Below are 101585 nucleotides of genomic sequence, written 5' to 3'. Positions count from 1 at the left end.
TCTGAGTGTATTTATATTGCATGATGAGGTGGAAAAGAGCTTGTGCTTAAGAGTCTCACACACCTGCTTTCAAATCCCGGTTCCGTCACTCACCAGCTCCATGGCATTAAATAAATCACTAAAGCATTCTGAGCTTTGTTCTCTTTGTTTGTCAATTTAGAACAATAATGCTCATCTCATAATGTTATGGTGATTTAGAGGTAAGGCATGTGAAAATCCCTGGCATATAGTAACTACTCTAAACACATCCTCCTTATTTTCCACAAAGTGGTTTGCAAATTAATGAATAAATAAATGAACAGCTTTGCCAAGCAACAATGCTTATTTATGGAAACCTGTACTACCACTTCATGAAGACAGGGAAAAACAAGGTCTCTTAGTTGCTAGCCTTGGCCTGTCTCTAGCATTTTAGCTTTGGAACATTGTGTTCTTGAGGTGTGTCGTGGTATGTTCTGATTAAGGGCCTCGTCACTTGTGACAATGATGTTGGTATGTAAAGCTCCCTCTTACTGGACTCCGTGAGGTCCTCAGATATGACAAGGCTGGGTCTCTGGTCCTTAGGTGATAATCATCTATCAGAGAATGTAAGATGTTTACATAAATAACAATTACATATGGTAGAAAGTGATATGACATAAGAGGTATATAGAGAAAAAGCTATAGCAATTTAATAAAACCTACTTCCAACTACAGATCAAAAATGGGTTTACTCATTCAGTCAATAGAAATCATAGGTGTATCTGTGTAAGGTATTAGGCTAGACACTGGGATGCAAATATTAAAATTGTACATGCTCTTGAGGAGCATAGTAACTAAAAAGTCACTGGAAAAAAAAAATCAGTGCTTCGGAAGCAGAGATCAAGCGTAATTAACTCTGCCCAGCTAGTGTGGCTCAATGGTTGAGTGATGAACCTGGAGATCACAGTTCTATTCCTGGTCAGGGCACATGTCCAGGTTGTGGGATTAATCCCCAGTGTAGGGTGTGCAGGAGGCAGCAGATCAGTGATTCTCTTTCATCATTAATGTTCCTCTCTCCCTCTTCCTTTTTCTCTAACATAATTCCTCTTGAAAAAAATAAAAGACTTTTTTTTTAAGAGTAATTAACTCAGCCCTGCCCAGTGTCGCTAAGTTGATTGAGCATCATCCCATGCACCAAAGGGTCACCAGTTTGATTCCCAGTCAGGGCACATGCCCGGGTTACAGGTAAAATTCCTGGTAGGGATTGCATACTGGAGGCAACTGATGGATATTTCTCTCTCACATCAGTTTCTCTCTCCCTCTAGCTTTCTCTCTCTCTCTCTTAAATCAATTAAGAAAAAGCATTTTTAAAAAAGTAGTAATTAGCTCTTTCTCCTCCATCGAGGTGTGTGCATTTGATTTCCTTCACCATGTCTTCCCAAAAGACTTTCAGGCCAAGAAACAAAAGCAGGATTGGCCCATTCTCCCAATTAATTAGGATAAAAACTGGTAATAAAATCAGGTACAACCTGTAGAGGAAATATTGGAGAGCCAAATTGGGTCTATGAGTAATCACACATGAGAGATGACACATATTTTTGCTGTATTCAGGTTGCCTGCACCTTTAAATGGCTGAAAAGATCACTATTGTCTGAACAGTTGGGCATTTTAATTGGAAAATTATTGGACTCATGATTTTGCTCTGTTGGTTTTTTTCTATATTAGTAGATTGGTTTAGTAATAAATGTGTGAGATCTTTTAAACTGCAAAAAAAAAAAAGTAATTAACTCGGATTACAGACAGTATAAAGAAAAAAATAATGTTTGAACTGGTTCTTGAAGGAAGAAGAGTTTATCAGATAGAGAAGGTAGGAAAGGGTATTCATTAAGGAATTGACCTTTTATCTTGAAAAATGAGAAGAATTTAGACATTCAGAAATGGAGGGAATCCAGGACTGCATAAACAAAGGTAGAGAACTTAAAGCATGAAGTAAAATAGTTTTTACTATAGTAAAAATAAGTGAATTTGATCCATTTTGAGATAGTATTAAAGACAATGGGGAAAGCTGTCTTTAAACTAGGACATGATAAGGTTAGAACTTGGAATTAAGAGGATTAATCTATAGTTTTGTACAGGATAGGTTGGACAAGGGCACACAAGAAGCAAGGAGGGCAATTAGAAGATCATTAAAATAGCTCTGTAAGAGGTAATGAGATAATGTAGAAAATGGCAGGAGGGGTGGAAGGCAGAGATCAAGTGGAAGAAGGTTTGTCGACATAGCTATACAGATATTGGCAACCTAAGTGTTTGAGAGTGACCCTTAACAGAAAGAGACATAAAAGATAAAGCTTGGGAAAGTGAAAAAATTCAGTTTGGAAACACTAATTTTGAGATTCATCAAGAGAGTAATTTCCACAGGCTGGTATAAGGAATAAGATTGGACAAGTGATTAAGGAGAAATAGGAAGTGAGAAAGTAGAGACAGCGCATGTCTCTACTTCCTATTTTTTGTGTGAACTTTGGTGATGAAGGAAAAGTGTATGAGGAAAGAGGTAGTGAATTTTTATCATATGATGAGCTAGGGAGACTGAGCTTGTTTGTAAGTTGAAAGAGAAAATGAAGAACATGCCAAACACTGAAGGTGAAAGAAGAGATAAATAAAGCAAGAGGCAGTGCCCTCAGCGGTACCAGATCTGCCTTTTGCTTCAACAGTGTTTGGACAGAACAGATCCAAGGACACCCCTTCTTCCAGCCTCTGACCACCCTCCTGCATCTTACCCAGTCACCGCCTTAAGAAACACCTTCAGGACCAGCCAACCGTTTTTGTTTTTTGTTTGTTTGTTTGTTTGTTTGTTTTTAATACCTTAACTTCTATTGCTGAACAACCACGAGCTCCCAAATTCGTCAGAATTATTCCATCGAGGTGGAGGCTGTGGTCAACCACCTGGCCAACCTGCATCTGCGGGCCTCCTACCCTATTTCCCTGAAAATAAGACAGTGTCTTATATTAATTTTTTCTCCCAAAGTTGCGCTAGGTCTTATGTTCAGGGGCTGTCTTATCTTTCCATGCGCTAGGTCTTATTTTTGGAGGATGTCTTATTTTGGGGGGAAACACGGTACCTACCTCTCTCTGGGCTACTATTTCCACCGTGATGTGGCTCGTGAGGGTGTGGGCCACTTCTTCCTCAGGTTGGTGGAGAAGAAGTGTGAAGGCGCTGAGCATCTCTTAATGTTGCAAAACTAGCGTGGTGGTCGCATTCTCTTCCAGGATGTGCTGAAACCTTCCCAAGATGAATGGAGCAAAACTCAGGACGCCATGGAAACTGCCCTGACCATGAAGAGGAACCTGAACCAGGCCCTCTGGGAGCTGCAGGCCCTTGGTCCTACCATCCCAGACCCTCATCGCTGTGCCTTTCTGGAAAACCATTTCCTGGATGAGGAGGTGAAACTCATCGAGAAGATGGGCAACCACCTGACTAACATCCGCAGGCTGGCTGCCCCCCAGGCTTGGCTGGGTGAGTATCTCCTCGAAAGGCTCACCCTCAAGCACAACTAGGAGCCTTTGGAGCCCAGAGGCCTTTCAGAGGCCCCTCTGCATCCCTCTGGTGTTTCTGGCTTTTACCTGAACCTCTTCCCGAAACTACTAGCCATTCTTTTAACCACCCTGGAGCCATCTTCCATGCATTGGACCAAATGAAATAAAGATTTTTGCAGGGGGGGGGGGGAAGATGGCACAAGGTCATGGTGTCACAGTATTAGTGGAAAGATATAAAATACTCCCTGATATAATTGAAAATTTCCAGACATAAGAGAGAAAGAATCTCAGATTCCACTTCAGATGATTTCAGTTTTTTATTTCAGCCCCTTTGCAATTAAATCATGTCTCACTGGCTTGCAATATGGCCTACTTGGTAAAAGAGACACTTGGCTAAAGTAAAGTGGGAGTTGTGTAATTGCTTTCCCTAAGGTTCTGCTTGCAGTGAGCTGCTTGGTCAATTACTTCAGATTTGATATCACAGGACTCTGTGACTGGTTTTTTAAAGTAGCTCTTCAATTTGAATAGATGTTGATTTTCAAAACTTTTCCAACTCAGTTATTTTAAAAGTCATGAGTGGAACAATATAGCCTCTAGTAGAGAAGCCAGGTCTTTGAGTATGGCCTCACCTGTGACTCCAGGTTTGGCTCCATTTCCTTAAAAAATAAAACTTTAGCCAGAACTGGTTTGGCTCAATGGATAGAGCGTTGGCTTGGGACTGAAGGGACCCAGGTTCGGTTCCAGTCAGGGGCATGTACCTTGGTTGCGGGCATATCCCCGGAAGGGGGTGTGCAGGAGGCAGCAGATCGATGATTCTCTCTCATCGATGTTTCTGGCTCTCTATCTCTCTCCCTTCCTCTCTGTACAAAATCAATAAAATATATTAAAAATAAATAAATAAATAAAATAAAGCTTTACTTTTTTTGCTGCAAACTGTTCACATTCGATTGGGCTTTGATGCATACAGGTGAACAAATCCCATTAGTTCAGAAAAATAAGCAGATGGGGAAGATTTTTTTAAATAATAGAAAACCTTTCTGACCTCAGAATAGGCAAAATTTTCTTAACCAGAACACAAAAACACTAACCATGAATGGGGGGAAATGTGATCAATTAGGACTATTAAACAATTATAAATTTTTGTTCACCAAAAGACACCAATAAACAGTGAAAAGACAAGACACAGAGTGAAAGAAGATATTGTCAATATGAAAATAAAAAATATGCATACACAGAATATATTTAACATTTCTGCAAATAAGTTAAAAAATGAAAAGCCCAATCATCAGGCATTTTAAGAAAGAGACTATCCAGGGAGAAACCAAGATGGCAGCAGAGGTAAACACCTGAACTTGCTGCCACACACAACCACTTCAAAATTACAACTAAAAGACAAAACAAACATCATCCAGAAACACAGGAAGGCTAGCTAAGTGGAAATTCTACAACTAGAAAAGCACACTGAGACTCAGAGGAGCTGCGGAAGTAAAGTCTAGAGGTATTGAGGCACGGGCACTTGGAGAGGGCTGGCAACCGAGTATGAGGCTGGCTTTTTCTTTTCTTTTTCTTTTTTTTAAAAATATATTTTATTGATTTTTTACAGAGAGGAAGGGAGAGAGATATAGAGCTAGAAACGTCAATGAGAGAGAAACACCGACCAGCTTCCTCTTGCACACCCCCTACCGGGGATGTGCCCGCAACCAACATACATGCCCCTGACCGGAATCGAACCTGCGACCTTTCAGTCCGCAGACCGACGCTCTACCGCTGAGCCAAACCGGTTTCGGTGAGGCTGGCTTTTTCAATCCACAGGAGGTACAAGCTCCCAACTCCAGTTCTGGGCAAGACTCTGGAGACCAGGACTCATATGGGGAGAAACTGGACTGTCTGGCTTCGGGTAGAACTCGAGGGCAGCTATCTCTCAGAGGTGTTTGCAACAAGTACCGTGGGACACTGAGACCCAGGGACATTATACCTTTGCTAGAATGACATGCTGATGGACTTCGAATTTTAAAATACCTCAGAGATAAGATAATAAACTCTCCAATAATTGAATGAAGAATCTAGTTAGACTTTCAAAAATCTTCATCAAAATTTCTCACAGACAGCTATATTACAAATAAACTCAGAGTGAAGAGAATGTTTTCTCATAACTGGGTGAAGTAACATTTCTTCAGGTCTCGTCCATGGCCACCAGCATCAGAGTCACCATGGACATCTTAAAATGCAAATTGTGGCTCCCTCTTCTTACCGACTAAATGTGAACTTGAGGTTGTTTCTTTTGCACAGTTGAAGAAGGGCACACTAGTCTATTGCTGGGTAACCCAGTGTTCTTATTCTCTTCCTGCAGCCTAGCAACAAGCTGTCTCTACAGGGAGGCTGTAAGGTTTCAGGCAGAAACCAGCGTGGGTAAGGAAAACTTCCCAGACAGCTAGTGTCAAAAAGCTTGTATTTAAAGCAATATGATTGAAACCCAAATAGAAAAGCTCCGTTTTTCAAATCTGCAGGGTGATCCCCACTCAAGGGAGCAGGGAGTCAGGATTCCTTTTCCAGAACATTTCCCAAGGTGTATCCAGGTCCAGGCACCAGTCTCCATGGATGGACAAACTGGGGGATCCTGGGGATTTGACTAGCCCTAAGTCTATAAAGTTTAGTTTAGAACCTGCACCATGTGCGATTGTGTTTATAGAAGCCATAGATTGCTTGATAATATCTAAGTCTGAAAAACAGCGGGCATGTATTATTTAATACATTTACCTATGACTTGAAAGAATAAGCACCCCATCAAAAATTGCACTCCTACTCCTATAGATGACATTATTTTACTTTAGATAGTTAGGAGTCATCTAACTCCTAGGAATAAATTGCATAAGGACATTTTTTAATTTGAACTTGAAGTCTCTTTTTTAAATCAGATGCTTCCTTAAAATATCACTATAGCTAAAATTTAACAGTTTTCCTTGTGTATGTGTAAATATGTAGAAACATTTTAAGCATGTATGTTGAGTCCATGATCTCAATTTAATGCTCTCATAGCTCAATTGTCTATGGCTGTTGAATGGATTATCTTTTTTTTTTTTTTTTTTTTTTTGCCAGTTAATGTTAGTACCGTGTTTCCCTGAAAATAAGACATCCTCTGAAAATAAGACCTACTTACAGGTTTCCTTCTGAGTGAAATATAATGCATCCTCCCAAAAATAAGGACCCCCTAGGCTAAACATGAGAGATTTGGTCCACTGATTCTGAAAGAAATGGAGTCACAAGAAATTCACCAGGAAATCCAGGAATTGGATTGTTATGATGATGTTCCAGAAGATGATGACATGATTGTCATTGAATAAATGAGTAAATTCTTGATACTGTAGGATTCAGTTTTTCTGGTTTGTGTTGACAACTACCATACTACCGTACTGTATACAGGTAATAAAATTCCTTTATTTTCATTTAACAATAAATGTGTACCATATTCTTCTTCATGGAAAAATAAGACATCCCCTGAAAATAAGACCTAGCGCATCTTTGGGAGCAAAAATTAATATAAGACACTGTCTTTTTTTCGGGGAAACGGTATGACAAAATTGCAAAGACAATTTTTTTTAAAATATATTTTATTGATTTTTTTTTTTTTACAGAGAGGAAGGGAGAGAGATAGAGAGCTAGAAATGTCGATGAGAGAGAAACATCAACCAGCTGCCTCTTGCACACCCCCTACTGGGGATGTGCACACCCCCTACTGGGGATGTGCCCGCAACCAATGTACATGCGCCTGACTGGAATCGAACCTGGGACCTTTCAGTCCGCAGACCAAAGCTCTACCACTGAGCCAAACTGGTTTGGGCCAAAGACAATTCTTAAAAGGCTTAAGTAACCCTTTGATGAAAGGGTTACTCATCAGAAACCCTCAGTTAAGTAGGTGAAAATTTTGTGATAGGGTCAACAAACAAAACTTTCTCTTGTTAAGATAAGAGTATATGCACCCTGGCCCATGTGGCTTACTTGGTTGAGTTTCATTCTATGCATAAAACAGTTGCCAGTGCCGAAACTGGTTTGGCTCAGTGGATGGAGCGTCGGTCTGTGGACTGAAGGGTCCTAGGTTCGATCCTTGGTTGCGGGCACATCCCCAGTGGGGGGGGGGGTGCAAGAGGCAGCTAATCAATGATTCTCTCTCATCGATGTTTATAACTCTCCTTCTCTCTTCCTCTCTGTAAAAAATCAATAAAATATATTTAAAAACAAACAAAAAAACAGTTACCAGTTCAATTTCTGGTCAGGGCACATGCCCGTGTTTTGGGCTCAATCCCCAATAGGGGGCGTGCAGGAGGCAGCTGATCAATGCTACACTCTTGCATTAATGCTTCTCCCTCTCCCTCTAAAATCAATAAAAACATTTTTTAAGAAGATAAAAGTATGTGCATCACCATTTGTTACATTGTATTCTGGGTATTATTTGAGTATATCTGTAAGTATAACTAATAGAAGGAAAAGCCTGAAGACAAAGTAACAACTGGAATGGAGAACCACTGAAGAACATAATAACCAGATTAAAACTCTTCAGTTTAGATTAAAAAACAAAGGCAGAAAGGAGAGAAGACATAAACCTGTAAAATAATAAAAAGATGAAAAAAGCTCTTCCAGTCGAAAACCGGTTTGGCTCAATGGACGAAGTGTCGGCCTGCAGACTCAAAGGTCCCGGGTTTGATGCCAGTCAAGGGCATGTATTATACCTTGGTTGTAGGCACATCCCCAGTGGGGGGTGTGCAGGAGGCAGTTGATCAATTTATCTTTCTATCCCTCTCCATTCCGCTCTGTAAAAAATCAATAAAATATATTTTAAAAAAGAAAAAAAGCTCTTCCCTGATTCTCCCATTAAAATTACCACTGTCTTTGCTGGCCTTTTGTCCTGTTTTATTTTTCTTCTCAGCACTAAACAACACCTGCATGATATATATATATGCATTTGCTTATGATTTGTCTCCTCCACTAAAATGTAAGCCAATTCTATGTTAAGGAGGGACTTTCTATTTCAAGTCTAAAACAATGCCTGACACAGAGCACACATTGAGTAAATATTTGTGGAACGGCTGGAGGATGAACCAGGTTTGGTAAGTTTTGGACTACTGCTTCTATTGGATGGCCCAGAAATTAAAGCTGTGATAACTACAGGGCTACACAGCGAGTGACCATTTGGTTATAGGAACCATAGATACTACTGCCTGGTTTATTATTATACAATACACATTTGAAAATGAGCTAGGGTTGCCCTGGCCAGATAGTTTCCATTTAGTTGAGCCTTTAACTGGAACCTAGGATGTGCGTACATATCGATAGTATGTTTTAGGATCGTGCCCGCTCTCCTTTTGACCGTAGGCCTGGCTTCAGAGAAATGTTAAAACTTTTCACCCAAACTTGGGAGGATCCTAGTTCTTTTTCCAGTCAGCCCTCACTGTCCGAGCTGAGGAGGAGATACGTAGATAAGAGGCGCAAAAGCAGCCCTGCTTCACCCACGACGAGGCCCAGGATGCTAGCAACACCAGGGGAACCAGCGGGACTCAAAAGTACAGCGCTAGGAGCGCTCGCCCGGGTTCTGCTAGCCCGCCTTCGCCCTCCGCCTCCCGCGCACGCGCACGGGCGTGGCCGGGCCCGGGGAGGAGCCTGGCGTCAGCAGTGCGTGCGCGCATGCGCGCGCGGCCCCGCCCTCCGCGGCGTCAGAGGCGAGACGCGTTGCAACGCAGTGCAGCCTGGGAAAGGGGGATGAGCTGGGCCGGCCGCGTCGGGATGGCGAACGCGGTTTGCTCCTGAGGTTGGTGGGAGATGGGCCTTGGGCCAGGAGCCCGGCGTTCGTGAAAGCGCGTCTGGCGCCAAAGGTGAGTGCGGGTCTGGGTCCTGGCCTGTGTTCCCCGCAAGCCGTCCGCAGGGAGCCCCTTTCCTTCCTCTGGCTGCTGGTCACCCAGGAGACCAGCCCTGACCGCGGAGGGGGTGGGACGACCCGAACTTGGCCTCGGCTTTCGGAGGGAGGGCCCAGCCTCCAGTTTCCCCCGCTGCCCACCTGGAGTTACCCAGTGAGTTTCGTGTGGATTCGGATTTTCCGGTCCTACAAGGTGGCTTTGGCCATGCCTCCCCCTCCCCAGACCCGAAATGTACACACAGTACCTCTTGCTTCCCTTTTCTCAATTCTTGCTAACGAGCCACGATCCCGGGCCTTACTTTAACCCCGCAGAGTGTTTCGCAACCCCTCCCGTGTCCCAGACTTGCTTTCAGCGAAGTCCGGGTATGAATTTAAAGAACCTCTAAGCTCATCAAATGAAAACCGTGACTTACCTCAAATAGAAGCTTTTACTGTCTTAAAATGCCTCTCCTAGAGTTGTGGGACAAGTGAATTTCACCTCCACTCCACCTTGGAAATTATCAGAACCCCGAATCGCGGTGATGTTCATTTAGGCATAAAACTGCAGACCACACTTCTGGGTTTATTTTGTGCCGCCAGTTCATTCTGTGACCTTGAGGCAGGTCACTTAATCACTAACAAAATGTTTACCTGAAGACAGGTGTTGCAGAGCCAAAGGAATTTAGTATTTGTTAAGAGCTCAGGGAATTTAAGATGAAAGGGATTCCGCACTAATGGATGTTACTCTTTCTGAATCTGCAAGCATCCTTAAGTTTGTGTATTTTCTGTTGCAGCACTTGAAATTGTTAAGTGATATTTGTTAAGGGTGTTTTCTTGTTCTAGGTTTGCTCTGTGGCTTTGCTGTGTAAGCCGATTTTGCATTTCAACAGATTTTCTTTTTGAGTCGTTGAATTTCTTTCATGATGGATTCAGATAGTTTCTTATGACTTTATAGCACTTGGACCAGTTTATGTGAAAGAAGATGTAGGTTGTGCTTTGTCTTTATCATATTGGTATGATTGCCTTAAATGTGCATTTCTTTTGACACATTAGATGGATCTTTAAAATTAAATAGTAAGGATCTTATCATTGTAAACAGCAACAATCTGTCATTAATGATATAAATAGGCATTAATTGCACTTATGTATGTATTGTATTCTTTGAGAAACAATGCATGAAAAAAACTGATAGAAACCTGTCTTTCTAGCCTGGTTTTTTACATATTTACTTGAACTTTATTTATCATTATGATCATTTGTTTATTAATGTGAACATAATGGAAAAGAACAAAAAAGACATTTGTAAAGTATGACAGTTGGAAAATAAATCCAGCACATGTAATTTTTTTCCATAAAATTTTCAGCATATATATATAGGTTGTCCCAAGAAAATGTATACACACACTTTGTATAATTTTAAAGGCATTGTTTATTAAAATGCATTTTATTTTTCAAAATTGAGCTATCAGCTGTTAAAGTGCATATTTTTGGGGGGACACTGTTCACACACACACACACACACACACACACACACACACAGGATGCAGTGCACGAATTCGTGCACCTTGAAAGGAATTGTGGGCCATGAAGTTATAGTGGGCACAGGGGTGGGTCTTGGCCCATCCTCCATGTCCCTGCCTCACCCCTCCCCTCTCGCCACAGCCCCCCAACCCCCAACCCTTGTCTGCTGGCAGCCCTGCTCCTGCTGCTGCCACTCCCACACGCTGATGACCTGCTGATGACCTGATGACACCGGCCCTGCTCGCACCATCTACTGGGGGTGGAGCTTTTGGAGCTAGTGTCAACTGCGAATGCCAGCAGGGCCAGCACCATCAACTGGTGCAAGCAATGGCTGCCAGCCCCGATCGCCCCTCAGGAGCAGGGGGAGGTGGAGAAGCCTTGAGGGGTGATTGGGGCCAGCAAGCTATTGGGCCTGGCACCAAGTGCTGGCAGTGGATGCAAACAGCAGTACTGGACATGGGTGTGAGCGGGGCTGGTGCCAGCAGCAAGTGCGAGTGCTGGGCGGGACTATGGCATACAGGAGCAAAGAATTTTCAGTAACCACCAGAGGCTCGCCATGATGACAGCGACTGGTGTCCTGCCTTGGTCTGGGGCCCTGCTCACCTGCTCCACCACCCCGCTGTGACTCATGCCTACCATGTTCTGTACTCACCCCCTGGTGGTCAGCAGCGACCCACAGGTTGAGAACTGCTGTAGAGCCTAAGACCATCGGAAAACACAGATATTTTACATTATGATTCACAACAGTAGCAAAATTACAGTTATAAAGTAGCAACGAAAATAATTTTATGGTTTGGGGTCACCACCACATGAGGAACTGTATTAAAGGGTCACAGCATTAGAAAGGTTGAGAACCACTGCCCTAGAGCAATGTTACTCAAACTAGCCAGTCTCTGTTACAGACTTGCAGCTTGAGCTAGAATATAATAATTGAACTGCTTTCTTCATAGAGGAAGTAACTAATATGAAAAGTTCAGTGTGTTTAATTGTTACATTCTGTTATAAGCTTTAAATTTTATCACAGACTTAACAAAAAGTTTCCCAACCTGCACTAGCCTATGGATCACACTTAGCCTATGGATCATGCTTTGCAGAACTTTAATACTTTTTCAGTGTAACCTATTGTATTAAGAAATACATTTTACTTTTTAAAAAAATTATTATTGATTTGAGACAGAAAATAGTGGTCTGTTTTAGGAGAAAAAAATTTGATTTGAGAGAGAAAAAAATACATTTGTGTATGTTTTTATTGATTGATTTAAAAAATTTATTTTTATTTCAGAGAGGAAGAAAGAGGAGAGAGAGAGAATCATCAGTGATGAGATTGATCAGCTGCCTCCTGCATGCCCCACGCTGGGGATCAAGCCTACAACCTGGGCATGTGTCCTGACTGAGAATTGAACTTTGACCTCCTGTTTCATAAGTTGATGCTCAACCACTGAGCCACACCGGCTTGGCCATTGATTGATTCTTGTATGTGTCCTGACCGTGGATTGAACCCACAGCTTTGGTGCACCGGTACGATACTCTAACCCTGTGGTCGACAAATTGCGGCTCACGAGCCACATGCAGCTTTTTGGCTCCTTGAGTGTGACTCTTCCACAAAATACCACATCTTGGGCGAGTCTATTTTGAAGAAGTGGCATTAGAAGAAGTTTAAGTTTAAAAAGTTTAAGTTTAAAAAATTTGACTCTCAAAAGAAATTTCAATCGTTGTGCTGTTGATATTTGGCTCTGTTGACTAATGAGTTTGCCGACCACTGCTCTATCCAACTGAACTGCCTGGCCAGGGCCAAGATATACATTTTACATTTCAATTCAGTGCTCTATATAAGCATACATACTTGCATATAACCAAAAATAAAATTTCATGAAATAGGTCTTTACTGTATGTAAAATTCTCTCACATTTTCTCCTCAGTTTTATATTTTTAAAAGCTGGTTGTGACCTAAATGTACAGTGCTAGACACATAGTAGATACTCAGAAAATAACAAATTTTAGCAGTGACATTTCTTGAAAAGGTTGAGTCTTCTTAGTACTTTAGAATTGCTTTAAAAAAAAACACACACACATTTCATCAATATTCATGATATGTGTGTCATTTTAACTAGAATAAGTATAAAGTGGGTTAAATGAAATTTAAGTCAGTCAGAACATATAATGCATACTCGTACTGTTGACGGGCAAAGGTGAGATGAGATGATGGGTGCAAGGAAGACAAACTTTGCTTTCCTTCCAGGGTTGCCAGGAATCTCCACAATGGCTGGCGTTAAACCCTAGTGGAGATATCAGGACCAGTTTAAATTACCACAAACCTCAATCTTCACTTTTGTAGTCTTTCCTTTGTGGTTCAAATCATCTAATCTCTCTTTCTCTTTGGAAGGATCAGAAGGATTTTAAAAAGAGATGGATATATGTGCCTTCCATTTTCTTCCCACTTGTTAACTCATTTTCAGCACTGCCTGGATTTTACTTTTGGAGCATTGCTATTTAAAAAAAGCTAGAGTTCTTAACCTTTTTTTGAAGTATATTTTTGTTGATATCAGAGAGGAAGGGCGGGGGAGAGAGAAACATCAATGATGGCAGAAAATCATTGATTGGCTGTCTCCTGCACACTCCACACAGGATGGAGCCCGTAATCTGGGCATGTGCCCTTGATCAGAATCAAACCCAGGATCCTTCAGGGTGCAGGCCAGTGCTCTAGCCACTGAGCACACTGGCCAGGGCTTTGCTGTATTTGACATTGAGCATCTTTTTATTTTTTTATTTTTTTTTTAAAGCCTCACTGGAAGATATGTTTTTATTTATTTTAGAGAGAAGCATTGTTCAGTTTCCTTTCATAGGTACCATGATCAAGGGATCGAACCCACAACCTAGGTATGTGGCCTGACTGGGAATAGAACCTGCAACCTTTTTGGTAGGTGGGACAATGTTCCAACTAACTGACCCACCCAGCTGGGGCAACACCAGGCATCTTATTTGACAATTTAGCTTATACTAGAGTTCCTCTCGCAATCCAGGACCACTCGGGGGATGGCAGACTGCTGGTTTCAGCCCAGTCCACAGGCCAAGCTGAGGGATCCCACCAGTGCATGAATCTATGCCCTGGACCTCTAGTATGCATATAAGATATTTAGTTAATCTCTTCCCCTCCCCCTTCTCCCCTTCCCTCTGAGATTCATCAGTCTGTCCCATGTTTCCATGCCTGTGTGTTGAGCGTCTGACCCCTGGTGGTCAGTGCACATCATAGGTACTGGTCAAACAGTAGCTTAGGATTATATATATATAGACTAGAGCACATGTGTCAAACACAAGGCCCGCGGGCCAAATCTGTCCCGCCAGGCCTTGCAATGTGGCCCGCACCGCGCTGTCATCACTGCACTCTGCTGCGTTTCCATCACAATGACAGTTTATGACTGTTCAGTAAACCATTCGGCCCGCGATTTAGGCTGGATTTTAGATTTTGGCCCCTTCTCTGATTGAGTTCGACACCCCTAGACTAGAGGCTTGGTGCACAAATTCGTGTACAGGTGGGGTTCCAGCGGCCTTCTCCCCATGGGGGCCAATCCGGCGGGGAGGAGGAAGGTTGGCTGGCCAGCCCCGACCCCAATTGAGGTGGGGGGGGCTGACTAGGGTGGGGCCGGCAAGGGGAAGGGGCCGTGGGCAGTTGGCCATCTGCAGTGGGCATCATAGCTACTAGTCATTCTGACATCCCGGTCGCTTGGCTTCTATATATAGAGATAATTTTGCGAATTAAAGTGGAAACAAAATTAGTCCTTTGATGACTACTTATTTCAGTTCTCAAGAATTAAATAAGGACAGAAAAGGTAACTTTAAAAAAGTACAGACTTTCTCATAGAAACCTTCACTAAAAATTCAGATGTCATCATAATCTTATTCCTGTACTTTGCCTCCATTTGTCTAGTCATTTGCCAAGTCCTGTCATTCTACCTTTGCAGTTTTTGTCATTCTACCTTTGCAGTGTCTGTTGTATCTGCCTCCTTTATTCCATCTCTGTTGCCCTAGTTCTGACCTTCATCATATTTCCTTAGGATCATTCTGATAGGTAACAAAAGTGTTTCTTTTCTCCAGTCTCTTAAAGCTTCTGTACTATTGTCAGTTTGGATCACATACTCCATTGTTAGAATCTTGCTATGGCTCTGTTACTTTTAGAAAATAAAATAATAAATGCTTTTTGTGACATTCAAGGCCTTCCATTTTCTGGAGTATTTTTTTCAAGTTTAGTCTCTAGTAGATCTTTGATCATTCTCTGTACTGACTAGTTCCTAAAGATGTTCTTTACTTTTGTGAGTTTTCCTCACACTGTTCTTAATCTCTGTCAAAAACCTTCTCCCACCAAGACTCACATAAATGCTATCTCTTTCCATGATGCCTCCCAGCATCCCACTTACTTAGTCATACTTAGTCTTCCTTCTTAATTTTCCCATTGTACATTATTGTATCTCTTTATAGTTTGACATGATACTATGTTGTATTACCATTGCTTACAATTTTTTGTCACATTGGTTTTGTTTTTTTTAAAATATATTTTATTGATTTTGTACAGAGAGGAACGGAGAGAGATAGAGAGCTAGAAACATCAATGAGAGAGAGTCATCGATCAGTTGCCTCTTGCACACCCCCTACTGGGGATATGCCTGCAACCAAGGTACATGCCCTTGACCGGAATCGAACCCGGGACCCTTCAGTCCCCAAGCCGACGCTCTATCCATTGAGCCAAACCGGTCCCGGCAGGTTTTTTAAACTTTGTGAGGAAGCAGATCAAATCTGATCTTTGAGTTCCTAGAAACAGTGTCTTCCATACAGCAGAATATCTGTGAATGATAGAATACAGCAATATACTATTCAAACAAATGTTGTTTGTTTTTAAACTTTATACAAATGGGGCCATGTAATATGTATTCCTTTTATTTAACTTTGAAATAGTTAATGATTTATGATTTTAAGTTGCCTAGGTAGCACATATAGTTTTAATATCCTTTGTCTTTTAAAAATCCAAACTTTAAAGGTAATCATGAGAAACAGATTCACCTGAGAACACATTTTAGACCCTCATTTTAGAAGATTCAAATCAGCAGCTTTCTTTACCTACTAGCCAGGAAACCTAATTGTCATGACTCAGCAAAATAGACTCCACCGAATTTTTTTTTTTTTTTTTAATCTTCACCTGAGGATATGTTTATTGCTTTTAGAAAGAAAGGAAGGGATGCCGAAACCAGTTTGGCTCAATGGATAGAGCGTCGGCTTGGGGACTGAAAGGTCCCGGGTTCGATTCCGGTCAGGGGCATGTACCTTGCTTGCGGGCATATCCCCAGTAGGGGGTATGCAAGAGGCAGCTGATCGATGACTCTCATCGATGTTTCTAACTCTCTATCTCTCTCCCTTCCTCTCTGTACAAAATCAATAAAATATATTAAAAAAAAAAAAGAAAAAAAGAAAGGAAGGAAGGAAGGGAGAGAGAGAGAGACATCAATCAGCTACCTCCCTTACATGGCCCAACTGGGAATCAAACCCACAACCTTTCAGTATAGGGATGATGCTCCAACCAACTGAACCACATTGGCCAGGGCGCTACCTGACTTTTTGAACATACTGGTACATTCTGTGGTTAGACCAGTAGTACTTATGACCCTAGAGATAGAGAATAGAATTGGAAAAAAGGATTGTTGTTTTTGGGAATTACATTTCAAGAGCTGGCCTGTGTTGGAGGAGCAAATGTTGCCTTGTGTGGTTGAGTAATCTGAGCTAGTTGGGAGCAGAAGTCAGGGATAACTCTTGTTACTGGTTTCTTCTTACTGTCTTCTGGACCTCATTAATAGTCCAAGCTCCAGTGTTCCCTGCCCTCTGCCACAGAGATGTCTGTTGTGGTATCACTAAGGCCTCAGGTTTCCTTAAGTACCTTCCCGAAAAGTTAGTTCTTTTTTATTTTTATTTTTTAAATAAATTTGTATTGTTCATATTATTACAAATGTTCCTCTCCCCCCCTCCCCCAATTGCTCTCCTCCACCAGGTTCCCATCCCACTCTCTGCCCTTTCCCCAGTTAGTTCTTTTTTAATCCTCACCCAAGGATATTTTTTTCCATTGATTTTTAGAGAGAGTGAAAGGGAGGGAGAGAGAGACACAGAGAGAAACATCAATGTGAGAGAGACACATGGTTGTCCCTTGCTTGTGCTCTGACCAGGGCCAGGGATGAAGCCTGCAACCAAGATATTGTACTTGCCTTTGACAAGAATTGAGTCATTCCTCGGACTGACTGACTATCCACTGATCCAAACCTGCCAAGATGAAAAGCAATTTCTTGACCTTACTTTCTCTTAGTCAAAAGCATATTCCTCAGCTGCTACTTCTTGCGTTTCAGAAATCATTTTTCTGGAATACCATTCCATCCAATCCCATCATTCTCTCTTTTATTGCCAATTTTTAACAAGTTATCTACAATCTGCTTTCATTTCTTCATTCCTCAATGTTTGTGCTTTTGCTTCCACTCACACCCCTGTACAGAAGTTGTACTTCACACATATATATATGTATAACTTTTTTTCCCAGTGTGCAAAATCGTGTGTGCAGTAGCCCGCCGCTGCTTGCAGCCCCACCTACCACCCCACCGTGCTCAAAAATACCTTCTCCCCCAGTGTTGGGCAGGGGGTAGCAAAAATTAGGAGACATTCCTCCCCATTGCACACGGACCCTATATACAGGCCCATCCGGCCCAGGCCAGCAAGATGCTTGGCACATTCTCAGGTCCCTGCTCAGAGGCGGGAGGGGTGACTGGTGGCAGCACATGTGAGAGGGTACCTCCAGGTGGCCACTCTGGTCCTGGCTACTGGTCCTGGCACTTCCTGGTCCTCGGTCCCTTCCTGGTCCTGCCTGCAGCCCTGGTCCCCCTACCTGGCTCAGCCTCATGTCTCTATCCTGGCCTCAGATGGCCCCTTGGTTCCTGGGGGCTCTGTCCTCCCCTCCCAGCCTGGAGGTCCCAAGGAGAGGTAATGGCTTCTGAGAGACTCCCTGGCAGCCCTGCCATTCGTGTTCACACAGGAGAAGGGGTGCGTGTGGCAGAAGCAGCTGTATAAATGTGGGTGCAGGGGCAAGTTTGCTGATGACTCGGAACAGGGCTGCATTTTTGTCCTTGCACTGGTTGTCAGCCTTGAGGTTGGACAGGCCCTTCAGCTCCTCTTTAAGCTCAGTGGCCTTGTGCTCCAGGGCCCTGCGCTCAAATCTCTCCAGCTCCAGGGAGGCTGGCCTCTCTGCAAAGTGTTCTGCCTCTGTGTGCATAGTCCAGCTCCACATTGAGCTGTGCCAGCCACAACATGGTCTCGGTCAGGGCCTCACGAAGTTTCGTTCTCAATGCGCAGCTCTGCGTAGAACTTCCTGAAGCCTTTCTCAGGCTCTTCCAATTTGGGCTGGGGTTCTGGTTGAGGGCCCACTGCCTCTGGGGGAAGGGCAGTATTCTGGGCTGATGTCCGCTGGCTTCACTTCTCCCCCTCCGCAGGCCCTCTCCTCTCCTTGCCAACTCTGCGGCGCTCCCTGGAGGCCTGTGGTCCCTGTCCCTGCCCGTCAGGCACCTCTACCCTCTGGGCAGGGCCATCAGAATTCTCAACCCCAAGGACTTGGGGTTGCCAGAAATGGCCAGGCTCTGAGCAGCCCGCTGTTGATTGGGATGGAAGAGTCCCATCAGGAGAGGCCAGTAGGTGGAGCGGGCCAACCTCAGCCACATGGGGGAAGGGGTCACGACGTTGGCCCGCTCCACCTACTGATCGGGCTGGTTCGCTGGCTACAGTGGGCAGCGGTGGCGGTTTACTGGAGGCGGGAGGGAGCCACTGCCACCCATGGGAGGCAGGAGGGAGCTGTGCCACCCAAGGGAGGCAGGAGTAAGCCACCGCTGCTGCCCGAGGGAGGTGGGGGGAGGGACCAAGAGATCAACAGTTTAGCCCATTCGCCAGTCAATGCCACTTCATGGCGACTAGTCATTTGGGTCATCATGGCCCTGGCTTTTTATATATATGGATAGCAGGCTCTTCCTATATCCCCAATATTTTTTTAAAAAATAAGAACAGTTAGGCTTCAATCAGGCTGGCAGGGGAGTGGTTAGGGGCAATCAGGCAGTCAGGCAAGCAGTTGGGAGCCAGCAGTCCCAAATTATTAAAGGGATGTCCTCTGCCTATTTAGGCCCACAAGGATAGGGCCTAAACAGGCAGTCAGACATCTCCCGAGAGGTCCCAGATTGGAGAGGGTACAGGTTGGGCTGAGGGACAGCCCTCCTCTCCCTGCGCGTGTGTCTCCCCCCCCCCCCCCCCCGCACGAATTTCATGCACTAGGCCTTTAGTAAATAATAAAATGTATGAGGAAATCCAACAGATCTCTATCATACTATTTCCTTAATAAATGCTCTTAGCTATTTTGGTGGTGAATTATTGATGAATTAGATACCTAACCAGAACATATTTAACATTAATAAATCTCTTTGGCAGTGATGGTGTGGTTCAGAGGCTTTCTCCCATCATTATAGATTTAGACATAGTAAGCAGAATGGAGGGAAAAGTGTAGAAAATCTTTATGTTTGAGCTCATTGGTGTTTTTTGTTGTTGTTGTTGTTGTTTTTTAATATGTTTTTATTGATTTCAGAGAGAGGAAGGGAGAGAAAAAAACATCCATCCGCTGCCTCCTGCATGCCCCCTGCTGGGTATTGAGCCTGACCCCAGGCATGTGCCAGGACCAGGAATCGAACTATGACCTTCTGGCTCATAGGTCAGCACTCAACCCCTGAACCACATAGGCTGGGCTGAGCTCATTGTTTTTATAATAAGTTCACAGATCTGATGTTACTAATTAAAGTGGTTAAACATGTTTGTAAATACGTAGAGCAAATATAAATGGGAAAAATAGAGAATCATAAAAATATGACTTTAGAGAAAGATATATAGCTAGGTTTGCTAAATCAGTGGATTAATGTACAGGGTTAGAAGGGATGAATATCAAGAAATCAGAAAGTATTACTATTTAATGTAAATGTGACTAGAATCAAGTAGATTGGGCGCTTTTGGAGTTTCACATAGGTGAACAGAAGCTGTTTTCCTCTTACAGTTTTTTACTTTACACAGCTTTTTAGAATTAGATGTTCATTTATGTCCATTCATCTAATAATAGTGAACTGATAGAATGAAGAGCATTAAAACAGTGGAAATAAGTGGTAGGAAAAAAAATGAATCATAATCATAATCTTTAAATGTATTAATGTTGCCCTAGCTGGTTTGGTTCAGTGGATAGACTGTCGGCCTGCAGACTGAAGGTCCCAGGTTTGATTCTGGCCAAGGTACATCCCCAGGGTGCAGGCTCAATCTCCATTAGGGGGCGTGCAGGAGGCAGCTGATCAGTGATTCTCATCATTGATGTTTCTATCTCCTTTCCTCTCTGAAATCAATAAAGAAATATATTTTAAACATAAATAAGTAAATGTGTTAAAGTTGTTATTTATTCAAATTGTATTTCTTCACAGCTAAAGATCTTGCATACATTTAATTGGGTTACTGAAGTTTTCATTTGGTGACACGATCTTGCCAAGACTCCCCATTTGGTGTGCTCCCCTGATCTGCCCCATCTACATGCATCCCTGCACATTTATGTATACACACACACACACACACACACACACACACACACACTCCTTAATTGGTATGTACCTAGCCTATTGTTTATTTTGTTTACAACCTCCTCCATCTTCCTAGTCATAATTTACCAAAGCAGATGAGGAAATGAAGAATGTCATGAAACATCAATGACCTTTACAGAGTAAACCAAAGTACTTGGGTATATTCTGCTAGAAACATGTTCATATGTCCTTAGCTCCAATAAAAAGGCCTTGCCTGCCTATCACTTGTCTCCCTCACTGTTTCCTTTTATAAATAGACTAGAGGCCCAATGTATGAAATTCATGCAAGAGTAGGCCTTCCTTCCCCCAGCTGTCAGCACTGGCTTCCCTCTGGCATTTGGGACCCAGGCTTCCCTTGCAGCCCCAGCTTCGTCCAGAAAGTCATATGGAAGGATGTCTGGTCTAATTAGCATATTATGCTTTTATTATTATAGATATCAATGAGAAAAAGATATAGGGTGTCTCAAAAAAATGTATTCACATACTTTGAATAACTAAAGACAGTGTTTATTAAAATACATTTCATTTTCAAAATTAAGCTATCAGCTGTTAAAAATGTATATATATTTTTTGGGGATACCCTGTATTTATAAATTAAGCTTTCTATTTATGATCTACACATTCATTCAGATTTAATAGAAGAAAAATATAAAAGCTCTTATTATTCTGTTAGTTCCTTTGACAGGAAAGATTCCTAATACTTAAGGTAAAATGATACAAACAATAATTAATGAAAATTTTAAAATAAATTGTTTATTAATACTCAGTATATCATGAACTCCCAAAATAGATATATTCAAGATAATTTAAAATTAATTGTTAGCAAAGAATACAGGTTAGCTGTTTTATTTTTTATACTGCTCATTTGTTTTGTTAATGAGGAAAACTAGTGGAATCATTTGTGTTCATTTTGTTTCAGAAAAGAAGTACTTTTACTGAAGTACACCATCCATTGTGAAAGTGGAAAAATAAGGATTATTCATCATGCCTTCTGTGGCTTCAGATCCTAAAGAACTCTACCTCAGTTCTTCACTAAAAGACCTCAATAAGAAGACAGAAGTTAAACCAGAAAAAATAAGCACTAAGAAGTATGTATCCATCGTTAGTTTGACTGAGTCATATATTAACTTTTACTTCAATTCCGTGTTCTTACATGGGTTATGTGAGTAAATTTAAAGTTTATTTAAATAATGGCATCATTTCAGAAATAAAGTAAGACCTCCTTAGAGAAGTTCTTAACTTTATCTTGGTAGAGTACATATATAGTCTTCTGATATACATATTATCTGTTTTCCAGACAATGGTAAATCATAAGTTTCAGGTAAAGACTAAGGGTTCTACATAACTCATTCAGCCACAATCAGTACCTTTTCATAACATAATATAAAAATACTGCTTAATTCAATATTTTTATCCTTGTGTATTTCACATGTAAGAGATGGTCTTAGCATAGTCTTTCTTTGATTCAAAAGAGGAGAGAGATGTATTTTTTATCCAGTATTCAGCTTGACAAGAACTTTTAATCTAATGATCTATTTTATATAATATAGAGTTGGAAAAAGGAGTTTCAGAAAGAAAGGTAGGCCTTGGCCAGGTAGCCCACTTGGAGCCTTGTCCTGATGTACTAAGATTGTAGGTTCCATTTCTGATCAGGGAACATACAAGGATCAATCAATGAATGCCTAAGTGGAACAACACATCAATGTCTGTCTCTATCTTCCTCTCTCTCTCTCAAAAAAAAGAAATCAATTAAAAAAAAAAAAAAAAAGATGCATCTTTCCAGCAATACACAGACTTGAGTAAGCAGATTTTAGAGATTAGAGGAAAATATGTGTTCCATGGCTAGAGATAAATGGGAATAGGGTGGAAATGACAATTCTAAAAACTTATTTTTATGATCCCAAATGTACTCATTCCTGAACATTTATAGAGAATCTCCTTACTGTCTTTGGTTTCATTTACCTCTGTCTTAGGACTATGATGCCATGTGAGGCACAGCATACACACTGACTGAAATGGTCCTTGTACAGGACCATCTTTGGTCTTAAATACCACTTTGTCCCTTTTCCTTGTGTGGTGGTCTAGTTCTTTGGTCTGACCAACTTCTTCATTAGTCCTTGTCTCAATTTTGGAACACAGTTTGAAAAATACAGAAAACAAAACTCACTGCTTTCTATAAATAAGTATTGGTAAAGCATATTATAGATAGGCATTGGCTCTATAACTTGGTTGCCAAAACTTTAGTCCTAAGTGAATGAATTTCTCTTGCAGAAATGCCTATTTTATTAATTTGTTTTCTAAAAACTCCAACAAGGAAAATGTCTTTAGAGTTAATGCCACAGAATCCTCAAGTTATTTTACTAAAGTAGAATTTTAAGATGATGTATTTTTGGACTTTAAGTCTCTTTTTCTTCCAGGACCAATGAATCAGAGTGTAGTGCAGCCATTTGTAGAAAATTTTAACTAAATAAAAAGATTGGCCTCATGTCCTCTTTTCTTTCCTTAATTTCTTGGATTTTTAGGTGGGGGAAATTTTATGCAAAGGTTAAAAAGGAATTAGAATGGAAAATAATTTGTTTTAATATTATACTAATCAAGAGAGAAATATGGTAATTGATCATCACTCTGCAACACCCACAGCCAATCAAGAAGGAACATGCAAATTAGCAGGGCAAAGATGGTGGCGGCCAAGAGCCAGCTGAGTGGGCAGAGGCTTGGGTTGCTCCTGGCGATGGAGAAAGTCAAGCTTCCCACCTGCCTGGGCCGGCCGCCAAAGGAGGGACCTATGGGTGGTGGCCATGGAGCCAGCTGGAGTGGGCAGGAAGTTTGGGTCGCCCGGGCCAACCGTTGAGGGAGGGGCCTGCAAACAGCCCTCAGCTGGAACATCCAGGCTGGCCATGCCACCATCGGGTTGAGAATCCCCAGTGGAGGGCCTGGCCACCCTGCAAACAGTCATCAGCCCCTCATGCGGTAGGACCCTCATCCTGAAGGAGGTGTGGCCAGCCTGAAAAGGGCCCTTAGCCCCTTACCCAGAGGTGGTTAGGGGCCAAGAGGGGACGGCAGTTGTGGATGATCAGGCCAACGGGGGAGGGCTGTTGGGGTAATCTGGCTGGCGGGGGGGGGGGGGGCAGTTAGGGGTGAGCAGGCTGGCGGGGAGGGCAATTTGGAGCGAGCAGGCTGTCAGGGGCAGTTGGGGGTGAGCAGGCCAGCAGGCAGAGTGGTTAGGGGCAATCAGGCAAGCAGTCAGGTGAGTGGTTAGGAGCCGCAGTCCCAGATTGCGAGAGGGATGTCTCAGATTGGAGAGGGTGCAGGCCGGGCTGAGGGACACCCCCCAGCATGAATTTCATGCACTGGGCCACTAGTCAAAATAAAGATTTTAGCTTCCCTAATTCAATACAAATGGTATGTTCTTTAATTATAGAGTATGGCTATTATGTGGCTGCCTGAGGACCACTTGTCTCAGGATTATCTGTTGTAGCAAATCTTTTAAAACTGGACTCAGAAAGCATTTTGAAGAGTTTGTGGTATATAAGCAAATCTTATGAAACAGAAGTATTTACTTGTAGCATAAGGGGAATTTTCAGATTTCATCCAAACTTGCATCTAACTGAAATAAATAATGAAATATATTTTATCAAGGTTCTTTGTGGGCTTTACCCATGATTTCCCCACCAGATGTCAAGTATTTTATTTTTTTCTCTAATTTTAAGTTATGTACAGAGTGCCCAGAAGCTCTTCAAGATAGCAGAAGAAAGCAGGTTAGATCGTGATGAGGAAAAGGCCTACGTACTATACATGAAATTCGTGACTGTTTATAATCTTATCAAAAACAAGCCTGATTTCAAGCAACAGCAGGTACCTTTTGTTTCTACATTTTTATTTGCTAAGTTCTTTTTGCACAATGGACTTACCTTCTCTAAAAGTTTTAACTATATTGGAAAGTAGATAACATTATGTGGCATCAAGTTCAAACTCTTATGAAGGTAGAAAAACAAACTGAAGATTTTATTTTATTTGCAAACATGTGGATACACACACATTCTTTTTTTTTTTTTTTTTAATATGTTTTTATTGATTTTTAGAGAGGGAGAGGGATAAATAGAAACATTGATGAGAGAGAAACATCATCGATCTGATGCCTCCTTCACACCCCCTACTGGCTATCAAGCCTGCAACTTGGACATGTGCCCTGACCTCTTGGTTCATGGATTGATGTTCAACCACTGAGCCACACCAGCCAGTGCTCTATATGCACTCTTAATTTGCCTTGGACTAGTACAAATTTATAGCAACATACAGAAACATAGTCAATTTTCTGTTATGATACATCATTGCCAGTTCAAATAGAATACTCTGTTTACTCATGCATTAAATAAGAACAATATGACTTGAGATTGTACTTTCTCAAGATTCAAGGTTTAGTCATTTGTTTTAATGTGACAGTTTTTAATATATCACACTGTCGCATATTAAAGATCTGTTTGAAAAATTAATGCTGATTGTTTCCATTTTTGTATATTATTATTTTGCTTTTAATCCTTTGAGCAGGTGCCTCTCTTCCACTTTTCTGAAGCCATGGGCAGGGAGGGTGGGAGAGGAAGCGTAAATGAAAAAAGGGAACTGATGAGTATATAAGTGTGGCTAAGGAAAATGGTTGCATTTCAGCTGCACCAGCAGCAGGCTAAAGATCATGAAGACTAGGTTAAAGAAATGGGAAGAACCGAATCGGTTTGGCTCAGGGGTAGAGCGTCTGCGGACTGAAAGGTCCCGGGTTCGATTCCGGTCAAGGGCATGTATCTTGGTTGTGGGCACATCCCCAGTAGGGGGTGTGCAGGAAGCAACTGATCAATGTTTCTCTCACAATGTTTCTAACTCTATCTCTCTCGCTTCCTGTCTGTAAAAAGTCAATAAAATATATTTTAAAAAAATAAAAAGAAATGGGAAAAGTTTTCTGTTGGTGGTTCCGCCTTGCTACCAGACAATAAATAGTAGCAAAATACTGCCTATAGATCTTATGTGGTGGAGAAGCCATTCCTTAAAAAAATTAAAATTAAAATTAAAAAAAATTAATTCTCACCTGAGTATATTTTTTCCCATTGCTTTTTCAGAGAGAGTAGAAAGGGAGGGAGGGAGGAGAGAGAGAGAAACATGGATATGAGAGATACATCTACTGGTTGCATCCAGCGTGTGTCCCAACTGGGAGCAGGAGTAAACTCAAAACCAAGGTATTGGCACTTGACAGGAATGGAGCCCTGAGACCCTTTAGTGTGCAGGTTGACACTAACATTTAGTAACACTGGCCAGGGCAGAGAAGCTATTCTTGAATTAATATTGAGATTTTTATTTTGTTCACTGGTGGTGGAATTTCCTTTGCCTTGTTAAAATTATAGAAGTTAAAAATTTTTCTTTTTACTTTTTTAGAAGTTAAAAAATTTTCTTACTCTTTTAATAGCCTTATATGAATTACAATAGTGTAATTCATATGTTTTCTTTTGGTTGTTGGTTAAGGCAGGAGTGGCCAACAGGTCGTCTGTGAGGTCTGAAAGGTTGGCTACTGCTGGGTTAAGGGATAGCCTCATTGTTTTATTTAATCGTGTTAAATCATTACTCGTATTTTTTCTTACCAGTAAGGATATACTAATAATAGTTATGAGATTTTAGCTCTAGCTTTGGGATGGTGGCCCTTTGCATTTAAGGTTCATCCTCCACATATTGCTGGATTGGTTCTGTCCTTGGAACATTCTTGGGCATACTTATCTGCAGATGGGGACAGAGGCCTGCCCAAATTTAAGCAAGTGTTTGCATGCTCTTCGATGATTAGCACAGTATCTCTTAAAATGGAATTGCTTAAAAAGAAGTGTAAAAGTGTCTGCTAAAGTAATTATTTTTGAAAAATTTGGGTAACTGATAGTTTTGGTATTTGCTATTTTGTCTATAATCATAGGGCCAATTTTTTAATATCCTTTTAATTTTTTGCTTTATTTTTCTAAATTAGTAACTACCTTTTTTCTTTGACAAGATTAGGAGTGTTTTTTGTAGCTACCTTTTTCTTTTTCTTTTTTTAAACCTGAGAAGGTTGGGAGTAAATTATAATCGGTAAGAGGTTTTTTCCATTTCTACAGACTATTTATTCCTTTTCCAAAGGGAGTATATAGTTGAAAGTGGCAGGAGTTGTTTAGGTTAGAAAGCTCCTGTTACTTCATATGTTGCAGTTGTTCAGTTTCTGGTTTTCAGTATAAGGATTATTTTTGTTTGCTCTTTCCAAAGTACCACATCTTCTTCTGTCTCAGAACTGTTTGTGTTTTATTTTATTTAGCCCAATCTCTCCAGTATACTTCAATATGTGAAATGTTAAATTTACTAAGTAAATTTTTTAAACATTTGATTTTAGCGAGGGATGAAGGGAGAGACCTCACTTGGGATCCAGTAATTGAACCCATAGCCTTCCCATGCATGGGACCACACTCTAAACAACCAATCCACACTGGCCAGGGCACTGACTAAATTTTTGTTTTTACCTTTTAAAGCCAGTAGGGACAGAATGTAAAGTCATCAGTCTTCAGAAACTTGGTCTTTCACTCTTATTTTATATTAAGGAATAGTTAAGATTTTAGATAAAAACTTGATAATTTAGCAAACTTACTAGTAGAGGACACATTGCATTTACTAGTGTCCTGGTGCATGGATTTGTGCACATTGAAAGGAAATTAATTAGAAGAAATATTTATTATTTATAATCCTGAATATTATTGGTAAACTTTTTTTATTTGTGAAATCATGAGAGTTGCTTGAATCTGTGTTCAAGAATAGGAAAGTTCTACTTGGTAAACCTAAAAAGCAAATGTTTTTAGTTGTATAAGAATTGGATGTTGTTATTAAAATTCTGCCAAGTGTCAGTACTGTTGAAAATTTGAAAATATTTATGCTTATTTTAACTGTGATCCATTAACAGTACACAGAGAGAATTATTGGGGAAAAAAAACTTCACTGATATTAAGGGAGTGTTTTTTGAGAGTTCGTAATAGTCATAGCCAATCACAAACAATTTTTTCAGCATTTAAACCGAGTTAAGTTGAACTTACAGACTGGCTTCTTAATGAGTTTCTATTTTAAAAATTAATAAAACAAGTCATAGTATTTTTTGGTTTTACTTTGTATTTTATTTTTATTGGAGAAATCTTATAGTAATAATTATATTTTATTTTCTGCTAGAAAAGTATTGTGCCTTACCTGGTTTGGCTCAGTGGATAGAGTGTCAGTCAGCCTTTGGACTGAAAGGTCCTGAGTTTGATTCTGGTCAAGGGCACATGCCCAGGGTGTGTGCTTGATCCCCAGTAGGGGGCATGCAGGAGGCAGCTGATCAATGATTCTCTCTCATCATTGATGTTTTTATCTCTGTCTCCTTCTCCCTTCCTCTCTGAAATCAATATATATTTAAAAGCATTGTATCAGCGCTAGCTGTGTTGCTCAGTTGGTTGCAGTGTTGTCACATACACCAAAAAGTTGTGGGTTTGATTACCAGTCAGGGCACATACCTAGGTTGTGGGTTCATCCCTGGGTGGAGCGAGTACTGGAGGCAGCTGATCTGTGTTTCTCTCTCACATAGTTGTTTCTCTCTCTTTCTGTTCCTTTCTCTCTAAAATTAATTACACATCCTCAAGGGAAAAAGGGGTGAATATTGTATCAGTTGTAGGACATTGTGATAACTAAAGTAATTACAGTTTCCACTATAATGTTCAAGTGATAGAGTATTGAACAAACTATACTTTTATTGAAATTACATAGTGAATGGCCCTCTTTATTCTTTAAACTAGAAGAATAAACTCAACCAAAACCTGAGCTACTTTAAGGCTAGATAGATAGACATATGATAGCTGTTACCAACAGACTTATTCCACCCAAAGCTCTTGTTGAGGGTCTCTCCATGAGCCAGAGATGGATATTTTTGACCTTCTGGCCTTTTTTTTTTTTTTTTTTTTTTTTTTTTTTAATACGATTACTAGATTCTTTGTGATGAATTGTACTAGTAGGCTCTATTTGTAGTCATATTGACAAGTTGTGGCAAATTAGATCCAATAATTAGCCTACTCTAACTGCACTATTGTCATGTCAAACTAACTTTGATTTGAAAATATCTCTGATTGTAGGATCTAATGAGTGACCTCTTAGTGAAGTGATTTTTTAAAAACAACTTCATTATGCCTATTAGTAAATTATGTGCTAGTGTGTGTGTGTGTGTGTGTGTGTGTGTGTGTGTGTGTGTGTGTGTTTTAGAGGGAGGAAGAGGGGGAGAGAGAGAAAGAGAAACATTGATGTGAGTGAGAAACGCTGATAAGTTTCCTCTGACCTGGGATTGAGCCCACAACCTGGTTATCTGCCCTGACCAGGAATCAAACCTGCCACCTTTTGACAAATGAGTCGATGCTCCAACTGAGGTACACAAGCCATGGCTATTTTGTGTTTTTGTGGGTTTTTTTGTTAATCCTCACCTGAAAATTATTTTTCCCATTACTTTTCAGAGAGTATAAGGTGGGGAGACAGGGAGGGAGGGAGGGAGAGAGAGAGAGAGCGCGCGAGCGAGAGAGGGAGGGTTATGAGAGGGATACATTGACTGGTTGCCTCCCACATGCATCCCAACTGGGGGGCGAGAAGCAAACTGGGCACCCAGGTACATGCCCTTGACTAGGTTTTTGAACCTACGATCTCTCGGTGCACAGGCCGACCTCTAACCTTTGAGTAGTACTGGCCAGGACAATTTTGGTGTGTTTTTTTTAAGGTAGAATTATATTATTGATGGCATATTTTCTGTCATTTGACTTTTAGTTATTCAATGCTTCCTTAAATATAACACTTGTTTTATGTCTAAGATATTGCAAGGCAGGTAGCTATAATAAAGAAAGATGGAAGTGCCCTGGCTGGTTTGGCACAGTGGGTAGAGCATTGGCCTTTGGACTGAGGGTGGTTCCAGGTTCGATTCCGCTCAAGGGCATGTACCTTGGTTGCAGGTACATCCCCAGTAGTGGGTGTGCAGGAGGCAACTGATCCATGTTTCTCTCTCATCGATCTTTTAACTATCCCTCTCCCTTTCTTTCTATAAAAATCAATAAAATATTTATTAAAAAAAAAAGATGTAAGCAAAACATCTCAATTTAAAACAAAAGGGCTAATCCCATGCTGTAAATTGACACACAGTTTATTTTACTGCATCTGAGACTAGAGGAAAATAAAACTAGGAAACCTTTTAATGGCAAGATATATTATGCCCTTGAAAGCTTTGTGTGTGTTTGGTTGGTTTTTGTTTTTTGGTTTTTTTTTTTGTTTTGTTTTTTGCTATTTATTTATAAATAAAAAATAGTACTTCTTAAAAGGTACCTTACAAATAAATAAAAACTGTTACCTACTCAAATTTTTTTTTATCATACTAATGCTATGATAAGATGCTTTTGCAACATTTTAAGAATAAATTGTGCATTCATGTAGGTTAAAAGTTAAAAAAAAAAAAGCCGAAACCGGCTGGCTCAGTGGATAGAGCGTCGGCCTGCGGACTGAAAGGTCCTAGGTTCGATTCCGGTCAAGGGCATGTACATTGGTTGTGGGCACATCCCCAGTAGGGAGTGGGAGTGGGCAAGAGGCAGCTGGTCGATGTTTCTCTCTCATTGACATTTCTAGTTCTCTATCTCTCTCCCTTCCTCTCTGTAAAAATTCTATAAAATATATATATTTTAAAAAGTTTAAAAAAATACTTCAGTCATAATGTTTTAATGTGAACTTTCCTATTTAAGTACTGTGATTTAAATGTCTTTAGTATTACAACTGTGTATGTACCTAATGCTAAGTATAGGATGGTTTTCTATAATTTTAGGACTATGTTCATTCAATGCTTGGACTTGCAAACATCAAAAAAGCTATTGAAGAAGCTGAAAGACTCTCTGAAAGCCTTAAACTCAGGTATAGACATTATTATTTTAAAATCTAGTTCCTAAAAATAAGTTCTGTGTTAACAGAACACAAAAATTAAAAAAAAAAAAATTCTCTATCACTTACATTATGTTTATGTGTTACCATTAATTTTCTTTACTGAAGTTTTTTAAATGCTTAGAATGATAAATTAAGGTAAGCATTAGTATAGTAGTTTAGAGCTTAGGTCTCATTTTATTCTCAAGTTTCGAACATGATTCTTCAGAAAAATATTCCTTTGCTCCATCTTGTGATGTGCTATTAGATGCTGGTCTGATGAGAATAAATTATTTACTGTAGTTTGATCTGCCTGGTTTCAGAAGTTATATATGTGTTGTTTTTTTTAATCTAATTCTAGTATTTTCCATGACTGGTTTACCAAACTTATAAATAGAAATTAAAAATAGTATGTTTCAATTTTTAGTCATTTTTTTAAGTAACAAAATAAAAAGGGAACTTTTTAGTTCAATATTTTTCTTTAATGTTTTTCGTACCTGGCTCAGTTAACTATTATATCATAGCCTTGACTTAAAATTATCTTTTTAAACTGATATATTCCCTTCATCCTTTCTAGAATTACTCATCTTGGGTCTAGAATATGTTAAGGTGGTTGATATCATTAAGAATCACTATTCTCTTTCTTCTTTAGCCAACCAAATAAGTAGAATAGCATTTCTCCTAATCTTTGGATTAACCATTATTAACTATTTTTTCCCCTTGGGTTTGCCTATTTTTCTCTATAATCATACTATTATAATCATATTTATTTCCTCTTTTTTTGGGGGGGGGGTTAGGTCCTTTCATTTATTTGTTGTCTGTACTTATTAGTATTTTTAATCACTTTATAAGTGAGTGAGGTTTATAGTTAATTTTAGGATTTTAGGATTATAAATCCTTTCAAAAGGAAATTGTAGCAGATTTGAGTCATTAAAAGGTTGAAATTAATGGGAGGGGAAGAGCAACAGGAGCATTAAGCAACTTTAACTTGAGAGTATAGAGTTTCTTTTCAAAATTTTTGGGCAATTTATGTAAATCTAAAAAGGGCACATTTGCGAGTTGTGGCTTATAATGACCAATGGCATCAGTTGGAGGGAGAAAATATGTACCCAAAGCAGGGTACTAGTATCATGTACCTGGAACTCCTTTACTTTTTATGATCATTGCAAGACATCTTGACTTCTCTTTTCAACTAGATACGAAGAAGCCGAAGTTCGGAAAAAACTTGAAGAAAAGGACAGACAGGAGGAAGAGCAACTGCAGAAACAGAGAAGACAGGAAGCAGGAAGAGAGGATGGTAACACATCAGCTAAAAACTCTTTGGAAAATGTATTGGATTCCAAAGATAAAACCCAAAAGGTATTTTAAATTTATTCTGTGAGATAAAAAGACTCTTCTCAGATGATCTGTTTAAGAAAATTGAAATATCACTACAACGTTCATTTGGGCAGCCAGGGTAAAATTTAATGTGTTTTTATTAGAAACTGAATAAAATATTCTAGCTTCAATTGGTTTTCTTACAGGTTTTTGGTTTGTGGTTACTATGAGATTCATATATAACAAGCTGTGTTTATTGCAGTCTGTTTTAAGTTGATGATCGCTTACAATTGCATTTTATGTTTTTCGATTATTTTTTTATTTTATTTTTTAATATATTTTATTGATTTTTTACAGAGAGGAAGGGAGAGGGATAGAGAGCTAGAAACATTGATGAGAGAGAAACATCGACCAGATGCCTCCTGCACACCCCCTACCAGGGATGTGCCCGCAACCAAGGTACATGCCCTTGACCGGAATCGAACCTGGGACCTTTCAGTCCGCAGGCCGACGCTCTATCCACTGAACCAAACCGGTTTCGGCTTACAATTGCATTTTAAAAGCTCCATTTTTAAAAAATCTTAATGACTATTCAAGACTATTGTAATATGGGAGATTGAACTCAATGATGCTTAAACAAAATGTAGGCAGATTTTTATTCATTTTATTTAGTTAGTTTAAATTATATTGATCAGATTTTTATATTTTTAAAAAATATATTTTTACGTATTTATTTCAGAGAAGGGAGGGAGAGAGATAGAAACATTAATGATGAGAGAGAATCATTGATTGGCTGCCTCCTACATGCCCCTACTGGGGTTCGAGCCTTCAACCCGGGCATGTACCCTTGACTGGAATTGAACCTGAGACCCTTCAGTTCGTAGACCGAGGCTCTATCAACTGAGCCAAACCATCTAGGGCTAGGCAGAGTTTTAAATGCTGATTAGCTCAGGGAAAAGTATTAGTGTATGTTAGTGTAGAAGATTGGTCATTGTGAAGGGCATCTGTGTTTGCTAATTGTCAGTTATGGAAGTTAGGCTCCTACCCTCCCAGAGACAGGGAAATAGGGGCCCTACATTTAAAAAGAAAAATTATTGTTGTAAAATACACATACCATAATATTTAATACCTTATCCAGGTCAGTGGTATTGATAACATTCGCATTGTTGTGCAGCCATCCACTGTTCATCTCCAGAACTCCTTTTATCTTGCTAAACAGAAATTGTATCCTTTAAACCAGCGATCCCCAACCTTTGGACCTACGGACCACCTGCTGCTTTATACAATAACTCCCCAAACATCCTTCCCCCCAGCTCCTGACACCCACCACTGTTTTCTGTCTATGCATTTGACTACTCTAGGTACCTCATATGAGTGGAGTCAGATTCTACATTTTTACTAGTCCCCAATGTTTATGTTTTTGACATATTTTACACCTTTTGTGTGAGTTTGTCTGTGAGTGTATCCATTAATTAATATAGTTACACATGATCTTACTTTGTCTTTTAACCTTCTTACTAGTTTTATCCATGGTTGATGCCTACTTTTACTAAATGTTTGCCTATATTAGTGGTTTTTCCCCCCAGTATTTTATTTTTTAATATATTTTTATTGATTTCATAAAGGAAAGGAGAGGAAGAGAGAGAAACATCAATGATGAGAGAATTATTGATGCGATGCCTCCTGCACACCCCCTTCTGGGGGTAGAGTCCACATCCTGGGCATGTGCCCTTGAACCCAGGACCTTTTAGTTGGCAGGCCGACACTCTATCTGCTGAGCCAAACCAGCTAGGGCTCTTCCCAATATTTTAAAATTTTTACTATTGGCTGTTTCTTTTCACTTTAAGAAGTCTCTTTAACATTTCTTGTATTGTTATTTTAATGATATTGTGCTCCTTTAATTTTTGCTTCTCTCAAAAACTATCTCTTCAATTCTGAATGATTATCTTGCTGGATAGAATATTTCTAGGTTTTCCCTTTCTTCATTTTGAATATGGCATGCCAGGTAATAGCCCAATTTTTGTTTCATTGTAAGAAATATTCTCATTAAATTAAATTATAAATTTCTCTAACAATCTGTGCTTTTAAAATATATTTAGCCAACAACTGAAGAAAATTTTAAAGAAATGTCATATGATTCAGATATGCTGCAAGTTATTTTAGCTGTTAACTACCGCCATAGTAACCTGGTAATGCCATTGCTGTTCATTTGCATTTTTATAAAATGCCTGTACCCTGAGCCCTTTATTTCCTAGGCATTCAGTTTCAATGAGATATTAAAGTTGATATTAAAATTTTTGGTTCTATGAACATTTTTGTTTCTATTATTAAATTTGAAACTTTTTTTTCTATTATATAGATAAATGGTGGAAAAAATGAGACCACAGAGAAAGGTAAGTGTTAGCTTCAGATTTTACACAGTGAGATTCTAATATTGTCTCATCCTATATAATGAAAAGCTAATATGCAAGTGGACTGAACAACAGAACAACCAGTTGCTATGATGCACACTGACCACCAGGGAGCATATGCTTAATGCAGGAGCTGCCCCCTGGTGGTCAGTGCTCTCCCACAGGGGGAGTGCTGCTCAACCAGAAGCCAGGCTCATGGCTGGCGAGCACAGCAGTGGAGGCAGCGCAGCAGTGGAGGTGGGAGCAGCAGAGCATTCTCCGAGGGCTTCCATGCATTGTCTCACTAATAGAAAGATGTAGAAGGCTGGTCAACCTTGAAGCTCTGAAAGGTCAAAGCCCAATCTAATTGAGACAGTGGTAACTGAGGTAACTTCCCCATCAAATAATCATGTAAATCCTTACTGATATGTTAATCTGCCTACTACCTGCCTAAGGGCTATGGGTGTATTCCATAGTCTCAGTAAAAGTGATAGCAAGGCCAGAGCCTAGTGGTAGTCCTTCCACTAGAGGTGGGCTCCTGCCTGGCTCCCCATTTCCCAAATTAAATTTTTTCTAGTCTTTTTTCATTTGTGTGCGGCCTTCTCCAGAACCCGAACCCTAAACCACGTGGGAGGTAAAAGGAGTTCCCACACTTCCGGACTGCGAAAGGGCATGGGTTGGGCTGAGGGACACCCCCCCCCTCCCCCCCCCCCCCCCCCCCCCCCCCCCGCGCGCACGAATTTTGTGCATTGGGCCTCTAGTCTGTATATAAGCTAGCCTGTACAAATACACTGCAAATGTATTCTATTCTGAATTTATATATCATGGGTTATATTTATGATATTACCTGGTGCATGAATTCATGCTCTAATGGGGTCCCTCGGCCTGGCCTGCAGGATCGGGCCAAAACCGGCTCTCCAACTTCTCCTGAGGTGTCCCAGATTGTGAGAGGGCACAGGCAAGGCTGAAGGACCCCACCAGTGCACTATCGGGGTTAGGGAGGGCCACAGGAGGTTGGCCAGCCAGGAGAGACCACATGAGGGTTCCAAGGCATGTCTGGCCCATCTGGCTCATTCCCAATCGGCTGGACTCCAACAGAAACTGAATTGGAGCATCTGCTCCCTGGTGGTCAGTTGCACGTCATAGGAAGTGGTTGAGCAGCCTTAGCATATCATTAACCTATTACGTTTTGATTGGTTGAATGGATGACCAGACATTAGGCTTTTATTATATAGGGTGCAATTGAAAACATCAAAACCACAGTTTGCAGTTGTCACTGTTTTCTTTTCAAGGTAGTTTAACATAGTAGTTAAGAACATGGGTTCTCAGAAGTGAGTCTGCCTGGGTTTAACCCTTTGCACTCCGAACCATTCTGGACATTGGCTACCAGCTACTCGACGCTAACGGCGGAAACGTGCGTTGAGTTAACTCAATTCCCCGTAATCACTAATAAACTGCAATGTCCCCTGAGAGGGGACATCCGAGTGATATGCTAGAATTCCGATGTCCCCTGAGAGGGGACAGCGGAGTGCAAAGGGTTAAACATTGGACGTAGGATGGTTATTAGCAGCTAGGTTTTTTTCCCTCACCTGAGGATATGCTTTTTTTTTGTTTTGTTTTGTTCCATGTTGTTTAACCTCTTTAACTTAATTTCCCTTTTTTTTTAAATTTTCATTTTAAATAATTGTCTTTATTTATTTTTATTTTTTTGTTAATACTCTCCTAAGGATATTTTTCCATTGATTTTTTTAAGAGAGAGTGCAAGAGAGGGGCAGAGAAAGAGAAACATTGATGTGAGAGAGACACATTGATTGGTTGCCTCCTGCACGTGCCCGACCAAGGCTGGGGATCAAGCCTGCAACCGAGCAAGATACATGCCCTTGACCAGAATTGAATCCAAGACCCTTCAGTCCATGGCACAACGCTCAATACACTTAGCCAAGTGGACTCGGGCTTAATTTCCCTTTTCCAAAGGGGGTAATAATAGTACCTGTTTCATAATGTTACTGATGTGGATTTAATGAGTTAATATATGTGAAACTCATAGAATGCACAATAAACTTTATAGAAGTATTAGCTAATACTATTTATAACTTTCAGTTGAAGACAATTATTTAAAAATCTTCTTTACTCCCTTAAAAAATCTAAACAAGTAATTTTGGTATTATCCTCGGGTGGTGTGGATGCGGCAGTCGCCAACCAGTGGTCCTTGGACCACTAGTGGTTCACGAGGTCCGAAAGGTTGGCGACCACTGCTCTAGTGACAAATATATGACCTAAATAATAAGACTTAGGTAGCTGCCCTAAGTTTTTGTCTCAGAAAAGGTTTAACTTAAATATTGTGTAACACTAAGATAAATTATTTACTTAAAATATTGTCATTCAACAATAAAAATTAAACCCAGTAAAGTACATTCCTAGAAGTTGTTACCAATTCATTCTGAGATTTTTTTTTCCCTTCATTTTGAGATTTGTTTTTATCTGTTCTTTTATACCTCATCCTGCTTTGATATAACCCTTCTCAGTGGTTTGGTCTCAACCTGTTTAGATTCTTTTGTTGTCAAGATAGTCTTGATGGTTAGAAAGGGACGTAGGATGGTTATTAGCAGCTAGGTTTTTTTCCCTCACCTGAGGATATGCTTTTTTTTTGTTTTGTTTTAGAGACAGTATGAGAGAAAGAGAAACATCTATGTGAAAAACATAGATTGGTTGCCTCCATATGCACCCTTCCCAGGGATCAAACTGGCAACGTGGGTATGTGCTGTGACCAGGAATCAAACCTATCACCTTTGGGTGTATGGAACAACAGTCCAACCAACTGAGCCACACCAGCCAGGGCAGTAGCTAGATATTTTAGCTTAGGAGATAATGTGACTACATTCTTCTCACAGCTCACTAACAAAGAAATAGTTCTTCCCATATTAAGCTCCCTTGTAGTGCTTTTTGATCTTTTACTTCAGGTGGTAGCAGCTGGAAGAGGAAAATAGCAACATAGGGAATATTTATTTTGGCTAAATGTTAAAGGGTTGGATAGTAAATACTTTAGGCTTGGTGTGGCCATGTGGTCTTTGCTATTGTAGTGTGAAAGCAGCCATAGTCAATATGTAAGCAAATGAGTATAGCTGTGTTCCAATAAAAACAGGTGGCCATGGTTTGCGAAGCCCTCTCATGGAACACAAATAACAGGCTTTTGGCTTGTTGCTCAGGGAATACTTGAAAATCTAAAATAGCTCTCATAAAGCCCCATTAAAGAACTTAGACCCTTTTAAGAATTTTTGAGCCATAGAAGTTTCTTCTGATTGACATTGTTTTTGCATGGCTTATTTAAAAATATATAATATTTTTGTGAGATACATTTATTAATTTCCTTTATTTTAAACCAGTAACATAGCCAACACCAGAAATAATTGTAAACTCAGCAGCAAATTTTATTAAATCTTTATAAACAGAGCATTGAGTTAGTGTTTGGCAAATGTAAAAAATGCATGTTATGATGGATAATTAACGTACACCTATGGGTGAGGACAATGGGGGTGGGCAGAGGTAAGGGCAGAGGGTGGGGTGGGAACCAGGTGGAAGGGAGCTATGAGGGGAAAAAGGAGAAAAAATTGTAATAATCTTAGCAATAAAGATTTATTAAATTTAAAAAATGCACGTTATATTTAATATTAGTTTAAAAGGTAATAAATAGTGTGATGGAAAAGCAAGTATGTAACACCTAGTACATTTTACTTTTCTAGAAAAAGCTGTGCTTGCCCTGTGTTTAGTGAAAGATAACACACAGACTGGGTGTTACTTGTCACTAATATTACCTCTCTTGATTCCTAGGATCAATCACAGCAAAGGAACTATACACAATGATGATGGATAAAAACATCAGCTTGATTATAATGGATGCTCGAAAAATGCAGGATTATCAGGATTCCCATATTTCAGATTCTCTAAGTGTTCCTGAAGAAGCCATCAATCCAGGGTGGGTCATTGTGTGTTTAGATGGAACGGTAAACTATGGAGAGTAGTAAATGTTAATTATCAGCATCCTATTTAAATGTGATATATGTAATAGTGTTTTCTTTTCCCATTGACCTTTTCATTTTTTGCTCGTATTGGCACACCTTACCTAGTCTGGGTGCTCTCTCCTGTCTGTGGTATTTGGAGTCTTAGAAGAGAAATGAAGCCAGTCTTATGTACTCTCCCCCCAGGTGTTCGTTGACTAACTTCTTGTGCTGTATTTTATGTATGAGCTTTTGAAGCATATGCATCAAATAGACTAAAATTGTGAACTAATTGAATTGTTTTTAATTGGAAATTTCCCATACTATTATGTGGTAAAAGAGCACACAAATACTTTTTTGAAGAAGACAGTATATAAGCCACTGAAAGAGTAAAGACTTTAAAAGCAGACTATGGTGAGATTATAATGTCTTTTCTTAGCTACCTTACTTCTAGCTAGTGATTTAACCTCTTAAGCCCATGTTTCCATCTATAAAAAGGGAATAATAAAAGTATTTATCTCAGAGATTTTGAGAAATTTTATACACACACACTTAGCATAGTACCTTTCATTTGTAAGGACTTAACTTAAAAATGTATTTTCTTTCTTTTTTTTGATAAAAAAGCTTTTAACCTATAAAATTAAAAGTTACCATGCATGGATATGTTGTATATTAGAAACTATCTCATCAGTAACAGAATTAAAACTTCAGATCCAAGGTTATTTTCAATATTTTGAATATTATATAAATTATGTAACCTCTCTGGGTCTTAGTTTATGGGATTGGAGTAGGTCCATTCTAGGACTAACAACATTAAGAAGATATTTTTTAAATTAGGTAATTAATAAGATTTGCATAATATTTGGTGTACTGCAGATATTTGCTAAATGTTTGACCTGAAGAATACATTGTAAATATGTTATTTGTCTAATCTGTGTATCAATCTATCTAGCTATTTATAATATTTATTCAGATTTTAAATTAACTAGTGTAGCTGGATGACTTTTTTACAAAACAAGGTGGCCTCTGTCATTCCCTCTATCATTCCTCTACTATGAACCACTAAACAGATTAGTAACTACATTATTTAAATATAAGATTCAAGTTCTTAGTCTAATCAAGTAGGTGTGAATATATTCACAGGATTTGAAAAGAAAAGGAAAGTTATAACTACTCTTTGGGTAGTCTAATCTGTACTAACAAAAAGTTTATGGTTTTTATTGAGTTTGTTTCCCAAAATGTGGGATTTGGATTACTGAGAAACTCGAGGTGAGTTTAGGTTGAAGATTAAAGAACAATGAATTAAAAATAAACAAACAAACAAACAAATAAATAAATAACAATGAATTGCATACCAAGAAAAGTATTCCCTTTTTATTTCTGTTTCAGTCCTGAATTAGTTAAAAGAAGTCTCAATTTGGTGCTAGCATTACCTTTTAATATTTGCTAATCTCTCTTTCTTACTAGAGAGCAGGCCTCAGAGTTTTCTGTAGGCAGCAGTGTCTACAGCTACCTGACAGTGATAACTCTATTTTTAATGTTAGTATTTATACAATAAGAATGCTTATATAAGTATTTAACCCAGTGAATAGTCAAAAATGGAATGCAACCATTGAGTTAGTATCTGGACCAAGAAACATTATCATCACTCTAAAAGGTCCTCATAAGCTACCTGTCAGTTACTACAGATACTCCCACCCACCAGGGAACCACCAATTTAGAATAGATTCCTTTTTATCTGTTTTTATAGTTTATAAATGGAATCTTACAATCAGTAGACTTTTATATCTGGCTTTTTGTACTCAACCTAATGTTTATGAGAGTCATATATATTATTATGTGTTATAGTAATTTATTTATTCTTATTGCTAAATGGTGATCTATTGGGTGAATATAACATAGTTTAATGATCTATTTTAATTTTAGGGTTATTTATTTTTAGTATTATCCTTTATTGGATATGATCCTATTTTTCCATATATAAGAATATACATTTTTCTGTTAAGTTTATTTAAGTAAAGGATCACTTTCAATTAAATTAATGAATAATTAAAGTATTAAATAGTAGACAAGGTAAAGCAAAGTTGTAGCAGTGTGTGAAGATGATACTGGTTGATATTATTGTTTTCCACAGAATAGTAATCTTGAGTTTGTAGATAAAAATTATTTAGGCAAGAATATCCCTGCAGTTAAAAATAGTCCTTAAGAATATCACATTTCAATTTTTCTAATTCTTTGTTGACTAAGCATTCTTCTGATTTCAATATATCAGATGAGAATTATTATGAGGCATTTTGTATTCTTTTTTTTTTTCTTTATATTCTAATAGGTAAAATAACCAACATTATTATGTATAGGATTTTTTTTAAAATGATCTTAACATCATATGGTTTTACTTATGAATAAAGTTTCACCTGTTCTGTCTTGCTTGCCAGTATCATCATCTAAATAAGTGCCCAGGTACTTTGTTAGAAATAATATGGAGTTTCTTACCTGGAGGAGCAAATCTGTCTTACTGACTCAGTTATTCAGCAGATGTTTACTGAGCACTTGCTATAGGCTGGGTTCCTATGGTTCTCAGTGCTGGGACTAAGTCAGTTGAACAAACAAATCTTCGCTTCATGGAGCTTATATTTTACTAGGGGCCCAATGCATGAAATTTGTGCAAGGGGCTTGGTCCCCGCCACCGCAGTGGCCTCCTCTGCCTCAGCCCTCACAGCCCCAGCTTCGTCTGGAAGGTCGTCCAGAAGGACATCCAGTCTAATTAGCATATTATGCTTTTATTATATAGGATTAACTGGGAGATGAGGTAGATGAGACTGTCAATAAAATTTAAATATATGTCTGCTGTTTAAGTACTATGGAGATGGGTGTGTCAAACTTGTTTATTGTAGTGATTATTAAAATGTTAATTCAGTATGGCTTCATTGAGAAGATATTAGTGAGCAAATCTTGAGGGGATGAGGGGAATGACTGATGCATTATCTGAGGGAAGCATACTAGAAGTTATAGGGAAGCCAGTGCCTGGAGTGGAGTAAAGGGGGCAAGTACATAGTTATAATGAGGACATTGAGAGAGTAGGGTTTGGGGGAGGGGCCATGTGCAGGCCCATTGTAAGGACTTAGGGAAGAACTTCAGCTATTCCTAAGCAAAAGAGAAAATGAACAGCATAGAGTTGATAATACTCAGTTAATGAGGTGACACCACAAAGCAGCAAAGAGCTTGGACATGAACCAGATAGCCTGAGTTTGAATTCTGGTTTCACTTCACAGCTGTAACCTTGGGCAGGTTATTAATTTTTGTGCCTCAGTTTCCCCATCTATAAAATGAGGATAACAATGCCTACTTTAGAGTGTTGTCGTGAGATTCAGAATAAAGCTTTTGGAATAGTATTTGGAATAGTAATAAATGCTGTATGTGTTTGTTAAATAAATATTTGGGTATTTGGTTAACTATTAATTATAGGTATCAGAACTGAAATATAAATAACATTACCTGGATGATCTTCCACTTGTTTACACTTGGCTGAGAGATGCTCATAAGGGTTTCTGTTTTCAGTTTGGTCCCCCATTATTTGGTAAAGGGTCAAATTTTAGTCTCTAATACTAAAATATATTCCAATAGTATGCAGTTGCGATGTTATTAAACATTTTAGGGTATTTAGTATCTTTAACACATAGTCTGACCTTAGAAAGAAATCTGTCTTAAAGTTTTCTGTGGTGTGATACAGACTGGAGAACAAAACTCTGTGTCTAATGTTAGTATATTAGGACCTTTCATCTACTTTTGCCCCAATATAAATGTTAATACATTTCAGAATCACTGCTAGTTGGATTGAAGCAAAACTCCCAGATGACTCTAAAGACAAATGGAAGAAGAGGGGGAATGTGGATTATGTGGTACTTCTTGACTGGTTTAGTTCTACAAAAGATTTGCAACTTGGAACAACTCTACGGAGTCTGAAAGATGCACTTTTCAAGGTTAGCAAGTTTCCTTATTAGTTTACTATAATTGCAAGCCTTCTCTGGTTGTTAGAAAGGTATGTTGACTAGTTTATCTTAAGGACAAGAAGATCCATTGTGCTTTGGTTGTAGATTTTTTTGATATTTAGATATAAAAGACTAATTTTGAAATAACAAATAACAGTCTAAAGTAGAATATTAGAATTTTCATAAATAGAACTTTCTGAAAAAAAGTTATTTTTTGTTTTAAGAATTAGATTCTGAAACAAGGACAAAGGAAAGTGTCACTAAGAAAAAAGAGATTGACTTGACTTCATAAATAAAAACTTAGATGTTAAAAAACATTTTGTAAGAAGACAAACAGAAAGATACCTGTCTAAAATCCAGAGATTTTACAAATAAATAAGCAAATTAAGATGAAATGATAAAATAAGTAGTTGACTCAGACATAAACAGGAAAGGAGATGTAAGAGATAATAACAAAAGTGGCCAAATCAGAGAAATTCAAATTGAACCAATGAATACCATTTTCACTGATCAGATGAACCAAGATAAAAGTAATCAGTTTAATTTGTTAAATTATTAAACAATGATGGCACTGAATGCTGGTGAGAATGTGGTAAGAATAAAACCTGCTGAAAGAATGGTCAGTTGATGGAACATTGTCTCCTACCAGGAGGGCAATCTTAAAAGCCTTGAAACAGTTCATGCTTTAAAATAGGGAATCTAGCCCTAGCTGATTTGGCTCAGTGGATTGAGTGTCAGCCTGTGCACTGAAGGGTCCCAGGTTCCATTCCAGTCAGGGGCACACGCCCGGGTTGCGGGGCAAGCAGGAGGCAGCCAATCAATGATTCTCTCTCATCATTGATGTTTCTCTCTTTCCCTCTTTCTTCCTTCCATCCTTCCCCCCTTCCCTCTCTCTCTCTCTCTATATATATACATATAATAGGGAATCTAGAAATATACCCAAGGATAAGTTGATATATGAAAGTGCCAATATTTAACTAGTATTGACCTACAAAAGAAACAATTTCATAAAGTTCAACCTATTTGAGAATTTAGTGTATGATAAAGGTAACAAATTAGTGAGGAAAAGATGGATTTAAATGAATGGTTTAGGGACAGCAGCAGGCTAGTCAGTAAGTAAAAGGGTCTGTACCTTAATTTCTTAGACTACACTAGACTCCAAATGAGTCAAAGATATAAATATGTTGATTGAAACAATGAACTAGGAAAAAGGATTTTTATTTTCTGGGGGGGAAAGTGTTTTCATGATCTTGATCCTAAAGCAAAACACATTAAGGAAAGTCAATATATCTCTTTTAAAAACTTCATAAATAAGGTAAAAATCAATCGGGACAGATTTTGTCCTGACAAAGACCTTTTAAATATTCAGGGTACATTTGCCATTTTACTACAAGAATAGCAAACTCTGTAGAAAAAGATGAGATTAAATCATCTTCTATATGTATAAAAAGCCAGTGTCTGCGACCAAACGGCCAGTCACTAAGAGGCACCTTGAGTACCTGTTGGTCGCTGCCCCCCAGCCTGAGAGTGGGGCAGGGCAGGGCTGGGGACTGGCGAGCTGGCTGAACGGCTGACCTCTCGGTCCTTGCCCCCAGCCGCAGGCTCCGGTGGATCAGTGATGGTGAACGTGGGAATCAGGGTTGGTGGCAGGAGGACTGGGCTGGTTGTTAGGCCGTTGGGATAACCAGCTCACCCCCAGCTGCTCAGGGGCTAAGGCCTGTGGGAAAGCAGGTGCTGGTGAATTCACCTCCATAGTTGTGCTCCAGGCTGGCCACTGATGGAATGCACTGCCAGCTGATGGAACGCACTGCCCACTTTGGGCCGCTCATACCGGGATGAATAGGTTGTGGACGCGCCCCGCAGCTTCTGTTGGCGCCTCTAGTCCCAGCAGCAGTGGCAGTGGCAGCAGTGGTGGCTTGAGTGGCCCTGAGCAGGCAGCGCTTTCCAACAGTGGCCGAGACATGCATGGAGGTGAAGTTGCCAGCGTCTGCTTTCCTGCAGGCCTGAGCCCCTCAGCAGCTGGGGATGAGCTGGTGATCCCAACTGCCTGACAGCCTGGCAGTGGAGGCAGTGTTTGGCCTGGGGACTGGTGAATGGGCAGAAGATGGCCCTGATTGCAGGAGGCTAGGCCCTAGGGACCCTCCCCACATGATCTCATGCGCTGGGCCTCTAGTATAATATAAATGACTAATAAACATATTAAAAGATGTTCAGTTTCACTAATAGATGCTAATTAAAATAGCATTTATGCCCACCAGTTTGGAAAAATCGTAAAGACTTATATTGGACATTCTCATACACTATTAGTAAGTATAAAAATTGGTATTATCCTTTTGCAGGGCAATTTGACAGCATCTAACTTTTAAGTCAATAGTTCTCCTGGGATATTATTCTACAAAAATAAATTTTTTTTGAGGATCCTTTCAAAGAATAGCAATATAAAGATGTTCATGTGCATTGGCTCCGCACCTACACTTTGGGGATATTCCCTAATGCAGTTGATTGAGTGAATACATTTATAAGGAAGGATCTTCAATGTTTATAAGTAACTGGGGGAAATAACAATAAGTGTTCAAATGATGAATTCAGTTTTGGTGTATATGTATGTGTGTTTACATGTGCGTATAAAATAGAATATTAGCTAGTCATTACAAATGACATACAGCTCTTTGTTAATAAAAGACATAAGATAAAAGCATCATCATAAAAGTTTCATTGTTTTTGTAAAAATAATGTTAAAAATGTGTGTATTTTTGTAGAAAAGTAAGAATAAACTGCAATATTAAAATGGTATCTCTGGATAGTGAGGTTATAGATCGGTTTATTACATATAGACTTATTTTTCTTCTAAGATCATTGATTACTTGTCTGGCTTTAAAAATCTGATCTATCCATTTGTTTCATTTAATGTTGAATTTTTAATTCTGCTCTCTTTTTTTTAAATATATTTTTATTAATTTCAAAGAGAAAGGGAGAGGGAAAGAGAAATAGAAATATCAATGATGAGAGTGAATCATTGATTGGCTGCCTCCTGCACATCCCCTACTGAGGATCAAGCCTGCAACTTAGGCATGTGCCCTTGGCCAGAATTGAACCTGGGACCCTTCAGACTGCAGGCTGACGCTCCATACACTGAGCCAAAGCAGCTAGGGCCTGTTCTTTTTTTTTTTTTTTTTTTAATCAGAAGATAAATCTTCAAGAGACCAATTTTTAAATTCAGGTTTGTTGTGTTCTTAGCTGCCATATTAAAAACACTATTTCCTTATTTTATAGTGGGAAACTAAAACTATCCTGCGCAATGAGCCTTTGGTTTTAGAAGGAGGCTATGAAAACTGGCTTCTTTGTTATCCCCAGTACACAACAAATGCTAAAGTCACTCCACCTCCACGAGGCAAGAATGAAGAGGTGTCTATCTCATGTATGTATGTGAAAATTTTTTATTACAATTGCTTCAGTAAAATAAACTTTAAATTATTTATGTTCTTAAGGTAATGTTATTGTTTGTATGTGCATTTGTCCTAAGCTAGTAACTTGTTTTCAGGCATAAAAAATACGAGATGTTCATAGTCTGGAAGTTAATGTTTAATTCTTTTTTATTTTTTTAAGAATAGTTTGTTGATTTTTGGAGAAAGAGAGGAAGGGAGAAGGAGAGAGAGAAACATGGATGGGAGAGGGTAACATCGATAGGCTGCCTTTTGTACGACCCCTCCCAGAGATCAAGCCCACAACCTGGGCATGTGCCCTTGGGGAATCAAACTGGCAGCCTCTTGGTGCACCCAATCAAGCCAGGGCTAATTTTTAAATTTTATTATTTATTTATTTTTAGCAAAGGTAGAAACTTATTGAAGAACAAGTACAGACTCCCACTTGGGGAAGGGGAAATAATCTCACAACATAGATTCCCACATGGAGAGGGAGAAAGAGTCCCCTAATTTTTAATTTTTTTTAATACTATTATTACCTCATTTAGTTTACATTTAACTCTCACATACAGCATGCATGAATTATGTCAGTACTTTTTATGGAGTTTGCTGTTCTTTTAATTTCTTATTATTCTTTTGGGAATTTTAGTGGATTTTACTTATCCCTCACTGGAAGAACCAGTTCCTTCTAAACCTACTGTACAGATGCCATCTCTTCCTCTGGGTGAAAATATAGAATTCATAAATGTTCAAGATGAGAGAATGAGACAATTGACTTTATCAACTTCAATTGAACCAATTGTTACTTCTACGTCTGATGTTTCATCCATAATTCAGCCAGTGCCTATTGTAAAGAATTTTCCACAGGTAAGAATTTTCTTTGAAAGTTAACCTCATCTTCATACTGTTTCTTCCCAATTCATTTCTTCTTCTTTTTTTAATTACGTTTTTATTATTGATTTTAGAGAGAGAGGAAGGGAGAAAAAGAGAAACATCGAAGTGAGAGGGTAATATCCAATTGGCTGCCTCCTACATACCCCTTACTGGTATCAAGCCCGCAACCCAGACATGTGCCCTGACTGGGGAATCGAACCAGTGACTTCTTGATGCATAGAACAAATGCCAACCAACTAGGCCACACTGGCCAGAGCTGTCTCTTTTCTTTAAATATATAGGATAGAAGTGAAGGTTTATATATAACTTTAATATTTTAAAAAGAAAAATATCAATGAAAAGAATCTCTATGCTTTGGTACCTTTATTGCTATAAAATATTTTCATTATAATTCAATTCTGTTTAATACAGTAGTATTAAAATAGATAACTGGAAGATTTTTAAACCCATCTGGCGGTCTATTTACTGCAGGCAATACCAATAAAAAAATTTATTATTATCACAGTGAACTTGAACAACTCTTTCAACTTTTCTGATTTTTTTGTTTTTGGTTTTTTTTGTGTGTGTGTGTGTGCATTATTATTTAACCCACACTATTTTCCCAAATAGCTTGTCTTACAAATGATAAATATGTAATGTCAGCATTTGGTTTTGAAACAATGCTTTGTTTCCTTAGAATTTGGCATATAAATAACAGGCATTTATTAATAATAATAATATAAAAAATTTAGAATTTTTAAAGCTTATGTTATTGCATTTTTTTCAATTTAATCAACGTTATTGAATCCTTATTCCTTTGTGACTTTGAGATATGTGCAATTTATCAAATTTATTTTGAAGAAATTCTGTATGAAACAACATGAAGGTTTATATACAATATATGATTAAGCCATGAATTCTGTCTGATGTTTAGGAGAGTCTTATATAAAATCAGCCATAGCATAAGGCAGAATATCATAACTTTTCTAGTAGTCACTGGAAAGAAATTCTGACTGAGGGTATCAGGGATGTATTTACAGAGTTTTTATTGGGCATTAAGAGTTTAGTAAGATTTGAGGATGGAAAAGACAGAAAATTGTATGACTAAAGGCTCAGAGCATGCTTTACGGCTCATGAATAGTTTTGACATGCTTGGACGCAGCTAACTGTTGAGTATGGTGATCAGTAGTAGGTAAGAATGGAAAGATGGGCAAGAGTCATCAAGAGAGACTTGCATGAGATTGGAATTTTATCCTGTAGGCACAAGGAAACCACTTAAAGAATTTTAAACTTAAAAGTAACATGATCATAGATATGCTTTTAAGATTAAGGAAAAATGGCCGGGACCGGTTTGGCTCAGTGGATAGAGCGTCGCCTGCGGACTGAAAGGTCCCGGGTTCAATTCCGGTCAAGGGCATGTACTTTGGTTGCGGGCACATCCCTAGTGGGGGGGTGTGCAAGAGGCAGCTGATCAATGATTCTCTCTTTGATGTTTCTAACTTGCTGTCCCTTTCAATTCCTCTCTGTGTAAAATCAATAAAATATATTTTTTTAAAAAGATTAAGGAGCCGGGACCGGTTTGGCTCAATGGATAGAGCGTCGGCTTGGGGACTGAGGGGACCCGGGTTCGATTCCGGTCAAGGGCATGTACCTTGGTTGCGGGCATGTCCCCAGTGGGGGGTGTGCAAGAGGCAGCTGATCGATGACTCTCTCTCATCGATGTTTCTAACTCTCTATCTCTCTCCCTTCCTCTCTGTACAAAATCAATAAAATATATTTAAAAAAAAAAAAAAGATTAAGGAAAAATGGATTGATTTATCAAAATGTGTATGAAAACATTTATTCTGATTTCTATTCAACCTTTTATAGTTAACCTCATCTTCATAGTGATCCTTCCCACTTCATTCTCAAATGTAGAAAGCAAGAGGGGAGAATAGATTTTTAAAATACATATATATTTTGTATTGATTTCAGAGAGGAAGGGAGAGAGATAGAAATAAATGATAAGAGAGAATCTTTGATTAGCTGCCTCCTACACGACCTCTACTGGGGATTGAGCCCATAGTTGTGGGCTGGTGCCCTTGACTAGATTCAAAAAGGGGACTTTTCAGTCTGCAAGCTGACACTCTATCCACTGAGCCAAAGAGAAGTGAGGATCAAAGGAATGATTTTTTTTTTTTTCCCACTAACTTCTTCCTATGGTATCATTTTTTTAGTGGAAAAACATACAATCCATTTTATAGGACCACTATGCAGGTTGTTATTAGAAGATATTCTTGTAAGTTCTCATTTTTATTTTAGTAAACTGTCCTCACAAAAAATTATGCCAACATCACTTCTAAAGATTTTATAGGGTTAGTTAGTATGCAGTTAAATTGAAATAATAAACATTTACCTCAGGAATTTAGGTGATTTACTAGTCAACTTGTATTTAGGATCTTATCTCTTAGGAATATTTTATTCATTCTCACAACAATATATGTACTTATGACACATTCAGCACAGTCTCTACCCTCCTGAAACTTATATTCTAGGAGGGAAGAAGGTTTTAAACAAATAATTATAGTTATTTAATCAAAATTCTAATAAGTACTATTAGGGGGGAAAAATTGGGTATAAGGAGGGTATATATATCAGGGTACTTGATCTTTTCTAAAGGAAAGATATGTACATCAAGATATAATGCTGTGGTGGGAATTATCTAGATGAATATCTAATATGAAAGCTTGTGTTGGGAAGGAGCATAGCATCTTTGAAGAACAAGCATATACATCATAGAACAGAGTAGACAGCCTAGAAAAAACACACGCCTTATGGTCAATTAATATTGACAAAGGAGGAAAAAGCACACAAAGGAGTAAAGACTTCAATAAATGGTATTAGGAAAATTGGACAGGTATATACAAGAATCAACTTAAAATGGATAAAAGACTTAAAAAGCAAAGCCATAAAAATCCTAGAAGAAAACATTGGCAGTAAAATCTCAGACATCCCTTGTAGCAAAATTTTTTTTGCCAGTGCATCTCCTCAGATAAGGGAAACAAAGGGGGCAAAAAATGGCACTGCATCAAACTAAAAAGCTTTTGCACAGCAAAAGAAGCCATCAACAAAATGGAAGGCAACTTAACAGCATGGGAGACCATTTATCAGTGATACATTTGATAATAGATTAATTTCTAAAATATATAAAGAACTTCTACAACTCAACACCAGGAAGACAAACAACCCAATTAAAAAATGGGCAAAGGACTTGAATAGACACTTCTCCAAAGAGTATATACACATGGCCAATAGACACATGAAAAAATACTTATCATCACTGATCATCAGAGAGATGCAAATGAAAACCACAAGATACCATCTCACATCTGTCAGAATGGCTATCATCAATAAATCAACAAATAAATGCTACGAGAACTTGAAGAAAAGGGAACCCTTGTGCACTGTTGATGGGAATGCAGACTAGTGAAAACAGCATTGAGTTTCCTCAAAAAAGTAAAAATAGAACTGCTCTTGACCCAGCGATCCTACTCATGGGATATATCCTAAAAAACCTGAAACTCTAATTCAAAAAAATATATGCACCCCTATGTTCATTGCAATGCCAAGATCTGGAAACAGCCCAAGTGCCTATCAGTACATCAGTGGATAAAAGTGCTGTGCCTCATTTACACAACGGCTACATTTACACAGCGGAATACTATGCAGCTGTATAAAAGAAGGATTTCTTACCCTTTGAAATAGCATTGGAGGGACCTGGAGAGTATTATGCTAAATGAGAAAGATAAGTATCACATGTTCTCACTCGTCTGTGGAATCTGATGAGCAAAATAAACTGATGAGCAAAATAGAAGCAGGCATAGACACAGACTGACAGTTGTCAGAGGGGAGTAGGGTTGGAGGACTGGATGAAAGAAGGTGAGGGATTAAGAAAAATATATGCAAATTAACCATTACTACACTACTGCCAGAGCCATGACCACTAGCTAATCAGGAACGAGTATGCAAATTAACCCCAACCAAGATGGCTATGGCCACAGAGCGAGCAGGAGGGAGGCTTGGGTTTCCCTGGCGATGAAGGAAGCCAAGCTTTCCATGCAACCTGGGGGGCCCAGGCCTTCACTCAAGGGTCCAAAGTTTCAATTATAGAAGATAAATTCCAACAGAAATGGCTGCACCCGTGGAGCTGCAGAGAGCAGGAGGCTAGGGTTGCCCCTGGCAGTGGAGGAAGCCAAGTTTCTGCCTTGGCCTGCCTTGGTCTCCACTCAAAGCTACAAAGTTTAAATTATAGAAGATAAATAAATCCCAGATACCAGGGCCTCCGCTTGGGTCGCCAGGGAGCGTGGCTAGCCTGAAAACCACCAGAGGCCCCTCGCCCAGGCTGCCCTATGCCCCAAAGGAATCCCCATCCTGATCCGGGACACAGTTCAAGGCAAACCAGCTGACTCCCACCCTTACACCAGGTCTCTATCCTATCTAATAAAAGAATAATATGCAAATTGCTGTCACTCCAACACACAAGATGGCTGCCCTCATGTGGTCAAAGATCCTACCCCCATGTGGACACAAGATGGCCAGCAGAGGAAGGAAGTTGAGAGGGACCATGCCTGCAAGGGAGGGCAGTTAGAGGTGACCAGGCAGGCAGAGGAGGGAATTTGGGGGTGACCTGGCCTGCAGGGAAGGGCAGTTGGGCTAGGGGGTGGGGGGCCAGGCCTGCAAGGGAGAGCAATTAGGGGTGACCAGGCCTGAAGGGGAAGGCAGGGTGACCAGGCCTGCAGGGGAGGGCATTTAGGGGCAAACAGGCTGGCAAGGGAGCAGTTAAACATCAGTCAGGCTGACAGGGAAGTATTTAGGGTGTGATCAGGCTGGCAGGCAGAAGTGGTCAGAGGCAATCAGGAAGGCAGAAAGGCGAGCAGTTGGGAGCCAGCAGTCCTAGATTGTGAGAGGGATGTTTGACTTCCGGTTTAGGCCCGGTCTCAACGGGCAGTCGAACATCCCCTGAGGGGTCACAGATTGGAGAGGTTGCAGGCTAGGCTGAGGGACACCCCCTGCCCCCAGGACACCGGGCCTCTAGTACACACACACACACACACACACACACACACACTAGAGGCCCGGTACACAGATTCATGCACTGGTGGGGTCCCTCAGCCTGGCCTGCACCCTCTCATGATTCGGAACCCCTCGAGGGATGCCAATCTGATCTACACAGATCGTGCCAAAACTGGCAGTCGGACATTCCTCAAGGGATATAGTAGTGCATGAAGCAGCAGGAAGCCAGGGAGGAGACTGAGCCCAAGTCAAGTACCACGCCACTCCTGTTCATCCTGGCCCCGCCTTGCCCTCCACCACGCGATAGTGCTTCCACAGAGGCGGGAGAGGCTCGTGCCATCACACATGTTCTTGCCAGCTGCGAGCCTGGCGTCTGGCACCCATTGGTCAGCTGAGTGGCACTCCTGCCATGGGAGCACACTGACCACCAGGGGGCAGCTCCTGCATTGAGCATTTGCCCCCTGGCAGTCAGTGCATGTCATAGCAACCGGTCATTTGATCGCTTAGGCTTTTGTATATATAGATATAACACAAAGAGACAATAGAGTGGTGATAGAGGGAAAGGGGATTAGGGAGTAGGTGGAGGTTAGGGAAATGGGGACAGAAAGAGACTGCTTGGGGAGATGGGTGCATGATGCAGTGTGCAGATGGTATTATTATTGAGTTGTACACTTAAAACTGGTATAGTTTTTTGAATCGATGTTACCTCAATAAGTTCAATTTTTTTAAGTGAATAAATAATAAAATAAAAATAAAAGAGGAAAGTATGGATGGACCTAGAGAGCATTATACTAAGTGAAATAAGCCAGTCAGAGAAAGACAAGTACCATAGGAGCTCACATCTATATAGAATCTAATGAACAGAATAAACTAACAAATAGAATAGAAGCACTCATTCGGAGAACAGACTGATAGCTGCAAGAGGAGGGGGGTAGGTGAGCTGGGTGAAAATGGTGGAGGGAATAAGCAAAGGGAAAAAAAAACCTCAGAGACACAATAGTATGGTTGATTATCAGAGAGGAAGGGGTTGGGGGCTGGTAAAGGGAGTAGAGGGGGATAAATGGTGATGGAAGGAGACTACACTTGGGGTGGTGGATATACAGATGAATATACGCTAAGATATATAGATGATGTATTGTAGAATTGTACACCTGAAATCTAATTTTATTAACCAGGTCACCCCAACCTATTCAATACGAATGGGATGTGTGTGAAAAGGAAAGTATGGCTGGTATATAGGATGATATGAAATAAGATTGGAGAGATAGGCAGAAAGAAGTGAGACCAGCATGGTAAGGATTTTAGATGTCATCTGGGTACAGTGAGTTGCTGTTTAAAATAGGATTTTATGCAGGTGAGAAACATAGATTTGTTTTTCTGGCCACAATGTAGAGAAATAGAAGGGAGGCAAGAGAAGGGATGAGGCAACTAGTTGGAAGCTATGAAAGAATGTTGGTTGGCATGGACTTTGCTGATGCTAATGGAGAAGGAGGGTGAGAGAGGAGAATCATCAGACCACAGAAGGGCAGGGGAGAATATATGAGATTCAGTTTTCTAGTTTGAGCTGCTGTTTTGATAGTGTTTATATCCACAAGATAACCATGTTTGTTGGGGGAAATCATGGAATTCAATTTTGGGCATATTAGGTTTGTATTATATATGAGATACTCACATGAAGTTGTTGAGTAGGCAACTGAATTTGTAGTAATGGAGCTTAAGTCTAGGTATGCCCAGGTCTGGGTTTTATGTTTTAGAATTAACTCTTCCATATACAGAACACACCAAGATGTACTGAATGTGTGGAATTGAGAGTGCTAAGTGTTTCATGAGGGTAGTTTATAAATAGATATTCTGGCAGATTTTTTTTTTTTTATCACAACTAGATTTCAAGACATGAGTTCCTAGATTTTGACAAAAGTATGTTTTGTTCTGTTTTTGTTGCTATAGATTGATCGTACTAAAAAACCAGCAGTCAGATTGCCTGAAGATTATAGAATAAAATATGAAAGTACAGATCATGAGCAACAGTTTCCTCAAAATGGAAAAGTTGTTCCTGATCGTTCCACAAAGCCAGTACTTCCCCCTCCAACTGCCATGTTAACAGATGAAGAAAAAGCTCGTATTCATGCAGAAACGGCTCTCTTAATGGAGAAAAACAAACAAGAGAAAGAGCTTCGGAGAAGACAGCAAGAGGAACAGAAAGAGAAACTGAAGAGAGAAGAACAGGAACAAAAAGCCAGAAAGAAACAAGAAGCTGAAGAAAATGAATTCATAGAGAACCAACAAAAGGCAAAAGAAGAACTGGAGAAGAGAGAGAGTGAACAGGCCAAGAAAGAAGATAAAGAAACCTCAGCAAAGAGGGGCAGAGAAATAACAGGAGTAAAAAGACAAAGTAAAAGTGAACATGAAACTACCGATGCCAAGAAATCTGTGGAAGGTAGGGGGGAAATGTGTCCCACTCCGGAGGTACAGAAAAAGTCAGTGGGAGATGTGCCCCATTCCTCTGTGGCAGGAGACGCAAGTTCGGGCAAGGTAAGCGGACACAAATAGTATAAATTGTTAGCTAAGTGAAATAAAATGCACATAAAAAGATGACAGCAGGAGCATTCCATAAACAGGGCAGGCATTCTAAGTAGTTTAGTAGAGGGGGATTTGTACTGATCCATCTACATTTGCTCACCTACACTCCTTTGATTGGTTGAGAGTGGAATTGCTCTTTGTGTCTGTGAAATACAACATATTTTTAATAATTGAAATTAATAGCAACATTCTTCTTATTTTGATGTGTGATGATCAAAGACTAGAATGAAATACACACTTCCTTTCTGTATGGAGGAATTAGGAGCCCAATCTATATTTATACTAATAAAAGGGTAATATGCTAATTAGACTGGACGTCTTCCAGACAACCATCCAGACGTCCTTCCTAACAAAGCCTGGCCTGGGAGAAGCTGCCCACCCTGTGGTCCCAGGCACCTACGCCAGCGGCCCGCGGCCCGGGAAGGGGAGAAAAGCCACCCACCCTGTGGTCTTGGGCACCAGCGCTTGCGGCTATGGTCCAGGAGAGGGAGAAAAGCCGAACACCAGCTGCTTCCTGGGCAAAACCACCTGCCACGGTCTGTTGCGGCTGTGGCTGGCCCGGGTCCCCGTTGCCTGTGGCCAGCCAGAGGGAGGGAATCCTGGGTCTCAGGAGCAGGGTCGAGGCAGAGATGGTTGGTGATCAGGCAGGCAGGCAGAGGTGGTTAGGGGCAATGAGACAGGCAGGCAGGCAGTCCGGTAGGAGCCAGTTGTCCCAGTTGGATTGGGCCTAAACCGGCAGTCAGACATCCCTCGAGGCTCCCTAATTGAAGAGGGTGCAGGCCAAGCTGAGGGACCCACTCACCCCGTGTACAAATTTCGTGCAATGGGCCTCTAGTATTGATATAATAGATTTTGTATCTGTTTAGAATATGTCCTAAATCAGTGATATCTAAATGGTCTAACATTTATTTTTGCGTACAGTGATTTTTTTAAACTTTTCTTTGTCCTGCTATTTTTTCTGTTGCTTCATGTAATCAAGAATACTGGCAATAACTCCATTCATACTGCCTTTCTCTGCCCCAGGGCTATCCCCCAAAATTGAGGGCATTTTTTGTCAATTTTTTTTTCTCTGTTATGCAGTTAACAATGCCTTTCCCTTTGAACACTAAATAAGTTTCTATAATAGCAGGAATAGGTACAGCCCCCCCCCCTTTTTTTTTAACCTACATTTAAATGGAAATAAAATGTTGATAGTGTTAAAATGATTTTTGATGGAAGGTGAAATACCATATTTAAAGATTGTTCATTTCTATACTTCTCAAGCAGCAGTTCAGGCATATATCAAAGTTAACAATTATTAATGCCTCACTTCTCCAGGCAACTCTGATCTGGTAACCTTAGCTATCAAAAATATAGCTGCCATACAGTAACCTTTCTAAACACACAATGTTAAAGAAATGAAGCCTATGTACTAATACTTTATTCATAGGAGAATCAGAACTTAAGAGCTCTTATCATTTAAATATTATTCATTGAGTAGCTACTATAGACACATGTTTTTCCCTACATTATCTTATTCCTCCTAATGATAACTCCATGAGATATTCTATTTACCAATGAAATTTAGAAATTAATTTGCTTAAGATCACATATGCAGTGAGATTCCAAAGTGACTTCCTTTCCATCTTGCTATACTTAGTGGTAGGCAGTCATAAGAACATAAAGAATGTAATACATTCATATTTCTGCAGATATTTAGTATAGGTGCCAAATATTCCTACAGATCTAAATATCCCTGAGATTACCACATATAGTGTTTGATGTTTCTTATAACACACTAGAGGCCTGCTGCATGAAATTCGTACACAGGAAGGGTCCTTAAGCCCGGCTGTGATCAGGGCCAATCAGGGCCTTCCTTCCCCTGGCTGCCAGCTGGGGCCTGCCTTTGTTCTTCATTGCCCCTTGGTGGTCAGTGCAGATCATAACAAGCAAACTCCCGGTCGGTCAAACTCCCAATTTGCTTTTAGCCTTTTATTATATAGGATTGTAAAAAAGTTAAGATTGCCTTCCTTGTATGTGCTATTTTTTTTTTTATTGTATGCTTCTTTTAAAAGTGAGCAAAATATGTAATTTATTCTAGAATAAATTTTATTAAAATTATTACACATGCCGTTTTGGCTCAGTGGATAGAGCGTCAGCCTGTGTGCTGAAGGGTCCCAGGCTGGATTCCAGTCAAGGGCACATGCCCGGGTTGCAGGCTCAATCCCCAGTGGGAGGTGTGCAGGAGGTAGCCAATCGGTGATTCTCTCTCATCATTTATGTTTCAGTCTCTCTCTCCCTCTCCCTTCCTCTCTGAAATGAATAAAAATTTATTTTTTAAAAATGAATAATTATCTCTAAAAAAGTTATTACACATTTTTAACTTTTTACTTTACTGTGATTATTTTTAAATGAACTATAAAATTAAAGTTAATTTTTAAAAATATCTTTTCATTGATTTTTTTAGAAAGAGAGGAAGAGAGAGAAACATTGATGAGGGAGAAACATCCATCGGCTGTCTCCTACAAAGCCCCTGGGGGGATTGAGCCTGTAACAGTGGCATGTGCCCTGACTGGAAATCAAACTGGTTAATTTTTGATGCATCTTGATGATGGCACAATGCATCTGAGCCACACCAGCCAGGCTAAAGTGAATTTACAAAAGAAATTATGCTAGGTTCCAAGAGGAGGTAAAATGGGATTTTATACTTTTGAATACCACTCTTTATAAAATTTTACAATCTCTTCATTCCCTTTAATACTTTTTTTTTTAACATGACACTTTCAAGGTAACCAAAATCATATGAGGTTTAAATAAAAGCATATTTATTTATTGTTCAAAAGAGGCCTTGGAGAATTTTACTAATGACTAATATCTTGTACTTCGCCATGTATTATGAATCAGTGCTTGATAAGCCACTGTGACTTGCGTCAGGTTTTTTTTTCCAACTGACTCATCAGAAATTTTTAGTTCTTTATCTTTAGTATTAGTAAATCTCACATGGGCTCTACCACCTTTCCTTTGACAATAAAATTGCATAAACTTTACAGAGGCCTCAATTTTTTCTCCTTTTACATTTTCAAATATTTATATATTTGGTAAATTTGCTTATATTAGCTTATGTTAGGTGTATATTGGGGGGAAATTCAACTGTTTTTTCACTTCTGAAATTTTAATAATTTTACAGCCTGTTAAGATTAAAGGACAGCCAGAAAGTGGAATTCTAAAGACTGGAACTTTTAGAGAGAATACGGAAGACACTGAAAGAAATAAAGTAAGTAGTCGTTCTTTGGGTGGAGAAAAACATGGATTATAACATACCATATGTTAATTATTACCATAACATTCATTCTCCATTTTAAAATCTCTCTAAGGGAATCTTTGCTACCTCTGGTAGCTGATTTGTGTTTGTTTTTGCATGATTATATGCTGTTTGTCTTCCTATTTAAAGTACAATAGTATATTCTATTTATTTTACGAAATTAAAAAATATTTAGGCCTTACTATATGATCCAGGAATTCTACTTCTGGAGATATATCCAAAATAATTGAAAGTGGGACCTCAAAGAGATATTTATACATACATTTTCATAGCAGTATTATTCACAGTAGTTAAAAGATGGAGCAACCCAAGTAACCATCAACAGATGAATATATAAACAAATGTGGTATGTACAAACAATGGAATATCACTCAGCCTTAAAAAGGGAGGAAATTCTGACACATGCTATACCATGGATAAATCTTGAGGATATTATGGTAACTGAAATATACCAGTCACTAAAGGACAAACTGTGATTCCATTTGTATAAGGTACCTAAAGCAGTCAGATTCATGGAGGTAGGAAATAGAGTGGTGATTGCCAGGGGTCTAAGGATGGGTTGAGTACGGCAGTTGTTTAAATGGGTACAGTTTCAGTTTTGCAAGTTGAAGAGAGTTCTGAAGGTGTGTTGTGCAACAATTTGAATATACTTTTGCCACTTAAAAATGGTTAAGATAGAAAAAAAAAGTTAAGATGGTAAATTTTGTATATTTCATCACAACTTTTGAAATAGGTCTTTTATGAGACATCTTTGCCTTTTTTTTTAAGAGTTTTATTTAAGAACTAGAGTCCTGGTGCATGAAATTCATGCATGGGGGCCGGGGGGGCATGTCCCTTAGGCCCGATCCTACTTGGCAGTCAGACATCCCTCTCACAATCCAGTACTGCTGGCTCCCAACTGCTCGCCTGCCTGCCTTCCTGATTGCCCCTAACCACTTCTGCCTGCCAGCCTGATCACTCCCTAACCCCTCCCCTGCCAGCTTGATTGATGCCTAACTGCTCCCCTGACAGCCTATTTGCCCCTAACTGCCCTCCCCTGCAGGCATGGTCCCCCCCAAACTGCTCTCCCCTGCAGGCCTTGGTCTCCCCCCAACTGCTCTTCCCTGCAGGCCCAGTCACTCCCAACTTCCCTCAGCCAGCCTGGTCACCCCTAACTGCCCTCCCCTGCAGGCTTGATCGCCCCCAACAGCCCTCCCTTTCAAGTCTGGTCCCTCCCAACTGCTCTCCCCTGCAGGCCATCTTGTGATGGCCATCTTATGTCCACATGGGGGCAGGATCTTTAATTACCTGGGGTCAGCCACCTTGTGTGTTAGAATGATGGTCAATTTGCATATTATTCTTTTATTAGGATAGAGGCCTGGTGCATGGGTCGGGGCTGGCTGGTTTGCCCTGAAGGGTGTCGCGGATCAGAGTGGGGGTTCCCTTGGGGCATAGGGCAGCCTGGGCGAGGGGCCTCTGGTGGTTTGCAGATAGGCCATGTCCCCCGGTGACCCAAGCAGAGGCCCTGGTAACTGGGATTTATTTATCTTCTATAATTGAAACTTTGTAGCCTTGAGTGGAGGCCTGGGCCATCAAGGGTGTGTGGAAAGCTTGGCTTCCTCCATTGCTGGGGGAAACCCAAGGCTCCTGCTCATTCCATGGCCGCAGCCATCTTGGTTGGTTTCATTTGCATACTTATTCTTGATTGGCTTGATTGGTGGGTGTGGCAGAGTGCTGGTTAATTTGCATATTACTCTTTTATTAGATGGTACTAGAGTCCCAGTGCATGAAATTTGTGCACAGGGCAAGGGGTCCCCTCAGCCCAGCCTGCACCTTCTTATCCGGGACCCCTCAGGGGATGTCCAACTTGCAATTTAGGCCCAATCCTAATCCCTCTCACAATCTGGGACCACTGGCTCCTAACTGCTCACCTGCCTGCCTGCCTGATAGCCCCTAATTGCCTGATCACCCCTAACTACCTTTGCTTGCTGGCTTGATCACCCCTAATTGCCCCACCCACCCACTCCCCGCCAGCTTAGTCACCCCTAACTGCCCCCCTTGCCGGCCTGGTTGCCCCAGCCTCTAATTGTTCCCTCTGCCAGCCTGATCACCCCTAACTACCTTTGCTTGCCGGCTTGATCGCCCTTAACTGTCCCCCCTGCCTGCTTAGTCACCCCTAACTGCCCCCATTGCCGACCTGGTTGCCCCCAACTGCCCCTCTCTACTGATCTGGGCGCCCCCAACTACCCCCCCCCTTGCCGTCCTTGTTGCCCCCAACTGTCCCCCCTACCCCCTTCAGCCTGGTTGCTTCATGCATCCTGCTGTTTGGTCATTGCTTGTTACTGTGACAAGCAATGACCAATTTGCATATTCCTCTATTATTACTATAGATAATATATAAAGGGCAACCAACACAAGGCTTTTGGTTCTCTTGTACAAGTTGCTTAAGTTTGTAAATCAGATTTTTTTTTTCCTTTTATAAATAAACTAGGCCCGGGAGCCTTTGACAAGAGCACGAAGTGAAGAAATGGGGAGAATCGTACCAGGACTGCCTTTAGGCTGGGTCAAGGTAAAAGCCCAAATTAGCACAGAAATAAATAAATAACATGGTCATTGTATTCTTTGGGGAGGTGGAAGGGGGGGTGTTCTATTTTTTTGTTTCTTCTACATTTTCAATGCACTCAGTTCTGTTTCATTATAGAAGCTTTAGCTCATTTTCCTAATTATAGCAGAGTTAGATTTTTGCGTATCCAATCAGATGCTGGATATAATATATGAGCATTACTGGCACTTTTAATTTAAAACCTAAGTTATTTGGAAGTTTAATTATAGAAGTGATTATCACCATTCTATCCAGAATATTTTAATCCAAAATCAAATTTAGGAGTGGAATACTTTTGAGTGATTTTTTTTGTTGTTGTTCACATAATGGTCATTGTTTTTTTGACCTGTTTCTTTTCTTTTCTTTTTTCTTTTTTTTTTTTTTTCCTTTTCCAACTAAGTTTCTTGACCCAATCACTGGAACTTTTCGTTATTATCATTCACCCACCAACTCAGTTCATATGTATCCACCGGAAATGGCTCCTTCATCCGCACTTCCTTCCACCCCACCAACTCATAAAGCCAAGCCACAGATCCCTGCTGAGCGGGACAGGGAACCGTCCAAGCTGAAGCGCTCCTACTCTTCCCCAGACATAACCCAGGCCATCCAAGAGGAAGAGAAGAGGAAGCCAACAGTCACTCCAGCAGTCAATCGGGAAAATAAGTAAGTTTATCCTAACTCCTAAAACTAGAATAACCTGCTACATTTGTAAACTGCTGTAAACATAACTTATTTATGTCAGGGAGTCAGAAATTTCTGTGTCTGGCTTCACCAGAGCCACAGAAGAAAAAAGAAATTACTGGATTAAAATGTTCTTGGTTTTTCTCCCAAGTGCTAATTTAAATATGTCAGAAAAGACTATCATAAGCATTAAAGTAGATATAAAGGCATATACGGTATTCATTATTACATTTTAAGACACTATGCTATAGACTACCTAAAAGTTTTCATAGTTCTTAAATCTCTTTAAGGAGCATAATTTATAAGCTTGTTGAGTTTACCTTATTAAATCTCTAAATCTAGTTATAGATTTTAGGGCTCACTGTTAAAACTGGTGAGATTTAATTCCTTCTTGCATCATCATTCTTAATAAAACTTGTTAATTTCATAGTTTTGAGGACTATTACATATGCATTTTATGTATTTTTATATATATTGAACAGAGAAAGTAAATGAGTGCAAACACCTGAGCACATGTAAAGAAAAGCAATTGAAATTAGTTTCTCAATGGATTCTCAATATTCCTTTAGGGTGGCCCTAGCTGGTTTTGCTCAGTGGATAGAGCATCGGCCTGAGGACTGAAGGATCCTGGGTTTGATTCTGGTCAAGGGCACATGTGCAGGTTATGGGCTTGATCCCCAGTAGGGGGTGTGCAGGAGGCAGCTGATCAATGATTCTCTCTCCTCTCCCTTCCTCTCTAAAATCAATAAAAATACACACACACACACACACACACACACATATATATAGATATATATATACACACATACACATATATATGCATATGTATAGGTATATATACATATATAGATATAGATATGTGTGTGTGTGTGTGTGTGTGTGTGTATTCTTTAGGTGAACTATTAATGATTAGGATCAATAATAACAGAAAAACCTACCAGTTAAGATTTTTCTTTGCTATAGTAGTTCGGACATCCTAAATGACAGTCTTAGAGGCATTCACTAGTCTGATACTGTCCAGTAGACATGTTGATAGAAATATTCTCTATGTTTGATGATGGAGATGTTTTGGATCGGTACTGTCCAATGTGGTAGTGGCTACTTTGGATTGTAACTAGTGTAACTGAGGAGCTGAAATTTTTTTATTAATATTTTTATTTAAACAGCCATTCATCTGTAGCTAATGGCTACCATATTTGTCAGCACAGCTCTCGACTTTAGGGAATAGTACCCAAATAACCTCTTCCTCTTTTGCTGTACTCCATAGTAATGTACAGATTTACAACTGTGGGTACATGAAACAGAGTTTATTCTTATATTTTTATTTATTAATGTATTACTTTTTATATAAACTATTTTTGCCCACTCAGGTGTGTATGTTGTATTCTATTTTTTGTATTCTGTTTAATTCAACATTTGGTATTACTAAACTTGCCAGAATCATTTAATGGAGTTTGAAAGGGCCTTCTTTACTAGAAGACTTTACCTATTCCTGAGAAGCAGAGATCTATCTCAGGATGTCTGTGAGACCCATGGACCCACAAAAGAAGTTAAAAGTCTTTATTTCATGGGAGGGTCACAGAATATGTGTCACCTAGGTGGTAAATGTTCAGTAGACCTAGTATCCAACTAAGTTCACAAGATTACTGTTTTCTATAGTATATATCCTAGAGTTTGCTGCCTTTTGTCATTTAAACCTTATTTTCACATGCTGTGTCTTCTAAGACATCTTGTACGCCTTTTTTCCCCTCAGGCCAGCATGCTATCCTAAAACGGAAATCACAAGGCTTTCTGCTTCTCAGATTCGGAACCTCAATCCTGTGTTTGGAGGATCTGGACCAGCTCTCACTGGACTTCGTAATTTAGGAAATACTTGTTATATGAACTCAATACTGCAGTGCCTATGTAATGCTACACATTTGGCTGATTATTTCAACCGAAACTGTTATCAGGATGATATTAACAGGTAAATAAATACTTTTTGCAATATAATGTTAAAAGAGTGATATAACCCAATTGGTGTTGCTCAGTGGTTAAGTGTTGACCTATGGAATTGGGAGCTTATGGTTTGATTCCTGGTCAGGGCACATGCCCAGGTTGTAAGCTCGGTCCCCAGTAGCAGTGGGTGCAGGAGGCAGCCGGTCAATGATTAGCCAGTTAACTGCCACGATATTTTTATTTTTTTATTTTTTTTTTTTTTTTAAATATATTTTATTGATTTTGTACAGAGAGGAAGGGAGAGAGATAGAGAGTCAGAAACATCGATGAGAGAGAGTCATCGATCAGCTGCCTCTTGCACACCCCCTACTGGGGATATGCCCGCAACCAAGGTACATGCCCTTGACCGGAATCGAACCCGGGAACTTTCAGTCCCCAAGCCGACGCTCTATCCATTGAGCCAAACCGGTTTCGGCTGCCACGATATTTTTAATTTAATTTAAAAAGGTCTGCTGCTTGCGTATATAGACGTTTAAGGCTTACAAATGGTTAATTATCCCTCTCCCTATCTCTCCCTGAAATCAATTAAAAATTTTTTTTTTTTTAAGAGTGATGTAACCACCCAGCTCCTTCCAGGGAAGTCAGAGTAGGGAAGGGAAAAATAATTTTTTTCTTTAGAAAAATATAGAGAAAACCTCTTCTAATAGGTAAAGGACAGACATGAAAGGAGAAATGCAGGAGGCTAGGCCCTTGTGGCCATAAACTGGAGCCTGTCAGGAAGAAGAGACAGTGCAGGGCTGGCAGCCATAAAGAAGCCAGTCAGGCATGTAATCAAAGTCAGGTTCAGATGGGTATTTGGTAATACACCTGTGAATAAGTATGTTAGTGTAAGGTCATCCTACCTAATACAATAATATGCAAATTAACCATCACTCCACTACACCCACAAGCCGTGCCCACCAGCCAATCAGAGTAAGTATGCAAATTAACCCAACAAAGATGGTGGTTAATTTGCATACACAGTGTGAGGAGTGAAGACTGAAGACAGCATAGAAGGAAGAGGGAGGGAAAGTGGAAAGCACTGGCAGCGCCTGCCGGGCGGGGCGCACAGCAGTGCTGCACACGGCCAGTGGAGGTGGCAGTGGCAGGAAGCAGCAGGGGCGGTGGGCGCAGCGCGGTGGGGCGTGTGGCAGGCAAGGCGGATCAGGCGGGGTAGGCAGGAGGGAAGCCGCAGCGGGAGAGGTGGGGGGCGGGAGGGGAGCCCACCGGAAGTCTTGCAGGAATATTCCTGCAACAGGTCACTAGTAGTATATTAATAGTTTAATGTTGACATCAAGATCCCACTGCACCTTGACTGCTTACAACTTGCTTTTTTGTAACTTTATTTTCCAAGGTCAAATTTGTTGGGTCATAAAGGTGAAGTGGCAGAAGAATTTGGCATAATCATGAAAGCACTATGGACAGGACAGTACAGGTATATCAGTCCAAAAGACTTTAAAATCACCATCGGAAAGATCAATGACCAGTTTGCAGGATATAGCCAGCAAGATTCACAAGAACTGCTTCTGTTCCTAATGGACGGTCTCCATGAAGATCTAAATAAAGTAAGAATTTTGATTGTTCTTTAAGTTTGTTCAACATGTAATTTTTATAGCAATTTAAAATTATAGTTGGTGATTGTTCAGTGCTATTTTATCATGTCTAGTGACTTTGTATTAATGTTTGAAATTATAAAACGCATATATCTGGTAGGTCTAGTATTTGAAGAAGTATATACAATTTGTATTTATTCACTAAAATGTTAGCAGGTTGTATTGTAAGAAATTTATAGATGTTAAAATAATTATTAGAGATATACTGCAGGGATCAGGCTGAAACCTGCTCTCCGACATTTCTCAGACATTTCTCAAGGGATACCGGATTGCAAGAGGGTTCAGGCCAGGCTGAGGGACCGCACCGGTGCATGAATCTGTGCACCTGGCCTCTATTATGCATATAAAATTTTTTTATTAATCTCTTCCTTCCCTCCCCCTTTTTTCCCCCCTGAGATTCATCAGTCTATTCCATGTTTTCATGCCTGTGGTTTCTGCTCCTGTCACTGCTCATCATAGCTACTGGACGGTTGGCCATAGGCCAGTTGCTTAGGCTTTTATATAGAAAGATTATACTTTTTTCTAAAATAAGAATTATTCCATGTAACCACAAATGATTCATGTCAAAGGTGATTATTGTGGCATATCTCTATATAAATGACCAATCTGTTTAAACACTATGGTTACCTTTTAGCACCAAACTGTTCTCTGTACCTCCCTATACACACACTTTTACATACATAAACATAAATATAGTGTGTTTGTATGTGTACCTTGTGTATATGTGTATAGTATGAATATCCTATATAACAAAAGCATAGTAGGCAAATTATCCCCTCAACCAGAGTTCTTCCGGGAGTTTGGCCAGGGGGCCCAGGCTGGCTGGGGGGAGGGAGGGAGTACCTGGCTGGCAGCTGCTAGGGACCCTTCCAGTGCAAGAATTTCGTGCACTGGGCCTCTAGAGTGTGTGTATGTGTGTGTGCACGTGTGCGCAAACGCACATCCCTGAGACTAGGACAACAAAATAACATCTGTCTACCCTGTTTCCCCAAAAATAAGACAGTGTCTTATATTAATTTTTGCTCCCAAAGATGCGCTAGGTCTTATTTTCAGGGGATGTCTTATTTTTCCATGAAGAAGAATACGGTACACATTTATTGTTAAATGAAAATAAAGGAAATTTATTACCTGTATACGGTACGGTAGTACGGTAGTTGGCAACACAAACCAGACAAACTGTGAATCTTGCAGTATCAAGAATTTACTCATTTATTCAATGACAATCATGTCATCATCTTCTGGAACATCATAACAATCCAATTCCTGAATTTCCTGGAGAATTTCTTGTGACTCCATTTCTTTCAGAATCAGTGGACCAAATCTCTCATGTTTAGCAATAGCATTCTGAGACAGAGCCTAGGGGGGGCCTTATTTTCAGGGGGATGCCTTATATTTCACTCAGAAGGAAACCTGTAAGTAGGTCTTATTTTCGGAGGATGTCTTATTTTCAGGGAAACACGGTAGTTGTAGCCCGTACTCCCAGCTACATGTAGCATGTTTTCTGTTTCTAAAACCAGACTTTTCAGCTTTTTAAATAAAAATTTATTAAGCAATTCCAACAAGTCACACTCTTGATAAAGTGGGTTTTTGGCAAAAGAAAAAATTTTGAGGTGCTTAATGAGATTAGAACTCCTTTATGAAAAGAATCAGAAGTATTTCAAAATCCGCAGTGTTTATCTTTAATACATTTCTGTCCATCTTATATTTCGATGCTGACTTTAAGATATTAATATAGAGTTTAAATAATCTTATTTCCAGGCTGATAATCGGAAGCGACATAAAGAAGAGAATAATGATCATCTTGATGACTTTAAAGCAGCAGAACATGCTTGGCAGAAACACAAGCAGCTCAATGAATCCATTATTGTAGCACTTTTCCAGGGTCAGTTCAAATCCACAGTACAGTGCCTCACCTGTCACAGAAAGTCTAGGACGTTTGAGGCCTTCATGTACTTGTCTCTACCCCTAGCATCCACTAGTAAATGTACATTACAGGTAAGTTTATGATTGAGAGAAAAGGATTTACTGAGTAAAAATGCTGTTTGTATGCATATAAAGATATACTTTATTCAGCAATTTATGTCTGTTTTTTACTCCTATTAACATAGGCAAAACTAACACATAAATTATTTTAATTAGGTTTATGTGGATTAGGAAAAAATTTCCTCAAGAAAATTTTTTTCAGATCTATTTTTTTTAAATACATTTTTTTTTATTGATTTCAGAGAGGAAGGGGGGAGATAGAAACAACAATGATGAGAGAGAATCATTGATTGGCTGCCTTCTGCACGTCCCCCACTGTGGACTGAGCCCGCAACCCAGGCATGTACCCTTTTCCGGAATCAAACCTGGGACCTTTCAGTCTGCAGGCTGACACTCTATTCACTGAGCCGAACTGGCTAGGGCCAGATCTATTTTCTTATTAAATATTCTTTCAGAGCTGATAAATAATATATATATATATATATATATATATATATATATATATATATATATATATTTTTTTTTTAAGTTTGTATTGTGAAATTTTTAAAGTTAATTTGGAAAATGATGTTGATTTTAGTTTAGGTCTTCTTTTTATAAGAATGTGCTTTACGCCGAAACCGGTTTGGCTCAGTGGATAGAGCGTCGGTCTGCGGACTGAAAGGTCCCAGGTTCGATTCCGGTCAAGGGCATGTACCTCGGTTGTGGGCACATCCCCAGTAGGGGGTGTGCAAGAGGCAGCTGGTCGATGTTTCTCTCTCATCTACGTTTCTAGCTCTCTATATCTCTCCCTTCCTCTCTGAAAAAAATCAATCAAATATATTTTTAATAAAAATAAAAAAAGAATGTGCTTTACATGTGGATATCAAACGAACATCCTGTTTTTTATACAACAGCAATGTGATTTAGGTCGCTTGTTGATCTCTAGTGTTAGCTTCTTGGAGGATGTCTTTTCTTCCAATAAGATTTCCTGAGCCCTCAGGAAAATTACCCGTATTTTCTGGCATATAAGACGACTTTTGAACCGAAAAAAAAGTCAACCGAAAATCGGGGGCAAAAGACCAAAATTGCACAAAAATTACCTGCAGATCTTGACAGCAAAGTAAGTCTTTTCTTTGAAGTGGGGGGTAGTCTTATACAGCGAATATAGGCCTAAACCTATGTTTTAACTGTAAAATTAGGGGGTCTTATACGCCGGAAAATACGGTATGCTCTCAAGAGATGCAATACCTCTTCTGCTCACCACAGGCAGCACTCACTACATGTGGTGTCATGAAGGCTCTTAGTCTGCACTCCTCACCAGATCATAAACTTTGTGAGGGCAGAAATTGTTTTGTTCTACTTTACTATTGTCCCCTTCATCTAGGCAGAGTAAATTACTGAATAGATGCTCAATGACATTGTGTTAAAAAAATGAATTAATGAGTACTACTTCTTTTTGCCCTCTAGGATTGCCTTAGGTTATTTTCCAAAGAAGAAAAACTCACAGATAATAACAGGTTTTACTGCAGTCATTGCAGAGCTCGAAGGGATTCTCTAAAAAAGATAGAAATCTGGAAGTTACCACCTGTGCTTTTAGTACATCTGAAACGGTAAAGGGCACAATATTTTCTACCTGTTTAGAACAGTTTAGGTGAAGGAATTCTAAATCCTTTATTCTAAGTCACTTTGTGGTATTGCCTGCTAACGATGCATCATCATCAAGGAAGATTTCTCTGATTAGGGTATCTCCAGGGAATAAGGCAGAAATGATGCGATTCTAGTTCACCTTAGTACTTGCAGTAACAGAGCAAAATGATACCACCACTCACTCTTTTATGTAATTCTGTCTTTGAAACATGAGGATGACATTGTTGAGTGCAGACATAGTTTTGTCCAGATTTTTCCAACCAGTGAAAAAGATCTGACCTGTAGTAATAGAAGGAATGGGAAAGAGCTGCAAAATATATCTCAAGTCTTCTGCTCCAATTCTTCTGTCTTTATGTGTTCCATCTGTGGAGTGATAACTTTGAGACTTTTTTTTTAACTTTTTAAAAAGGAAATTTCATGTTTTTATTGAGAACTATTTTTTTAATTTTTTTTTCATTTCAGAGAAAGGATCCATTGCCTACTTCTTAACATATTTTTAATTGATTTCAGAGATGGGAGGGAGAAAGAAACATCATGACAAGAGAGAATCATTGATCAGCTGCCTCTTGCACACCCCGTACTGGGGTCCAAGCCCACAACCTCCAGGTTCATAGGTCAATGGTCAACCACAGAGCCACACCCAACTGGGCTATAATTTTTGTTTTACATTTTGTAGTATTGGGGATTCTTATATTGATTTTAATATTGACATGTTCAGATTCATTTTTCCTAACAAAATTGGTTAGATCAATTATTCTTTTCCAAATCTTGAGGACTGGAGATAAACACTACAAAAATAGCCGAAACCGGTTTGGCTCAGTGGTAGAGCATCAGTCTGCAGACTGAAAGGTCCCAGGTTCGATTCCGGTCAAGGGCATGTACGTTGGTTGCGGGCACATCCCCAGTAGGGGGTGTGCAAGAGGCAGCTGGTCAATGTTTCTCTCTCATCGACGTTTCTAGCTCTCTAGCTCTCTCCCTTCCTCTCTGTAAAAAATCAATAAAATATATTTTTTAAAAAAAATAATCACACACTTGTTCTGTTAAAATTTTTAATGCTGTATATTACTCTTAGAGAATAGCTAAAAATACAAATGGTTCAGAATTCAGGTTTTGTAAAAATAATTCTGAAGTAATCATATCACACCAACCAAAGTACCCGTATTTTGGTATTTAAAGGAGCAGAGTGTGCCAGGATAATGAAATGGCATTATTTCAGTCACTAGTCTACGTGCTTGCAGTTTCCAGCTCTAGTTTCTCCAAAAGTGCAAGCTTCATTTGAGAGTAGCTCTCTGCAGTCTTTCCTCTGTACTTTGGTAGAGATTATTATTACAAGTGGGGTTTTTCAGAACTGTTATCTCTATAAAGAATGCATCTAACCGTCCTAGCTAGCCTACAGATCAGGGACCAAGGTGTGGCCCTACCTCTGCCGCTCTAGCTGTTTGGCCTTGGGCAAGCCATTTGATATCTATGTGCCTAGGTTTCCTCACTTGTAAAGTAGCAGTAAAACCAAATGTCTTTAATAGGTCCCTCTGCTGCTAAAATTCTGAGTATGTGATTGAAATGGATTTTGTGGTCCTGGTTAAATATCTAGATTGTTAAAATGAATTAGGGCTCATTCTTATGTCTTTTCGTGCATATAATTGTGTAATGTTTGGCTTTGCAGTTTTTCCTATGATGGCAGGTGGAAGCAAAAATTACAGACATCTGTGGACTTTCCGTTAGAAAATCTTGACTTGTCACAATATGTTATTGGTCCAAAGAACAATTTGAAGAAATATAACTTGTTTTCTGTTTCAGTAAGTATATCATTGAACTAAATACTTTTTTTCAAAGCAAACAAAATGTTTCCAATGGTTTCTTATAGCATAGGAAAGTAACAACATAAAGCTTTGAAATTATTGACATATTTTAAATAACTCCATCTGAATTTATATTCTCTCTCGTTTGGCACAGAATCACTACGGTGGGCTGGATGGAGGCCACTACACTGCCTATTGCAAAAATGCAGCAAGACAGCGGTGGTTTAAATTTGATGATCATGAAGTTTCTGATATCTCCGTTTCGTCTGTGAAATCTTCAGCAGCGTATATTCTCTTTTATACTTCCTTGGGACCACGAGCAACCGATATAGCCACTTAAGAGTACGTTGTAAGCTAGTTATCTTTTAGAAGACTGAGCAACACAACTCTGGAAATGCTTATAAAGATCCTGGACAGCTCTACCTGGCCTTTTAGAGGAATTATAAGACCATGAGAGCTGTGTTACTAATATCATATATTCCAGGTCAGTGCTATTATTAAAAAAAACGGCCAATAACATTTAACAAGTATTGCAGTAAGCATTCCTTAGAGGTACCATTGACATCATAATAACTTTTTTAGTTTGTTCCAAAGTTGAAATAAGTAGCTATGCATTATTATTCTACTGGTCTAAAAACTGTGTATCCGTTGTTTTCATTTTCACTGTTATGGCCTTTTCACATTTCTAAACCTCAGCTTGATCTATGAATATTCTAGAATATGAAGCAGATAGGAATGTATGTGTATATATTTATTGCACACTTGCACATCAAATCGATGTACATAGTATCATATGTGGTCCTTCCATGAAATCTAGAACTCCAGGGATTGCTTTTTTTCTTTTGGCCTATTCTGAGTAACTGCAGTGCTTTCTTAGGGAAATGACAGGGCAAAGCTATTTTTCTTTTGGCTTTGGGCTGTATTTGTGCACTAAATCTTTATTCTAAAGAAATAAATGGAAACTTTTCTCTAATTTTTTAAAATGAGAATTTTCATTTACACCTATATTAAAATCTTAATGAGAAAAATAATTAAAAACTTTTTAAGTGTCCTGTCTTTAATTTTATATTATCAAATATAGGACAGTAGAACTATAGATTTTATACACACACACACACACACACACACACACACTCTTTGTCCCACTACACTAACTTGAAATTTAGTTCACTTACCTTGTTAGCATCAGGATTCAATTCCACTCTTTTTTCAACTTGACTGCTTCTAGCACTTGGGGTTCTCAGATTTGGGAGTCATAATAAGATATAATACCGAGACTCATTCTATCAAGAGTAGTAGAATTCTTAGAATTGAGATAAAAAGGAATAGGAGTCATGTATTACTGCAAAGTGGACTGCATTATGAACCCCACGTCTTTACGAGTGATGTATTAAAAGAAATAGAGGAGCTTAGAATTTATCATTTACCTCAGGGACTCATCTAAGAGACATAGTTTTTTCCTAAATTATCTGATCAATAAAATATTTTCCAATCACGTTCTTGAGCACACAGCGCCACTAGAACAAAATTTTTTTGTTCTTAGTAACTATTTTTGGAAAATAATTTGTTATAAATACACATCAAATTATCAGATGTTTTATGATAAAAATCCACCCTAATAAACATTGAATTTTGAAGCTGGAACTCACTGCGTAATTTGCAGTGCTTAGAAGGCTCCCAATCCATTAGCATTGCATTGTTTAATATGCCAAGACCCATTCTTTTGGCTGTAACATATGCTAATTAGACCAGACAGCTGAACATCCTTCCGGACAAAGCCAAGAAAGCTGCAAGGGCCAAGGGCAGGCAGCCGAGGTGGCCGGCAGCGGCAGCAGTGACAGGGTGATGGGGGCAGCGCCTACTCCTGATCAGCCTGGTCACCTTCCATAGGGAACAGGCCTAAGCCATCAGCAGGACATCCCCTAAGGGCTCCCGAACTGTGAGAGGGGGCAGGCCGGGCTGCTCCAGGCATGAATTTTTGTGCACCAGGCCTCTAGTATCTTATATAAAGTTGTATAATATACCAGAAAGAAAAAAGTCAGTGATAACAAGTAAGTTGCAAGAATTTAATAAGAAGGCAAAACTTAAGTACCAGTTTCTGATTGCTTGCTTTGCAGCTTTCAGGAAACACCATTTTCCTAGCATTTTTCTATAGGTATAGAAAAGGGCTGGCAGCTGTAGAACAGGAGATACGCTGTAGCAGTTTGAACGGAAGTGTCTGGAATCTCACTGACGCGTGTGTCATCAAAGCTAAACCATGCTTGGGTCACTGAGTTCTTGCAGAAAGCAGTGTAATGGCCACCATCCAGGTCACCAAAATGGTTCTAGGAGAGGAAGGAATGTCAGACTTAGTATTCACATGCAAATACTCCAACTATTGGGACAAAAAAGGTAGGGCCAAGAAATAGTTTTCATAATTGTCCCTTATACTAAATTAAAGTTGATGATTATGTGTAGTTGAACCAAACATATAATCTTCCTTATTGTGTTTGTATTTTTTTTTAATTTTTTATTTGTTTTGAGAGCAAGGGAGGGAGAGACATCAATGTGTTGTTCCACTTATTTTGGCATTCGTTGATTCTTGTATGTGCTCTGACCAGGGATTGAACCTGCAACCTAGGCGTATTAGGACCACACTCTAACCAACTCAGCTATCCAGCCAGGGTTTATTATGTTTTTCATTTAATTGAACAACTATATATGATACCCATTGACTACTTAACAGAATCTGTGAATGAAACAGGATAATACTGGACTAATATCAGTTAATACTTACTGGGCACTTAACGGTACCATAGACTATTAAATATTAAAGGAAATTTAAAAATAAGATAGTAGTCATCTTTCCTAAATGAGCTTTTAGTTTAATTTTGAATATACATGTAAAAAGACATTTAACATTGGACCAAGACATTTCTACATTGCATATTGCCACTCTTCAGTATGAGGGGATTGTGTAACAACAATCCCCTCAGTCACTGTGGGCACAAAAAGAACCTGTTGCATTCTCGTTTTCCCTTGTCTCTGCTAACCCAGTAAAGGAATAGTTGAAATAAAGACATTAGAGAACCTCATATCTCAGAAGGTGGTCTAGCGTGGAGCTAGGGTTAACAAATTATTTGCCATGGGCCAAATCCAGCCTGCTGCCTGTTTTTGTATGGCCTGTGAAGAATGCATCTTATATTTGTACTCGAGGCCTGGTGCACGAAATTTGGGGGGTCACTCAGTCCAGCCTGCTCCCTCTCTCAGTCCAAGAGCCCTAAGGGGGTGTCCTCCTGATGGCTTAGCCCCGCTCCCTGTGGAGAGCGGGCTTAAGCTGAATTCTGGCCTCCCTCTGTGGGAGGTGACAGGGCTGATCAGGGGAAGGTGCCAGCCCAATCACCCCACTGATGCTGCCACTGTCGGCTGCCGCAGCCGCCAAGGAGTTTTCATCATGGACTTCAGTCCCTTCACCAAGAAAAAATGACAACTTCCTTTATCCTATATGACATTTCTTTTGGTCTTTTTTTTTATCCTCACTTGAGGATATGTTTCCATTGGTTTTTTGAAAGAGGGAAAGAGAGAGAAACATCAGTGTGAGAGGGACACTTCGATTGGTTGCCTCCTGCATGAGCCCTGACCTGGGCCCCGGCCAGGGAGGAGCCTGCAGCCTAGGTACCTGCCCCCGATCAGAATCGAATCCAGACCCTGCAGTCCACAGGCCAAGGCTCTATCCACTGAGCCAAACCAGCTTGGGCAGATTATGACATTTCCTAGCTCTCCAGCAGAGGACCTTCATTTTCTCCTCCAGGAGTGAGGTGGAAAAATCCTAGATCACCTTCTTGGATTCTTATTACCCAAGTTACCAGGAACACAGCAAGTGGCAGCGTACAGGGAGCTTAGCCAATGAGCGGTCAGAAAAGGTGTTTCCTCCGCTGCTCACACGCAGCGGCCACCCGGCACTCAGCACGCCCTCGTCCCTGGTGTGCGTCCACTCGGCCTGCGCCGAGGAGGCTCAGAGCAGGCACTCCTATGTGTTGTGTCTCTGTTCTGGCCTGCCATCAGCCCCAGCCTCCCCTTTCTGATCTTTACTTCCCCCATCTATTAAAATGGGGTAATGCCAAAACCCGTTTGGCTCAGTGGATAGAGCGTCGGCCTGCGCACTGAAAGGTCCCGGGTTCAATTCCGGTCAAGGGCATGTACCTTGGTTGCAGGCACATCCCCAGTAGCGGGTGTGCAAGAGGCAGCTGATTGATGATTCTCATCGATGTTTCTAACTCTCTATCCCTCCCTCTTCCTCTCTCTAAAAAATCAATAAAATATATTTAAATAAAACAAAATAAGATAAAATGGGTAATAAAACCTGTCTTATATGGCTATTGTCAGTTATATTATAGAGGTAGCACATAGGACATACTTATTAAATGTTCCCACAGACCTTTATCTTCTCTCCTTTGACATATTAGAGAAATACTCCAAAGCTGACAATTAAAAGATCCAGTCTTAGTCCTTGCCATGCGACCTTAAACTGACATGCTTATTTATAAAATGGTGCCCAAAATAGTGTGATGTAATTTGAGAAAAACAAAACATCTGGTGGATAAGTAGTGCCCAAATATTGAAGTAATGTTCTGAAGATTAGAACAGAACTAGAGTATTATGTTCAGTTTTGGTGACAATGTGAAAAAGAAAAATGACAGAAGACAGTCAAGTATTTTTCTAGACTTCCATTTTGGGCAAATATAGGAGATAATTAGATAGCCTGAGAGCCTTGGTTATAAAATTGTAAGGAATGCTGGATAAAACATGATAAACATCTTTTGAACTATATGGCTGACTTCAAAGATTGTTTAATAAGAGGAAACTCCAGGGGCCAGAACCAGAGGAGATAAAAGAGTATTGATGCTCTGACTGCCTCAGAGTCAAGATAATTTCTGTTCTCTGTAACCAAAGTACTTTAGTTTTAAAGGTCACACAAGGACAGGAGGTAAACTCTTAGGTCCTGGCAAGGTAAGGAATTGGATTGAGGTTCACATACCTAGCAAGTACTCTTAAAGAGATTCACCCTCAATAAAAATCCTATCTTTTAAAGCTTGTCTTGCCAAAACCGGTTTGGCTCAATGGATAGAGCGTTGGCTTGCGGACTGAAAGGTCCCAGGTTCGATTACGGTCAAGGGCATGTACCTTGGTTGCGGGCACATCCCCAGTAGGGGGTGTTCAAGAGGTAGCTGATCAATGTTTCTCTCTCATCAATGTTTCTAACTCTCTATCTCTCTCTTTCTCTCTGTAAAAAATCAATAAAATATATATTTTTAAAAAACAAAATGTTCCCTTTTAGATCAGGAACAAGACAAATATATCCACTCTCACCACTTATTCAACACAAAATTTGTGCACTGGGGAGTGGTCCCTCAGCCCAGCCTGCCCCCTCTCACATACTAGGAGCCCTCAGGGGATGTCCAACTGATGGCTTGGGCCCACTCCCCATTGGGAGCAAACTTAAGCTGCAGTCTGGCCTCCCTTTGCAGGAGGTGACTGGGCTGATCAGAGAAAGGCACCAGTCCCATCACCCTGCTGCTGCAGCCACTGCCAGTCACTGCAGCCACCAAGGTATTTTCATCAACACGGACTCTAGTCCCTTCACCATGAAAAAATGACAACTTTCTTTAGGCATTTTCAAGACGTGTCTTTCATAGGATATAACATTTCTTTTTCTTCTTACCCTCCCCTGAGCATATGTTTCCATTGAATTTTAGGCTTGGGCAGGGGCACCCCTATCCCCTAAGGCTTTAGTCTCGGGCAAGGGACCACCCTGCCCTCCGATCACAAGCTCCGCCCCTTCCCAAGCCTAAAGCCTCCATCTGGGAGTGGCCTGTGTGCCAAGGAGGTTCCCGGGACTCAAGTATGTATGCAAATTAACCTTCATCTTTGTTGGGTTAATTTGCATACTTATTCTGATTGGCTGTGGGCATAGCAAAGATATAGTCAATTTACATGTTTCTCTATTATTAGGTAAGATAGTATTGGAAGTCCTAGCCACAGCCATCAGGCAAGAGAAAGAAAGAAAATTGGAATGAGGAAGTAAAATAGTCACCCTCTGGAGATTACGTTATTCTTTATATATAGAAAACTCTCAAGACTCCACCAAAAAACTATTAGAAACAATAGACAAGTACAGTGCAAAAATACATTGTATTCCTATGTACTAACAATGAAATTGCATTAAAAGGAATGGGAAAAGATTCCTTTTGCAATTGTAACAAGAATAAAATACTTAGGAATAAACTTAAAGGATGTGAAGGATCTATCCATTAAAAACCACAAAGCATTATTAAAGAAGATTTTAAAAGACACATGAAATGGGAAGATATTTCATGGATTGAAAGAATCAATACAGTTAAAATGTTATACTACCCAAAGCAATATGTAGATTTAATGCAAACCTCATCAAACTCCCAATGACATTTTTTAAATACAGAACAAAAAATCATCATATTTGTATGTAATCACAAAAGACCCCAAAGAGCCAAAGAAATTCTGACCAAAAAAAAACAAAGCCAGAGATATCCCTACCCCTGACTTCAAATTTTACTACAAAGATACAATAATCAAAACAGCATGGCACTGGCAGAAAAATAAGCACACAAATCAATGGAACAGAATTGAAAGCCCAGAAATAAACCCACATATATATGAGCAATTAGTTTTTGACAAAGACCTAAAAAACACAATGGAGAATAGAAAGCCTCTTTAATAAATGGTGCTGAAAAAATTGGAAAGCCACATGCAAAAGAATGAAACTAGACTACTGTTTGTCTCCATATACAAGCAAATAACTCAAAATGGATCAAAAACCTAAATATGAGATCTGAAACCATAAATTACATAGGAGAAAGTATAGTTACTAAACTTATGAACCGTGGCTGTAGAGAACATTTTATGAATTTGATCTCAATGGGACTTTATAAAACTAAAAAGCTTCTGCACAGCAAAAGAAACTGACAACAAAACAAAAAGGCAGCTGAAACCGGTTTGGCTCAGTGGTAGAGCGTCGGTCTGCAGACTGAACAGTCCCAGGTTTGATTCCGGTCAAGGGCATGTACCTGAGTTGTGGGCACATCCCCAGTAGGGGGTGTGTAGGAGGCAGCTGGTTGATGTTTCTCTCTCATAGACGTTTCTAGCTCTCTATATATATCTCTCCCTTCCTCTCTGTAAAAAATCAATAAAATATATTAAAAGGAAAAAAAAAGGCAACCAATTGAATGGTAGAAGATATTTGCAAACAACAGCTCCAACAAGAAGTTAATTTCCAAAATATAAAAAGAACTCAAGGAGAGAAACCAAGATGGCAGCATAGGTAAACACCTAACTGCAGCCTCACACAACAATTTCAAAAAAATACAACTAAAATAAAAAATGGACATTACCCAGAACTATAGGAAAGTCTACTGACTGGAAATTCTACAACTAAAAAGAAAGAGAAACTCAGAAGAAAAATCAGAGGAGCTGTAAAAGCCTAAGGTATGGAGACATGCTGTGCACGTGCACAGAGAGGACAGAGCCGGAGAGGAGGGGGAAGCTGAGTGCCTGGCTGGCGTTCCCTAGCAGGAAGGAGATAAAAAGCTCCGGACTGTGCTGAACCCCAGTTCTAGGCCAGACCCTGGGGACCCAGACACATAAGGAGGGAGTCTGGGCTGTAAGGCGGAATCTCAGGGGAGCAGCGAAAGGCAGTCCCAGAGGCGCACACATTACGCGCAGAGGACAGACTGTTGACTCTGCTGCTAGATTGCCCTAGCTGGAAGAAGACAAAAGCTCCGGACTGTACTGAGCCCCAGTTCTGACTCCACTGAACCCCAGTTCTAGGCCAGACCCTGGGGATCCAGGCTCATAAAGAGGGAGCCTGGGCTGTAAGGCAGAAACTCAGGGGAGCGGCAAAAGGAGGTCCCGGAGGCGCGCACATTGCGCGCAGAGAACGAACGGTTGGCTGTGCCGCTGGATTGCCCTAGCGGGAAGGAGACAAAAGCTCCAGACTGATCTGAACCCCACTTCCAACTAAACTGAACCCCAGTTCTGGGCTCATTAGGGGAGAGCCTAGACTGTTTGGTAGTGGATGAAACTCAAGGGCACCTTTCTCTCAGAGATGCTTGCAGCGAGTACCGAAGATACTGAGGAACACTGAGATTCAGAAACCTCATAGGGTGGGGCTGATGAGAAGCCAAGGCTGTAGGCTCCACCCTGAAACTCAACCCCATCCAAGCTGAGCACAGAGGCTTTTGCAATTTTCCACGTCTAATCGAATAAGGCTGTCTCCTGGCATAGACACAGCTGATCCTCACAGCCAATTGGCCTGGAGGTCAGTTTCTCCCAGTGATACCAACAACAATCAAAACTTAACTATAAGACTGTACACACAGTCCACAAAACGGGGCACCAAGGGAGTCCACCTCAGATAACTGGGAACCATATAGGATACCTTAGCACACAAAGCCACCCTACCAACTCAGGGAAGCTGTGAAAATGCCGAGACAAGGAAACAGATCACAAACAAAAGAAATGGAGGACAAGAAGCGACTGGATATAGAGTTCAAAACCACGCTTATAAGGTTTTTCAAGAATTTTCTAGAAAAGGCCAATAAAATAAATGAGACCTATGAGGATATGAAAAGGGATCAACTAGAAATAAAGAATACATTGTCTGAAATAAAAAATATTATATAGAGTCCTAAAAACAGAATAGAACATCGTATGAAGCAAGTCAAAGATTTGAAACATAAAGAGCCAGAGGACACTCCTCCACAGAAGCAAGAAGAGGAGAGAATCCAGAAAGTTGAAGATAATGTAATAAACCTCTGGGACAATTTCAAGCGAACCAGCATCAGAATTATGGGGGTCCCAGAAGAAGAGAGAGAGCAAGATACCAAAAACATACTGGAAGAAATAGTAAGAGAAAACTTCCCCTACCTGGTAAAAGAATTAGACTTACAAGTCCAGGAAGCGCACAGAACCCCAAACAAAAGGAATCCAAAGAGGAACACACCAAGACACATCATAATTAAAATTCCAAGAGCAAAAGAAAAGAGAGAATATTAAAAGCAGCAAGAGAAAAGCAGGTAGTTACCTATAAAGGAGCACCCATACGATTGTCAGCTGATTTCTCAACAGAAACCATGCAGGCCAGACGGGAATGGCAAGAAATATTCAAGATGATGAATTGCAAGAACCTACAGCCAAAAATACTCTACCCAGCAAAGCTATCACTCAGAATCAAAGGCCAGATAAAGAGCTTCACAAGTAAAAAAAAAAGCTAAAGGAGTTCACAGCCAAACCAGAATTATATGAAGTGCTGAAGGAGGTTCTTTAGGAAGAGGAAGAAAATAAAGATAAAAATTATGAACAACAAATACATAACTATCAACAAGTGAATCTAAAAACCAAGGGAATTAAAAAATCTGATGAACAATATTAACTGGTGAATATAATAGAATCAGAGGTATGGAAGGGGAGTGAACTGATGATTCTTGGGGAAAAGGGGAAAGGAGGATGTGGGAAGAGACTGAACATAAACTGTGCACCTATGGATGAGGACAATGGGGGATGGGGAAAGGGCAGAGGGTGGGGTGGGAACCTGGTGGAGGGGAGCAATGGAGGGGGGAAAAAAATGAGGAACATTTGTAATAATATGAACAATAAAGATTTATTTAAAAAAAGAAGAAGAACTCAAACAATCCAACACCAGACAAACAATCCAAATAAAAAATAGGCAGAAGGCAGACCTGAACAGACACTTCTCCCAAGATGACATACAAAGGGCCAACAGATACATGAAAAGATGCTCCACTTCACTATTAAGGAAATGCAACTCAATGCAAATCAAAGCTACAATGAGATACCACCTCACACCTGTTAGAATTATTATTATCAACAAGAAGGTAATAAGTGTTGGAGAGGTTGGAGAGAAAAAGGAGCCCTTCTGCACTGCTGGTGGGAATGTAACTGATACAGCCACTATGGAAAACAGTACGGAGGCTACTCAAAACATTAATAGAGTTAGCACATGGCCCAGCAATCCCTCCTTTGGGTATCTACTGAAATTTTGAAAACGTTTATTCTCAAAGATACATGCACTCCTGTGTTCACTGCAGCATTATTCAATATGGCCAAGAAATGGAAACAACTGAAGAATCCTTTGACAGATGATTGGATATAGAAGATGTGGCATATACAGGGGTGGGCAAAAGTAGATTAAATTACCAGCTATCATTACCTAAAGGGTAAATCATAAGTAAGGATACAAAATAACAACAACAATAAGACCAATAACACAAATATATAATACAATCATTAATAAATAATAAGACAAGAATAAGTTCTGTTTTGTGTACGCCGAACTGTAAACCTACTTTTGCCCACCTGTGTAAACACAATGGAATACTACTCAGCCATAAGAAAAGATTAAATACTGCCATTTGCAACAACATGAGCCTTGAGAATAGGGTAATGAGTCAGACAGAAAAAGTTAAGAACCATATGATTCACTCATATGTGGAATATAAAACTGAAAGCAACAAATAAAGAAGAGAAACAGACAAAAACTCATAGACAACAGTATGGTGGTTACCAGAGGGAAGTGGGTGGGTGGTAAAAGATAAAGGGGGTCAGACATATGCTGATGAAAGATGATTTGACTTTGGGTGGTGGGCACACAATGCAATGTACAAATTATATATCATAGAATTGCACACTTGAAACCATTATATAATCTTAACAAGCAGTGTCAACCCAATAAATTTAATTAATTAAAAAGAATAAATTGGTTTGGCTCAGTGGATAGAGCATCGGGCTGCGGACTCAAGGGTCCCAGATTCGATTCCTGTCAAAGGCATGTGCCTTGGTTGCGGGCACATCCCCAGTAGGGGGTGTGCAAGAGGCAGCTGATCAGTGTTTCTCTCTCATCAATGTTTCTGACTTTCTATCCCTCTCCCTTCCTATCTGTAAAAAAATCAATAATATATATATATATATTTTAAAAAAGAATAAATTATAGGGGAGGGTGGAAATAAAGGAGAGAGATCAACCAAAGGACTTGTGTGCAAGCATATGAGCCCAACCAGTGGTCAGGGACAAAAGGGAGGTGGGGACCTGCGTGGGGAGGGGTTGAATGAAGATGGGAATGAGGACAAATATGTGATACCTTAATCAATAAAATTTTTTTTAAAAAAAACAAAGAATAAATTACATGGAGAAAAAAGACAATAGTAGTTATGTCATCAGAATTACAGTGCTCTAAGATCCTTCCATTTGTGTGAGAGGAGAAAATGTGATCTTAAGGCTTTAGGTCAAGTATGAAAGTGATTTAATTGCAAAATAATCTAAATAAAATGTGTAACCTTGAAAGCTGTAAAAGGAAAATAAACTTAAAATATTGATTTAGTAGGAGGCAAGAAAAAAAGGAGGAAATGAGTAATCAGATTAAGTGAAAGCACAACAACAGAAACAAATCAAATTTATTACAAATTGAAATATATGGAAATGTATTAAACTTATTAGACAGAGATTGACAGGATTTCTTAAATCCAGTTCTACACTATCATTCAGAACTCAAAAAGGTTGAATTTAAAGGAATAGAAAGGATGCCATAGGTAGTAGATACTACTAAAAGAAAGCTAGAGAAGCTAAACATCAATTAAAATCTACTTCAACACAAAAGGCATTATAAATAAATGATAGTCACTTTATAATAAAAAAGGTGTAATACAGCAAAAAGTTTATAATTCTAAACTGCTATGCAGTTTAAACGTATAGGTTTGTTTAAAAATTTGTTGTAAAATACAACTTTAAGGATATTTTGACGAGTCTACCATCATAATGGTGTACACTTTTTCTATGCTGTAATATATATATTATATATAAAGATAATAAGTAATGACCAAATTGTATTCATCCCAGTAAGGCAATAGTAAAATTAGAAAATCTGTAAATGTAATTAACCACACTAACATATTTTAAAAGATTCAGGAGAGTCATAGCATCTCGAAAAAAATTTTTTAATAAAATTAAACACTTTTACAAACATGCACAAAAACTGTTAGCAAACTAGAAGTATCCATAACCTGATAAAGTATAGCTACTAAAAATTTACAGCAAACATCATTCTTGATTATTCCCTTTAAAATCAGGAAAAATATTTCAACACATTTCTTTCAACTATAAATTAGTCAAACAAATGGGGAAAAAATAGTATAGAGATGGTTTTGAACAACAGACGCTTACCTTCAATCTAGTTTCTAATAAATACACAAGTCTCAACAAATGTAAAAGAATTTAAATGGGTCATAATCTTAGAACACAATACAATAATACTAGTAGTCAATACAAAAAGTTATCCCCCCTCCACATTCCTATACTTTTAGAAATTAAGAAGAAATACCCCGAGGTAACTTTTTATAGCAAATACTCTATCAAAACATGGGATACAGCCGGGACCGGTTTGGCTCAGTGGATAGAGCGTCGGCCTGCGGACTGAAAGGTCCCGGGTTCGATTCCGGTCAGGGGCATGTACCTTGGTTGCGGGCACATCCCCAGTGGGGGGTGTGCAAGAGGCAGCTGGTCAATGTTTCTCTCTCATCGACGTTTCTAACTCTCTGTCCCTCTCAATTCCTCTCTGTGTAAAATCAATAAAATATATATTTTTTTAAAAACAAAACTATGGGATACAGTGATTGTCTTTACAATAATATATGTAGAGAGGGCCTAGGGTGGGTATTATAGCTGAGTTGACAGCTCATCTGTAAAGCTGGTTGGTGGATACTGTTCGCTCTATTTTATGTATGCTTGAGATGTTTTATAATTTCAAAGGTGGTAGGCAGTGAAAATCATTCCTAGAGCACACATTTATCGTTTTTAATGCTTATATCTAAAACACAGGCTGAATGTTAATGAACTAAGCATCCAAATTAAAATATAATCAAACTAAAGAACGTAGAGAGAAAGAGATAATAAGGGCTAATTAAGCAGAAAATAACGAGGTAATAAGAAAGATCAAAAAGACAATTTAGTCCTCGAAAAGACTTAACTATGTAAGAAACATTAATAATTGATTTTAAAAAAGAGACCAGGCAATGAATGGTTAAGTAGATAAAATCAGAAATGACATAGGTGTTTTACCTACAATAAAAAAAAAAATCTATATTATTGTGGGAAAAGAATTTAAGATCTAGCAGAAAATTAAAAACATTTCAATACCTGAAAAAAGTTTTGCCAGCAAACTGAAAACTTTGATAAACCGAGAAATATCCAGGAAATTATAACTTACCAAAACTGATGGAAGAAGAAAATAAAAAGCTGAAATAGACTTACAAATATTAAAGTAATTGCATCGGCACAGGTATACCTCAGAGATCTTGTGGGTTTGGTTTCAGACCCCCACAATAAAGCACGTCTCCCAGCAAAGCAAGCCATAATATTTTCTGCTGGTGGAGGAGGGTCTTGCCTCCAATTTGTAAGAAAACAACAACAACAAAAAACACACCAGTGAAGCACAATAAAGCAAAGGGCAGTGAAACGAGGTCAGCCTACAGTTCAAATCTTCCCTCAGAGGGAACAGCAGGCCCAGGTAGGTTTGGGTGAGAAACTTCTCAGGTTGGTGTAGAAGAGGTGGGGAAAGCTCCTTTATCTCTTGAGTTCAGTATAATCCCAAACCAGACAAAGACAATTCAAGGAAGGAAACAAAGATCACTCTCCTCCAAGAAGACATGCAAAAATATTAAAATACAGCCAACCAAATCCACCAAAATATACTGAAGAGAACAATGACCAAATTGTATTTATCCCAGCAATGCAAGAGTAATAAAAATGTTAAAAATCTATCAATGTAATTGACCGTGTAAACAGATTAAAAAGGATTCAAGAGAGCCGTAGAATCTATATTATTGTGGAAAAAGGATTTAATAGAAGTTAATACCTTTACAAAACGCACAAAAACGGTTAGCAAAACCAAAGTAGAAGGAAGTATGTATAACCTGATGAAGTGTAGCTATTGGAAGCTACAGCAAGCATCACTGTTTTTGTGTTTTTTTTTTTTAATATTTTATTGATTTTTCACAGAGAGGAAGAGAGAGTTAGAAACATCAATGAGAGAGAATCATCGATCAGCTGCCTCTTGCACGCCCCCTACTGGGGATGTGCCCGCAACCAAGGTACATGCCCTTGACTGGAATCGAACCTGGGACCTTTCAGTCCGCAGGCCAACGCTCTATCCACTGAGCCAAACCGGTCCCGGCCAAGCATCACTCTTAATTATTCCATTTAAAATCAAGGAAAAAAGGATACTCTGTATGGTGACTTAGAGAACCCTGAAGTCACCTCCCCCCAAGAGACACAGAAAAACCAACAGGGCTGACTTCACATTCCTGAGATTCACAGACAGCAAGAGCACTCACCTGCCCCGACTCTCTCTCTCTCTCACACACACACACACACACACACACACACACACACACACACACCCGAGCTCAGCATGCAGGCGGCTGACCTTATGAGAATGTGGTCACTTGCTACTTTTACATTTTAAATTATTTGAGCTACACTATGACTGCTTTAGGTTCTTGCTACTTTAAAGCATTGGCCTGAGGAGCAAGCGTCTACTATAGCACAGTTATGTCGAAGCGCCTGCAGGCAGCACCACCTTCATGTTTTCCCTGGGCCTCACGCTAGCGCCAGCATGGGGGGGAGGGGGAGAAGTTCCCTGCTCCCCTGCCATACCAGGCCCTCCTTCTGCCATGCCCCAGAGCGCTGGCATCTCCCAGACCGGAGATGGGAGTTGTTTTATTGAGGCAACGTTGATTTATAATATCTTTTAACAAGTTTCAGGTGTGCAACATTACCTATTTTATTTTTTAATCTTTTGTTAACCCTCACCCGAGGTTTTTTTTCATTGATTTTCAGGGAGAATGGAAGAGAGAGGGAAAGACAGAGAGAAACATTGATGTGAGAGAAACACATCGATTGGTTGCCTCCTGCATGAGCCCCACCAGGGCCCAGGTGGGGGAGGAGCCTACAAACCAAGATGTGTGCTCCTGACTAGAATGGAACCCGAGACCCTTTGGTCTGCAGGCCAATGCCTATCCACTGAGCCAAACCGGCTAGGGCTTTAGTTAGTTATTTTTCAACATCATCATTTGACATGTGTATACACTACATCCTGCTACCAAAAGTCTAGTTTCCATCTGTCTCCATACAATTTTGCTCATTGCTACCTCCCCTCCAGCAACTTTTCCCCTCTGGTAACCAGACTCTCGGGTTATTTTCATAACTTGGCTATTGCAAATAATGCTTCAGTGGAAACAGGGATGTGATATCTTTTTGAATTAGTGGTTCGTATTCCAGAAGTGGAATAACTCAATCATATGGTAGTTTTATTCTTTTTAAAAACTTCTTTATTGATTAAGGTATCACATATTTGTCCATATTTGATTTTTTTTTATTTTTTTTTTTACAGAGAGGAAGGGAGAGAGATAGAAAGATCGATGAGAGAGAAACATCGATCAGCTGCCTCCTGCACGCCCCCTACTGGGGATGTGGCCACAACCAACTTACATGCCCTTGATCAGAATCGAACCTGGGACCTTTCAGTCCGCAGGCCGACGCTCTATCCACTGAGCCAAACCGGTTTGGGCTTATTCTTTATTTTTAAGGGAATGTGCACACTGCTTCATAGTAGCTGTAATTTACATTCCCAACAATAGTGCACAGAGGGCTCCCTTTTCTCTGCATCTTATTCGTTGCTTGTTAGTTCTTGTCTTTTTGATGATAGCCGTTTTTAAAAAGTATATATTTCTATTGGTTTCAGAGAGGAAGGGAAAGGGAGAGAGATAGAAACATCGATGATGAGAGAGAATCATTGATCTGCTGCCTCCTGCACAAACCCCACTGGATATGAGCCCACACCTGGAGCATGTGCCCTTGATTGGAATCGAACCCGGGACCTTCCAGTCCACAGTCAGATGCTCTATCCACTGAGCCAACCATGCACAGGCTGATGATAGCCGTTTGAATAGAGGTGAGGTGATATCCCAATGTGGTTTTAACTTGCATTTCCCTGGTGTTGAAGACCTTTGTGTGTGCCAGTTGGCCACAGGTACAACTCCTTTGGGAAAGTATCTGTTCACATCCCCTGCCCATTTTTGTTGTTGTTGTTAAACCTCACCCAAGGATTTTTTTCCCCATTGATTTTTAGAGAGAGTGGAAGAGAGGGGGAGAGACACACACACAGAGAGAGATAAACATCGATATGAGAGAGACAAATCAATTGGTTGCCTCCTGCAAGAGCCCTGACCAGGACCAGAGGTTGAGCCTGAAACTGAGGTATGTACCCTGGAATGGAATCAAACCTGAGGCTGTCAGGCCTGGGCCAATGCTCTAACCACTGTGCTCCCAGCCAGGGCTCCTTTGCCCATTTTAAAATCAGGTTGGCTTTGTTGTTGTTGTTGTGTTGTATGACTTCTGTATACTAGTATATTTTGTATATTAACCCCTATTAGATGTCTGATTTGCAACTATCTTTTCCCATCCAATGGGTTGCCTTTTCCCTTGCTGGGCAGAAGCTTTTTATTTATTCATTATTTACTTATTTTTTATTTATTTATTTATTTTATATATTTTGATTGATTTCAGAGAGAAAGGGCGAGGGAGAGGAAGAGAGAAACATCAATGATGAAAGAAAATCATTGGCTGCTTCCTACATGCTCCCTTCTGGGGATCGAGCCCACAACCCAGCATGTTCCCTTGATAGGAACTGAACCTGGGACCCTTCAGTCCGCAGGCCGATGATCTGCCCACTGAGCCAAACCAGCTAGGGCTGTGCAGAAGTTTTTTAGTTTGATGTGGTACCACTTTCTGTTTGTTTGTTTGCTTTTGTTTCCCTTGCTGATATAGTCTAATCCACAAAAACATCACTACTAGTAAGACTGGTGTCTAGCAGCTGCCTATGTTTTCTTCTATGTATTTTATTGTTTCAGGGCTTATGTTCAAGTCTTTAATCCACTTTGAGTTAATTTTGTGGGTAGTGTAACATGGAGGTCTATTGCATTCCTTTGCATGTGGCTGTCCATTTTTTCCCAGCACCATTTATTGAAGAGACTTCCCTTTCTCCATTGTTAATAAACCCTATCGGATGTGTGATTTGCAACTATCTTTTTCCATCCAGCAGGCTCCTCTTCCGTTTGCTGGACTCCTTTGTTGTAAGTCAGTCTTTCCAGGAGGGAGGCCAGTTTGATTCCAGGAGCTTAAGTAAGCCTGAGGGCGGCTCCTGTTTGGCACACAACGTGGGGCCTGGTAGGTGCTTTCCGGGAGCGTGTGCAGGTGGAAACCATCGCGCTCGCCCTGGGCCAGCATCTGCCAGAAAGGAGCTTATCATTTCTGCAGCTGCTGCCAGGGAGCCCCTCTACCTTGCCTGGCTCTGGTGCTCCTGGGGGCTTATACCTGTGGGTCCCACAGTACTTGAATCAAGAGAGAAAACGTCCTTAAACTGCCGCCACCACCAACGCACAGCAAGAAGCCACAGATCAGGAGCTCTTTCTGTGGGAAGCGCGCCATTAGCTTATTATCATAGCTGCCGAGGGACAGGCTCCTCACCAAAGACACATCTGTGGCTGGTGTCATCTTTTCTGGGGACTCAGAGGGAGGCGCTGTCTTTCCACTCTCCCCGGGCCATGCTCTGGAGTGCCAGTAGCGCCCCAGGAGAGCTGCTGCATGTATCTGGTGCCCTGGTGTTTTGGGCTGCTGCCCGGACAGGGTATTCCTCTTGATTGCCTGGCTCTAGGGGTCAAGGGGAGCTTGGGTTTTTTGGTCAACACTCTAGACCCGTGGTCAGCAAACTGCGGCTCGCAAGCCACATGCGGCTTTTTTGCCCCTTGAGTGTGGCTCTTCCACAGAATACCATGGCCTGGGCGAGTCTATTTTGAAAAGTGGCATTAGAAGAAGTTTAAGTTTTAAAAATTTGGCTCTCAAAAGACATTAGTCCTGTTGATATGAGCTACCCAGCCAGGGCTAAGAGGAGGCTGCTTTATCTAACATATAGAAACCATCACAGAGTCAAGTAAAATGAAGGAACAAAGGAATAGGCTTCAAATGAAAGAACAAAATAAAAACTCAGGGGAAAACCTTAATGAAATGGAGATAAGTAATTTACCTGATAAAAAGTTCAAAGTAATGGTCACCAAACTCGGGAAAGGAACAGATGAACACAGAACTACTTCAACAACAAGGGGAAAAACAAGATAGTACCAAAGAGAAGTCATGGAGCAAAAGTTCAAAACTCAACTGGAAGATACACTAGGAGGCTTCAGCAGACTAGAAATGAAAGAATCAGTGAACTCAAGGATGACAATGGAACTGTCCCCATCAGAGGCGGAAAAAAAAAAAAAATAATAATAATAATTTTAAAAGAATAGCAATAGCTTAAGGGACATAAGGGACAACATTAAGAGGGCTAACATTTGTATTATAGGGGTCCCAAAAGGGAGAGAAAGGGGAAGAAAACTTATTTGAAGAAATAGTGGCTAAAAACTTCCCTAACTTGAGAAAGGAAATAGACATTAAAATATAAAAATTTTATTTAAAAAGATATAGGAAGCCCAGAAAGTTCCAAATAAAATGAACCCAGAGACCCACGCTGAAACACATTATATTTTAAAAGTCAAAAATGAAAGACAATGAGAGGATCTTAAAAGCAGCAAGAGGAAAACAACTTGTCACTACAAAGCCTCCCCAACACCCCCCCCCCCACCTAAGACTATCAAAAGATTTTTCAGCAGAAACTGCAGTCTAGAAGGGAGTAACACAATATTTTACACATACTGGGTGTCCTAACCAGAGAAGCAGGACAAGAAAAAGAAACAAGAGATGTAATAATTGGAAAGAAAAAACTGACATTTGCCAAAAAAAATTGAAAATGTAAACAATGGACACTTTTAAGAATAATTTTTAAAACTGTTAAGGTAAAACCAAGCTTTTTTGGAGGCCTGGTGCATGAAATTCATGCACGGGGGAGGGGGCAGAGTTCCCTTAGCCCTGCCTGCACCCTCTTGCAATCTGGGACCCCTCGGGGGATGTCTGGCTACCAGTTTAGGCCTAATCCCCACAGTCGGACACCCAACAGTCAGACATTCCTCTCATAATCCAGGACCATGCCCTCTTAACTGCTCACCTGCCTGCTCACTCCTAACCACTCGCCTGCCTGCCTGCTCAGTGTGTGTCATAGCAACCAGTCATTCTGTTGTAAAGGTCGCTTAGGCTTTTATATATATAGATATATAGATATTATATACACGTGTATATGTGCTTTTAATATATGTATATAGTATGTGTATATATTATGATCTCAATGTATATATATGTGCCATATATATGTATGTATGTATACACACCTACTTTTTAAAATTTTATTTATTTGAGAAAGAAAAGAGAAAAAGAGAAACATCAATTTGTTGTTTCACCTATTTATGCATTCATTGGTTGACTCCTGTATGCACCCTTACCATGGATCAAACCTGCAACCTTGGTGTATCAGGACAATGCTCTCACCAACTGATCTATTCGGCCTTGGCCCACATACTCACTCCTAATATATGACATATAAATCCAAATAATTATTGATAGATGGTAGGTACGTAGGTTAACATTCCTTCTCTCTACTTACCACTGCACATCCCTTAAATATTGCCATGGCTAATGACTAAACCACATGGTATCCCATCTGTAACACACAGGCTTTAAAAATAATTGCACGTACTCCATAGAATTGTTGAAATAATTACATGGGGAAATAGGTGTTAACATAATGCCAGGCTCAATACATGATGGCTACTGCTGTTATTAACTACTCTCTACACTATAGATGATTTGGTCTGAAGATACCCCATGCTTTCTTTCCTCTAGGGAATCCTCAATGATAAGAGTTGACACAGCCCAAGGGGGCTTCTGAGGGTTGTATATAGGTCTGGATGTATACAGGCAACGAGTCTGTGACTATTGTGTGCCTAGTGTTTGGGGGCTTTGGCCATAGAGGGGCTCACAGTTACTCTTCTACTGTCCCCAGAGCACAATCTGCAAACGTCTCTAGATCTGAAATAGCCACTGAGTGGGGGGAATGAAAAGGTAGCGACCAGGGCATTTTATTCCTTCACTGCTCTACTGCTCAGGATCAATGCAGAGAGTTTCCAGGCTCTACACTTTGTTTTAAAAAGCAACATATAGGAGAAGTCAGGGAAAGATAGAAGGAGTAGGCATTTAAGCAGATAATTCTACAGTTTTCTTTAAATTTGTATCATTTTAAATAGTTGTATTTTACTCACCACCACTGCACAGAGGTTATATTTAGGATGTTTCCGGAAAACTGGACAAATGTAAGGAGTAAGGTCCAAGTTAGTGAGTGGGTAATGAATATCGGTTCTCAGTTTCCTTTTCGTTGTGCCCAGAATGTCAAACCTGGAGCGATAATAAATGTGTGCGACGAAAAGTGAGTTTGTGAAGCACTCCTGAAGGAAGTCCCCCTAGCTTGACCAATTCTAAGTACAGTTCAAAGCAATTTCATAAAAAGATTGTTTGGAGCAGATGTGTACACACAAGTTTTTCTCATCTGCGTGTATTTAGGAGCTCTGCACCCACAGGCCTTGTCAGCACTGAGACTGGAGAGGGCCAACAGCTCCAGTCAGGACCTGAGACGGTGTGGAGTCAGTCCAGGGGCAGCGGGCGCAGGAACCACGCTGGCAGCCTGGAGACTTCACTGCGGAGCGGCTGGTGCACTCACGCTAGCCAAGCTGCCTCAGTTTCCCTCTTCTGGATGTCAGCACACGTGGTCTGGGCAGTGTCCTGCTTTCCAGCTCTGAGGTTTCAACATCTCCTTACTAAGATGACATTTTGTGAAACGCTTGCCACATTCTCTATTTGCCGTATGGATCAGCAGTTCCCAAAGCTGAGTCCATCGCAGAACCACCCTGGAGCTCCTTAAAAAGTAGGTTCATTTTGGGAAAATGGCTGATTTAGGTCTAGGGCAGGGCAATTCCTGGATGAGCCTATGGTAGGCTTATGCCTGAAAGCAAAAAAACCTTGTTTGCAAAAACGAAGGGACCATATGACCCAGCAATCCTATGCCTAGGGATCATCTGAAAAGAAATGAAAAGTTATATCCACATGAAAATCCATATTCCAATGTTTGCTAACAGCTGTATCCACATCTGCCTCACACTGGACACAACCCAAGTGTTCATCAACTGATGAATGTGGCACTTTCATAAAAGTGACTACTTCACAGCAATCAAAATACTACACCACCCCACACCACACCAGGAATTAATCTCAGAAACATTGTACTAAGTAAAAGAAGCCAAACTCAAAGGCTGCATATAGTATAACATAGGGCATTCTGGAAAAAGCAAAACTATAAGGATACAAATCAGATCAGAAATTTCCAAGGGCTGAGAGGGGATGGATTATAAAGAAGCATGAGAAAACTTTTGGGGGTCATAGAGATAGTCCATATGTTGATGGATGGTTACATGACTGTGCATTTTTAAAAATTCATAGAGCTGTGCATCTAACAAGGATGAATTTTGTGCCTGTAATTATATTTTATTAAAACTAAATGAGCTAATCATGAGGTAGCAAAAGCTTGCAGCGGCTCTCACTGGTCCATTTTAAACAATTTGAACATCGAGAAGAACGGTGATAGTAACGGATATGGAGCACATTAGGTTTAAGTGTCCATAGGTCCAGGGTAATACCAATTACAGAGCAGAAACTATAGCTTTAAATGGAAGATCTTGCAGTCAACACCTCACCTAAGGGATCGAACCTAACAGTACTAATAGTGAGAGAGACTTTCATGATGTGCCTCCTGATGCAAAGTGATAAGCACACAACATCATCTATGCCAGATTCTTGCTAAAGGAAAAAAAAAATACAATACAATAAAAATTTAGCCTGGCCCAGCTGGTATGGCTCAGTGGTTGAGTGTCCACCTAGGAACCAGGAAGTCCCAGTACATGCCCGGGTTTTGGGTTCAATCCCCAGTGGGGCTGTGGGAGGCAGCTGATCAATGATTCTCTCTCATCATTGATGTTTCTATCTCTCTATCCATCTCCCTTCCTCTCTGAAATCAATACAAATATATTTTTTTTAAATGAAACTTGAATCTAAGCATGAGGAAACAATTAACTAAATCCAGAACGAGACACAATCTAAACAATGGGCTCTTCAAAGGCTCAATATAAGAAAGAAAGAAAAAAAAAGTTCAGATATATACAAAGGGGGAAAGATTGTTCTAGATGGAAAGAGACAGCCAAATGCAATGTAGGACCCTGGATTGGATCCTAGATTTGAAAAAAGTTATAAAAGACATTTTGGGGGTGGGGGAAGTTAGGTACAGACTGTATCTTTGGTGATATAAAATTATTGTCACATCTCTTAAGCGTGATAACGGTGATTATGCAGGAGAATGTCCTTATTCTCAGGTGATACGTGGTGGAGTATGGAAGCATGAAGTGCCATGGTGATGCATCTTACTTCAGACGGATCCATTAATAAAATGGAATGGGGGGAGGGAGGAAAGAGAGACAGAAAAGAGAAAGGAAATGCTGCAAAGTGTCACCAACTAATGCACATTTTAGGGTATATGGGTATACATGATATAGTTCCGACTTCTTTGTAGATTCAAAAGTTTTAAAATAAAATTTGGTGGGGGGATCTAAAAATTAAAATAGGGATGCTTAGACTCTGCCTCAGACCTGTGGAATCAGAATTTGTCATGGGAATTTATTTTTTAAGCGCTCAAAGTGAATGCCAAATGTCCATCAATGGAAAAACAGATAAACAAAATCTGGCCTACATTCAGTGGGATACTATTCAGCCATAAAAAGGAACGAACTTCTGGCACACATGGGTGAACCTTGAAAACATGATGCTAAGTGAAAGAGGCCAGCAGAAAAGGTGAATGTTGTATGATTCCACTTACATGAAGCACCTAAAATAGGGGGATTATAGACCCAGAAAGTGGATGAGAGGTTACCTGGGGTCAGGGCGGTGAGGAATGGGGAGTTACTGCTTAATGAGAACAGAGTTTCTGTTTGGAGTGACGAAAATGTTTTGGAAATAGTGGTGATTGTTGTGAGAGGGCAGGGTGGGGTGAGAGGGCAGGGCGGGGCGGGGCCAGCCCCTGGTAACTGGACCCTAGCCCTAACCCAACCAATCAGGTCAGCCAAGGTAGTGGCACCACCCCCTCCTATAAAACCCATCGCTATGTTAAATTCTTGCTCTCTCCTGCCATGCCCTATAAGTGGGACCGAGCTCGGACTAGTCCGAAATAAATACAGGCTTTCTGCAATTGCATCGGATTCGGCTCCCTGGTAGTCTTTGGGGTTTATGACACTTGGGCATTATTCAGTTGGACAACAAAGATGTAATTAATGCCAATGAAGTACACACTTAACACAGTCTCAAATGGTGAATTTTATGTTATATATGTTTTACCACAAAATTTAAAAAATCAGTGTGATATATTGGATACCATTTAGTTGTAGCTTTAAGTGGATGTATTGCATGGTGTTGAATTCTATCTTAATAAAGCAGTTCAAAAAGTGTGCTCGCCCTAGCTGGTGTGGCTCAATAAATAGAAGTCGCTTGCGGACTGAAGTGTCCCAGGCACATTGTCCAGGTTTCGGGCTCGATCCCCAGTAGGGGGCGTGCAGGGGGCAGCTAATCAATGGTTCTCCCTCGTCGTTGATGTTTCTATCTCTCTCTCCCTTTCCCATCCTCTCTGAAATTAATAAAAATATATGTTAAAAAAATATGCTCACAAAAATGTCAAAATCCATACCTTTTCAAGTGAAAGATCATTATTTTCGGTGCTTTGGAAATGCTGGCCCTCACAGCTGCTTCTTGCTTAGTTTCACAAAAGGAGCAGTGAAGCTGGTTGTTCCAGGTCAGCGTGTCTTGTTGGAAAAAGCACTGGAGACAGTCCTGCGGAGGAAGAAAGGCTGGATCCACGGCAACGCACTGTCCGCACTGCAGCCGGCGCAGAGCTCTGCGGATGGAACCCGCGCTGCCGCCCTCCGCGCCAGCAGGCCCAGGACGAGCCAGCGTCACAAGCTGCACATATGAGGGGGAGGTCACGTCTCCCTGCAAAGGGGGTGCTTCCTGCTCACCTCCGTCACTGAAATGGGTCCCCGCGCCCATTCGGATCTAATCTCTGAGTCAGCATGTTTACTTCAGAATATTATCGGTGACATTTCCAGCTGTTTTACATTATTCATCTCATCACCAAAGTGACGAGATGATCAGACAATGTGACGAGATGATCGGACAATGACCACATCTCGGTGTTTTGACCTGGTGACTGAATCATGGCCATGTCTCGGGGTTTTGAGGTGACCCCTAATAAAGCCAGCAGAACGGAGAGAATGAGATCCCTGCCTGGGAGAGGTCCTCAGTGTGGCCAGGCACCCTCAGCTCTGCAAACCGTTAACCTAAGGAGGAGGGGGGCAGATTCTGCTTTCAGGAGACACACCGGCACCTCATTTAGAGTCTTTGGGATTCGTGTCCAGCCATCTTTAGCCATTTGGTCTGCGAACAAGTCCCGTTCTGAATAAGTAGTGGGATTCTGTTCTCCAGTTCTGGTAAATGTGTATCATCCTGTGAGGAGACGCACTGCTCCCGCCTCCAAGCTGTCCCCTGCCTTCTACCCCCACACCCTCTGCTACATGAGCTTTTGGTGTTATGGTGAAGAAAATTCAAGGAGTAAACTAGCACTAGTTTCCATTCTATTTTCCCAACACACCTCACAACTTTTGTCTAAAAATATAACTGCTCACCCTAACCGGTTTGGTTCAGTGGGTAGAGCATCAGCCTGCGGACTGAAAGCGCCTGGGTTTGATTCCTGTCAAGGGCAAAGGCCAGGGTTGCAGGCTCGATTCCCAGTGGGGGGCTTGCAGGAGGCAGCTGATCAATGATTCTCTCTCATCACTGATGTTTCTATCTCTCTCCCTCTCCCTTCCTCTCTAAAATCAATAAAAATATATTTTAAATATAAATAAATAAATAATATATAAGAGCTCAAGACTACATCAGAATCTTTTATATCTAGTTTCCAAAATGGACCTACAGACCTTTGAGGTAAGGAAAGGCCATGATATTTATTTATTTATTTATTTATTTATTTATTTATTTATTTTTTGTTTATTTTTGCACTTTTACCGTCGCTTTTCTATAAAATGTTACCATCATGGCTTCCAGTTTTCTCTTCCAGTTATGAAGCGGCCCCTCTCATACTAGAAAATACCGGAAACAGGCCCGAGAGAAGCCAGGGCCGGGTGGAACCAGAGCAGCAGGGGAGCGGGGTGAGAGCCCACCTGGAGAGAGCAGTCGTACTCGGAGGGGATGGGGAGGGGGAGCGCGGTGAAGACTTCGTTCCTGTAGGTGCAGTTCTCACACTTGAGGCACATGATGCTGTAGTTGAGCTGCCCCTCGAACAGCCGGGTGACGATGGAGCTCTCGCTGGCGACCGCCTTCCGGCAGCATCGCGGCACCGACCCCGCCTCGCAGGCTCTCCTCCGGTGGCACTGAGCAAGGAACGGAAACCAGGGACTGGGCATCAAAAAGGGCTTAATAGAATGACGTGGCTTTTTCTGTCAGAACGATACACTGCTTCCAGAAACCGCGTTGCGGATTCAGACAACACACAGAGGGAGAACTTGTAAGAGCGTGCAGTGTGTGTGACTTCCGATCCCTCCTTGGAGACGCTGGGGAACGGTACCCTAACCCGGTGACACCCACGGCCGAGGCCCCAGAAGCTCACAGCCTCATGCTAACGCGACAGAGGGCCGGCCCGGGAGGCAGTTTCTCCCGGGAAGAGTTTCTAGGTAAGTTCCAAACGAGCTTTCAGTCATGGCAGCTGATCTGGAGGTGAAATCAAGGAATTGGTCTCTCTGCCAGTCCTTCAGGTTATGTTCCCCAGCACTTCTCTTTTTGTTAGAAAATACTTTATTTTTTAAAATTATTTTTATTTCTTGCTGAGACCGGTTTGGCTCAATGGATAGAGCGTCAGCTTGGGGACTGAAGGGACCCAGGTTCGATTCCGGTCAAGGGCATGTACCTTGGTTGGGGGCATATCCCCAGTGGGGGGTGTGCAAGAGGCAGCTGATCGATGACTCTCTCTCATCGATATTTCTGACTCTATCTCTCTCCCTTCCTCTCTGTACAAAATCAATAAAATATATATTTTTTTAAATTATTTTTATTTCTTAATTAAAACTTTTTTTTTTCAATTATAGTGTACAGTCAGTTATGTTGTATTAGTTTCAGGGGTACAGTTCAATGATCAATCATATATTTTACAGAGTGACCCACCTGATATTTCCCATACCACCGGGCACCACACAGTGAGTACAGTACTAGAGGCCCGGTGCATGAAATCTGTGCGAGAGCAGGGCTTCCTTCCCCCGGCTGCTGGCGTCGGCTTCTCTCTGGCCGCCAGCAGGCACCTGGGACCCAGGCTTCCCTCCCAGCCCTGGCTTCATCAGGAAGGTCAGCCGAAAGGATGTCAGGTCTAATTAGCATACTATGCTTTTAATATTATAGATTAGTGACTGCTCTGCTGGGAGCTGCTCAGGGCTCCACGTGGGCTTCCTTCCGGGATCACGCCTGCTGCCCAGGCCTGCTCCCCTGACAGGGAGGCGATTCGTGTCTCTAATTCCAGCTTTGGTCTTGGGAACCAGAGTGTTGCTTATTTCCGCCTGGCTGACAGTGAGAACCCAGGTGCTTTCACTGACCACCACCCTCCCTCTGGCTAGGAGAAGGGCAGCCGTGAATATTTGATAAGGAGTGAAAAGGAGCAATGGGATCGGGGCTGCCGATGAGAAGGACCCATAGCTCTGCTGTGGTCCTTCACGCCGAGCACTTCCTGAGCCAGCGATGGGGTAAGCGGACACAAGGACACCGCCTGACCTCAAGGACACATCTTCGGGGGCTGTGGGTCTCCAGTCAAGGCTGAAGGCAGTGAGTCGTAGGAAGTGGCAATTTCATGGTTTATTGAATGTCCTAATGGAACGGGGGATTCGGGTTGGATGTGTTTGGCATGGAGATGAAGCGTTATGGTCCACAGCTTCTTGAGTTTGTTGTTACCAAGAACACTTATGTTAAGCTGTAAAGTTCTGTATGTTATAACTCAGGAGGAATCATATTTTTTATTTTAAAAAATGTGATTTTCCCTGCGGAGGTGATTGGCAAAGGGAACAGAGTGAGTGGTTCCCACACCGTTTGATCCCTGGCAATACCCGGGGAGTTTTCCCAGAGCACCAGGCAGACAGTGAGCCCGCAGCCCTGGAGCGAGGCCTGGAGGCTGGGTCCTGGCCTCTTCCCGGTGGCTCTGACGGCCGGCTAGGTTATAGAAGCACAGACCCCACACACGCTCACCTGAAGCCCGTCTGTGCTGGGCACAGAGCAGCGATAACTGACCGAACAGACGAGGGAATGAAACATGAAAGTTGCGGCTGGACGGAGCAGCGGCTGCCAGGCTGGGAGCGGCCAGGCCCGGAGCGGCCGGGCCTGGAGCAGCCGGGCCCAGAGCAGCCGGGTCGGGTGCGGCCAGGCCCGGAGCAGCAGCAGCCAGGTCCAGAGCAACTAGGTCGGGAGCGGCAGTGACCAGACCCGGAGCAGCTGGTTGTGGAACGAACCAGAGCAACAGAGGCCAGGCCCGAAGCAGCCAGGCCCGGAACAGCTTGCTCCTCGCCTGCCCCTGCCCCACGGCTGCCTCTCAGACATGGCTGGAAACTTTTGTGGGAACTTGAGGGTCTGCTGAATCAAGTGATGAAGGCTTAGATCTGGATGTGTTGAGTTAGTATAGGACTGGGGTGTTGATCTGTGAGTGCCTTGGGTGGGGCCTGGATGAGGCTGGTTGACCTATTTGGAAATGTCTTTTGTGTGAAATGTATCATTGGGCATGTGGTGGTATTATTGATATGAGAAAATGCTAAGTAACTGATTTATTATCTGAAAAGGGATTTACTATCGGGGAAAGGGAGGGAGGAAGAGACTGAACATAAACTGCACCTATGGATGAGGACAATGGGGGATGGGGAGGGGGCGGAGGGTGGGGTGGGAACCTGGTGGAGGGGGGAAGAAATGAGGAACCTTTGTAACAATATGAACAATAAAGATTGATTAAAAAAAAAAAAAGAGAGGTGCGGCTGGAGCTGAAGGTCTATCCTCTGTCAAGGCCATTCATTCTACGCACCTTTTTCAGAGATTCGTGAAGCTCATTCAGGATGTAAATCAAGAACTCCTGGGCGTCTTGCTGTGTCTTTTTCATGAAGGCCGGATAGAGGTTGCCAAGAGCGGACCGGAGTATTTCTGGGGAGACACAGTCCGAGTCCCCCAGCCACATGTCCGTCATCACGTAGGCAAAAGCGGGGGCCACTTTGCTGCAGTCCCTGGGGGGGCGGGAGGGGCGTTTCTGGCTGAGCTCAGGAAAGAGGGCTCCGAACACTCAGCATGTGGCCCTCGGACCCAACACGAAGCTTCCTTCCCTTCCCGGTCCACCCTCCCACTGCCTCACCCCAGACTGGTGTCTGAGCAGGGTTGCCGGGGTTCCTGGCCTTGGGGAGCGGGCAGGGCCGGGCTGCGGGGAACACGTGTCTTACTTGTGCAGAGCCGTGATGTACTTCCCGGAGAGGAAGTACTCCACCAGCGGAGAGATGCTGCAGAGGCACTGCAGGATGGCGTTCATGTAGCACGTGTTGCCCAGGTTCCGCAGGCCCGTCACGCCCTGGCAGTGCGGCTGGTTCCCGCCGGCCCTGGGCACCGGGGAGGCGGGGCAGTGGTCTGCACACTCGGCGCTGGGGCCACGAGGAAAGAGAGAAGCGTTTTGAGGGAAGAGAAGACTCACCCAAAGACCTTGTATGCACCTATGCATGACCCATGGACGCAGACATGGGGATGGTGAGGGCTTGGGTGGGGGTGAAGGGGGAGGGCGGCTGGAGGGGGTCGATGAGGGAAAAGGGGGATCTAGTATGTAATACTTTTAACAATAAAGATTTTTTTAAATAGGTGCATTTAATATATTTTATTGATTTTTTTTTATAGAGAGGAAGGGAGAGGGATAGAGAGTTAGAAACATTGACGAGAGAAAAACATCCATCAGCTGCCTCCTGCACACCCCACCCCTGGAGATGTGCCCGCAACCAAGGTACATGCCCTTGACCAGAATCAAACCTGGGACCTTTCGGTCTGCAAGCCGACGCTCTATCCACTGAGCCAAACTGGTTAGGGCAACAATAAAGATTTTTTTAAATAATTCAAAAATATGTAAAAATGACAGTAAGTCTTTCAAATTCATGACACAGGGAGTTCTTTTATTTTTATTTTTATCCTCACACGGGGATATGTTTATTGGTTTTAGAGAGAGAGGACAGCAGAGAGAGAAAACACTGAGGAGAGAGAGAAACATCCATCTGGGGCCTCTTGTATGCCCTGATCAGGGGATGCAACCTCTTGTTGTACAGGATGATGCTCCAACCGACCGAGCCACCCGGCCAGGCCAGAAGAGTTTTTAACCAGATTCCACCAAGCAGGGAGTTCTTAGTGAGACTCCCCCACCGGACAGAGTATTGGAGCGTGGAGTCTAAAACTGCATTACTTAACCCAGAGCTCCCCGAGCGGGGCCTGCAGCCAAGTGAGCTGAGATAAAGTTTCTTCCTAAGACCAAGGGGCCAGACCTTTCAGAGTTCTAGAATTTCTTGGCTAAAAACACAGACTTTCTCTCTAAATACCAAAGCACTTCCCTTCTTGTTGGGCAAGAAATTTAACTATTATTATTCATAATAATAATAGATAGTTAACAATAGCAATAGCCATCGTGAATTAAGCTTGGCGCTATAATGAGTACTTAACATGTATTTTCCCCCTTAATTCTAACAACAGTTCTATGGAGTACGTACAGTTATTTTTAAATCCTGTGTGATAGATGATGTACTATGTTTCAGTGGCTTAGTCATTGCCTATGGCAATATATTAAGGGGTGTGCAGTGGTATGCAGAGAGAAGGAATGTTTTCCTACCTACCTACCTACCTTCTGTCAAGAGTTATTTTGACTTATATATTATACTTGAGGCCTGGTGCATGAATTTGTGCGTGAGTGAGGTCTGGCTGGTTCATCCCGATTGGGGCCCATGGGGCCAGCTGGCCAGGGGGAGGGGCTGCGGGTAGTTGGCCAGCTGACTCCACCCCCTAGTTGAACTCCCAGTGGAGGGAACAATTTGAATATTAGCAAATTTTATTATATAGGATATTAATAGTTGGGTGTGTGTACACAAATATAGATATACATACTGAGAGCACATTATGTACATGTACTGAAAGCACACACACACATATATATATTACGCGCATATTATACACTAGAGGACCAGTGCATGAAATTCGTGCATGGAGTGGGTGTCTTTCAGCCCTACCTGCACCTCTCCAATCTGGGGCCTCTCAGAGAATGTCTGACTGCCTATTTAGGCCTGGTCCCTGGGATGGGACATCCCTCTCACAATCCAGGACTGATGGCTCCTAATTGCTCACCTACCTGCCAGCCTGATCGCCCCCAGCTGGCCTCCCCTGCTGGCCATCTTGTGACAGTCATCTTGTGATGACATGAGGGCATCCCACAGGGGCACGAGGACCACCTAGGCTTTTATTATATAGAATAGATGTATACATAGACATAGAAAAACACACACACATATATAGAGGGAAAGAGAGTACGCATATAGACTTTATGAGAAAAATAGCTTGGTTTACACCCTGACTTGCCACATACCAGTTACAGGATCTGGGACTCGTGCCGGTTTCTCATCTATGAGACAGGAGCACTCTACCGGCCTTGGAGGTTGGTAGTGAGGATTAGATTACACGATGCAGGCATGTACACAGATTGCATAGCGAGTAGGAGGTAACCCAAGATCTTTTTACAGAAGTGACTGATCTAGGACGTCCCTGACAGTGAGCTCTAGAACAAAAGCGTTCAGGTGGGTCCGCCAGGCCTGCCCCGGGGCGGGAACCCTCCGGGCTCCTGGGGAGTCCTCCTCCCTCCACAGCTTCCTTCCGTAAGTGGCTATTGCGCCAGGCAGCCCGGCATCTTTGTCCTTCATGAGATGTCTTTCTATCTGCGGCATTAAATGGGGTCTCCATGAGATCACACACATACACACACACACACACACACACACACACACACACACACACACACACACCGCCCTGCGGGTCTGAAGGGCTCACTGTTACATGGAGGGTCGTTTCACTTCTATTTACCGGTGTCACCCTCCGGGAATGTCTCCTCTCTACATATTAAATAGCACCTTCCCTTTTCCGGGGGCCTCCAGTGGGCAAGGTCTGGGGGAACCCCTCCCACCCGCCCCCAGTGGGGCTGGGAGAGCCGGGGGCCGAGGCTCACAGGACGTAGTAGATGCCGAAGTCGTCCGCGGGCGAAGGCCGCTGCGAAGTCATGGTAGTGGAACCGCGCCGGACTCCTCACTGCCATTCAGGAGCTGCTTCTGGTCCCTTTAACTTCATTTCTCCCCGCTGTGACCTTGGCTCCTTTTGTCTGTAATAAGCTCTGTGGCCCTCCCCCCACCTCTCGGTAGCTGCAGCCTGGGTTTTATCTGCACTCCAGCTACATTCCAGCTTGGATTTTCTATGCATCACAATCCTTTCTGCTCATCTTCAATATTCTAACACGTTGCCATGAGCTACTTCTGTTCCTTGGTTGCTTAAACACTTTGTAGCAGATTTCTTTTCAAAGAATGGACTAAATCGATAACGTCCACTCCTCCATCACTCAGGTTCTCTTGTGCAGGTTTAGTAAGCAAGTGCTCG

At 40.8% G+C, this 101585-nt stretch overlaps 2 protein-coding genes across 9 annotated transcripts; one reads left to right on the top strand and one right to left on the bottom strand.

Annotated features, from left to right (window-relative positions):
• The first annotated feature begins 9211 nt into the window (after nt 1-9211).
• USP8 (ubiquitin specific peptidase 8) lies at nt 9212-70674 on the top strand. 8 transcript variants are annotated; one of them, XM_045582589.1, is made up of 20 exons: nt 9212-9352; nt 21482-21653; nt 24276-24420; nt 30428-30513; nt 31716-31878; nt 34196-34229; nt 38055-38199; nt 42039-42201; nt 45484-45628; nt 46282-46499; nt 53505-54089; nt 57304-57390; nt 59909-59986; nt 60420-60682; nt 62454-62666; nt 64032-64242; nt 66049-66285; nt 67723-67865; nt 69566-69698; nt 69856-70674. In XM_045582589.1, the coding sequence occupies exons 2-20, from the start codon at nt 21550-21552 to the stop codon at nt 70039-70041; spliced, it is 3339 nt and encodes a 1112-aa protein (XP_045438545.1). In that variant the 5' UTR covers nt 9212-9352; nt 21482-21549; the 3' UTR covers nt 70042-70674. The 8 variants fall into 8 exon arrangements, 7 of the variants coding, with proteins under 7 accessions (XP_045438545.1, XP_045438543.1, XP_045438557.1 ...); XM_045582587.1 differs by having other exon boundaries at nt 9213-9356; nt 21485-21653; XM_045582593.1 differs by having other exon boundaries at nt 9214-9360; nt 21485-21653.
• A 1073-nt stretch (nt 70675-71747) lies between these two features.
• Nucleotides 71748-101258, bottom strand: USP50 (ubiquitin specific peptidase 50). Its single transcript, XM_045582584.1, has 7 exons — nt 101164-101258; nt 98369-98563; nt 97963-98158; nt 95081-95290; nt 93550-93692; nt 90032-90164; nt 71748-72025 (listed from the first exon to the last, which is right to left on the bottom strand). Exons 1-7 carry the CDS (start codon nt 101214-101216, stop codon nt 71840-71842), a joined length of 1116 nt encoding a protein of 371 aa, XP_045438540.1. The 5' UTR covers nt 101217-101258; the 3' UTR covers nt 71748-71839.
• Between the last annotated feature and the right edge of the window lie 327 nt (nt 101259-101585).

This window comes from Pipistrellus kuhlii, unplaced genomic scaffold (assembly GCF_014108245.1).
Source record: "Pipistrellus kuhlii isolate mPipKuh1 unplaced genomic scaffold, mPipKuh1.p scaffold_m20_p_1, whole genome shotgun sequence".
Taxonomy (NCBI): Eukaryota; Metazoa; Chordata; class Mammalia; order Chiroptera; family Vespertilionidae; genus Pipistrellus; species Pipistrellus kuhlii.
The sequence above is the reverse complement of the archived record's forward strand: the minus strand, read 5'-3'. Positions and strand labels throughout refer to the sequence as shown.

Coding starts and splice junctions, on each gene's coding strand:
- USP8 (XM_045582589.1), top strand. CDS start 21,550: ATGCCTTCTGTGGCTTCAGATCCTAAAGAACTCTACCTCAGTTCTTCA. Junction 57,391..59,908: donor AAGACACTGAAAGAAATAAA/GTAAGTAGTCGT, acceptor TAAATAAACTAG/GCCCGGGAGCCTTTGACAAG. Junction 62,667..64,031: donor TATCAGGATGATATTAACAG/GTAAATAAATAC, acceptor TTATTTTCCAAG/GTCAAATTTGTTGGGTCATA.
- USP50 (XM_045582584.1), bottom strand. CDS start 101,216: ATGACTTCGCAGCGGCCTTCGCCCGCGGACGACTTCGGCATCTACTAC. Junction 98,159..98,368: donor TACATCACGGCTCTGCACAA/GTAAGACACGTG, acceptor CCGCCCCCCCAG/GGACTGCAGCAAAGTGGCCC. Junction 95,291..97,962: donor TTCACGAATCTCTGAAAAAG/GTGCGTAGAATG, acceptor TTCCTTGCTCAG/TGCCACCGGAGGAGAGCCTG.